At 35.2% G+C, this 144,179-nt stretch overlaps 6 protein-coding genes across 7 annotated transcripts; 4 read left to right on the top strand and 2 right to left on the bottom strand.

Annotated features, from left to right (window-relative positions):
* Positions 1-20,643: 20,643 nt before the first annotated feature.
* Positions 20,644-47,973, top strand: LOC144441974 (uncharacterized). Of its 2 annotated transcripts, none has more exons than XM_078131244.1 (14): positions 20,644-20,774; positions 23,185-23,334; positions 27,649-28,492; positions 37,473-37,626; positions 37,989-38,133; positions 39,287-39,409; positions 40,665-40,810; positions 41,117-41,266; positions 41,696-41,824; positions 42,201-42,274; positions 42,717-42,824; positions 43,525-44,171; positions 44,610-44,698; positions 45,182-47,973. In XM_078131244.1, the coding sequence occupies exons 3-14, from the start codon at positions 27,741-27,743 to the stop codon at positions 45,242-45,244; spliced, it is 2,580 nt and encodes an 859-aa protein (XP_077987370.1). In that variant the 5' UTR covers positions 20,644-20,774; positions 23,185-23,334; positions 27,649-27,740; the 3' UTR covers positions 45,245-47,973. The 2 variants fall into 2 exon arrangements, with proteins under 2 accessions (XP_077987370.1, XP_077987369.1); XM_078131243.1 differs by having other exon boundaries at positions 43,525-44,207; positions 44,616-44,698; positions 45,182-47,972.
* A 3,946-nt stretch (positions 47,974-51,919) lies between these two features.
* LOC144442333 (transcription initiation factor TFIID subunit 6-like) lies at positions 51,920-69,094 on the bottom strand. Its single transcript, XM_078131645.1, has 14 exons — positions 68,887-69,094; positions 68,140-68,356; positions 67,572-67,658; positions 66,658-66,811; positions 65,958-66,014; positions 65,033-65,232; positions 64,535-64,600; positions 63,344-63,523; positions 62,426-62,550; positions 61,351-61,483; positions 60,401-60,526; positions 59,070-59,258; positions 56,528-56,692; positions 51,920-52,866 (listed from the first exon to the last, which is right to left on the bottom strand). Exons 2-14 carry the CDS (start codon positions 68,311-68,313, stop codon positions 52,453-52,455), a joined length of 2,070 nt encoding a protein of 689 aa, XP_077987771.1. The 5' UTR covers positions 68,314-68,356; positions 68,887-69,094; the 3' UTR covers positions 51,920-52,452.
* A 166-nt stretch (positions 69,095-69,260) lies between these two features.
* On the top strand, positions 69,261-75,443 carry LOC144442548 (uncharacterized). The gene is made up of 6 exons (XM_078131923.1): positions 69,261-69,390; positions 71,012-71,171; positions 71,688-71,796; positions 72,915-72,985; positions 73,932-74,009; positions 74,801-75,443. The coding sequence occupies exons 2-6, from the start codon at positions 71,030-71,032 to the stop codon at positions 75,076-75,078; spliced, it is 678 nt and encodes a 225-aa protein (XP_077988049.1). The 5' UTR covers positions 69,261-69,390; positions 71,012-71,029; the 3' UTR covers positions 75,079-75,443.
* Positions 75,444-84,296: 8,853 nt separating this feature from the next.
* On the bottom strand, positions 84,297-92,133 carry LOC144442292 (signal peptidase complex subunit 2-like). Its single transcript, XM_078131601.1, has 5 exons — positions 92,094-92,133; positions 90,051-90,134; positions 86,762-86,922; positions 86,015-86,149; positions 84,297-85,403 (listed from the first exon to the last, which is right to left on the bottom strand). The coding sequence occupies exons 1-5, from the start codon at positions 92,130-92,132 to the stop codon at positions 85,217-85,219; spliced, it is 606 nt and encodes a 201-aa protein (XP_077987727.1). The 5' UTR covers position 92,133; the 3' UTR covers positions 84,297-85,216.
* Positions 92,134-92,431: 298 nt separating this feature from the next.
* Positions 92,432-104,864, top strand: LOC144442308 (intraflagellar transport protein 81 homolog). The gene is made up of 14 exons (XM_078131621.1): positions 92,432-92,491; positions 92,953-93,132; positions 93,971-94,065; positions 94,500-94,680; positions 95,555-95,710; positions 96,938-97,048; positions 97,225-97,309; positions 98,579-98,742; positions 99,502-99,744; positions 100,857-101,006; positions 101,849-101,977; positions 102,669-102,845; positions 103,294-103,497; positions 104,049-104,864. Exons 2-14 carry the CDS (start codon positions 92,989-92,991, stop codon positions 104,232-104,234), a joined length of 2,025 nt encoding a protein of 674 aa, XP_077987747.1. The 5' UTR covers positions 92,432-92,491; positions 92,953-92,988; the 3' UTR covers positions 104,235-104,864.
* Positions 104,865-129,403: 24,539 nt separating this feature from the next.
* LOC144442091 (degenerin-like protein asic-1) lies at positions 129,404-135,111 on the top strand. The gene is made up of 10 exons (XM_078131361.1): positions 129,404-129,536; positions 130,065-130,228; positions 131,480-131,585; positions 131,621-131,710; positions 131,744-131,833; positions 132,494-132,566; positions 132,820-132,877; positions 133,530-133,600; positions 134,186-134,261; positions 134,947-135,111. The coding sequence occupies exons 1-10, from the start codon at positions 129,404-129,406 to the stop codon at positions 135,109-135,111; spliced, it is 1,026 nt and encodes a 341-aa protein (XP_077987487.1).
* The last annotated feature ends 9,068 nt before the right edge of the window (positions 135,112-144,179 follow it).

The following is a 144,179-nucleotide window of genomic DNA, read 5'->3' as shown; positions in this document are numbered from 1 at the left end:
ATAAACATAAAGAACATTTTGTAAAGAATAACCAGCAACAAATAGACATACAGGATTTCGAATATTTGACAGTCGCTAACAATAATATCTAAAACAGAAACAGACCAAGAAGTAGACTGGTAAAATGTCGAATATGAAAAAACAAACAAATCGGGTTGGACTTTCTGTAAAGGACAACAAACACAGCTTTCACAAAACTCAAATAACAGTATGGTTTCTGTATGCAAATGTACACTTTCTGTTCAAAATATATAAGTGCTAATACAAAGAATATTTGCCAAGTGAGATCAACTAACATTCAGATTTCAGCAAGCTACTTTTGTGTAATTCTAAAATCTTCAGACCATACTGATGGAGAAACCCAACTAATATACATTCTTGTATTATAAGTAACATTATATATATATACATATTATATATATATACATTATATATATATATATATATATATATATATATATATATATATATATATATATATATATATATATATATATATATATATATATATATATATATATATATATATTTGGTGGTTCCGGAACTCTTTCTTGGTTGTAAGTCGGAGTTTCACGCATAATGCGATCATCAGACAACTTGTTGTTGGAGTTGTCTGATGATCGCACTATGCGTGAAACTCCGAGTTACAACCAAGAAAGAGTTCCAGAACCACCAAAACTATTGCGCTCTGCCACTGCGGTATAGAGCACTGTCTTAGCAGATTGATACTCACCGAGTTATATATATATATATATATATATATATATATATATATATATATATATATATATGTATATATATTTAAATAAAGACTTACCGTAATGGGGAAGGACTAGCGAATTGTCCACTATAAGCAATTCCCTGTAGTCGGACTGTAGCACTGCGGACCGTCTAAGTTTGTTTGTGTTGCAGACAGTAACACTAGGGAAAGGTCGCTCTTCATTGTCACTCACAAGGGTTACCTATGCAAGGCAAAACAATGAAAAGGAATGTACGATGACAAAATTGAAATGGTTCATACTGACATCAAGGCGACCTAGTACGTCACGCCAATACTAGTATAGGGTAACATTAACTTCCTCTTTGTTTACAATTCAGAACACGCCATGGCCAAGCTAAGACATTTGAAATGAAGGACCACCTTAATATATCATGTCAAAACAGATGATGTAAATTAATTATCACTAGAAATTATAGCATCGGGTAAAACGTAAGGAGAAATAGAAAGGTTTTTAACGGCATTTACATCAAACAAGAAAAGTACAAATGTATTTGTTATAACATAATTTTCAAGTTCCTTAAAGTATGTTAAAATGGCACGTACCGCTGGGACTAATCTGATATACGGCTCGATATATTTGTTTACCTCTATTTCCTACTCTAAATGTCCTTTGATCACTTTTTTCCCGTGAGTGAGCGTGTCTTCCACATGTCGGAAGGAGGTGTTCGCTCTCCAAACAACAAAATCGAAAATAAACGACAAACCAGGAATCTTTTACTTTCCTTTGATTTAAGACCATAGTAGGTAGCCAAAATGACTTCAATTTGATATCTAATAATGCTGCCCTCGATTTAAAGATATGAATTGAGAATTGGTTTGAGTTTTGAACAAAGTAACAGAAAAAAATTAAACAGGCTATATCCGTACATTCCCTTAATGTCAAGTAATTCTCACCTTTGTATTTACATTAAATGCCGTGTATTGGATGACCAGCATCATAGTCTGGCCAATAAAAACGACTGTCGCGGCAATGACGATCAGTGTCCAACTGAGTTTCGAAGTCCAGTCTTCTGCTTCAAAGATACGTCCGATGCCATGAGCACTCGTAGTGGATGCGAATTGGTGAACAACAGCGTACCATTCTTTCGACTTTGCCGACTTCTCTTCATCTGCCGTGTCGTTTTCATCATCTTTAGTGGATACAGGTTGCATTGCAATGTTCTCCGAATACATATCACAATCTTTCTTCCTCGTAGAACTATGAAGAGATTCAAAATGCAATCGATGTCATGCTCATATTATCAATTGAATGCCATTGGTTAAACTTTCACGTTCAATTACTTTGTTGAAAGTACAAGCAATTTATTTCACATGAACATAACATTATACTTCCTCGTATAACTATCAATAGTTACAAAAAACAATCAGCACCCTTCTGCTTTACGTTACAGGTAAAAGTAAAATTTCACAAGCTCTGTAAGACTCATGTATTTGTTGATGCTATCTGACAAATGAGAGCGTTAATTCAATTTCCAAAAATAGCCGACTGTAACATCCATTTTTCGATTTGCTGTTTATGAATACGGGAATATCCATAAAGAGAGGATATCCGATATTATTTCATAACAAATACAAGCTTATCAAATATTTATCGTAAAAAAACATGCAAACATTTCCCGAAGGTACATTGTTAAAATTACCACTATGAGTTTCCATAAAAGAACACATACAGGTAGCTTACCGAGGAATGAAGACTTTGGACAGTTATTTAAATTGAGCAATCATGTAAACAGAACCACTCTGATGCTTGCTAGATTTTAGTATTTAAAATTCATGAATTTTAAGGAAAATCCGTGTGACATCTGATGAGCATTGTAATAAGCACCACAATGGAGAGCTATACTTGTCATTATGTAATAATATTCAAACAATTACTGTTTCAGTGAAGGTCGTGCGTAATGTAAAAATTTTAATTGTCCAATATTGATTATTTGTAAAATGGCATGCCTGTAACTGTGAGATCACCAGATGGATTTCTTGCATGACGGACAATAAAAAATGTTAAACCAAAGGAAAGCACAGAATAGAATATATTACTGTCTGGTCTGCCTTCTAATGTGTGTGTGTGTGTGTGTGTGTGTGTGTGTGTGTGTGTGTGTGTGTGTGTGTGTGTGTGTGTGTGTGTGTGTGTGTGTTTGTTTGTTTGTTTGTTTGTACGTACATACGTACGTACATGTGTGTGTATATGTATGTATGTATGTATGTATGTATGTATGTGGAAAAAAAGTATGTAATCCGACGTTTCGAATAAAAATTCTTTTTCAAGGTATCCAAAGGCAAGACATATTAGGTAAACACCTGAATATATCTGAATGTTATGGAACAGAACGACAACCGCACGTGATGTATGTATGTATGGATGGATGGATGGATGGATGGATGCATGCATGCATGTATGTATGTATGTATGTATGTATGTATGTATGTATGTCGTCGTCGTCGTCGTTTTTCAACCGATTCTGCTGTTTGTGATTCTCGTGACCACCCCCTTCCATGTAGCACGAATTTGCGCCGCTTGGTAGGCATCATGAAGGCTCATATTGGTCAGACCTTTGATGCTATCGATCCCATTTGGTTGGTGGCCTTCCTCTTCCGCGAGCACCTTCCGTCTTTCCAAAGAACACTATCTTTTCTAAATTCTCCGTATCTCTTCTGGCGATAAGCCCGAAATATGTCGGTTGCGCTTTACGTACCATATTTGAAAGGCTGGGTGGTCGGTCTATGTCCTCGAGGACGCTTTCGTTCGTTTGTCTAGCTGACCAGTGGATATTGAGCATCCGTCGCCAGGCCCATAATTAGAACGATTCAATGCGCTTTCGTGATTTCGCTTTCAGGGTCCAAGCTTCAGCTCCGTATAAAACGATGGAGAAGACCAGTATGCGCATCAGGCGTTTTTTCGTGACTTTGCGGATGTCATGGCTTCTCCAGATTTTTGTGAGCTTGTCCACTGCCGATCGACCCAACCCAGAACGCCTGTCGATTTCCCGGTCGCAGTCACCATCTACCGTGATCAAAGAACCGAGAAAGTTGAAATTCTCGAGCTCCTCTACTTGTACGCCGTCTACGATGATGTGCTGGATGTATGTGTTATTTGTGTTTGCATCTATGCCTGTGTTTCTGTAACGGTTTTTATGTTTCTCAGTCCTTGGCTGTCTGTGTTTCAACTGTTTGCTACCTGTACAGTTTGCAATTTACTGAAATACAGAAGGACATTGGAAGGGAAGAGTAGACATCGAATGACATTTATGTCCGTTGATACGACAGCCTGAAAACGGAGAATGTGAAATACAAGACAGGTACCTGTTCCTGTTGATCATTTTGCGTGTATTAATATCAATTCCTTTCACTAGATGTACTCTGCCATAAGTATATGCACACCAAATGGCAGTCACAACATATCACGGTCATAAACATTAATGTTAGCGAAACCTGTTAATTGTGTTGACTTAACAATTATCGAACTGAATACACAACATTAAAAGGTAATTAACCTATACGTCAAGGTGTCTGACGGATTAGCCTCGTGATTCAAGATGTTGAAAATTGCAGACGTTGTCTTTAATAAACACCTTTCATTATATAACACTACACCATCAGCTGAGATATGAAAAATTGACTTCTCAAGTAATTCAAACAGGTGAACCAGATTACTACTTGGTTTGCATAATAAAATGACATATCCTGGTCCAAGATCTATGATGAAATCATATGTGTTTCTGATCAAATGAAGACTCTTTAGTTTCATCTGTTCTACAGCCAGCAGTATTGGGTTCCAGACTAGATACTAGACCAATCCATCAAGATCTATTTAGACAGTTTTAATATTAAGAGTATCCATCGTAATATTCAATTACATTCGGATGTATCCATTTTATCTCAATTCATGAGCTAGTGGTTTTAAGGTAGATGTTTAAATTAATGCACACACAAAAGATGAAACACGAATATAGACACATTCCACTGTTGACGTGTGTTTTAAATCACCCAGTCATTACAATTCACGTAAAAGCAAATGGAACCTAACAGTAGAGGGTTTTTGATAAAACACACTTTTAATCTTTGTGGTATTGTATGTCGTTAACAAAATGATGTTTGTTTGAGTTATATGTCTGCAGAATATTTCTTGATTAGACAAATTCACGTGGAGTTTTTTTTCGGTCTGGACATGATGCTTCAATGATGTATTATGTTTTTCCTTCTGAACGATAATTGTTCTTTCTGAAACAATTTCTGTGTGTACAAATGTTGATTTACCGCACGAAACAAAGCATTTTTCCGTGTCAATACAACCCTTAAGAATAAAATTACTTTACTGTTTGTAGAACAATGCCGCGCATAACTGATAACTATAAAAAAAATTGCATATCTGAAGGAAATGTATTTATGTGAATGTTATTGTTATACGGTTTTGTTGCTTGTTTGTTCGTTTGTTTGTTTGTTTGCTTGTTTGTTTGTTTGTTTGTTTGTTTGCACTGACCGTAAATGGGAGAATACTGATGCATGTACACTATGTTCTTTAAATCTATCTCTTGTGCTTATAAAAAGCATAAGCGCTACAGGATAGTAACCGATGTGGTTGTTTTGAATTTTTTCATTCAAATTTTCCAATCATCTCTAGATATGTCACTTTATAATATATTCATGAAATCATCCTAACTTTGTCGTCGACGTCTCTGACGTTTACTGTAACAACTTTTGATGCACGTGCATTCTTTGGAGTAGGGTGACATGATTAATCATAGGATAAAGTGCGCACACTTACCTCACTGTAGGGCTAGAGTGCCTCCTGCTGATTGTTGTACTATGTTACACTGACGGAGCTTACAGAAAGTCATGTGTTGTGTCTAATACATTTTACAAGTATACCAGCAATACAACCATCGGGTTTTTAACAACTTAAACTCGCCTGCGTCTACGTTCCTTGTTTTGAGGAAATATAAACTTTAACAATAATAACCTCACACGTATGAAGTGTCCCAACTTTAACTATGAAATTCACTTTGCGAACACTTTTTATACAAAAAGTAAATGTCCCACGGGACAGAGCCAATCATAAAAGTGTCTCTAATGTCCTTTAATGTCATGTCAATTTTTTTAATAAAACATTTGTCTCCAAGTCTCTCAATTAGATATGCTCTGGGTGTTTTTATGTGGCACTAATTGCATTTTGTCAGATAAATTTCTTCAGTTGGGTGACTTTCATATTAGTATAATTACACACTTCAGCAATGATTCGCCGATATGAAGTAAATAATGATATAGAAATGGGTTTGGTCACGTTTTCGATTTAACAAGTGAGAAACGAACATTTATAACAATGATTCCTAAACCTGTCATTGATGTGTGTACTTTCATATTAAATGCCGATCATATTACTTAATAAAACGTATTAAAATGGCATTTCTAATGGAATTGCTAAAGTACACACAATTTCTAGCAGTGATTTGAATAAAACACAGAGCAAACCTTACTATTTGTTGTCATCTCTTTCGTCAATCTATCCTTCAGTGGTCCCCCCCCCCTCTCCGTCCCCATATCCGAAGACGCTGTGTAAACTGCGTTACCCATCCGATCCCAGGTTCTCGGTATCAGATTGTGTTTTGCTTATTTGGATCACTAGTGTTCTTTTTTGAGAAAAGGTCAGTCGTAATTGTTGTCATTTCTGCTCAGGAAAAGACAGTTTTGTTTGTGCGTCCCTAGTTACTGGCTTGGGTTTCGTAACATGGGACCCCTAGACACACATACATGCGAGTCAGACGACTGTCGGACTTTCAGTATTTGTTTTCTGTTTAAACTAATTTCAGTGTAAACGTGTAAAGTTTTCGAATTCATTGTTGTTTCCTCGCTTCATCCCATTTAGTATGATTACTTTTTCCCAGGAACTAATTATTTTATTAATATTCAACATTCATTATCAATGTCATATTGTATGAAATGCACTGATGAACAGGTACACATACTTTTATGTAACATATCTAAATTGAGTTTGTTCTCTTTAATTCATTTCCGTTGTATTTGCGAAATATGAGATGAAATCGTAGAGTGTGAGTATTTGAACAGTCTGGAAAATTAGATCATTTAATCATTAAATCATTTAAGCAGGAAGTAGAATTGATGTATCACTGTCAACCGTCATAAAATAAATACCCAATTTATTAAAAGTGCGTTTTCACCTTCTAGGGTATAAATGTACGTGATTTAACATTGACGACAAGACATTTAATAAGTTCATTTCAGCCTACACATGACTATTACCTTATGTTCATTTTAATCTCTTTTTGTGAGAATTCACAGTACGGTGGATTTAGTCTCCATATTCTTTAGTTCAAAAAGGTTGATGGCAGTTGTACAATAATGTCTTTAAGAGGCTTCAATAAACAGTGACGTGTGGAGGCAGATAGGCGGAAGAAATGAGATGGCGATTATCAGACAGACGTCCACATGGACATGTTATGATCAGACAGACGTCCACATGGACATGTTATGATCAGACAGACGTCCACATGGACATGTTATGCCAATAAGCTGTTTTATCTAGACCTAATTCTTATTTTAAGTACAATGTGGAGAATTTATTATGGTATTGACAATTTTTCGCTCAAACAGCGAGTAACTAATTCCATCATATCTCTCAACCCCATTACAGCCTACGGATGGATATCATCTGAAACTTTGCAATCGATATAATATAGTGACTGTTAATCTAGTTTTGCAATTTCCCATAGCTATTCAAATGTCAGCCTTTTACAAATACATACATTGATGGGCGCTTAATTGCCTTACACTTTAGACCGGCCTTATTCTAACATTGTCTAGTTCAATGAATTCAACAAATATGTGTTTCAGGAACCATGTCAAAACTTCAGTTTTTCAGATGTAAAAATTACTGTTTTCACTGAAACAATTTAGTGCCCCCAAATTGTACATTACAGATTTGATATATAAATACATAATATCATTTCTTAATATACAAAATACATCAAAGTTGGATACAATCAGAGGCGACCTGTATGGCATTAATAATTGGTTACTGGCATTAATAGCTGGTTACTCTTTCATAAGAATCTATACTCGACGAAAACGTTTGTAAAGATATAGCCTAGACTGTGTCCGTCTAAAGAGCATACCTCTAACAGTCCCACTTTCTGTACAGTTCTACGGTTGTATCGAAGCCAATCTCAAACAACAACTTTACCCATTAGTTACTATCCACTGAGTTCTTTCGTAAACGCGAATAAAAATATAATAATTGGGGTGGTGGGCAAAACTCCATTCGTGACTTATATTAACAAGAAATATTGCCATTAATTTTTCAAAGATTTTTCGTAGACACGCCACGAAAACGATATTAGATGCCTTCGGATGTTGTAGTGTTTGTACTTTAAGCACTTTAAGGTTTTCCTTAATTATTGCACAGCTCTTTCTATTTCCGTTAGTACATGTAGTTTGCACTATACGCTGATTGCATTGCCCTAATTACTTGCCGATGTAGTATTAAGGTCATTTTTATCATCGTCTGAGTATCTCAATTTTAGGTAAAGATACTTACGTGCTGTGAAAATGTGTCGTAAAGGCTGAGCCACTAGTTTCCATACAGAACTCTCTGTCTATTACATTAAATTTTAGTAATAATAATCGGGTTTAAATTTCCTCATTACCTTTGTTATAACCATCAATAATAAATACCGCAATTAGTTCAAAATGACTATTTAACATCAAACCGTCACTCACGGACGGTCAGTTTGATATATATATTTGCATAGATATTACTGTGAAGGTGACTGAACCGTCCGATCAGGGTATACCCATTATAAGATAAACTCAGTTACCCCAACAGTACATTCCTAAATCCAACGTATTTTTGGGGGTTTTTAAACCTTAAATGCAAGGATGGATATTATGCAAAACAATCGGTCATTTTTCCTAAAAGGCGATCCTTCAGAGACGACTGAAACCACTCTCAATCAATTATCTAATTACGTCCTTTGAATATTCTAATTAGATTCTTTCACTATACACAATTCCATCCAGGTATGGGTACTGGTGTAAACTAACCAGATTTGTTGTTAAGAGCCGAAATCCAATCATCTCAGTCACCGTGGGATTTCATCCTGCATTGATTAAACTGAATAGCATTGTCTTTGTCGAAGGAATACATTAAACAGACAGTGTAACAAACTTTAAAACTAGACCTGGTTATATATTCACTGCTCATTAACTTGTTCCATTTGGACTTACCTGTTCGCTTGTTCATTACGCCCTTCAGGGCAATCATACCAATCGAATAGCCAGGACGATCTATATACAGTAGACTCCTTGAATACAGTTGATACCTTGGTTTCCCTTCTCCCCTTCTGTTCCATCGTTAAAACGTTAAAACGTTAAAATATGGCACAGTGTGTTGTTAAATGCGATGTGTTTTAAAGAGACCTTAACATGTTTCCTTATGGCAATCTAATAATTGCTCTATTTACGTTCTTCCTCATTTAATAAGATCTTATGATTAAGGTCGTTCATTATTAAACAAGGTAACTGCACTGGGTCAAAGTCAAACACCCGCTTAGCATATTTGGATTAACATAATTTCCATGATCTATATAATCTTAAACTTACCAAAGTGGGTTTTCAAGTTTTACCTTAACCTCTTTAAATTAAAACACATTATGCCCCTTTATTCCATACTCCAATATATGGATATGAAATAAACGCATTGTGCCTCTTTATTCCATAAGCCCATATATCGAAATGAAATAAACACATTGTGCCTCTTTATTCCATAAGCCCATATATCGAAATGAAATAAACACATTATGCCTCTTTATTCCATAAGCCCATATATGGAAATGAAATAAACACATTATGCCTCTTTGTTCCATAAGCCCATATATGGAAATGAAATAAACACATTATGCCTCTTTGTTCCATAAGCCCATATATGGAAATGAAATAAACACATTATGCCTCTTTGTTCCATAAGCCCATATATGGAAATGAAATAAACACATTTTGCCTCTTTGTTCCATAAGCCCATATATGGAAATGAAATAAACACATTATGCCTCTTTGTTCCATAAGCCCATATATCGAAATGAAATAAACACATTATGCCTCTTTGTTCCATAAGCCCATATATGGAAATGAAATAAACACATTATGCCTCTTTGTTCCATAAGCCCATATATGGAAATGAAATAAACACATTATGCCTCTTTGTTCCATAAGCCCATATATCGAAATGAAATAAACACATTATGCCTCTTTGTTCCATAAGCCCATATATGGAAATGAAATAAACACATTATGCCTCTTTATTCCATAAGCCCATATATCGAAATGAAATAAACACATTATGCCTCTTTGTTCCATAAGCCCATATATGGAAATGAAATAAACACATTATGCCTCTTTGTTCCATAAGCCCATATATCGAAATGAAATAAACACATTATGCCTCTTTGTTCCATAAGCCCATATATCGAAATGAAATAAACACATTATGCCTCTTTGTTCCATAAGCCCATATATGGAAATGAAATAAACACATTATGCCTCTTTATTCCATAAGCCCATTTATTGATATGAAATAAACACATTTTGCCTCTTTATTCCATAAGCCCATATATGGAAATGAAAACACATTATGCCTCTTTATTCCATAAGCCCATTTATTGATATGAAATAAACACATTTTGCCTCTTTATTCCATAAGCCCATTTATTGATATGAAATAAACACATTTTGCCTCTTTATTCCATAAGCCCATATATGGAAATGAAATAAACACATTTTGCCTCTTTATTCCATAAGCCCATTTATTGATATGAAATAAACACATTATGCCTCTTTGTTCCATAAGCCCATATATGGAAATGAAATAAACACATTATGCCTCTTTATTCCATAAGCCCATATATCGAAATGAAATAAACACATTATGCCTCTTTGTTCCATAAGCCCATATATGGAAATGAAATAAACACATTATGCCTCTTTGTTCCATAAGCCCATATATGGAAATGAAATAAACACATTATGCCTCTTTGTTCCATAAGCCCATATATGGAAATGAAATAAACACATTATGCCTCTTTGTTCCATAAGCCCATATATCGAAATGAAATAAACACATTATGCCTCTTTGTTCCATAAGCCCATATATGGAAATGAAATAAACACATTATGCCTCTTTATTCCATAAGCCCATATATCGAAATGAAATAAACACATTATGCCTCTTTGTTCCATAAGCCCATATATGGAAATGAAATAAACACATTATGCCTCTTTGTTCCATAAGCCCATATATGGAAATGAAATAAACACATTATGCCTCTTTGTTCCATAAGCCCATATATCGAAATGAAATAAACACATTATGCCTCTTTGTTCCATAAGCCCATATATGGAAATGAAATAAACACATTATGCCTCTTTATTCCATAAGCCCATTTATTGATATGAAATAAACACATTTTGCCTCTTTATTCCATAAGCCCATATATGGAAATGAAAACACATTATGCCTCTTTATTCCATAAGCCCATTTATTGATATGAAATAAACACATTTTGCCTCTTTATTCCATAAGCCCATTTATTGATATGAAATAAACACATTTTGCCTCTTTATTCCATAAGCCCATATATGGAAATGAAATAAACACATTTTGCCTCTTTATTCCATAAGCCCATTTATTGATATGAAATAAACACATTATGCCTCTTTATTCCATAAGCCCATATATGGAAATAAAATAAACACATTATGCCTCTTTATTCCATAAGCCCATTTATTGATATGAAATAAACACATTATGCCTCTTTATTCCATAAGCCCGTATACGGAAATAAAAAAAAAATACTTACAGAACAAGAAAGTAAACAGACTATAGTAGAACATGAAATTACGAGGCCAACAGAAGTATCACGTGGGTATCACGCGGGTAATGTTGACAGGAGAAGTGTCAGTCATAGCCACCAGTTTATTTTAGGGAAACGAACTGAATCAGTACCAGCATAGTTTTCCACAAGACAATGTCCAAATAGAGAACAATGATCATACTACTGAATTACCAACACAACGATAACAATACAACACTTGATGGATATTATGTCTCTCTCTCTCTGTTTGTTTGACGGTAGTGTAAAACTTCCAACATTGGATAAAACAGTCAATATCAAAGGTATCTACAAAAACACTCTGCAGACAACGGGTGCTGACCAAGCTAGTTGTATCTATTACCACCCGTTCATTCTCTCTGTTTGATACAACCAGTACAAAATTGTACATCATGTCAATCATAATACATATGCTACATTTTAGGATTAGCAATCGGTCGAATGAATACAGTTTCTTGATACATGTTGTCTTGTATGAAGATATGAATTGATGAACCACCATGCAGACATCAAATGCAGACACCAAAACATTGGCGCCAGCATGTCTGCATCTAACTGCAGTACGTTTAAATGGGTCATTTCATTAATAGACAAAATGTAGCAAGAAATTGCGCTCTTGCCCTGAAAGTGTAGAATGTGCAGTTTCTTGTATGTAACAAACGGAGCCAGTGAACGATAACATGGAATGGGCAGTATCGATATAATACAATGCAAAGTACTGTAAAGGAAACTGGGAGTGTGCTTAACTATGTTTTAATCCCGGGTCATCGCATTACTCCGACTTATAAATTTTCGGTAATCCACGAGTTTATTTATGATCACAGTGTCCATAGCTCACTTACAAGTTTTTGTGGTTTTTTATAATAGAGTTAAACCATTAGTCTATGAAGCAATACGAGGAACGAGGTTAAGTAATTTATCTATCCTGGTTTCCTAATTCCCCTCCTGGGTTCAATTAAGAATATATTATTATCACCATGATTCAAACTTCTTCATACTTCTGGCGCTTTTAATTAATTTGTACTTTCTTACAAGAAGTGTCTAGATGTCGGGGAAATATTTCAATAATTAAGATGGAATTTCTACTAAAGTCTATTTTGCCTATTGCAGTTGTTTGATCTTTATGACGACACAGGTTCATCGCCCGTTTAAACGGCACTCACGTGACCTATATGGGTACTTAGTGAGCGACCAGTGTATAATGTTTCTTTGTAGTTGTTCATATTAAGGTAGACGAGTAAACAATATGTTATGATACACTGTGACAAAAAAGTGCCATACTAAAAGTCCTTTATCAAACCAACATATATCGTATGTATGTATGTATGTATGTATGTATGTATGTGTGTGTGTGTGTGTGTGTGTGTGTGTGTGTGTGTGTGTGTGTGTGTGTGTTTTGTTTCGCACACGGATACTCAATTAATGATTACTCAAGCAAGACTTACAAACTTTGTGTATGCATACGTACCTCAGCTTAGTGCTGACAGTAACACAGTATCATTTCCATACATACTGTGAAAACTGAGGAATTGATAGCAGACGGAATGTTCTGCTAAACAGCTACCTTTCATGTGTACTTTTGTTAATACCGTAATATTAATTGATACTAATTAAAGACAATAACATAGACATTTCAAAGACCTATAATGGCCAATTAATATTGACCACTAGCCTTTTACGAATTAATGAGACCTTAATAAGGACAGACTCATTTAGAATGCATTATTTTTGCAAAGCCCTAAATGGTGTGCACTTGGGATAAGCTTATCCGTGAATACAAAATGTTTGAAAGAGTCACGGTTAATCTGAGAAACATAGTCCAAAATTAAGATGTCAATTTTATCCGAATATCAAAAAATTATCTAAAACTCACCTAGTATCGTTGATTCGTGACTTCAAATAATGACGAATTTTCCATTTAGCATCGACAGGTTTAAATGTACGCATGTGCAGTGTCTCTACAGTCCCGATGTCATATTCAGAGTGTCATACCTTCTCATTGTTGACTTTGTTAACCTAACTGGGATATCGATGCACTAACATACACGGTTTATTGTTACTATAGATAATGCAATTCTTTACAAATTGGTGATAGAAAATAACACAGAGAAAATTGTTCAATTAAACTCAACAGCATTGTTCGGTGTAGTAAATTTCCGCTTAAATTTTATCTAACTACACAAAGAACTAGGGCTGTAAACACATCATGTATGTCTGGGCTTGCTAATGCAAATCACGTGGGTTAGAAAAGTGATATTCTTTTTTTCTTGAACATAACGAAAGATTTAGGATGATGGACAAACTGCAGGCTATTGAATTGTGTGCTTCTTTATCTACACTATTACTAAAATTAATAAAATAGATACAACTGTCATCAAAAATGTACTGAGACAGATTAATCAAAATGACGTATTGTATCTTTTTTGTAAAGAATTTCTCAAATCAATAAAGACTAATAACAAGTTTGTATTTACTTTGAAAATGTCGATACTGAAATAAAAACTCTGTCATAAGACAAAGATTGTTCGAACCATATTTTGTTAATATGTGCGTTTATATTGCGTGACACTGATATTATTGAATTATAAATTTAAAATTGAAAGCTTGCTGTTGAAAAATTGTGACCGTTCTTCCATAAGGTCGATAGAAGCATTGAAAGTTATACAATTCAGTAACCAAACATCATTACAGAAAGAATACAAGTACATCAACAGAGTACTAAATATTGAACGTTTCCATGACTGCAGAAGCAAATTGAAGGTCACGTCACAAACACATCTCCGTTAATTAATATGTCTTCGAAAAGTAATGTTTTTTTCACAAATGTGTACTCTTGTTGTGTTTTTGTTGTTGTTGTTGTTGTTGTTGTTGTTGTTGTTGTTGTTGTTTTGGGGGGTTAAAACAACGTTTGTTAAATCTCTGATTGATATGCTATACTTGAGAGTATTAAAATTGAAAAACGGTCCAGTCGAAATCCAGCTCTACATGTCTACAACGCCCCTCATTACCTGTTCACGCTGCTTACAGAACATTTTTGAATAAACGATCGAGTGACTATTTTTCGCCATCTTGTTATCTAAGAAATATAATGAATGAAGTAAAGTAGATGAATTTGAATTAAATCTCTCAAATGTGTTTTAAAGTGTTGATAAATTGTGACAGAAGATACATGTATAATTTGTCTGCTTGTTATCATTTTATTTGGAAATTATGTTGACTTTTTTATTAGAATAGTGTATATAATTACTAGTACTTGTAGCAGTCGTCCAAATCAACAAAAGATTCTGCTTCAAAGCGAAATCTGTTATAATGTCAGTTGCAAATATGATGACACTTGACCATGCTCAAGCTAAATTGTTCTAACAGGAAAAACTACTGTGTTTATATCACGTCACTTTTGCATTTATACTTGTGTAATATGTCATAGCGCCCTCGACGAGCAATTGTTCACATCCTTTTGTTTTGTAAATGGTGTTCGTATTCTCATGTTTGAGCTGCATCTTCGTGTATATACCGGTTATATGTACTTTGAAATACAGGTATATGTTAGTGGCAAAATGAGTTATATTCTTTTATTTGAAATGTTATAAAAGTTTACCTTCGGTCGTAATTTGATAATGCCGTGATAATTAGATTACAGGGGTACTCAACATACACAAGAATAAAAAACATTTTGGATTTCTACGGTTTTAAATACCTTTATGTATAATTAAAAATGCACTGCCCGCTCACGTGGGATAGTACACGTACCACAAGAGAGAGAGAGAGAGAGAGAGAGAGAGAGAGAGAGAGAGAGAGAGAGAGAGAGAGAGAGAGAGAGAGAGAGAGAGAGAGAGAGAGAGAGAGAGAGAGAGAGAGGGAGGGAGGGGGGAGAGAGCTACAGACAGAGAGGGAGGGGGAGGAGGGAGGGAGAGAAAGAGAGAGAGGGGGAGGGAGGGGGAGAGAGCTACAGACAGAGAGGGAGGGGGGAGGAGGGAGGGAGAGAAAGAGAGAGAGAGGGAGGGAGGGAGGAGAGAGAGAGAGAGAGAGAGAGAGAGAGAGAGAGAGAGAGAGAGAGAGAGAGAGAGAGAGAGAGAGAGAGAGAGAGAGAGAGAGAGAGAGAGAGAGAGAGAGAGAGAGAGAGAGGGGAGGGAAGTGGGGCATGGAAGTATAACCCATGGTCGTTCCCATTCATACACGTCCTTCTCGGGGTCCCATGTTACGGTGAACTAGACAGTAACTAAGAGGAACGTTCACATAACTCTGTTTCCGAGCAGAAATTTACATCATCAGTGAATTCCAACTGTATGAAATACCCTTTCTCGACTCTGACGTCGTGATGCAAATATGCCATATTCAATATATGGTGGTCAGAATTGGGGATGGACAAGAGCTTATGCACCGGATACACTCATATTTATACTGGCAGCTTTGGGCGTAACAGGAATGTGCTAAATACTTCAAATTATTAACTAAATGGGACTCCTTAAATACTGATCAATACTCTGAAATATACTTGATTGGATGGAATTTCTGGATGAAGTTATAAATCTATATATATCATAAATAAAGATTAAAATGTACACTGTGGTTTCCTGGCCACGTCACGACGGAATCCCCAAGCCACACTAACGCACTATGCATGCACTATTGTTTCAATACATAACAGATTCACCATTGCCTATTATATTCAGTAGCTCAGACCAATAGAAGGAGTGGTCTGAGTCAATGACTTATCAACAAAGGCGACCTTGGCATTGTAGTAAAGAACTCCATTTCAGGGATGCAATGCAAGCTACATTGGAGTTCTCCTGTGTTTCAAGTCAACGAATTGTTCTATTGAAATGGTTTCTCTTCATTTAGTATTACTCAAATAATTCTATTTGATAATTTCATTAATTGTACCTGGCTAAATCTCAATCGTGTCACTGGTTTCCAACATATTGTGAATACTCATAGTACAGATAACTACAATATATCCTTCTAATACGTATATCAATATTATCTTGCACACCTGCACTAGCTGTAACCATGGTAACGAGTATTATTTTTTCCCTGTCTGACAATCATCAATATATATCCAACGGAAATCGTTACAATGTAAAATACTAATGATTGCAAATACTGTGCGTATTTATTGAATGAAAATTTTATCCTTACGTAGTACAGTAATAGGTTGAAATTGTGATTGCATTGGGGCACTGACTTTAGGGTGCGGATCCGAAAATCAATTTGATTGGCTTTATTGCACTATACTATGTGTACATAAATATACGTTTACCCATGTGGGATTCAATACGGTCCAGTAGGGTGAATGACATTACAAGTAAGTCGTCATTATATGTAACACGTATTCCCTGATTTCCATACTGAAGACATGTGCTCATGTTATAAATGATCCAACTAGTTAAACTTCACAAATCTATTGTGTTGTCAACAATAGAGGGCGCACTAACCATCTATGGCATACGCACTGCAGGTGGCGCAGCAGGTGACGCGGTCTACGTGCGATCTGTATAATGCACATTATAGTTAACACACTCCATAATCAAAAGAGATGAAAGAGAACTATTTTAGGAGTGCCAACTATTTGAGGTCAATGAAAGGGACGACATTACATCTTAGTGTGGTTACGAAATCCAACGTTAATACAATTTAGAGGTGATATATGAGCCAATTTTACACGATTAATACATGATTTTAAGGAAACGTATCACGATTTGTTGAAGTTGTTATAAAAAAAAAAACCCGCAAATCCCTCATCACTAAGATCACACGAGGAATTTTCTCAATGTTGAACGATTGGATTTTGAAGGTCACAATGAAATACCTGCATGTTATTCAGTGTTTTGTTTAGGCAAGAATTTCTAAGGAAATTGTCCCTAGTCCTCAAAACAAAGGGGTCTCAAGGACGATCACGTAGACACATCGACCAGCGTGGTGCAGTTCAGTCTCCGTTAATTGTTTAGGATTTTTGTACAGAAAAATAAGCCACCTCCGAATTCCTTTTACAAAAGGGAAATTCGTATAGTATTTAATCTGTAAATGGTATTAGTAAATTGGGCCTCGCCCAAATATCACCGCAAGCATGGATTGAGCTTTGGTCCAGTCCGGTTTTATCCTGGTAAACTATATAAACTGTTGGACAAAAAACACATAAAGCTAGGTAGCTATTGAGAAACTTCATAGTTGTAGAACTTTCAACATTCTATGTTCATTCTTAACGAGTTCAATCCTCGTAGTTACTCTCCCATGTATGTATGTATGTATGTATGTATGTATGTATGTATGCATGCATGCATGCATGCATGCATGCATGTATGTATGTATGTATGTATGTATGTATGTATGTATGTATGTATGTATGTATGTATGTATGTATGTATGTATGTATGTATGTATGTATGTATGTATGTAGCTCCACCTATCTATCTATTTATCTATCTATCTATCTATCTATCTATCTATCTATCTATCTATCTATCTATCTATCTATCTATCTATCTATCTATCTATCTATCTATCTATCTATCTATCTATCTATCTATCTATCTATCTATCTATCTATCTATCCATTCATCCATTCATTCATCCATTCATCCATCCATCCTAACCATTTCTGTAATTGAAATTTACTTTCCCAAAATCTCATTTAATAATTGTCTTTACATTTTACGAGCGATGATATCTCTTGACTCGCATTCTCGCGAGTCAAGACATTGCATTCTCGTATAAAACATGTTCTGTATTGCCGCACAGAAACGTTTCCCAGCCAGTCTGTGCGTGGTTGCCGCTTTGTGGCTTAAATCGCGTATCGTAGACGTCTCCTTCTTTGCTTAGACAGTGATTTGATGATTTTGATGATTTTGATGATGATGATGATGATGATGATGATGATGATGATGATGATGATGATGATGATGATGATGATGATGATGATGATGATGATGATGATGATGATGATGATGATCTTACGCGGGAATCCCCACCTTGTCACTATATCGGAACTAAATGTCACCACAGTAGTGTTAAAAGGAGTTCGTGTCCTTACTAAACGTAACGTCAAATAAAGCACTATACTAACCCGTCTTACACAACACCCTAATTCCATGTTCCTTGTAATAACTTAATTAGTGTATGCCTGGAATTTCAATTAGAGCTTGAATCTAAGGCATTCCAAGCCTTTAAGCTGAAACCCTTTATAGTGCGCGTTTAGACATGATACCCTAGACAACGTCAATGCAAAGTTTAACGTTGTGTTTTCACTGTGATTTAAATTCGGCAATTTCACAGATATGTGTGATTTTTATTTCAATAGTGGTTAATGACACGGGGTATTGTTGACCTACGGTGTGGTTTTAGCTGATGAGGTTCTCTAAGTGTTTAATTTAATTATTCATGAGAAATTTACACATACTTGTCGTGTTTGCATATTTATTTAAACGTGGCCGCAGCGTTTCCATTTCAGTACAGTCACGTGAACACATTCTTGAAAAAAAAGAGCTTCAATCATTTATCGGAATCTGTCAATCAATCAATCAACCAACCAATAAAAATTACACCACGCTTTTAAAAAGGAAACTTGACATAAAATGTATCATTTGCAGTTGTTGCTTCTTCTCGTACTTCTTTTTTCTTCTCATTTTTGAAAAAAAAAGTAATGAGATTCTGACGAGAAATGTGGTTATTTAGGGTCCAAGTGACTTGTCATCCGCTTTTTACCATGCAACGTAACACAAATAAAAAATTAAGTCAAAGTTAAGAAAGAAAGAAAGAAAGAAAGAAAGAAAGAAAGAAAGAAAGAAAGAAAGAAAGAAAGAAAGAAAGAAAGGAGGACGGACGGACGGGCGGACAGACAGACAGACAGACAGACAGACAGACAGACAGACAGACAGACAGACAGACAGACAGACAGACAGACAGACAGACAGACAGACAGACAGACAGACAGACAGACAAATTGATAGAATGAGCACTATATATAATGAGTTATGAAGTATACCCGGGGAAAAGATGCAAAATCGAACATTAAGCTTTCCAAGATACTTTATTTTTTAATGGAAATGCGAATATAAAATGTATACTTCCAAGTTAGGTTCCGATACGGAAATTATACATAAACTAATATCCAATTATTAAAAAAAATTATGGGCTATTGAAACCACAGTTACTTTCTCACGCACTCACCCACACACTGATTCTACTACGGTACCTGTTATTATATCGGCTGGCTAACCAACCGTTGAGGTTGACCTACAACGTTCACATCATTCATCCTTAGTACTAACTAGGTGACTGAATTACCTGTATACAATTCAATAGATTCCATTTTTCTTATACAGAATGAACTACTATATGGAACTTTTGCACTTTACAAGAAATTGTAAAGTGCCACGAAGTAAGTATTATTTCAATTTTCGGATAAATATCACTCTTCGATTCGAAGCAATCAATAAATATAACCTGCCCCCTCATACTGAGAACGAACAAAGGCAACACTCAGGCTCCATAAACATTTCGGTGGAAAGGGTGAGTCGTGTCGTCCGGTACAAACATTTGGAACCTGAATGGAAATGCTTTCGTATGCTGGACAGGTTTCTGAAACAGTTTTTTTGTGTGTAAAAGGTAGAATGACAAAGGTACTCCTGAGTTTCTAATGTCAACAATTGTCGGAGAAGTCGCGACCTCACAATCAGGCAACATTTCATTCGCATGAGTCATGGCATAGAAATGTCTAAACGCACGTCTCCTTTTAAAACGTCCCAATCCCATTATTACACCCTTTTCATCTACAAGAAATAGTTTCCCTTGGTTTTTGCGCTATCATCAAGTTGCCTTCACATCGAGAGCATCGTCTTTATTTGATGGGCTAAAACTTATATATCCTACCACCCCCATACGGAAAAATGGTTTATCCCCGTGGGCGGTGTCTTTTGATCTTTGTGTGGATCGACTTTTTAAAATTCCTGGCATAGCAAAGCCACATCACGTTTTGTTTGTCGTAAGCTTTACTCCAGTGCGTATTGAGTCATAGGACATACTTTGTGGTTTGTTGCGCTCTCACCATATATGTGCTGTCCGCTTTCCCGCCATTAGGCCCGTAAGTAAGTCAGGAGGTATGTAGTAGATTTTTCGTTATTTCCTTGGTGTTATTTCGGCTCCTGATATCATAGATTTTTAAGCGCTTTTCCCGACTCGCACGCTTTCTTTGTTTCCATTTGTTGTGCGCTTACTGCATGTATTGAACGGCAGTGCAGCACTACCATAGCGTTGACTATTGTTATCGCTTCACTTTCACACTGAACACAAAGGTATGTCACATTTTACACAAAGAATTACGCACACCAACTACTCCGTTTCTCAGATTGCGGTTGTGTTTTGGTCCAATGTATCTCACAAAGTTTTGATATTAGGAGCAAAAAACAGTGGTGAGAACGTTGTAGTCATTCAGTGTAATCATTTTAAATAGTGTGTGATATTGGATTTAGCGGGCCGACATGGCGGATCCCACGGTAGCAACGCTCTCGCCATGTGGAATTCCTCGCTTTGCGTTTATATTCACGTCATTTGTCATAGACGAACGCACATTGCACAGCGATCAATCATCAGAATTTCCAAATATTTTCACAAATTTTACCGGAAATTAGATCACGGCTATACATTTTTAGGTTTAACGGAAGTGTGTTTTTAATGCGCTATCGATCCCCTCGCTTATCAGGTACGAATGATTTTAATTGTGGGTTTCTGCGACGTTTTATAATTTGGTTGCAATGTTTACAAATTTGTGCAATCACCTTTTTGGAAGTATCCAGCGTTCGTGTTCGGACTCGGTGATTGTGATTTCATATCAAAGGACTTTGTGCGTTTGTTGTGGGCCATAGAGTAAAGATTAGTTGGTGTTATTTCATGGTTGAGTCTCTCGTTACGTTCAGAATTTCAGGTATGCTACAGAACAGCGTGAGCTGTAGTCGTCCCTACGTAAATACATTGTAATGCCGCCGTGGCATGGTTTTGTTTGGCACATACGTCACTTTGTTAAGGGTTTGTTGACATCTAAACGTACATGGGGCTCTTTTGGGGTTTCGCATACCAATTACAAATGTATCGATGCTTCCGCGCTAGGGCATTTCTGAAAGCGTAAATTCATTCACGATCAAGGCCGAATTTTTAAATCGCATATCAATAGTAGGGTTAGGGGTTTGTGTTGTTTTTGTCGTTACTATTAACATCAGCCCCTAACGTTTTTATCTCGCGGTAGTGAAGTTAACTGCTAATATTTCGGCAAATCGTATCCCTTCTTGCAAAATGCACATTTTGGAAAACCCTTCAACGGATAACGCATTTAGACAGCGTTCATGGCTGTCAAACTACGGTCTGCCCTTTGACCCGTTGCCCACTCAAAGTTTCAGATCATCACACGATAGCAGCGATATCGAACAGGGGAATTCACCGCAGGGGTCTGTGTCAAGCCTGGATTAATGTTACATATTTGTATAAAAATAAAACAACTGAATCATTTAAGTATACACTGCTAAATTTACAACAACAATAATCTAATGTGATGGCGAAAAAATGGAACTGCTAATTTTTAAAAACGACACAAATTTGATTAGGTGTATTTAATTAATTAATTGGTTGGTTGTTTTTGGTTCAGTTGTGTTTGCATAGAGGCAGGTGCCTAGAGATTGTAATGGACCAAATATGAATGCTATGCTGGAATATGTACATTGCAAAAATAGTTTGTGCATTTTGAGATAGTAACATTTTTGGCTAGATATTTTCAGAAAACCGGACTGAGATTATTGCCAAAACTTACAGCCAGAAAAACATGTTTGTGTGTTTAGTGCTTTGTTTTTAGTCTTTGTGGTGAAGGGGGGAAAATAAGAGTCAACAGATTACTTGTGAACTCGAAATATTTTAAGTCTTTTTGGACAATAGCCAAAGGGAATGTTGTCATTTGTTTTGTGAGATCTTGGTTTAGTTAGTACAGTGGCCCTGCCTACTAGTAAGGTACACATGCATTGTAAGCTTACATCTAAAATCTGTATCTGTAGTAGGAGATTCTGATGATAATCTTGTGCCACCTTCCTTAATATAAACAAAGCATGTAGGACATATGTATGTACATACACATACACACACACACGCACACACACACACACACACACACACTATCAAATATGAAATACAATACATACACACATGTACACATGCACACACATGATTGCATGCATACATACATACATACATACATACATACATACATACATACATACATACTGACACATAAATATACAAAATCACAGATTGAAATAATTACCATTATAATACCACAATGAAAATATTAATTTATTTTGTTAACATGTTGTGAAATCCATTGTTGAGTTTTGGTGGATTTTTAGTGTAACTGTAAATGCCAAAAATGAAATGTATGTGGAACAGTGATAATTTTTAGTGTCATTTTATCGTTGATATGCAAGTTCAATATTGCTTAATTTTTAGCTCTTTTTTTTCCTTTGTCAACAGATGAAATAAACATTACTAACAGTCACAACAATCAAGATTTAGTAGGAAGAAACTAGTCAAGGCATACCAAGTTTTATACTACAGCTATCAGTCTACCAGTTTGCATGACGATTGGTCCACCCAATGTTTGGTACTAATGTCTGAGTGAAGGTATGGTAACCATTACATCTCAATTTTTACAAAATTCCGCAAGACATTTCGTACATTTTTGGAGATCAGTAGCAGTGTTTTGCGCAGGGTTGGGAAACACTAGAAACAGCAAGGGGGAAACGTAGCAAAACTGGCATTGTTTTATATATATTTTACTATAATTTGGTCCAGGGAACCATTGTAAAATAACTAGGGAACTCGGGTGTATTTTTTCCTACATACTGCCGTTCGTAAAAACACTAGTAGGGAACCCTGGTAAAATGACTGGGAACTCACATAGATTTTACCAACTTACTGCATTAACAAAATAGCACATGGAAGGGAATTGTTGTATAGTGACAAAGGAACTGGGCTAGATTTGAGAGAGATTTCACCTACTTACCGCCTTTTATAAAAAACACATGTTGTAGTTTTGGTAAACTTAATCTGGTACTAGTTGTCACCTGATTATTATAATCTTTCACACTGATTAAACCACCAAATAGTTGTGGTTTTGATAATAAACCTGAGATTCTTCTGCCAGTGAACTGGAATTTTTGACTGAGAAATTTTTTCAAGATGAAAACATTTACAAAGAAAATGTGTGAGATCAAAACAATTCCATTTCTATCAAATCGGTTATCTTAATTATCTTAATCCATCGTGGTATGTTTTGTATTGTTTTTTTTCCCTAAAAATGAAGCAAAAAGAATTCTGATTATTTTTTCTCAAAACAGGAAAATAACAAGAGCTTAAACTACCAGACTCAACTGATATAAAATTTAATTGCGAGGGAAATATTTACAGGGAACTATATTTCTGTAAGTTTATTGAAATTAAAATTTAAAGGCACATTCTTAACATTTTCAAAACTTAAGTTGCTACAGTAGTCTTTGTGATTCACTGAAAAGCAAATTTAAGTGTAAAAAGGGAGGAGGGGATTGAGGGAAGTGTTTAATGAGGGGTGGGGGACAACCAATTTACATAGATATTACAGTGAGGTAATTCTGAACAAAAAAACTACATAGGGGCATTTTGTCAGTAAAAGTGATTTCTATTTGTGAATGAGGTGTAAAGTTGATTGTTTTTAGCAAATAATGGCTAGGGGAGGGTGTTACAAAATTATTCAGAGCTAATCAAATCATGTTGACTTTTCTTTAGAGAAAGAATCTTTTCAGATTTGAATTAATTATTCAAAATCATTCCCACCTTCTAACAAGTTTAATAGATTTAAAACACACTTTTGATAAAAAAAAATTGACAATGGCTGCATTTCTTTTCTGACCAGCACAAAGCCTGTGTGAAAAAGAGGTGAAGTTATAGGGTACTGTATAAATGGTCTGAGAACTAACTATATTTACATAACAAAGCTTTTGTTAAAAGTTCTGAACAGTTTCGTCATGTGCCAGTGACTTCCAAAGAAGGTGGAATGCAAAGGAGAACTTTTCATGGCGCCCTACTTGTGTATTTATATGTTGACCCAGAATATTAAAATCATTACGTGGCAGTCACTCAGAGTTTGTCAATTCTAGGAATATACAGTAAAGAAATGAAATAAATCCAAATGAGTCAGAAAATATAAAAGAGTTAGCCAAAGAATCAAGAAAAATTTGTATTTATTTCTAAAATTCAAAGTATGTCGTAGGTGTGTTAGGTAGAACTCCACCCAGTGAAAAAATTTACACCTGTCCTTTTTTATTGTGCAAAATTTCAAAGGTTCAAAAACCCACGAAGGAGTTTTAGGTGAGTATTTTTTTGGGAAAAAATAGGTATAAAATATGAAATTTCACATTCTGTTAAATAGTCTTTGCACAGTTTTTGGAAAGAAGAATCAAATCTCTGATACCACATAAATATGTGTTTCTTTGCCTTGCCCTCCATTTTTTTTCAGGAACAAATTGCCCCCTATGTTTGAGGAAGTTGTTTATCTCAGTACTTCCAGTGTGAACTGTAAACCACAGATAAGGAGTAACCAGGAAATAGTGACCTTTTAGTCAAAACAATAAAGTGTAGGGTGTCAAACTCAGTATAAAGTTGATCTTAGCTAGGGAAGTACACCCCTAATTTATTATATCATGTATATTTGACATTTCAACAGACAATTCCCAAAATAACTTTTCACTCCAGAAGATGCCAGTTAAAAAAAAAAGTTGTTTAGTTTGTCACCATTTGTGAGTTGCATGTACAGTAAACATGACAAGTATCGGTGTTGACAGTTATGAAGTGTTTAGAAATTGTACCGATTGAGTGTCAGCAAATGTGTTGTTCGACAGTCAGTGTTTCTGCTAGGGTTCAGCAACCCTGGTAACAGAAAGGGGAAATCTGGTGTAGTTTCCCACACATACGATTTACCATAATTTTGGTGGGGAACCCCAAAATAAAATGACTGGAAAACTGACTTTTACCAACTTTCAACCCTTAACACAAGAGACTAATAGGTTGTGCTTTGTACGGTTTTGTTATGAGCAGCTTGCTAAAATGCATGTGAACTCCCACAGGCAGTTTATTTTGTCCTCCATCAGACCATGGAATGTGTAGGTAACTATATGCAAATTAGATCACATATTCCTCTTCATTGTTACTCAGTATCTGAAATTACAGGGACAAGCAATGCTGTGATAATCTACAAAATTGTCAATCTGAATTCTCAACGTTTGACTGTTATAAAGGGAAAAGGGAAGTGCCGGATTAGTTCCTGCTAATATTTTGTCTAACAACGGACTTCAGGAACTAAGAGGAAGAGTCGCTTGTTAGGAAGACAACTTCCTGTTGGGGTCTAAATATGATTTGAAGGACCCCTGCTGTCAGGGTCTCAACCCACATATTTCTGACCTGCTCTTTAAAACTCTAATCAACTTTGCAAAACGTGAATTCCAATGTACATCAGTTCATTTACATAGAGCCGACCACTTTATTACATTGATTTCGTCATTTGACTTCCAGGCTACATGAAAATCTACACATCTTGTATTTAGGGGAAGGAAATTTTTTTACGAGGCCATTGCCCACATTACCTTCTGCCCCTTTCATTGTCAAAAAATGTTTCCCCTTGGCACAGAATCTAGACTAGCAGTCAGTGTTATATTGGGTGTTGCCTAGCAACTTGCGCCCCCCAGTGACCTTTGCTGAGGTATAGCCACATTCCTGGCTTCAGGGGTTACTATTTATAAATAGGTCGAGGAAGATGCCACATTTTTGCCTTAATGTAATTTTGCTGCAAGAATAATGTAACAGGGAGGAGTTTATGGAAGAATTATATGTGGAACGACATGTGTGGTTCATTGCAGAAGAACGTGTTTCTATGTAGTTTGTTATGTTCCTTGAATGACAATTTGTTTATTTTGTAAAATCTCAGTGTCTACATATGACAGATATTTCAGTATTTTTAGCCTTGTTGTTGATTTGTACGTGTACATTTTCAATCAATTCACTCATGAGTTGGAGTGAATTAAGGGGAAGTACATGTGATGAACTCCAAAATAGAACTGGACTTTGTGTAAACATGTGCATGAATGCCAACAATGTTGTAAACAGTCAATCCTTGAGATTTGGGGTTTGACAGTCAAAGGGGGAGGTACTGTAGTACAGAGAGATAAACTCCAAAAAAGCACCAGACTCGATGAATGCCAGCAATGTTCTAAACACTAAATCAATGTGATTTTGGGTTTTACAGTCAGGGGCTGGGGGGGGGGGGGGGGGGGGGGTAGTACGTGTGAAGATATAAACACTCAAAAATAGAACTGGACTTCATATTGTAAACATGTACATGAATGCAAACAATGTTCTAAACAGTAGATCATTGAGATTTGGGGTTTGACAGTCACAGGGTAGGGGGAGTACATTTGACGATGAACTCAAAAATAGCACCGGACTGAGTACATGTGACGATGAACTCAAAAATAGCACCGGACTTCATGTTGTAAACATGTACATGAATGTCAGCAATGTTGTAAACAGTAAATCATTGAGATTTGGGGTTTGACGATCAGTTGTCCAACCAAACTACACATAAACATGAAATTCTGTTTACTTCTGACTTTAGACAGATTTGAGGCGCTGACATCACATTCTGGTTTTCGTCTCTCTGTTGAAATAAGTGCTTTTCTTTTCTTACATCAGGTTTGAAATGATTCAAGTTCTGAGTTTGAAACTTTAAAACTTTGAAACTGGATAAATCTGGAATTAACATTGAACTACAGACTGCAGAATGTTGGGACTTACTTGCTAACTGAGCAGGTTGACTGATAATAATATTGTCGAGTGAAACACTCTAGACTTATTTCCATTTTTGTTCAAAAATGACAGTTTTGTTCTATACCAATTTTTCTTCTATAGGCACAAAGTTTTGTGTGGTGTTTTTGCCTTAGTTACCTTGCATGTAAGGATTCATGCGTCGACAGTGAGGAATATCACCAAAAACTTGCGAGATGAAACTACAACTCAAGGAGGAAGAGAAGAGTAATCAGAAGTTAGAGAAAACAGTAATTACCATGGAGATTGGTGAACCGAAACCGAAGACTAAACAACGAAAAGAAATAGTCCGAAGTCATACAATGGACTCTGCTAAAGTACAGTCGCAACCGGTGCGACGCAGACGTCAACATAAGCACCATAGGAGTGATGAGTACCCCATGTATAATAAGGACGGATCCCGTAGCATTTTAGCGCAATTGCTTCAGTCGGAATCAACGAAAGGACAAGGAAAAGTTGTGAGTCAAATGTCGAAAAGCATGGATAATTTACATCTTAATAGGTACACTAGTGGTGCAGTGCCAGTATTTACAACAACTATTGACTTGTCAAAAAGTTTATCGCATGAAAACATTACAGGACAAGATAGCAGTGAGTTGTCGCTGGCGTCAAATAGTTCAATGCAAAGTACGGTAACGTATAGTAAAGAAACTGTGGAAAGTCGGAGACCGGGTAGTAATCCTAGTGTTGTGAACTTTGAAACCAATGTTCTGAGTTCGGATGTGCGAACGGACGTAGACACCACAAATTTGGACGACAGGCCCCCACCCCCTTACCCTGGACATTCTAGACTTTTTAATGCTGTGGATCAAGGCAATGATGTCATCAGTGGCCAATCAAATGCTGAATCTCCGGAAATTACCATAGGAACAGGGTCCCCACAACATGACAGTTTTGTGTTTACAGGAACGGATGAAGAATGTGATAGGTAAGTAATAGAATGTTTTCATTTACTTTATGTTTACTTGAGGTAATTTGTAACCTGGTATTCAACCAATCAAAGCCTTGGTGATTTAATTATCAGCCCAGTGATTGGTCATTGTCCAGGTGTTCATGGGTAATTTATTTTCAGGATTTTGAGGTGAAAATTTGCCATTTTGTCCATAATATTTTTGAAAATAATTATGCATGTATATTTGATTTTATTGATAAATGGATGAGAACAGAAAAGAGCATTTGTTTTGAGTATTGTGTTAGGTATTTTTTTAATTTTGATTTTACATGGCAGTGTTATGAATGCAAAGAGTAGCTAGGTGCAAGAAGTACAAAACAGTTTGTTTGCAAACTTTTTTATTTTTTCAAATGAGTCAGATGCATGCATGTTTATTCATTTCTACATTCACAAACTGATTCAAGCCTAAAGTGTGTTCATTATGGGTTCTACTGTGGCCAGACCTTTTGAGTCTGTTAGAAAATCCATTGTCTAAAAGGGCGTCCCTAGCATTTCTGTGTGCTTATTGATGACGTCACTTCTGAATTGTGATGGACAACTCTCAATACACTCTAATACAGTGTACTCTTTGTTTGAAATTTGTCACCAACATATTTGTGTGCTGACGCATGACGTCATTCGTGGTCATCACTACCATAGTGTCATAGGTCCTGCATTCAGGCCCAGATATACCCTAGAATGTCTGCAAGGCTGCATTTAAAGGAAAATACAACATTTTTGTACTCTTTTGTCTGAAATTTTGTCACCAACATATTTGTGTGCTGACGCATGACGTCATTCGCGGTCAGCACAACTAAGATGATAATGTCGTAGGTCCTTCATTCAGGCCCAGATATCCTAGAATGTCTGTGCGTACATGTACAATGTATGTACGTAAAGGAAAATCTAGCATAAACATCATATATGTTATCTTGGGTGGTTTTATCTAGTGCTGTGCCCCTTTAGAATTCCAATGACTACAACTTTAACCTTTAGGATACTCAATACTAATATGTGTAACAGTCAACAACAAAATTATCCGATTTCATGCCGGCATTAGCATTTTCTCTAAATATGTGGTTGTCAGGGACTAAAAGTATAAAGCAAAAATTGTCTCACACCCTCTATATTTTGATAGAATTTTATTGAAAATCTCACAAACATGTGACAACATGATCCAGATTTGGCACAAAATACCATCACATGAGGGAACATTTTACATACGAACAAAAATAAAACTTGATATTTAAAAAAAAAATGTAATGCTTTTTATCGTGAGTCACGACTGAAGTTGTCTGTCGTGTTGAGTTGTTGACAGATGATATGGAAATAAGATGTAAGAATTTGAAGTTTTGCATGACTTTGGAATTCTACAACAAAGTAATGTAATGTGAATATCCCTGCCAGTAAAATACCTTGGCATTAGATCAACAATTTCTCCTGGCATGTCCTGCTGGTCAAACATTGTGTAATATATTTAAATTAGTACCTAGCTGATCTTTCAAATGACACTAAACCACAAATTGCCGATAATAGCATGTAGGTGGACAGATAAATTAACAAATCTGGTGGTAAAAATTCCCCTGTGACATACAAAACTTGCTGCACTGCATCTAAAAATATGAACCAGACTGGTTGTAAATTCCCCTGTAACACACAAAATTTGCTTTGTTGCTTGCAAAAATATGTGAAAAATTTGATTTTTTTTTCACATATGGAGCATTATGGTGATAAAAATACCATCATTGCATGCCAAAAATGCTTCATTGCTTCAATTTTTTTTAGATTTTGAAATTTATATACTTGACTAAATGATCACAAAACTGTCATCTGATACAATTGTGCAATTTGGAGTTGAACCACCTTTCATAGATTCATAATTGAATGATCTTGAATTTACATTTGAATCAGTACCAAAAGTAATGATTTTTTTTCATAGAAAAACCCCAGTAAATATTAAAATAATTAGACCATTTTGTGTAGAATTTCGAAATTTGAATTAATTTTTTTAATTTTATGAGGTCTTTACACAAAAATTTAACAAGTTTTGAATTTTAATTTGTCTAGTTATTTTGTTTTATAAAAGAATTCGAAAAATCTATAAGTAGGTTTTATACTAAATTTTTTTTATTTATGATTTCATAAATAATGTAAAGATTAGAAAACAGACATTGGACAAACATGGACGCTGTATACATTTAGAATTGTGTATGTGAATACCTTTTGGTGTTGATATTGTGTAAATATCATAATAGTTGTTATCTTAGACCCTAGATATTCTTGACACAAATGATATATAGGACTTTGAAGAATTTTTACAGTTTCTCAGATTACACATGGTAAGTTTGCACATAATCAATAGTTTTGACATGTTGGTATGTACAAATTGTCACAATGTGTACAGAGTGAATTTTTGCTTCAAAAAAAAAAATTGTGTAATCTGTGATCAGACTTTTAAAAGCCCAGGTGGGATTAGGATTGATATTTAGGTAAAGTTGTTGAAAAAAAAGTGTCCTGATTGAAAGACTAACCCTACGTAATCCTTATGACTCCATTGATAAGATAACATTATGCTAGAACCTGGATTGAAACCCTGGCTTACTTGAATACTGTGTCAGAGTATAGTGGAGGGTCTGTGGGCAGAGAAATTTTGCAGACAATCGGATTCAAAATTGAGATTCTCCAAAATTTGTCACATTTTTCGAGAAAAGGACAATTTTTTGTTGGATATTTGTATGTTATTTTACAGAGGTTATGTTCAAGTTCAAATGTGATAGAAAATTACAAAATAAGATTTGTCATAAAATTGCAAAATAACTTGCAATTTTCATTTGTCTAACATTTTAGCGAAAGTATGGATAAGACTATAGGGCACAATGTCAACCATTTTGGTGTTTACTTGAAGGAGTGCCAAAATATTTCCAAGCCCAATCACTTAGTACAGAGTACACATACTTCCTAATATTCTTCAAAATGGTTTGAATCAGGAAGTGGTGTGCAAGTCTTTTGTAACAGAAATCCTTGTATAAATACCATAACCAAGGTCTTCTATACATTCCTATCGCAGGTCATGTCATTTTGGCCTTTAGCATGCAGTTCAAATTTTAAGCAGTTTTGATAATTTTTATCACTTTCAAAATGAATTTTGGAACAAAAAGGACCACAAATCCTTCTTTTGGCTGATAGTGGTTAGAAATTTTTGTGAAAAGTTTTTACATTTTTGTGTCGACTCGTGGGAAAAATCTAAACTAGTTTAAAGAATGGAATGCAAAAATGAAGAAATATTTCAGTCAGTAAATGATATTGCAAAACACATGTCTATTTGTGTCTCTCTCTGAAGGTTTTGTTGCAGTTCTTAGCATACCAGTACATGCCTCTACAAAACACGTACATTGTTGGAAAATTATCTGAATAAACAGCAATTGTTGAAAACAATAAACACATTGTTTCTTTATTGAGATACTAAATCCTTGACATCGTGGGAAAATTTTCCTCAAAAGGGAAATTTATTGGGAGAAAATGACCGTGACTTTTTATGAAAAGTTTTAGTAGGGAAGGTACATTGTATTTCATGACGACACAAAACCAACTGAAGTATTTTTTTTGTACAAAAAAATTTATGTTAGAGACAACCAGACAGCCTTGACCATGTGTGAGGTCAGTTGCAGTATTTACTGTCAACTTCTTGTGTCAAAAGTTCAACAAACCTCCCACACTATCATTTTATTGTCAGACTACATGCTGTGACTAGTGGCTATAACCTGTCAAGAGAAATTCCTTAGTCCAATATAGTCCTATCTTTAAGTAAATTCCTCTTCTTACAGATAGATTTTCACACTTGCGTGTTGATAGATTTTCACCCTTTCAGACACTGATGTAATTTGTTTGGGTGATAGGCAGGTTAAAATGTACAAGAATTTGCTCATCTTCGACACTTTTTTTTTACAGAATGTCAAAATTCATCATGTAATGAGCAAGCAATGACTCATTTGACCAGATTTTTGCCCTCTCAATTCAGGAGTATTGTAAATGTCATGGAAATCCCACAGTCTCACATGGTTTTCAAATTATCTTTAATGGCATCACCGAAATATGAGAATTTGGGTTTCTATGAATGTAATTTGATCAAAAGGAGAAGTCTCCCATGCAAAACTTAAACACTGTGAACAGAAGTATCACCTATCAAGCCAAAATATTTGAAATATTTGTAAGTTGTCATCAGCAGTAAACAAGTGGATGTCATTGACACACTAACAATGTTATGCAAATATCGTGTAGTGTATAGTTTTGTACTCTTTACACTGTAGTACAAGGAGCCAGGCATTCCAAGGCAGACCAACGCAATACACTGTATCTAGGCCAAATGTGATGTTGTTGCATCACAAACCAAAATGTAAACAAACTACAGTCTGCTAAATGTTCACTACTGTATGTACAAGAAAATTTGAAAATCTGAACCAAAATTTAAAAAAAGGCGGGAATGCGACATTGAAGTGAAAACTGGTCAAAATGTGCAAGAAAATTTGAAAATCGGATTCCAAAATTATAATAAAAAAAACCCAGAAATATAACATTGTAAACACTACAAGAGAATTTGAAAACTTGCACCTAAATTTTGGAAAGTGGGAACTGAAAACTGTTCAAAATTTACAAGAAAATATGTTGTACCCTAATTCAAGAACCTTACATGTATATTGAACTGAAAACTGTTCAAAGTCTAAAATATGAAAATGTGCTCCCAAATTAAGAAAGGTTTGAATCCAGATTTGAACTGAAAACCAAGGGCAGCTATTTCCAGTATCATACATTTGTATCTGTTCTATTCTGTGCGAAATATCATTTTCAAAATTTGCCAGTATAACAAATTTTATTTGTTGTTGATCTATTTATACTTAGTTTATTAATAAAGATAATTTATTTGTGACTGACTTGTTTACATGGTATCAGTTGTGATGGTACTGAATGGCGAAGGCTTATCTGTTACTTACACTGCGTCTTATGTAAGAATGGTGTGTTAGTATGTGATAACAACTAGGCAGTCACTGATAGCTTCAACTACATGCATTGTACAAATCTATACTCCTCATTTAGGTTTAATCTTTGAAAATATCAGTTCAAAAATGTTAGAATTTTTAAAGAGAAAAATTCAGTGTAAGTTGAATTTTTCTATTTAAAAATTTGAGCTGTACTACAATAGGTTAATGTCTCATGTCTCTGAAAGAAACATGTTTAAACTAAGTTGGTGTGAAAAATATTTTAAAAAATTTAAGTGAGCAAATTTAGCCAATAGTTCTCTTTCTTAATTCACTTTGAAAATTGGAAGACAATGTTTAAGTTGGTGTGTATAATATCAACATTTTTAAAGCAAGCAATTTTATTTTTATTTTTTTTATATTTTTAAATAATATTTTGAAAAGGTGAAGAAATACTGAAGTACATGTAAAGAAGAATGAGAATATGATAGTGGTTGATATATTTGTTTTGTAAGTGCTAAAAATAGATTGAAGATTGCATTTACTTCAATATCTCTTGGACAAGGACAAACTGTTGGGAATGTTAGTAAGGTTTAAGAACAGTCTGGGTGGAAATTTGTGGTTCATATAGTGGTCGTTAAAAACAGCCAATTCTAAAATTTTATACGATTCCCTGACATTAATTAAACAGTGTTTTATCACCTAAACTAAACAATAGTAGCCATTCCTAACATCTGCTTCTCAATAATTATGTGGTAATTACTAGCTCACTGTTAAAAAATTCAGTTTTTATTATTTTCATAAAATAAACTACCATGGGGTTATCAGTTGGTGTTATTTGATAATCTATGTGTTATGAATCAACTGGCTTGTTTGTCATAATAAATTTATGAGCGTTAGAAAATTATTCCAGATTCTAAAAATATGAGTCATGTAACCTTTTCATTTGGAAATGATGAATGGGGGTTGTAGCAGATGTGACGGAATGAGATACAATGTAGATGTGTTTATGTGATATCCTAATTGCATATCTGTAAACTAAATATAGGGAAATTACATGTACCTTTCAGTTATTAGTACCAAAAAAAATGAAATTTTTATTAGGTGAAATTGGTTTGTTACCATAGCAACATATTTGTGATCTGTGGAAAATGGAGTAGACTGACAAATTTTGTTGTTGAGTGCAAGTATACTCCTGTATACAATGACTGGGTACCGTATGGGTGTGTGCATTGATTTACCGTGACAGTTTTTTTCAGGCTATATAGAAAAATATGGAAAATGGAAAGTAATACAATGTAGAAAAAAAAGACTATGAAATGGAGAAGGAATTGTATAGAATGACAAATTTTTCAGGGTACTGAAAATTGTGCAAAGTAGGGAATATGTACGAGTGCACGACGTCAAATTCTCTCAGTCTATGGAAAATGGCAGTAAAAACTCACAAACTACAAAATGAGGAAAGGACTTAACAAATGTGGTATTTATGACAAAGTGAACAATGACAATTAAGGTGATTTTAAGGCATCTAATCTCTGCAAGCTTAGAGCTCAAAGTGCTAAAAAAACTGCCGATCACAACAACGAAAAGATAAGGTGACAAATTCCCTTGAATCTAGGAAAAAGAGTATTAACATTGCAAATTAGTAATTAGGGAAGAGGATGTACACAACAAATTGTTCAGACTCTAGAAAATGGTAGTTATTAAAAAAGTGAGGAAGCTGTGTGCTGATCACAATAGCAAAACGATGAAATGAAGAGATAATCGGGTTATCAGAAGTTGATTATTAAGACAAGGACTTTTTGGTATTGACACTCAGTAATATCAATGTCTTTATCCGGTGTTGGCATGGTCACCTGTTACTTCAAGTGCATTCTATGGTATGACCCATTGTGTTGTCAATGTCAAAGCAAGGTCACCTCCATTGCTGAAAAATAAGTGATATTTTTTCAAAGGAATTTGTTACTCGTAACATGCAGCTGTTTTTAGTACCATCAGCATCAACATATTTGTCTTCAAAGACCAACTCTATTAATATTCGTATACTATTACTCAATTTCTAGAGTTTTGTCAGTTGAAAGAATTAAGGGGTTTTATTACTATAGTGTTTATTTGCTAGTAGTAAACAAGAGGAAAATATTACAATTATAATATCAAAGTTTAGAAAGTTTCTGAAAATTTGAGAAATGAATAAATTCTGTACTTTAGTAATCACATAGAAATTGTAATAACAGTTACTTAGATACAATTTTGGACGCAAGAATGACCAAAAATTCAATCCTGTACAGGTCTAAATTTTCAGTTTTAACCATTAATAAAATATTTCTATTTACATCAAATATTATTCACTGAAGCATGATGATTGTAAGTGAAGATTTTCCGAAATTAAAAGAAATTTAAAAAATTATTTTATACTAAAGAAAATTTATTATTCAAATTTTGTCAATAATTGATGTAGTTTGTCAACAAACTAATCATCATGCACATGACAATCAAACGAGACAGCGTCCTCATATAAAGCCAAAAAACATGACAAGTAAATGCAGCTTTTCAGTCATCTCCGCTTTAAATGTTACGATGGACCACCCTTTTAATACATTGTACTGTTTTTATTGAGCAGTAGTTAAATATTTACCATTGGATCACGACACTGAAAAGTATGTCGCATTCTTTTGCGTATGTTGGGTCAAACTCTCATAAGGTCACCAGGTCGGCTAAATCATCGTCCGTTTTATACATCCGTATATACAGATCAGTTGAGTTGATGATCACAGTGACGTCGTGGTAACGGATGTTGATGTTTTAGAGATGTACACAACCTAGTTAAGAGAACATTAAAACAGGTGATATTTGTGTTGTAAAGTTCATGACTCGATGTGTATCAATAACATACATCCTATTTTGTTCAATTATGAACAATTTGTTCTTGGCGCCGCCACGTACTCCACCTGTCTAGTTTGTGTGTAAAGTGCTGTTTACTTGAGGTTTGGTTGGTAATGGTAGGCATATCGCATTCCCCCATTTGTTATAAAAGTCATCAAGTTACAGTTCTCTTCATCTTAAGACTATTCGTGGCTTTGACTTTGAGTGTCAAGATCTCTCTTCACCCTAAAAAGATCTGAAGCTATAGACAACCTCTAGACTACATTTGTGAGGGATAACATGAAAATGATTTGATAATTTCACCATACATCAGACACTTGTGTTCAGAAATTGACTGTTCATTAGACTGTAAGATGCATCATGTTGTTCTGCCCTATCAGGTGAGTGCTGGCTGATAGCGCAGCACGATTGTCATATCTTACAAACTATCTGCACTGTTTTGAGAAGAATCCTCGATCAGTTGCCCAAGAATTTGAGATAATAAGCCAAATATGAATATTTTATTTGCAAATTCAAAGTCAATATGATGAAATGTGTTCATTAAATTTCTGTTTTTGAAATGGCAATAAAAAAAGATAATTTGATTTGTAATTGGTAGGATGAAAAAATTAACAAAGAATTCCAAGTAGCTAGCTGCATCTATGATTTAAAACCAAATCAATATTGTGTTCAAGGTCAAAGCCAAACTGAAAGAGACAGGAGCTGAGTTTATACATATTTGGGCATAGTTTTTACTGCATATTTAAAAGGTACTCACCTTATTGCACTTACTGAAGCACACTTAACCACCACTCTCAATATAACTGAACTCAAACCTGGTATCATGATATAACTCATAAACGATCCGATGACGTAATTTATCATACATGTTCAAAAATGTTCAGGAAATCCCTACTATGCAGTCAGCAGTGCTAACGATGCAAGAAGACAATTGTAGTATCATAGAAGGCATGCACTAACATTAACATTATACTAGAATAGTTTCAAAGTTTTTTTGTAATTATTTTCACTTGAGTAAAAAACTTATAAACTCAGTTTGTGTCACTTTTATTACATTATTCAAATATGTGAATTTATTGAGAATTTATATAATAACTCTCTTTCTTCTTTTTTTCTCTCAGTGATTCCAATTGTGATATGAATGAGAGTATGCAACTAGATCATGAAGCTATTGCCAATAGAGCAACCCAGATGGTAGAAATCTTATCAGAAGAAAACTACAGCCTTAGACAAGAGTTGGAAATTTACTATCAAAAAGTTAGCAAGCTTCAAAAGGTAACAATCATAGATTTTTATTAGTGCTTCAGATAACTTTTCAACTTTCTTAATGCAAATTTCTAAATTTGCTTCAAATTTTTATTGCTTATCTTTAAGGGTACATTTTGTTTTCTGATGTTCTATGTTTTAAATGTTGTATTTTGAAAGTGTGGCGTACCCCCCCCCCCCCCCCCCTGAACTTAACAATACATCGGATTGTTGTTCAAATGAAGTCTTGTTCACTTTTAGAAATGACAGGGTGGAGTCCTCTACTTTAGCATGCCCTTCGGGGTACTACGCAATATTTCATTTTCCGGTTGTCTTTTGTTGTCTTTTCATGGTCTAATTAATGTTTGTTACTTGTTCCTTTTTTTTCTCAGTTTGAACAAGATGTAAAGAAAGTTGAGAATGCGTATGATCAGTTAGTTACCTCCACTGCCAAGAGAGAACATCTTGAGAAGGCCATGAGAGCCAAACTTGAGTCTGAGTTCAGGAAAACACAGGAAAAGAACAAAGAATTAAGAGGTGATAATTTATTCTCTTTTTGTCTGAACTTGTTCCACATGGTGTGTAGTCAGGGGTGGGAAAGTTTAATTAATCTTTTTTAGTTTGAACTTGTCCCATGATGCTTTGATAAATTTATTGCATCTTTTTGTGTAAACTTGTCACACATCTCCGTAATGATTGAAGGTGGTGGCAAATTTGTGGGACCGATTTTTTCATGTTTCGACTTGCCTTCTTGCCGGTATGCAACCATGCAGGGATGATTTAGAAGCCAGGGTACAAGACAAAAGCCACTAGCAGATCTCTGAACAATAGAGACTTCTTTTTTCTCACACATGTTCTAGTATCGGTCGTAAATTACGAGACAAAAATGGCATGAGAATGACAATTGTTGGAACAGCGACTTTGTTGTCAAAATTGGTCAGGATTCCCACGAGATTTTAACACCATTGTGTTAACTTTGAATATAATATATGTGTATCTCTAAACGGGCTACATGTGAACCGGATCTATGTGAGAAATTTACAGTTGTGACTTTTCAACTAAATGAACATGTTTACTTTTTTTCATCCATTCATTTGATATTTTTTGATACATTATAACACTTTCTGTGATTTTGACCAGCCTTTAGTTTCATTGCTAAGGATTACCATTATATGAGAAACAGCAAATATAAATAAATTTTGTCAAGGCGGTTTTGGCAAGAATGTAGGTGACAAGTGATGAAATTAAAAAGTAACTGTCATTGTATTGTAGTCGAACCCTTTTTGGGGGCGGGAAATATTTAGAACAAAATTTGTAAAGTAAATGTAAAAATTCTGTTTCAACTTTATGATTATGACAAAAAGAAGTAGTAAGATGAAAGATTATAATGTGACCAAAAATAAAAACAACAGAGACTTTTTTAGGTGTGTGTGTTATAGTGTTAAAGATACAAACAAATTTGTAAATTTTATGTGGAAATTTTGGTGGCAACTTTGTGATTATGACATAACAATTGTTTTGGGGGTAAAAATAAAAAATAAAACGAACAAACACAAAAACAATGGACTTTGTTCAAAATTTGTTGACACAATAGATTTTGTGTCAACTTTTTGGCGGGAAAATGTTATAGTTATACAAGTGTGTGTAATAACCTGCATTCTTATCATGGTTCATGTGTCTCATCCCTTAGGCCAAGTGGACACTCTCAGTACTCAATTACAACAGAAAGAATCACCATGTAGTAATGATGTAGATCAGTTGAAAAGAGAGCTTAGGAAGAGAGATGCCATTATTGCCCAGTTAATTGTCCAACGTAAGTATACTGTGGATGGCCTTGATGAATTATCATGAAAATAGGTAAAAAATAGTAGCAGACACTGTCCCTACTATGTCAATCAGTCAATGAATACCTCATACATACAAATTGATGTAGAAACCACCTTATGTTTTTCAAAGGAGTTCAACTCTGTGGTGGTCTTCTGTTGTAAATTTGTCTTGAGCAAGGTCATTTTTTAGCCTGGAATCAGTGATTAACTATAGTGAACTGCATTTCTGTAGAATAATAGATTAGAATAGCATGTGATCAAGACTAGCCAAGTGTAGACTTTCTTGTAACCCCCTTCCCCTACACACACTCTCACACAAGTAACAAGTAACCTACACACAGACATACAGAAAGCATCATGGTTCATTCTCCTGTACACTTTTGGAAGTATTGCATTTTGTCTTTAAATGGCACTGCAGGGACTTTCTTTTCCCCACCACAAAGCAAAATAGTTTTCCCCATGTGTTCCAGCTCTCCTACACTTTATGCAACTGTCTTTGGCCAAGATTGGCAAGCGGCAGCTTTGAATTGAAATTGGAAGGACAGAAAATTTTGCTGACTGTGTTATAATTCGTCCTTCAGGGTAATCAGCTTTATGTACAAAGTATATAGGCATGATGCCAGATCTAGAGATGACATACTTGATATTGTTCTGTTATATAACAAATACATTCAACATCCGATACTTTACACTAAAGTAATGCCTTTACACTAAAGCAATGCCAGGGCATTGTTGTGGTCATGTGACATCAACAATGCAAACAATTTGTCTAGCCATTGCGATGTTTTGAATGCAGGAGAGCATGAAAAGAAACCTTGTTTTTGTCATGGAGAACTTTAAAAATGACCGACAAAGCATAAATATATCAAAGAGTGACGAAAGCTTTTTCCTCTAAATTAGAACATCAGAATTGATATAGGTTATAAGTTAGTGAAATTGTCACATTTATCTCAGTTTCAGTCTTTCTGTCTAATCTCCGCTATCATACTGGGCAACCTATGCCTAGCAGTAGTTGAAAAAACAGTTTAGCCATTTGCCTTCAAAAAAAGAAGTTGGGCGTTATGTATATTGTAGTATTTCCAAAATATGAAAGATCTGATATTGATGAAATATTAAAGGTTAGATTGTGAGAAGTCTACGCATGCAGTTTCTTTTTAGACAGGTTCAAATTCATTCTACATGTTATTGACAGTTTACATGAAATGATTGAGATTTAATTGTTCAATTTATGTTTGTTCACAGATAAGGAACATCATACCCATAAAGAGAGAGTGGAGGTAGAGTTATCTGCCCAGAGAGCTACACTGTCAGAACAAAGGACCCATATCGATGTCCTTGATGCTGCTTTGTCTAGTGCACAGGCTAATGTTGTTAGGCTGCAAGAAGAGGTATTAATTGTTACAATATTTTTGACTAGATGAAAATTTTAATGTCTTTCATGAAAGTTTAGTATTCATTGAAGTGATCAAATTCAAGTTTAATAAGTGCACATTTGATGATTTTGATAACAATATATTTTTAGTCATATAGTACACTGAAAGGCGGCCATATTTGATTCTCCCAGAATTCCTTGTAGTGTCAAAGGTCATAAGATTGATACACCATTTGAGAAGCTGCACATTTCCACATTGCTGATTCGAAATACTCAAATGTATTGAAATACTTACCACTTCAAATTATCTGATTTCCAACAGTGTAAGAAAAAGCAAGTCTATGTCGATAGAGTGGAGAAGTTACAAAGAGCTGTTGGAGCCCTCCAGAATGCCTGCGACAAGAGAGAACAGTTAGAAAAGAAATTGAGAATGAAATTGGAAAAGGAAATAGAAATTCTCCGTGCACAGCAGGTGAGGTTGAATGAATATCATATCATACAGTGATGTAATGATGTGACGTGACAAGTATAGGGAAAGTTGTAATCAATAGTTATTTAGTTTCTATTTTATCCTAATGTGTGGTCAGGGGTAGAAATCTGAAAATCTTTATATCGTTGTATTCAGTCTCTTCTATTACCGTAGACCGTAGACATCCATTGGTCTATTTTGTTGAAAGTAAGAGAGAAAAATTCTTCATTCACCTATTAATTGTTAAATTTAAATGCTTATTTAGAAGTTGTTATTTAAGGATTTCCCAGAAATGTATGTATGTATTTTACACATGATTCACTCTTCCTGGTATTCTTGAAATGTTCATTATTAACCATCAGGTATAATCCCATATGGAATGTTGTCATTAATATTCTAATTTATGCAAATGTTTGATTTTTTTTTTGTCAGAATGCCGTAGCTAATCAGGAACATGATGAAGGTGTATCATTGGAGTCACCGAATAACTCACACACACTCATGGTGTTGCTGAAAGAGAGAGATGAAAAGATAATGTCCCTTGAATCTGAAGTCACCAAGGTAACCAAACTTTTTGCTACCTGTCAAAAGTTTTTTTTTTAGAAATAAAAAAAAAGAATATTGGAGCTTAAAAACGGATAATTAATTCACCACTCAAATGTGTTTGGCTATAGATGTCTTCATGCAGGTCTTCTTGCAGTGCTGTAACTTAGTGCTATATGAGATATGAGGGTTTATGCAAATGTTAAAGTGGATATGCAAATTAGCTACTTAATATGCAAAGTTATGTTCACTATTTAAATGCAGTATCATCCTGAGCATTACATAATGTAGCAATTTATATTCATTTCATTGTAACATGTCTTAATTTGTGAACTTTTTCTCACATTATAAAAAATTTCAATAATTTTTTTTTTCAATTTTGTTTATTTTGCAGTGGGAACAAAGATACCATGAAGAAGTAGCTCTGAAGCATTGCGTTGACCCACCGAGTCCAACCCTAAGTCCAAAGTAAGTTAGTTAACACACGGTATTCGCTGGAATTGTTGGAATATTCAGTTTGACAGCTCTTGTCATGTAGCTGTCACCCAAAAACAGTCAATGGAATCTTGAAAATTTTGAAAAGAAACATGACAAATCTTTCCTAAAATCAACCTTGAAAAATTTTCAAATAGTTCTACCTTGAATTAATCAAGAATTTATCACATTTGAGTTAAAATGTTTGTCTTTCCTGAATTGACAAAAATGGATAAACACATACTTGAAGTGACAAATGAAATGCTTGCAGCAAAAAATTCCCCAAATTTTAGCAATGTTGTCAAGTGTAACACATGTAGTCAAAATGTATTCAATCGGTCTTCAGACATGATCTGGTGTTTGCCCTCTGGTGCTAGGTCCCCCATCTTGTTCATACATACATAGTTTAACGCAATCATTATCAATCTATTAATAGATACCAAATTCCTGAAATAAGTGCCGAGGAAGAATTCCAGGTGGAAAAAATGAAACAGATGGAAGAGGCTTTTGCTGTCAGCAAGAAAAACTCAGATTTAGAAGCCAGGTAAGCATACGTTATATTTTTGTTCAGTTCAATTTTCAGTTCTCTCAAGGATATTACGCAGGTGCAAAACTTGGCGAAATCCAAAATGCAGACTAAATTTTTATCTGATTTATGGTTCTTTATATTGGCTTGGAATTTCTGGATTTTTGAAATATTTGTTTCAATATATATACCAAATAACAGGTTTTGAAATGGGAAACTAAAAAAATCCAAATTTTTAGTGAATTTTATCAACTATCTTTGCTTCACTTTCCCATATTTAGTTATAATTGTTAATTCTTGTGTTTTGATTTGCACCGAATTGAAATCAATTTTGTTTATTCGTGTTATTATCATTGTACTTGTAAACACCTTTTATTTAAACAATTCTCAGTACCTGAAATAGCATTTGACCTCGCACTAGACTAGAAGGTCAAAATAAAACAAGATGGTTGACTTATTCTCACATACACCTAGAGTAATGCATGTGAAGTGCGTGGAATGGAAGCCATGGTATCAACCAAGCGATTAAATGATCATTATTGTCATCACATGCCTAGAATTTTACCCCTGTTATATTTATAAATTTCACTACAAATTTACATATCTGGGTGGTAAAATGCTATTTCAGATAATATGTTATTCTTACATCACCATAGTAATACGTCAAATTTTAATAATTTATGAAAATTAATAATATTTTTTTTTTCGTATCCTGTAGAGTTAAAGCATTGCAGTATGAATTGACAGAGAAAAATAACATGATATCATCATTACAACACCAATCTCATGAGAAAGACCGAGCACTTTCATCGTTAGAACAAATTTTACGATCATCAGTTTCCCCGCAAGGATCATTGCAAAATATTACCATGAAACCACAAAGTAGGGGACTAGGATCTCAGGAATCTATGGTTGGAATGAATTTAGGATTGCAGGAACGAATGGCTGGAATGAGTTTATCCCAGGAAAGGATGCCCGGAATGAGTTTTTCACAGGAAAGGATGACTGGAATGAGTTTATCGCAGGAAAGGATGGCTGGAATGAGTTTATCACAGGAGCGGATGGCCGGAATGAGTTTATCACAGGAGCGGATGGCCGGAATGAGTTTATCACAGGAGCGGATGGCCGGAATGAGTTTATCACAGGAGCGGATGGCCGGAATGAGTTTATCGCAAGAACGAATGGCCGGAATGAGTTTATCGCAAGAACGAATGGCTGGAACTAACTATGGATCTCAAGAGAGAATGACTGGGATGAACTTCGGATCTCAAGAAAGGATGACAGGGAAAGGCTTTGGATCCCAGGAAAGAATGACTGGAATCAGTAACTCGTATTCCTCACTGCACAGCTCTAATCCCATGTTGATAATGGGGAACTCCTATAATTATCAAGCATTATCAGGTTAGCAAACATTCTCAGAATCAAACATTCAAAGTGGTTAATTCAGAAGTATTCACTGCAATACTATGATAGGCTGTTGTGATTTGTTGATTTTCCTGTTCTGAGCGACTTCTTTTAAGTATGTATCTGAAGAAAGTGAAAATATTATGGAAAACAGAGTACTCACATAAACTTTTAACATTGTATTTATTGATAGAGAACTATATTGCCACTCAGAAAATGGTCAATACTTTAAAAATTAAGATGTAAGAGGCATATTCTTAAAAGATCTCTGATTTTTAGAGTAATCCTTCTAAAGATCTTTATTCAAAAGTATTTCTTACGTTGATGTGGTTATTACTGAGCCGTGTGTTACTTGTACTGTAAATCATATTTTAAATTAATATTTTGTCATATTTTTATCCACAGACTTTTCACTGAGTGATAGTAGTATTGATAAGAATATAAAGGATGAAAGACTAAAGGAACTCGACCAAGAATTAGCACAACAGGTATGTCACATTGCATTCCTCCAATATTTTCCCACCAAAACTTTTTTGACAGAATTTTCAAGTTTTCAGAAAAAAAAATTTCCATAATGTTTTGATTCATATTTGGCAAAGCAGACTAACCATTTTAAGAACATAGGAATCAATTTTGGCAGAAATTCCATCCAATTTTGTGGGAAATTTCTGCCAATTTTTGGGCAAATTTTAGCCAATTTTGTTGCCATTTTTCTCTTATGTTTCCTTTATTTAAACTGTAGATTTTTCAAAATATTATAACGTAATTTTTGCAAAATTGGTTAAAATCAGATGTAAAAAAAAAACGTAATAAGCACAAATTGAAATTATAATTTTTTTACATTTGATCTTCACTTTCAAGTGCGTTCATAAGAAATTTACTCCTGCAAAATATAAACAATCCTATTTTCTATGTATATTAGTCTTGAATGATTAATTAATATATATCACTATCTTTCTCTTTCATCGCAGGATTCAATTCTGAAGACGTTGCATGCGCCGGCAGAAACCAGCAGTAATTTCTTCAAAATCTAAAACATTTTCGAACATTTGTGGAAAGAGAAGATCAGAAGATTGCTGCAGCTACCTGCATGTGTATATAGAGACATAGAATGTTTAGGGTGCGATAGAACAAGACAAGCTCACTAGAGTCAGCTGGTTAGATTGTTAGCATTTTGGTTCGGTTTAGGTGAAAACTGACGGCTTCTGATTTTATTTATTGGTAATGCCAATTTATTGTTTATACTGCTTGACATACTGCAAATGCAGATGATTTAAAACTGCCTGTAGAATTAGCAGTAGAAGTTAGTAATAATAATAACTGTAGATTTTCATGTCCTCTGCAGATGTGTATGTAAATGTAGAATAGACTGCACTTGTAGTGCTAAAAAACGTAGCTGGCATGTCGCTAAGAGTGAAATTTGTACAGAACTATAAATGTCTGCAGAGGACATACAGACAGACAGACACACTGACAGACAGACATACACACGGATGATGTGTCTGTGCTGGCACAGTCACAGTATAAGAAACAAATACCATGACACATACGTACATACAGACTGTCAGACAGACATACATACATCGACAGAAAACACTTACATACATGTACGCACGCACACACACACACACACACACACACACACACACACACATGAATCATTGAGTGTTCAGTGTGTTGTGGGGCACTTGAACACTTCTTATCTATGTCATAACTTCTCCAAGTGATGTATGCTACAATATTCAACCATCCCACACCCAAATGTGCTAGATAACAGTTAGTGCAAGGAGTCTTGTCTCAAAAATTGTCACCCCAGCTGATGCACCGTTCCTTAAATATAAAACATCCATTCAAATCAGACGAGAGACAGACATCTTGAATTTGAAAGAGTTTTACATTCCTTGGATCAAAATTGTTTTACGAAGAGAAAGCAAGAAAGTTGTTATGAATGTTTTTATTATCTTATTTCCTGATCAATTTGAATATTTTTCTTCAAAATTTTGTTACCATTTACGATGACTTCCCACATGGATTGTTAAAGTAGTAGTAGAAATCTCAAATATATTCACTTTCTTTGCACGCTCAACACTTTTTGTTCACTTTTTACGAAAATTTTTTGATTATTTCATCAACTTGAAAGACTGGAAATGACGTGAACGTTTCGAGAAACAAATTTGAACTGTTGAATGTGAAACAGAAAAGGTTGGTCCAAAAGTTGGGGTGGGAAAGTTGAATACCATACTGCATCACTGGAGAAATGACAAGACGTACAAACAAACATGAAACATTGTGAAAACAATCAAACATTGAGAAATATAAACATCTTTTTGGATGTGCCTCTACTATGGTGTAAGATAACAAAATGGACATTACCTTGTCAAGAGTCGTTATCTGTGAAAACAAATTTGAACAATTTTGCTGAACTTGAACTGTCGATAACCTTGACTAAGACACTATGTTCAGCATAGTATGTCAATAAAGTAAACTGGAACTCCAAAATGACATCTCAATTGTCAAATTTACTTGCCCGTAAAAAAATTACGAGATTAATTTTGACATCAAAATATTGAGATATATGGTAACACACACAATTAAGAGTAAAGTGACAACAAACTACTAAGTGACCTTTGAACTGTACCATACTGGTATATCTGAAATATGTATTTATTTCTTTATAAAGTTCATACACACACAAAAAAAAATAACTTGAAAGAAGTGATGAGAGACAACTAGCTACTGAGTGAAATGAATTTAGAATTCCGTCATACCAAGTGATTAAAATGTCTCCAATCACACGATAAAACTGTGTTGTAATTCTGGTATGTGTATCGTTTTACGAATACAGCAATAGTTTCGGTGTCTAGCCGACATCTAAAAGCTCTGATTTGAGCTTAGTGGACTACTTGTATATTAGACTCTATATGGGCATAGACTCTTTGTAAAGAGAGTGAAAAGGGATCTATTTTTGTAAATATGTCCTCTGTATTTCCTCCTTTTTCTATGCATTTGTGTATATTCACTTGGTGTACCACCATCACGGCTGATATATTATATTGGTTTATACACCAGGTTTTTGATAAAATCAGTTATTTGAAAATAAATGATAATGGAACTACTACTAGTTCATGGTGACTGAAGCAGCAAAATTTTGCTGTCTGACCTATAACCTCTGAACTTCGACCTTTGATATGACTCAATTTAAACCAAGTGGAGAGACACCTTCACTGTCTGCGTTTAAACTTAGAACTGTTAACGTTCATCAGACTTTGTAAAATGTGGATTATGTTGGACTTGTGTATTGTCGTACCCTGTCATGTGATCTGAATTCACTGGAGAATAGAACAGCCGGAACAAACAAATCCCACATTTGTTTGTTGGCAGCTTCACTCCTGTTGTAATTTTTTTCCCTGTATTTTTTTCCACTGCTCATGTGAAGACTACAAGGCTGCAAACTATTGCTTTGTATATTATTAGTAAAGAGTTTATATATGTCACTAAAATCAAATCACTAACTTCTTTGAACCTGGTTATTTTTACATATGGTTTAATTATTTAAAAAAAACTAGGATGCCAGCAAATTTTATTTATCCACATTTTTGTTCTTTATTTAAATATTAACAATATTAATATGAATATATTAGTCAATGTTGCAATAGTGAAAACAATGTAAAGCAAAATTGTATTGAACTCCCTTTTTTGTCCTTTCATATATTATTGTGTAAATATGTTGTAACTTTTGTAAAACAAAAGTTAACTTCTGTAATAAAGTGTAATTATGTTCAATGTAGAAATTATCTTATTATTATTTAATTATTTATGTGTTCTGTATGGTGATGATATTGACAGTGATGATGATGATGATGATGATGATAGTGGTAATGATCATGGTGATTATGGTGGTGGTGATGATGATAGTGATGATAGTGGTGATGATGGTGACAATGATCATGATCATGATTATTTATAAATGATGATGATGATGATGATGATAGTGGTGATGGTGATGATGATAGTTGTGGTGGTCATGCCGCTGCTGCTGCTGCTGCTGCTGCTGCTGATGATGATGATGATGATGATGATGATGATGATGATGATACAATTATAGACAGACCCTGTTCATTATGATTCCTAGCCCTCAATGCCTATTGATAAAGGCATGCATAATACACAAAAACCAAAAACCAACAGTTTGCAAAAAGTCTTGGATCTGAACAAACTATGAACACCAAAATTGTGGGATTATGAAAACAGTATTAAGATATCATGGTATGAAAACTGAAAATAACATATGAAGTACACAGACCATCAAGACAAAAGCACCAACACGTCCGACATGCCCTTCACTGTACCTAGCAAAGTGGTGAGCGCCCTCTCGCGGCATGGTAGTAAATGACGCCCCTGTTGTTTATATAAAGTAATACATGTATTAAATTAAAAGAACGGAACACAGAATAAATGTAATTTTTGAAAGCCATTCTGAGGAGAAATTTTAACAAAAATCACACCGGCCCAGACAATAATTGGAGATATCAAGCAATTGCACGCCAACAGTTCTAATTCTGTACAGACACTATTGAAGTGATCTCGACCGTCTTGGATTCATCACACATGATATAAAAAGCTGGTCATTCTGACATTCAGATTGTAAAAAAGTTGTCTCACACGTACCCGTACCTTTTATCCACAAGTGTGCTATTTTTGTGTATTTATGGTCAGGTTGAACAGAGATAGAAAGGAGTTGACCAATGTGTGTGGGGGGTCTCGGTCACGGCCGGCGTACCTTACAGATTAAGATAGAGACATGGTCTCAATAGAAACCTTGCATTTTGTAATTAATTGTGATCAGCTCTGACAACACAGACAGCAAGTACAATTCAGCACACTTTGCTGATTTCTTTAATATATTTCTATTTGATTTTTAAATCGACATTATCAAACTGATGTTTGTTTAGCTATTTTCTTTTTTCTTCACATAAAGTGGTTATGGGACGATCGCATAATGTCACAAAAGCTCAACAAACGTATTTAAATGTACTAACACTTTGACTGGGGATACTAAGTACTGGTTGGCTTTCCTGCAGAGTTCGTAGACACATTCCGATGGTTAGGCACTACTTCAACTGGATGAGAAGAGGTTGACAAAGAAACTATTTCTGTAGAACTTTTGTTTGTGGAATTCCATCTGGTCTTCAGAATTATATAATATTTTTCATGATTTAAATTTAGATACTTCTACAGATTTTTTGTCGCCATTTGATTTAGAAAATGTAGAACGTAAATTGAGGTTTAATTTAGAATGATCTTGGTCAGAAACTGTGCATCATAAGCCAAAAACTAAGAACCTACAGTTGTTTCAAAATCAGTTACGGTGTTGAACCCTACGTGTCCATGAACTTATAATTATCGCGTAGTCAACGATCTTTCATGGCTCAGTTCAGTTCAGGTGTATAATTACCTCTTCATATACAGAGACTGGACGTTACAAGGTGAACCAATATCTGAAAGAATGAGTGCCTTTTGTAATGATAATGTTATCGAAAATGAAGTACATTTTCTTTTGCAGTGTAATTTATATAATGATCTTCGGAATGTACATTTTGATTTTGACGATGATTACCCTGATTTGCCAGACAATGAAAAACTAAAGTACTTGATGTCAAGAAAGTAAGAAATATGACAAGGTTTATCGAGAAACAACCACCACCACCACTACTACTACTACTACTACTACTACTACTACTACTACTACTATACTACTACTACTATCATAAGTTTGTCAAACCCCCTCCCCTCCCCCATACGAACATTCACAAATGTGATGACATCAAACATTGATTTACGTAAACTATGATGACAACTATATAGCGGTCACACCTCTACGATTGATGTAATGTACACACGTAAAAATACTACCAAAAACACATGGCAGCACCATACCTCACATTAAAAGTAAATTTTTATCAACTTTATATCAACATCTCTATATACAAATTCTGGTATCATTAAAGAATCGGAGTGAAAGCTTTCCGTCGAAATTTGGTTAGGAGTGTGAAAGTGAACTTCAGCAATCGCACTGACGCCAGACCCCCTCCCCTAAACGAACGGAGTTCGCTTATTGAGCTTGTGTAACATTGTACGATCGTCCCTAAGTGGTCTGAAATTCAAGTTTACGCCCAATGTAGATAACCTGAAATATCGTCACTTAAAGTAATGTTTTACTTATCAATGTAATATTCTGTGCAGGTCCCAACAACCCGAGTAATATAATTACCTGTGCACCCGTCTTCTGTAGTTCTTCCAAAAAAAACAAAAGCTAAGAAAAACAAAAGCAATCTTCAAAACTATGGACATCAAAGAGGGCGCTATTCAGTCTGCAGCGCGTCAATAAGTACGTTACCGCCAAGCTATCCATTGTCTCTCAGGGCCTTATCTAGGACTCGGTTAGCAATAGAATATGGAATATTGATGTCATGTAAATCATCTATAGCACTTGATTTAGTATACCAAATAATTCAAATTTACAAACCGTTATGAAGAATCATGGACAAAACATGGCAACACTGTGAGAGCATTTGTGGGTCTTGTCAAGTACAACTTTATTCAGAACTTTTCTTGAATATAGAAAGGGTGGCCAAACAAGGTCACATACACTAAGGAATGCACATCTTGTTTTTACAGGTTAAAGGAAGCACTGATCTCTGACCCCGTGGTACATATTTCAGACTGTACAAAACCCTTCTTAGTACAGGTAGAGATTGGTGGCGTGCGAGTGAAATAGTTTTATCACTTTTCCAAAGTGAAAGGAATTTGATGATGTATAGTTGAAGCCTGTTTCCATGGGATCACGTACTACGACTGTGATTGCATTAATGTATTTCAATGACCATTGCCAATGGCTAGCATGTCAGTTCCAGCCTAGCAGCCACACACAAAAAACAGCACATGAATACCGGTGGAGTAAGTGTATTATTTCCTAACTTGGTAACTCAACCCACACAAGTTTCATTACCCAAAGATCCTCTCAGATCACACTGTCAGATTTATAAAACCAATACAACAGTGCTACCATACTGGCAAACCAGAGCTGTTATCTTTTTTTTCCATGACACTGCGAAATAACGATGACGTATTTTGGACGATGCTGTAAAAGAGGCTGTGGTTTGCAACAATGCAGTGCTACAGACTACTCACTCGCTGTGTACTGATATACATCAATATGTACTCATGTTACAAATTGTATACTTGATCACATTGGATTTGAGTTTCACACTACAGTACATCATTCATGTATAAATCTTTGTAGTTACAGTTACAGAATATTTACCAAATCTGATTAAAATCTGATGTGGTGAATACGTCTCTCAATTTTCTTACTTACCTCTTTCGTCATCATTTAGTGTCGTTTTGTTTTTGATTTTGTTTTTCCAGATGGAATAATGGAAAGGCAGCGATCACTGCCAGAACAACAAAATCAAATATAAACAACAACAAATGCAGGAATAGAGGAAAATAAAGAAACTGAGCTGTATTCACCACATCAGATTTTAATAAGATTGAATATTTGGCTGGAAAAAAAATGAAATTCCAGTTCTAGTTTCCTCAATTCTGATTGACACAAATAGGTGTCATATAATCAACATAAAATTCATTTCATTTTGTCTACCTATACTAAGTATTTCAAATCGTGAAGTTTTAGACTTTTACAGGAAACCACTTCTAAACTAAAACTAACTTCTCCTCAGTGTACTGATATAAACTACTTTTCTACAACTTTTACCTTTAAAAGTCCTACCCTGGTATATTGAATATCTAAACCAAAAAAATATGTGCTCACACTCTAACTTATCGGCTGACATATGACCAGGAAAGAATTTTGACTAATCCCAAATATAGTCTGACTTTTTAGCGATACCCAAGTCCAGGCAAGTTTTGTCCGTGTCAGATTGCTCTTCACTTTGGTTAACATAGAGTGATTTAGGTCACACAGGGAAAAGTTTTAGCTGGTAAACAGTGCCAGACATGAACATATTTTTGTAACGGGCAACTTCTTGAAACTAAATCTTTCCACATGTCCAGCTAAGATGCAGGCAGCTTTTATCCACCATGAATGGGCAGAGAGGGGATGTTACCCGTAATCAATAAGGTGGAAAAATCCAAATCTGCATGCCTTGTTTAAATGTACACACAATTTGCCACCTTGATTGGTGACTTTGAGTAAAGTTCACACAAGAATCCATCCACATTATGTTGGAGGATCTGAGCTTTCTTGTTTTATTCCGGTTCCAGTCGTTGGTGGAGCTGGAGTGCTTGGTTTAGATATAGGCGCTAATTTAGGCATTGGTATTTCAGTTTTAATGTCAGGCTGACTCCCAGCTCCGATGGCCACTGGACTTGCTGTAGTAACGGGAGTCTGTGCACTAGCTGCCTGTGCAAGGGACATTAACATACTTGTAGCACCTGACGTAATGGGTGATTTCTGTAGTGGTGTAGAAGGCTGGGAGGAGGCTGATGCTGTTGTTGTGGATGAGGTTGTCCCTGATGATCCTAGTGTCATGACGACATACTTGCCTCCAGCACCTGGAGTGAGAACTCTTTGAGTGGATGGTGCACTGCTGGTGGTGACTACCTTGACCACAGTGGTTGGCAGAGATGAAGTCTGCAATTACAAAACATACGAACATTAGCTTTTGGTAAGTCTTTCTATTATATTCTGAAATGATTTCAAAATTTCAACTCTACATATTTGTATTTTAGATACTTTTTTTCTCTCTTTTTACCCACTTTTATGGCATAGATTATAGAAAACATGTCGGTTATTTTTAAATGGAACATTTTGCTGAAAGTTTTATCTTCACCTAAAGATATGTGTTTTAGAGATAATTTTTTTTTTCAACTTAGCAGGGCATGGTGCATGGAAAACATAGTATTGGTATAACATCATAGTTCACCTCACAAAGAAAAATAAAATCACACACTGATTCTGAAGCAGTACTATAAACTAAAACACCATTTTTTTAAAAGAGGAGTGTCACTGAAAATAAAACTACTTGATATATTCAGATACAAAAACTTTAAGTTTGTTATTTTCCCAGTGTGTATTTGAATAGCAACTTTGTGATAGTAGATGGAATCATTAATCAGATACATTTCAACTGATATCAATATCTAATTATTATTATTTTTAATTCATTGTGTCATTCTTAGTTGCTGTAAATGACAGTAGTTGGTGTTTGTGTGTGTGTATGTATGTGTATATGTATGTATGTATGTGTGTGTGTGTGTGTGTGTGTGTGTGTGTGTGCGCGCGCGTGCATGCATGCATGGGTGTGTGTGTGTGCGTGCTATATGTGCCAATGAGTATGTATCATGTATGTGCACCTGCAAGGATGTGCTACATGTGATTTTGTCTGTCTGTCTGTCTGTCTGTCTGTCTGTCTGTCTGCCTGCGAGTGTCCATCTAGGAGTCTGTCACTGAGTGTGTATTTGTCTGTGGGTTCTTATCAGCATATGCTGTACATGATTGTGCATGTGTGTGTCTGTGTGTGTGTGTTTATCTGCCTGTGTGTAATGTTTATTTGTGTGCATATCGTGTGCATTCTTCAGTAATCAAAATTTAATTTCTTCTATCGAAATTGACTTTTCTAATTAAAAATCCATTTTTTTACATTACATGTGTATAACCATTGGCAGAATGCAGAGGAAGTTTGGCATACAAACATGAAAGAACCATTTATATGCAATTCAATGCGAATGGAACAAGGAGTAGCTGAATAGAGAGTTTCCAGTAGTGTGCCATGAAATACTAGTTTTCATAGTACAGATATCATTGGTTACATTTACTGACATCTGTTTCACTTCTTATCTGATGTGTACTTGTACTGGTTACTTCTTCTGTGTTTCTTGATCCTTGTCACTTTTAGCATAGAATTCAAGCTGTTCTGATCTACAGTTAAACCCGCACTAGCTACAACTGGGGCATTTTTTTTCATCAAATAACCAAAGATATGTTCACTAAAAAATTGGTCAGTTGCTTATCTGTAGGTAGTGTAGTGGCAAATTTAAATATTGAGCGAAAGCTGCTCGGCTTTGAATCTGTCGCCATGTTAAAACTGTACTAGTTGTAACTGGAATATCATTTTGTGATCAAACAACCACAATATAGTGACTAAGTCACTGTAAATTGTTAAAATACCTATAGTAATTGTAAACGTTAATCAGTGGTAGATATTATCCTTAAGCAGTACAGAAACAGGTTGAAATCGTGATTGCCGTTGAGGGCGCTGTTTTGTAGACATGGCTTCCAAGTCAATTTGATTTGATTTATAGTGATATTACCAGTAAGTTATTGTACCTAACTAAACATCTTTTAAACATTCCAGTTGCAGCTAGTGCAGCTTTAAATATAAGGAAATATGACATTTTGAAGTCAGCACAGACTCAAAGTGGCACAACAATTCTGTGATGTGTTTTTTCTTGATTACACAACGAAAAAAATACTAAAAAATACTAAAAATATAAATACACTCTTTCTTACCATATTTTATCAAATAAAATTGTCAGATATTTGAAATTTTAAGAACTTGTGTTTTGTACAACAGAATCATTGACAAATACAAAAGTTGATATGGTGGTGTCTACTTGTTATATAAAACATACCTGATTGAGATTTGCAAATTAAATAAATTAAAAATAAATTAAACAGTTGTAGTTAAAATGAAATACAACTGTTAACAGCCAACTAAAGCGTTCTTTACTTGCCATAATCATTTATAACATCCACGTCAAGTGTAAAATAACACTGGTTTAATTAATTTCTAAGACTAGCATGTACTCTGTCCAACTGTAGTTAATTTGTAAACGGTGTTGTCAGCTAACAAACAGTAAACTGATTACAGGGTAATGAGAGTACCTCAAATGTCATTTTATGACTAATTGTGTTTTTGTAACTGGCAACATTGTTTACAGATTGATTACATTTCAGAGACACCTCACTGGGCTGATGTAATTAAAGCAAATTTAGTAGTTTGTATTTACATTTGATGATATTAACAATCGTGACAAGCAGAGAAAATGCTTTAGGTGGGTGTTACGCGTTGTATTGGACTGCTGTTTACTTTGACATCAGTTAAGTTTGTACCAGAACAGCAGCAAAGAAATCTTCACTCAGTGTTCAGTGTCTTTTGTAAAGTGTGGTAAAATAGGTAAAACATTTATCTGAGTTCCAAAGGTAAATTTCTTGGGTTCCCAACCAAAATTATGGTAAAATTTCATGTATAAAAATTCTATGAAATTCTACTCGATGACACCTTTCTGTTATCGAGATTCCCAAACGTTAGCAAAATACAATTTATCTCTCATTTACTTTTATAAAACGTCATTTTCATGTAGCCTTCAGTGATTGGCTTAGATTGTGTCATGTGGTATGGACTAGTGACCTATAGTGACCTCAATTTGCATACAGAGAGGCACTAGTCCTGTTTTATTTCCCTAGGGCAATAGTCATATAGCTCAGAGTCTTTTTGGTGATTTGCTTTGACTATGGGAAGAATATGTGCCTGAGATTATGATGCGTTACAAAACACTTATTGCCTTGCCTTATTTGGGCACTAGTCGACGTCATATTACCCCCGTGCTGTTATGTAGCAACTATCTGCCTTGGATTTCAGCCTTGGCCCTTGGAGTAATAATCATCTACTACTGCCCTCACCTCATGGCCAGGCAATAAGTGTATATTATTACATATCTGTCAGTGATACTAAACTGATTTCATGTTGACCCTTAATACCCCAGTGTTGTTTTTTTCCTTGTCCATAAGGTTAGGACATTTGGTTGTTAAGATGAGGTGAAGAAATTATAAGTCTCTCTGAAGCCACTGCATGCATAGTTAACTGTATTATACACATACAACCATCATATCACTGAGTAAATAACACAACATAGTGTGTGTGATTGTATTATCAAAAAATGTGATCAACAACCAAAGTCTTCAAATTCATAAAAATCTATATTATTTGATTTAAAATTGGGCTGATAGTGGAAAGTGATCTCTTTTTACTTCTCATCTACACTGCACTGCAATATTGACATATTTCAATATCTCCAGAGAGAGATGTTGCAGTCACCTCTGAACAGCTCCCTCTAGAGAAATATACATAATTTCTTTTGTTTATTTGCCTACTCATATGAACTGTAGCTGTGAAGGGAGTAGTAGTGCAATATTTATCACTTTTATCTCCCGAGAGAGATGTTGCAGTCATCTCTGAACAGCTCCCTCTAGAGAGATACACATAATTTCTTTTGTTTGTTTGCCTACTCACATGAACAGTAGCTGTGGAGGGGGTGTTATGTCGTCCAGTACTGACGATAACAAACTTGGGTTGACTACTGTTAATTGTAGGGGTACTGGGAGTGGATGGTATTCGGCTAATAGTGGGCGTGGTTGGTGTTCGTTGGGCACTGGATAAAATAGAGGTAGACCTGGGCTGTGGAAAGAAACAAGACAGCAGACAAAGACATAAAAAGCCGACGATACACACACACGGTATACGTGGGTAAGGGTATAGTTAGGACAACAAACATAGCATTTAGAGGAATCAGAATTGACACTGGCAGCAAGCAAACATAGCAAAACTATTGTGCAACAATGTAAAAAGTATACATATGCCATGCAAAGGTTAGGAGCCAAGGTTAAAGGTTAAAGTTCAAATACGCATGCTGGAAATAAAGCCAATTTTAGTGCTAACACCAAAGTCTCTATTTTTTTTTTGCCCGAGTTGTCTTTGTTTATATTAGGACCTGCTAATCTTATGACTCTTAGACATATGATCTATTATTGTTTTTACATTAGGTATTGAGGGGGATTTACTTGTCTTGTTCTCTTTTATAAAAAATAAATAAAAACTTTTTTTTTCATTATTTGTGTGACTGGGGCAATCACTGTGAAATCAATACTCTCCTTACTGAAAGAGAGGATCACCAATTGTAAGAGTACATACAATGTGTAATTAATCATCTGTATGACAAAAACAAAGACATATAAATCCCAACTGAATACATCACAACATAGATGTCCCCATTCACCCCTTCCCTTTCATTCAACTATTTTGTCAGTCAGTATACTGTTTGTCTGTCTGTCTATGTATGTATGTATGTATGTATGTATGTATGTATGTATGTATGTATGTATGTATGTATGTATGTATGTATGTATGTATGTATGTATGTGTGTGTGTGTGTGTGTGTGTGTATGTATGTATGTATGTATGTATGTATGTATGTATGTATGTATGTGTGCATGTATGCATGTATGTATGTATGTATGTATGTATGTATGTATGTATGTATGTATGTATGTACGTCTGATAATGTATGTATGTATGTATGTATGTATGTATGTATGTGTGTGTGTGTATGTATGTATGTATGTATGTATGTATGTCTGATAATGTATGTCTGTGTCTCTCTCACGCTCACTCTCTCTTCTCTCTCTCTCTCTCTCTCTCTCTCTCTCTCTCTCTCTCTCTCTCTCTCTCTCTCTCTCTCTCTCTCTCTCTCTCTCTCTCTCTCTCTCTCTCTCTCTCTCTCTCTCTCTCTCTCTCTCTCTCCCTTTTCTATAAAAATGACATTTTAATGTTACACTTTTTTAGTCTCGGTCAACATAATTCTATATTGTTGGTTTGTGATATCTTTCCATGTGCTCTTACAGTGTATCATTATACTTTTGGTGGTCACTAAATCCATACTGTACAGAAACCCAGTAATGTGTGTCTGCACTATAATAGACGTTAACCAAGTATAAATCAATTCTCAGTAACTGTATTGCATCACCATGGCTGTCAGGAACACAATCAATAAACTGTTCCTTCACCAACTGATGTATTTAGCACACATTTTTAACCCCACAAACCACCCTTGTCAATGTTGGCAAAAGTGATGTAATTATCACTACAAATCAAATGCAAAAATAGAACAAAACATGATTTCATGAGTCCTGCTTGGCTGAATTTATAGAGAAAATCTTGAGAAATGATATGACAATGTCATAAGCAAAAACATTATGAAATATTTATGAACAGTGTCCGTAACCAGAAAGTCAATGGTCCCTGTGTTTATGGAATGATTGCATATCCTGATTCTGAGCCAATCAAGCATGATCCCACTTAGTGTTGTGGCTTTTAAAAAAAATATATATTATGGCTAAATATGAGTTATGGCTACATATGAGTTATGTTCACCAATAAGCATGGCTATTACTAGCTTTGTACAGCTTTGACCTTTCACCCCAGCTTACTTTACTTTATCTCAGCTTATACTTTGAACAATACTCTTACTTGCTGCCATTTCTTTTAGTACACAGCAATAATTTCGGTTTTAAAATGATACAGCAATTTCTGTAGTTACATCATCGTTATTAGTATCTTTAACGTAAAACAGTTTTGATTTCATTTTTGCATAACAAGATATAAATATTTCTGATATGATATGGTTGGAAATGATAAAAAAATGTGTGTACCTGCCATGATATGCTAACAAAATTTTTTAGATTTTAAGGTAAGTGTTCACTTTTTATAGAGTCTTAGTTCACATTGACCCATAATGCTTCAGTCTTGATGTTTATATCACAGAATGAACACAATTCTGCAACACACTTGAGATACAGATTGAAAATGCATAGATTTTGTTTTAAATAAGAAATTTATGATCATTTATGATAACTGGTTTATTTTTGACAATGTTTTTAGCACTATTTCAACCCTATGACTTGCAAGCCAAATAATCTTGAGTTTTCTGGAACATTGTAAAAAAAAACCTCACTTTTTTTCCCCTAGCTTTGTAACTGGTGTCACAACCCTGACTTACCATGCTAAGGGTCATGTTTGGTGGTCTGGGTGTTTGTGGTTGAACACTGGTTACAGGGCCAGCTGGCTGACTCCTTAGCTTCATCACTTGAGCGCACAGCACACCCCCTAGGTAACCAAATTCTTGTTTGTAACTCTCCACTTCATCTGGTGCTTTGCGTGTCTGTTTTAGGTAGGTTCCGCACTGTTTCTGTTTTGGTGAAAGAACAAAATTGTCTTTTAGATAACCTATATCATTTTCTCATTTTCAATAAACATCTAAATGTAAGTCCTCAGTACATCCTATAGATATACTGTTCAACCCTGTGTACTGTGGACTAGTTATTTTAGGTGATGCTTGTAACCATGGCAACAATATAGAGTGTTGACAGGCAAAGATAATCACCATAGAATGTATCTACTTAGTGTATACAATGTATTTCCCTAAATATACTTTATTTTCACCTTCCTTCTTGCTATCCTTTCCTGCTGTTTCTTTCAGTATTTCATCTTTCCTGGGTTTTTTTTTACCTTAAACATGACTGTGATAACACAGCTTCTTAGCAAAGATAGCACTGATAAACACTGAATGACTTTGGCCAAAACTACAAGTGTATAGAGGGTATAGTTAACTGGTATGTGTCTTTGTAAACAGCTTAGTCTAACTTTTAAAGGTTGTCATGGAGATCTCAAAGCTGCACTAGCTGTAACTGGAATCAGACAACCAACAATATATTCACTGACAATTGTTAAAATACCAATAATTAGACATTGTACATGTTATCACGGGTCAATTGTATCCATAAGTAGTATAGCTACAGGTTAAAATTGTAATTCCATTGGGCGCTGATTTGAGGGTGTGAACCCAAAAAATCAATTTGACTGGATTTATAGCACCATACTATGTGTACAGTTACACAAATACATTTACCCACAGGTGATTCAATACAGTTCAGGGTGTACAATGTTATGACTAAGTCATTATACCTACATGTAGTAACAAAAACAGTTTCAAAAAATGTTCCAGTTGCAGCTATTGCAGCTTTAAAAATTGCTCTCTTGACAACTTTTAACACTTTTTACTTGCAATAGAATTCAATCACCTATGCGCATCATAAAAATAACGATCATTTTCAACTTCTTGTTCAACACCATAATTCCAAGACTGATTATTTTAGGATGCATGCTAAATGCTACACATGCATTTGCATATATGTATGTGTGAGAATAAGTCAATCTTCTTCATTCTATTTTGACCCTCTAGGATGAGGCAAAATGCTGGTACCGAGATGTTCAACAGCTAATTGTGAAAATTTGTTGCTGCTGTGATTTTGACTGTTGTCGAAAACTCACCAAGATTAGAGTTCTTAAATGCTCTGCAGCTATTTTATCAACATTACTTAACACGGGTCCTTCACTTGCTGATTTGATTCTCTCACCAAAGAACTTGATTCTTGGAAGTACTAAGGACTTCAAGACCTGAAAAAAATGTATATAAAATATTTATCAATGAGTGAATAGATCATTAGTAGTTTCATAGATTTTGTACCCTACAGAACATTTCTTAAATTTTCAAAGTAACATCTCCTTAGAATTTACTCATTTTGAATAAAGATATGTCTGGCTAACATGACTAAAACATTTCTGTTGACATGAAAAATTCATCTCAGCTCTTAGACTGTAAGATACATTTTGTAACTCTACCCTCACTAGCCTGCTAAAAGGTGGAGCTTGGCTGATGTGTGAGGGTGCCCTAGCTCTTTGCATCTGACAACCATTCCTTGCATGAATAAACACACACGCGCACATGCACACGCATGCACACACACACACACACACACACACACACACACACACACACACACACACACACACACACACACACACACACACACACATGCATACATACATACACACATGCATACACATGTATGGATATACATGGGTCATTCCTATAGCCCCCTCTGGGCTGTGTTCCTTGGGACTAATACTGCAGAGTTTGGTTCCTTTGATCAGATACTGTAACTGATAGCAAAACCTACTTTACAACTTACAGCTGAAAGTAGTGGTTTGCATATGAATTAATGTCAAGAAAAATAACCAAAGTAATGACATGTTGCTCAAAATGATGAAATCCCTGTGCTTTCCTGGGTGAATCTGATGCAACTTTATTGCTTCCCACAATGCACTAGTGGAGTGGTTGGTTTCAAATGGCACCGACAGGAAGTCAATACATCTATCAATAAAAAAGTACATTAATTATGGGAGCAAAGACAGAACCAAGAACAAGCTAGTTAACTCACCTCTGGTCCCATTTCTGACAAGCCAGCTACAGCACCATAGTGGGCAGCTAATGGTGCTTTCTCTGTCAGCACTGATTTATCAAATAACTTACTCATTCTTCCCTGGATGTTGTTAATTGATGTACTGAATTTCCTGGACAAGAACAACATGGAAAATGTAAATTCCTACCCAATGCTATTCATACTGGGATCTCGATCCAAATACCTTCTATTGAAACATGAATAATTTACTTTTTCTCAGAGTGTGATGGGGCTTGCACAGTTTAGTGGAGCAGATAACAGCAGATTTTGGGTGGAATCGTTCAAGCTGTGATACAATCATGAAACTTGTTCTGAAAGTTCCTTATGGGTTATTTTTTTTAATCCATCCAATTGGACATTTCAAAATTCAAGATGGTCACCATAGTATGATAGAACTCCATTACGCATGAGTATGTAATGATACTCAGGGTACTTCCATGAATGCTTGTGGTGTTATTTGCAATTGTACTTTCGTTTACTCCACTTATGACAGTACAGTAGAAAACATTGTAAAGAGGAATGCAAATACCCCCGACTGCCCACACTGGCACTCACAAACTGTGGGGTTCTGTCATTTTTAAATACATTTATACAAAATGGTAAATTTTGCATAAAAATAATACATGCAATCACGTGATTTCAAGTAAAAGGAACGACTGTACCCTCTCTTGCATTACAGGTGTACAATAATGTTTCCGGTATTGCACTACAGTGCAAATAACATTAGAATGCATGCACCAATGCAAGTAATTACTGGTACATATTTAATAATACTCGGTACTCTTATTTATTGTTTATCTCACCTACTATTATTGATAAAATGTAAGTCAACAAAGACTGTTTAACCATGTTTGCCATGTCCTTGTATATTCACTGATAATTTTAAACAAAGTATACAATCATATAGTATACATATACACATTCTCAATTTCACATGTTTAAATTTGACCTACTCTTACTACTGTACATTTCTTTAAATGGACAATCTCTTTTCTGTTGTTGTTGTAACTTTATAAACTTTTTACAAATCTTCACAGTTTTATCATTGACTTACTTGCACATAGATGCCATCAGTCTGGCAGCAAAGTCTCTGAGAGCCCAGTGGTTGTCAACGTCAGGTCTAAGACACAGTTGTTTACTAACAATACACGTAGTGACTGCTGGTATCAATTCATGTAGCTGTGTGACACAAAAAATATAAATTGGTTAAAGGGCCATGTTTCAATGCCCGGTCATTGCATTAGTATTGCATCATTACATCCTACATGGGATCAGTCTTTTATTGTGGACCAAGTTTTTCGATAACTATATTAATTCTAATCCCAAGAGGGCCTTTAACAAACATCTGATGCTTTCTTTACTTGATATTTATTTAGTTACCTGTAATGGTAAAGCTAGTATATCTTTGTACTATGCATAGTAGTAGTATTACTGTTTCAATACCAGCTCATTCTATCAGGATCAGTCTTTTGTTCTGGTCCAACTTTATCGCTAACTCTGCCAAACTGTTTCTCAAACCTAGATTTCAATCTTAATTCTAAAATCCCTAGAGGGCCTTTCACACATATCTGCTGCTTTCTTTACTTTATATTTTTTTAATTACAAGTAATAGTAAAGCTACACCTGTATAATAGGGTTGTTGGTCCAAGAATCTTTTTAGTGTTTATATTATTTTGGGGACATAGTTATCTGTCAAGGTTTATATCGCTGAGATAAGGGTTGGCTGAAATAGTAATAGTTCTAAATATTCATTACATATATATGATTGTAGCAAGTCAACGTTTTAAAATTCTCTTTTTCTGGCATTTCATAGCCAGAATCATGAGCTGTGTACAAAACACATGTATTCTTGGTATATGGGAGCAATGCATGATGGTAGATTTTGACGGGTGATAGATCGGGTGAGGGATCCATTACTTCAGATGTGTCCTGGTTAGCCAAAACAGACTGTTATACTTATTCTAGTACTTACATATTTTTCTAGATATATTGTAGGGTTGTCCATCAATGCTTTCACCATTCTCATTAGATAGATTAGTAGTGCCAGATTGTTCTGTACAACATTGACTTTCACACCTTCAGCTATAAACGTACTAAACCTAGGCATCATCTGATACAGACCAGGATCACTCGACAAACTCTGTAAGGCTTCCTATATAACAGAGACAGAGAGAAAACTAATTTGCATCATCTGATATAAACCAGGATCACTGGACAAACTTTGTAAAGGTTTCCTAGATAACAGAGACAGAGAGAAAACTAAGTGTCATTGTCTGATATAAACCAGAATTACTGGACAAACCCTGTAAGGCTTCCTAAATAACAGAGACAGAGAGAAAACTAAATGTCATTGTCTGATATAGACCAGGATCACTGGACAAACTCTGTAAGGCTTCCTAAATAACAGAGACAGAGAGAAAACTAAATGTCATTGTCTGATATAGACCAGGATCACTGGACAAACTCTGTAAGGCTTCCTATATAACAGAGACAGAGAGAAAACTAATTTGCATCATCTGATATAAACCAGGATCACTGGACAAACTTTGTAAAGGTTTCCTAGATAACAATGGTAAAGAGGAAACAAAGTTATTTAAGATATTACTTGAATTGTTGGAAAGATGTGAGGGACTTTGACCAATTAATAATTTTAATGCCTAATGGTGATAACATATGTTCATTCATGTCTACTTATGATACAGCAGAATAATGGAATAATTACCGAAAGACTGCATATCATACACATTTTATGTTCCCGGAGAACAATTTAGATAGATAAGAAACAGGGCCAATATAAAGAACACCACACTCTTGCCAACACACAGGCAATGTAAATGCACATGAAAATTTTGTTTGTTATCTATCTAAATTGTTCATGGGGAACATAAAATGTATATGATACAGTCTTTCGATGATCATTCCATGTTTTTGCTGTAGGTAGCAAATATTTTCTGGGGTTTTCCTTGAAATTAATAGCAATTTACCCTTTATATCTTTGTACTGGAAATGACAGACAAAAATAGAAACATTATGTAAATGCCTGAAAGTAATGCAGGGACAACTTTGCAATTATTGAATCTTTTGAGAAAGAACTTTGTAGGTGAATGTCATGTCTACATGAAATATGTTACAAAATTTACAATGTTTATATACATATACTTACCGATCTCCTAGACTCACAGGCTCCAACACAGGCCTCTGTGATCTCCTTGTAATACAACTGCTGTTCCTATAAAACAAGACATGATATGTAACAATAAGATACGTTGAAGTGGGCTTTTTTTTCTGTGGCACAGTTGTCAACTAGGAGAGAGACAATTTCATACAATCAAGAGTACTTCAAGGTGAAATGAAGACATTTGAGTTTTTTTCAGTTGTGACTGTTGAACTTTAAGTAATGTTGTCCAAAAGAATCATTGTTGGGTTTGATTTGATTGCTAACAGACAAAGATATTGGAGAGTGGTCATGTGAGGGAAGGGTGGTATCATAATAACACACTTAGCAAGCCAATTAATGAAATTTGATGAGAATTTACTTTAATGCAACCAATTTAAAATATAGTACTAGTTATGTGTTAAAGAATTAATGACACAGAATTAAGAACATTCATAGATAACTTACCAAGTGATAATTTATGACTCACTATAAAACATAACTCACCACTGATAATTCATGTGTCACTATTGCTTTCAGCTTGACTTGTGATAGGACTTCAGCAGCAAGGTTTGTCTTCGATTTGTTTTTAGTATCACTACCACTAGGTCCAGGTTGACCAAGCAGTGCAGGAGATATGTCTTTACCAGGTGGTTTGTTCTTAGTCATAGCTGATGATGACTCAGCTTTCTGCTGGTCTTTACCAACTATACAAGATAGATATATGAAGTCATTATACAGGCCATAGTTTATTATGATAATGCTTTCCACCAGTCCTTATCGCTGTGAACATATATATATAAAGGAGGGCATGGCTATTTGTACAATTATATACTACAAGGGGTACTAAAAAAGGAGTCTGATATCATAGGATGTTCTTCATCTGTCAATGTCAAATACAATATTACCAATACGATATGATACAACATGAAGAGATGCCATACAATACCCCTCAAAACACCATCATGCAGAACATTGTATACGATATGATAAAATACATTATACCATGCATGAGCCAGGCTCAATCAAAGATATGGAATATATACTCTGGTCGTTCCACATCACGACAACATCTATGTCATGACAATGCTCGTCTATGTCACTGGTTCTGCTGTGTTCGAAATATCAGTCAAAACATTCAAAATTACTATTACTTTCCCAAATTTTTTTTTTATATTACTGGCGCTGGTATAATTGTTATTCTTCAATATTTTTCTTCATTCAGCCGGAAAATACTCACGACCTAAGGGTTGTCACTACATGTCTATCGATGCGGAGAGACCAAGACCCCTTAGGTCACTCATATTTTCCTTGGCTGAAAGAAGAAAAATATTGGGAAATAATATCTGAATATGCTATGATATGATAAAACATGACATGATACAATTTTACTTGGCACACTAGGATACAATACAAATATGACAGTACAAACCTGGTGGTGGGTTTTCAGGAATGGATGGCTGTACACCCTCAATACTCAACCAATGGGCTGAAAAAAAATACGACAAAATAAACAAATTTGATCATTAGTTGTAAATATGATACAAATATTGCTGATAACTTAGATGAAATCTTGTAAAGCTTCTGCATTTTAGTCTGTGAGGTACGTTGTGATGGGGTGCCCTCACACATTGGTCAATCCCTTTCAGAGAGAGGAAGTGGCAAGCGAAGAGCGACAGGACATATCATAGTCTAGCTGCATTTGTACAACTCTCATACAAATACAGTACTGCCCAAATGTTTGGTTATCATATCAACGTACGACACTGGTAATCCAGCCTGCAAATTACCAAGATAGACACAAACTAAATCTATTGTTCTTCAATGTGTTAGATTACACAAGTGGGCAATAGCAGTTCCTCTGTTGTGCAATCCTAATCACCCTTTGATCAACAAACATAGTGTAAACATTGGAAGTCCCAAAACAGCACTGCAAGTTCATGGTCGTCTAAATAAACTAGTTTTCAGAGACGCCTCCCTACTGAGACTATAATTAAACCAACGTCTATTCAATAGCTTATCACTATTGTATCAACATGTTGCAACAATAGTTTTAGTTTTAGTTTCTGTCTATCGTAATAAACCAAAGGCTCAACTACCAGAGTAATAACTACTTCTTTCTTCAAGGTTACCTTTTAATGAGACATCTACAGGTAACTTTGGCAGTGAAGAATTAATAATGTCATTTAAATCCACTTCTTTCTCTTCATAGAAATGTAATTCTCTGCCGCCACCACTGGCAAAGCGGAATGGAATATATTCAGGTGTTTGGAAACCATACAAAGGCTGTGAATAGAAAGCATACTAATACTCTCTAAAACAGCAGTTTCATAAGTGCTGTATGAGCTCTGTGAGTTACACAAAGTCATGTAGCATAATGAGTCAGTGTCATCTTAATCCAACACCTATTTATATGCAGAGTAGCCCTTCTTATAAGAATTAAACAGTAACCACAAATGTGCTAAAAAAAAAAAGTTTGGTTTAATTTTCCAATGTCATGTAAAATATTTCCTGTTGACAAAGTCTACTTGCAGCAATGGTCTACTGCCCTCTAGCAGGTTTTGTGGTACAGCTGATATGTTCTCTCCAATGTTCTGCCTATAATTTTTCGACAAGATTACTCAGACCAATAACTCATTCTCCAGATACTTGTTGGAGATTACGAAAAGAACATCTGCAATCTGGTAGCTATTTTGAAGAAAATGAAGTATTTTAGAGCCTAATTTTCATTATTTGCGAAGGGTCCTAAAATATTACAACATTGCTTTGGTGCCCTTGTCACTTTTGTTCAGGCTCAACAGTGTCTATAGGATTGGATTTCAGTCAACACTTTCTTAGACATAGATAAATGATGGGGCATTGTGCCATTTTGTTTCTTTAATATAGAAGTGGAACCCACTTGTCTATGGCTTGGTGAATACTTCCATGGTCATACGATACACGTACAAAAAATGTACCTTCTACTGACATGATTAACAGTATTCAGAGTATATCTTTCTAAACTTCATTTACTAAAAGTTTTGTATTTCTACTATGATAACCTTACCTCTACATTTCTGATTTTCAGTGCGTGATCAAAGTCCGATGTTGACAACTTTTTCCTCTTGCCATGTCTCATAAACTTCAAAGCGTCCTACAACACAGAAGAACACTCACAATGATACATATATGAAGCAAACCGAATTTTTTCACTTAGTTTGTAACATGCTGAATACAATACATGGTCATAGAAAGAAGGTCATTAAAAGTGGTGCTCCTCATCATCTCTCTTTCTCCATTTTCCCTACCCATTACTTCTTACTACAATAACATCTTATCTATCCATTCTTATATCAATGGTGTAAACATGGCCTCTATTCTTGTACATTTCACAATGAACTTCAATATTACCCTGCTAGTAAAGCTAAAAGTAGATGATCATCATCACAGTAAAGTAACATGCGTTGAATGGGAGTGGAATCCATTCTAACTGTACTGAAGGTTGTGGTAGTATCTTTCACAATGTTTAACAGAACACTGTCTCTCAATGAACAAATCATTTCGATCTGATAATACATGTAATAATACATTTGTGGTCATTATTCTTATTTGATCATCCTATTGTAATTCCATACCTGTGTCATTTCTTTGAGACGATATGTGACATCTTCTGACAGCATTGTTACAGCTTCATCTGCCAGTCGATCAATACCAACTGATTCTGCAATCACTTTGACAGACTCTGCTTCATATTGTGATTTGATCTTCTTCTCTTTCCCTTCTTTCTTTTTCTCTTTGTCTTTAGCCATGACGATTCACTTAGAAAATCAAATGATATCACTAATTGTTCACCTGCATGATATAAAGGTATTTGACTTTGATGTCAGTCTGAGCATACAGCCTTTTTTACAGGCAGAGAAAAAAAATTAACATCAAATATTTCCGGCAAAATTCAGCACAATGAACTACATGTATGGAAAGGCAAGTACAACTGAACAAAAATTACAATTTGAAAGACAAGTCCAAAACAACGGTTATTTGTGACAGTGTACATTTTGTATTCGGGTCCTTCTATATCTTGTTCTTTTCCCTAACCTGTGTGTCCTGTTCTGTATTCTTTGTTGAGATGTTTTACTTGCACTAGCCTTTACCCACGAACTTACCGTACAATACATGTACATAATATGGAAGTGCTGCAGTGTGTGTGAAACAATAAGTTATTGTTGTGACGGACGGAATAATTAGCGGATATCATTTGATGCTCGGTGTGCATAAAAATATGGGTTAATCTGACAAAAAGTCTGTGTATCCAACACTTACTCTGAATCAGAAATTGATTTTGAAATCCAAAACTATTTTCCCTCTACAAACTGTTCACCTACATGTACTTTCTTCAAGGCAAGTCTCTCGGGCATCCGGACCCTTCGCAAATTTCAGTTGCATTAGCAAGGCTTCATGCTTTTTTCGTGGCAATGCAGGTGTTTCGTACAAACATAGATGATATGTGTGGTTAGAAGAGCTATTGCAATATCCTGTTCGGGTTATCTATACGGTAAAGTTAGCTTCGTATCAACAAAACTTGGTCTTCAACTCATTTGTAGTTGTGGTGGCTGCCATTGCTATCCCAGAATTCCTAATTTTGGAGCCAATCAGCTAAAGTCTCGCGAGATTATCTCGAGATTGGAAAGCGTCGCCAGCCTGCCCGTTGCATAGCAACTCTTCAAATTTCCCGGCAATATTACGTCACTTCCGTACACACATTCGATCATTTTGTGGCTGGCTGAGCTTGGTGGGGGAGATCTGATTTTAATCGTTTTGGGCCGTCGCAATATATATAGGACGTTACATTTTAATGCGGCATTGTTTTATTTATTCAACATTTATAGGTAAGGACCTCATAAAAAATCTACTAATACATGTTATGCTCAATACCAGAGTGTAAACTTGCCTTTGATTAGGAATTTTGATCTTATTTCTGCCAGTTCTGGGCCAAGACTCAGACTCTCAGAGCCATTATAAATATTTTAAGTGCTATTTCAATATCTATAGATCATAAACAATTTTAGCTGTTCTATTTCAAGACTGCAGGTCTGCAAATCGTTGTTCTAGTTTACATTTGACATTTTTATGTAACAGAAGAAGTTTTGTCAGTGTACAATGTATGTCATTTTCAGTTACATTCTGTAAATAATGGCTGTATGATCTATGATCCTTGATTGTGTTATTACACTAGTCTAGTTCCTATACTACATTATCATTACAATTTACACCTCCACTCACAGACATGGTTTAGTTAGAAACCACATTGGCATCCAGACTACATTAACACTGTTGTTTGTTATATTGACATCTACTTCCATGGTCATAGGATACAGAAATTGTGTACATGTACATACTGACACTGTCATGGATCTATTATTGATCTATTATCATCTCAATAATAGATCCATGATACTAGTGTATTACATTCGTCTGGCCAGTCAGACATGTTTGGGTCTATGTATGGATATTATTCACTAATATCCATGATCTATGGAGGTATTATTCCATGGACCACGATTTATCCACAGTCCCTCTATATGATAGCTATGGATGTGTAGTTTACTTCACCCAACTTAGTTTGTGCCGAAAAGAGTGTCTGTAGTAATGATAATTTGAAGGTACTTACAGTCCACGATAGGGAGTTGCTTCATGCATGGAAGTATGGGTTATACTTCCATGTTTCATGCACGTGCACCTGGTGATTCAACCACAGATGAACCTCAAACGACTAAAATTTAGTGGTCTGAAGATGAACATACTTTGTAAAACACCAGGGTAAAACTACATACCTGAGTAAATGCTTAATTTCAGTGATAATTATAATCTCTGTGTTTAGTTTTTCTAAGTCACTATAATAATGGTCTTTATGGTTTGTTTGATAGCATGTAACAGACAATACAGGGAACATAAAAAATGACCCTGAGGTTATAGATAAATGAAACAGAGAAGGATAGATTATCAATTAAACAATTGTACATAATGTAGATAAATAGATACTAGTTGTACAATAATTGAAAATTAATAAAACAACAGAGATGACATTTCTCTTGATTTTGGCACTCAGTAATTAGGCAAAATAAAATAAAATAAATGTTTATTTTAAATTTTTAAAAATTGCTTCAACCCCCAAGATAAGATAGTCATTGGTCACAATACTTAGGTGAGAGTTTGATGAGGTGTAAAAGACAATTATTAGTGAAGTAGTTGAACACATTATGCAGACTGTACTGTTATAGTCTAAAAAGACCCGGTTTCTCTCTGGAATATGGTTTTTGTGAAAAGGTGACCCAAGATGAGGCAAAGGTATGAAGGGGAACACGGAAATAGAAGTAAATTGTTACGATTTTACCTTTTTGCTTTTTGCTTTCAATCAAATGTGTAGGGTCAATTGGATTAACGGAAACACTATATATTTTATTGGCCTTAGTTGTAATGAACACATTTTCTCTCTTCTTTTTTTTTCAGGTATTATAAGCAATAGAGATGGTCCTCTTTGCTAATGTATGTGTAGGTCAAAGGGTAGAGGTCAAGTACAAAGGTCATGTTTACAGAGGAGTGGTGAAATATAAAGGTTCACTAAACCTTATTAAAGGTGACTGGGTTGGTGTAGAATTAGATGAACCAGGTATGTGTTATTCAATTGTGTTTTTCAATTGTAGTTGAGAAGGTGAAAAGTTAGCCAGGTCAGCACTCAAACCTGCAGGGTTCTTCCATAAAGTAGATGGATGCAATACAAACAGTCCATACTACCCAGGTCAATAGCCACCAACCCCTACCTCTCAATATTGAATATGAAGCACAAAATGATATGGTGTTTTAGCATTTCATAGTCATGTATGCAAAAAGGTATTCTTCAAATTTCTTGCTTGACATCAACCAAGACGAGGAGCTGCATAGTTATACATACAATCCTCTTTGATAGATTCCGCTTGCATGGTGAAACACACTCTTGCAAACCAGAGTAATTTTTCCACACTCCCAAAATGGGGAGCATGTTCTGCCATTACTGTAACAAGGCCTGGTTGTGTACTCAATAGATAACCATAAAACAGAAAGTAATGAACTCAAAATTATCAATATCGGTAACTCTCTAGTCCCAAAATACATCATAAATGATTTCTGTAATTATTTTCCCTTTCAGCTGGCAAACATAATGGTTTGTTCCAAGGAAGACAGTATTTTAGTTGTAGGGATGGGCATGGTCTTTTTATACATCCATCAAGACTTCGATTTTTGGCAATGAAAAGATGGTAAGACATTTATGTTGATGATGTTAGTTGAGTTAACATAAAATATTGTGTTTATTGTATGATTTATTGTTATTATCATTATTTTATACAATTGCTCAAAATAATTACATTCAACAGAACTTAAAGGGGTTAAAGGGGCACAAGCTGTGTTTACATATTTTGGTTTTGATTTTGCCTCATTATGACAGATACATGTACTCACAGTGCTGTACTAACTGAAGCACACTTAACCATCACTTGCAATCAACTAAAACTGAAACCTGGTATTAAATATAACTTATAAATGATCCGATGACGTAATTTATGATATGTACCAACAATTGTTTAGGAAATTCCTACTACTGGGTATGCAATGAACTGTTCTAACAATACAAGGAGACAATCATAATGTTATAGAAGACATACACTGACATTAACATTATACTGGAATGTGGTTTTATTGAAGTATTTTCACTTGAGTGGAAAGCTCATGAACTCAGCTTGTGCCACTTTAAGAAATTTTAACAGTATGGACTCTCCACATTCCTTTTTCTGATCAAAAATCATTGAAGAGCTGCAGCTGTAATTTCCAGCAACAATGCCAGTGTCTCAACATTTAGTGGTACTTAGGCCAAACAAAAAAAAAGTTGTTTTGTTCCGGTTACCCGACCCCACCTAGTTTTCCATGCCACCCCTAAACTTTTTTTTTTTACATATTTGAGAAAAATAATAATAACATTGCGAAAATTGTGAAGTCTCAAAAGAAACAATGGATGCAGAAACTGACATCAACTTATAAAGACAATATAAAACTATTCTTCCAATCTGTAATGGCTGTACATCTGATAGGAAGAAATAAACAACACAGAGACCATTTGGAAAACAACGGAAAACCTGAACTAGACACTCACACATGAAAAAAAAATAATCCTCACCTATTTTGGGAACCACACAAATTTTTTTTTTACGCCTTACACTTCAACATTTGAAAGTCAGAAGATTCTCAAGGCTATTGCTACATATTATGTATCAGTGATAAACCACAATTCTCTGGAAATGACTAAGCCTATGTGGAAGATTTTATAATTTGAATAATCTGTGTAAATTTTGACAATTTTTATTTTATTTATATTTTTCAGTCTATATAACAATTATCATACAGTGAAGCCAACGATGTCTTTTTGTGAGGAAGAATTGTTTCATACTAGCAGTAAGTGTTGTTTTTATCACTCTTACAGTGTTTTTGCTATAATGTTGGGGAACCCCGGTAACAGAAAGGGGGGAAGGGGTAAAAATGGCAATGTTTCCCCATAGAGTCTATGGTAATTTTGTTTGTTAACCCAGGTAAAATGAAATGGGAACCCAGGTAGATTTTACCTACTTATTTTTAGCAAAACACCACTCTAGATACATGTATGCCTACGGACACCTCTTAATCTGTTGTTTTCATGTATTTCAGCATATGTGTACTATAACTCACTGTCACAGTGTATCGCAATATACATTTAGCAATTAATGAAGTGTGTCCACTGAGTTGTGCATTCAGGTGTAACATGGCCTATAGAGGGCATACTTCAACATTCACACATCCCATCAAGGAGAAAGCCAGTGACCAGAGAATGTCATGTGACCAATTTTTAAACACAACTAGGGTACTACATATGAATGAATACAGTTCATCTTTTTCAAATAAAAGAAATGGTCAGAAATATTGAATATGGCTGATTTTCAAAATGGCTAATTCTTTTCTTGGTGACATGTTTAAAATTTGTGAGATCAGTGATACAGCTCTACAAATTATGTGTTCACTACTTTATGATAAGTTCATCATGATTGGGAAAATTGAATCATATTATCATTGGTAAATTCTGAGTAACTACAGGTAATAGAGACATAGTTATTTCAGTATGTGACAATCAATAGGTTAACTTTTAAAAGTGATGTAGCTATAAGTACACCTGTAGTCAATATTATTGTCTGCTAAAATAAAGTTGATCCAAAATGTGAAAAAATGACAACCTGCTAAAATTTGTATGCCAAAAATAAAACTTTAAAAATGTCCATTGAGTATCGTTAAAAGGTGAAATAAAAAATGTGTATTGCCTTATTGCAGAAAAAGCAACACATGTATAATTATTATCCTTTCCACATTTCAGAGCCATACGTGCAGACTTACAGAGATCCCGCTTTTATATCCAGTGAATACATGGACACTGCCAGGGATGCATTTGCAGGTAAGGGCTGTAGCATTATACAACATGCAAGCCAAGTTGTACATGTTTGAACAGAAAAGTGGGATTTAAACCCTGGTCATTCTATATATCACAACAATAAACATCTATGTCATTGTCCCATGTTTTCAAAACAGAAAAGTTATTAATTTTTCATTTTTATCTAAAATTATAAGCTCAATTGTGCAGACAGTTCTACTATTCTCCAATATTTTTCTTAATTCAACAGAAAAAAACTTACACAAGGGGTTTCGTCACTCCTTATCTTTGACTCATAGTAACAAGCCCCTCATGTCACTCATATTTTCCTTTCCTGAAAAAAAAAATAGTGAGGGGTAATATCTAATAATCTCTCATATCCTTAGCAAGGCAATAACTATACAAATGTATGTGTTAAGGGCAGTAAAAACTATGTAAAATCAACTTCAGTTTCCCAGATGTTTTACCAGGATCTGCACCAATAGTATGGTGCAACGTACAATACATTGTACATGTATGAACATGAAATATACGCACATTTCTTCTGATTTCCCTCGCTGTTACCAAGGTTCTCTATTGGAATTTCAATGAGAAACTTGATATTATGTAAAAAAGAAATTCACTCCATTACTTGTGTAACGAACATGAACTTGTACACCAAAACTACCACCGCAATATTAGTTTACATGGTCAGGGTCAGAAGGAAGATTATCCCTGCTATTGTACATAATTTGGAAAAAAAAATGATCACATTTTAAAAGTATAATATGAATATACACAAAAATTAACCTATTATGTTCTTTTTTTCCCATCAGCATCAGATGAAGATTTATATGGTACAAGTCGTAGCTATCACTTAGGACACTCAGTGAGTCGTGAAATCAAGGCGGCAACCATGAGACCATCATCCAGTATGTCAACCTATGGTTATACTTCTACACCAATACATGGATTCTATGATGAAGACTATGATGATGATTTTATCACTAGTCCATCAATGCCAAATTATCATATGCCACCTATTGCATTAAAGAGACAAGAGAGAAGAGGCTGGAGTGATACAGTACCAAGGCCTAGAGAATGGTCCCTCTAAATTTTATAGTGATGCAGTACCAAGGCCTAGAGAATGGTCCCTCTAAATTTTATAGTGATGCAGTACCAAGGCCTAGAGAATGGTCCCTCTAAATTTTATAGTGATGCAGTACCAAGGCCTAGAGAATGGTCCCTCTAAATTTTATAGTGATGCAGTACCAAGGCCTAGAGAGTGGTCCCTCTAATTTTTATAGTGATGCAGTACCAAGGCCTAGAGAATGGTCCCTCTAAATTTTATAGTGATGCAGTACCAAGGCCTAGAGAATGGTCCCTCTAAATTTTATAGTGATGCAGTACCAAGGCCTAGAGAGTGGTCCCACAAGTTTAAATCTCATAGTGATGCAGTAATAAGGCCTAGAAAATGGTCTGGGATAGGTTGGGGAGGGGGGCTTCACCAAAGCATGCAAAGTTGGAGTGGGATGGGTTGGGGAGGGGGCTTCACCAAAACATGCAAAGTTGGAGTGGGATAGGTTGGGGAGGGGGCTTCACCAAAGCAGGCAAAGTTGGAGTGGGATAGGTTGGGGAGGGGGCTTCACCAAAGCAGGCAAAGTTGGAGTGGGATGGGTTGGGGAGGGGGCTTCACCAAAGCAGGCAAAGTTGGAGTGGGATGGGTTGGGGAGGGGGCTTCACCAAAGCAGGCAAAGTTGGAGTGGGATGGGTTGGGGAGGGGGCTTCACCAAAGCAGGCAAAGTTGGAGTGGGATGGGTTGGGGAGGGGGCTTCACCAAAGCATACAAAGTTGGAGTGGGATGGGTTGGGGAGGTGGCTTCACAAAAGCATGCAAAGTTGGAGTGGGATGGGTTGGGGAGGGGGCTTCACCAAAGCATGCAAAGTTGGAGTGGGATGTGTTGGGGAGGTGGCTTCACCAAAGCATGCAAAGTTGCTGCAAGACTAGAAAATAATGTCTATATCATTCCTTTATTGTTTATATTTATGTTTTTAAGTTGATTAACATGTAAGGTCAATTTAGTAAAAGTGCCTCCAGTAAAAATATTTCAAACAATAGATAACATGAGTTATTATCAGGGAAATCTGTCTCACTACAGTATGTAGTCTTTCAAATATGATAAGAAAGTAGAAACCATTCTTATATTCAGGAAAATTATGAATATTGAATTTTAGTAATTTTGTCATCAAATATTAGAACCAATGACAGGCATGCAAGGTTTTATTCTCTTCGTTCATCATGGTTTTGTTACTTTATTTGCATTTTGATTAAAGGGGCACAAGCTGAGTTTATAAACTTTTTACTCAAGTGAAAATACTTAATTAAAACCACATTCCAGTATATTGTTAATGTCAGTGTATGTCCTTCCATAACATTTCAATTGTTTTCTGGCATTATTAGAACAGTTGATTGCAGAGTAGAAATTTCCTGAACATTTTTGGTACATAACATAAATTACATCATTGGATCGTTTATAAATTATATCTTGATACCAGGTTTGAGTTCAGTCAATTGTAAATGATGGCGAAGTATACTAATTATATAAATTACGTCATCAGATTGTTTATAAGTTATATCTTGATACCAGGTTTGAGTTCAGTCAATTGTAAGTGATGGTGAAGTATGCTTCAGTATTAAAGTACAATACTGTGAGTACCTTTAAAATATGTATCAAAAACCTACGCCCAAATATGTACAGCCTGTGTCCCTTTAATGTCTATCCAAGGAGAATTCTAACTTTTTTCGCTGCAAACCGTAATAATATTCAATGATGCATTTACAACTCAAAATACTACACTATACATTTGTATAGTGTGTGTATATTTCAAAATTGTGAGAAGTGACTTTGACATCCAATAACAGGAATACATATCAAATTGCTTTTGAAAACTATAAACATTTACTTGTAAATATATTTACTGAAACCTCACACATCTGAATCTGAATGGCATTCCAAGTCAGGTAAAAATGGTTCATATCTGGCGTCAGATTGGGATGTCAACTTTTACTGAAATTTTTCCCATAATATGTCAACTGTAATCATGTATTATCTTTTAACAAAGTAGTGTATGGAAATACTGGTATACAAAACTTTAATACTGATGTTTTCGTTCAATAAACCAAAGACAGCTAGCAATACATGTTTGATAGCTATTCCTGAATGTTGAACCAACATACAAGAACTTTATTTACGACCTTTTATAGTTCTTGTAACATTGTTATAAAACCACAGAACTCCATTGTCAACACAGTACGATATTCAACTATTTTGATCCTCACTTCTGTCCTCAAAGCAACTTGCAAACAGCACCCCTAGTGGCCAAACCTTGAAATGTTTTATCTCTGCCATAACCAGAATATGGTGTATTGGATACTGGTACACTGATAAACTATATCTGTTGATATTCCCAACAATAATTTTAGTGGTTTTACCTCTTAAAGTAACAAACCAAACACGTCATATTCTCACGTTATTACTGCAGTAATCATGTAAGAAATTTATATCATATACCATGTGGGGGTTGGGGGCAAAATTTCATGTATTCTCCATTTAAAAACTTGATGTTGATTTAAAACAATATTGAATCAAAGTATAGAAAGAAGAAATCTTTGTTTTAGACATAGTGTGTATTGTACATACTAACATATAGCTTTAATACCAAAATAGAGTTTGTATTGTACACTGTACACCATCATATAATATAACCCGGTAGCTTTTTACCAAAATGTATACCCAAGTCATCATACAGCAATATTTTTGTATAGAAAATGTCAATATTTGTGTGGATGTATTTTAGATGTATATTTATTATCATAATCAGGAGTATATAATCATTAACATATAGTTTCTATGCAAATTAGATGCAAAATTTACATGTGAACTTTGACCCATCCAAATCACAAAGATAGTTTTGTATTTAGATGAAATACTAGAACTTAATATCAGTACATCATGTATCAACATTTCATTGGTTTCTCATCTCATGATGACATTTCTATATCTAGAAATACATTTAGAAATACATACTTTCCAACACTGATGTTGAAAATGTGAATAATTTTAGCCCTCAGATAGAAGCTTGATTCCCAAACTTAATGATTTTATTAACTTTTCTGAGGTGGAATTAAATTACCACTGTTTTTCTGTACCTACAACAGGTACGCATTACTATTTTGATGCATTTGTTTATTTTTAACACCTGGGTTGTACATTATTATGCAAATTTATCAGGTGACCCTGTGACCTTACATTACCATATTATTTAGTAGGTGTATTAGATTACATTTTCCATGTGCAGTTAAATTTAGCATTTACAATGGTTGCTTAAAATTTAGCCTGGAATCCAATCACACTGGGATTTTGCTCTCAATTTCCCCCCTACCACACCTGACATTTTGCTAGTGGCAATTTACTTTAATGAAGTCTCAGCCAGAAATCACTGAGGGGAAAGTTTTGTAATGAGTTTAAATTTGTCCTGCTGTGAGGTGAGGTCAATAGCATCACCAGTTAGAATCAAATTTGAGGGTTGAGCTGTATGATGTAAACAAAATTATCATATTCAGTCAATGCTGCAGCAAATCGTAAGATTTGAATAAATCTAGTGCAATTACTAGTGAAATGTCAGGCATGGTAGGAGAAAAGCAAGATCAACATCCCATGCAACTTGATTCTAGACTAGCTAAGATGGTCGAATTTTGGGGATAATTAAATCAGTCGGTATTCAAAGGAAGTCGTTTCGCGGTTTCCTAAGAGGTCAATTTTGACAGTTTTTACTGTATTAGAAAGGGTGAAAGTGTAACAGTGTGTACTTTTCTAAATGTTGTAGGGTGACTTGGAGATTAAAACTACACTTCCTATAAACAAACTAGAACCAAATAGTAGTAAGTACCAGTAGTGTCTCTCCATTTCTAGTTGTTCTGTTTTTCATGTATTATTTTACAAATAGCTCCCAAAGAACGTCTTTCATGTAAATAAATATTGTAATTGTTACGGTGAATTTAAAAATGAATGTGAAAATTGTAAACTGAAATACTTTCTAGAAATAAATTGATATATGAAGACAGTGTCTATCATTTGTGTTCTTTGGTTGGCGCTAGCTAAATAGCAATACAATTACATTGTAATTCATAAAATTACGAGTGTTATTTATTATTGCACATTTATTGTGACGTATAATATAATAATAATGCAGATTTATAATGCGCCTTTTCTCCTGAGAGCTCAAGGCACTCACAATTATTACCCCTGGTATGGATCAATGGCAGCACAATGACTCTTTAATGGATGTCTCATCTTTCCACAAATCAGATCAGAAACAAATATTGCACAACAGGAAATTTCTAATATGAGAATGAATGATCAGCAAAGACCTAAATCTTAACCAGGTACCCAAATACAGATGGGTTATCTGAGGCACACAATCGTGGTTCGAACCTTGCCCAATGATTTTCGCCATTCAGAAACCAACACCTGCAATCTGCTGATTCAAAGTCGGCCACTCTAGCCATTCACCCATCATGTCTCCACTGCAGTCAATGAAAATAACAGACATTTGGAGTTTTGAGTTCTTTATTTTAAGTACAACCATGTCATTCCACACATGGAGGACTAGAAAGAAACTGTCCAGTACACACACGGCATAATATTCATATTTTTAATATAACAAATATTTGATTGGCTAGTCAGATTAAAATGTACAGAATACTGACATGTGATTGGCTATAACATGAAATTCATTAGCATATTCATAAGCATGCACACTCTGTGAGCTAAGGTCAGTTGAAAATACCACTTCAGCTACTGAAAACTATCCTTTAAGTTTTACTTCTCTTAAAAAGTTTCTTGTAAAAGAAGTTCCTCTCAAATATGAACTTCATAAGTTCATCTCATCTAATTAGCACAAATATATCGGAACAGTAACATTCATATGCTAGCTAGACCATAGATCTTGGAGGGGGTCCATAGATCTTGGAGGGGGGGGTCTATAGATCTTGGAGGGGTCTATACATTTCAGAGGGGTACCATAGATCTTGGAAATGGTCCATAAACCTTGGGGAGGAGGGGGGGGGGGGTCCCTTCTAAGATCTATGGCTAGATTTCTACCTAATGCAGGTTAATACAGGAACTACCAAACACATTTCAGTGCTTTGCATATGGCTGCAAAGTTATCATTATGCAGGAAAAATTTAAAAATAAATGTCCAAAAGGCACTTATTCCTGATTTCAATCTATGCAAATGCCTGGAAATTCTAAATGTAAGCATCGATGTTGTACTCTTTGGACTGATAAGAGTGTCAGTTAGTCATGAAAATTCATTAATCAGTCTCCTGCCATTGCCACATACCAGTAGTATAGCGGACTGGCAGTTTTACAATTACAACGACTGGCGTTGATCCCCTTTCCTCACAACCAAATTTGCAACACTGATAAACTTCTTTTGTCAACAACCTAACAAATAATGTTGTCTGTGTTCCATCTATTATAATATACAGAGAAGTATCAAAACAAATAAACCATCTTCACCCTTACTAGTGTAGCCCACATATACAATAACATGCATACTTATCAGTGTTGCCACAGCAACAAAAACCATGGAACAATAGAGCACAGATGTACCAACAAACACAATTTGTTCAAATTTTGGTGAGACTGGACGAAAAACAAGATAAATGATAAACCCTCTTCAATACCAGTATTTGAAGACAAAAGGTCATAGGTCATCATTATGTTGTGTCAGGATATACATATCCCTTGGTTGTACAGCTCCACTCTGTAATACATGTATTAAAGGTACAATTGCTGTAACTGTAAGCTTTTTGGCAGTCAACACTGAAGTATGTGTACTGGAGAAATGTTCAGTCTTCACTACATACATGCAATTATATATTAAAGGTACAGCAACCAAATATGTAACCTTTTTGGCAGTGAGCACTGAAGTATGTGTACTGGAGAAATATTCAACTTTTGCTGTGTACATGTAATTGCATTTAGTCCCCTAAATTTACATGTAGTCATGGCAACATGGTAATTTTCCCCCCACTAACACACTACAATAAATACTAGTACAACTCATGGGACAAAATATTGCAATGTAGTTATTGAAACAAAGTAAGATGAAATACACTGATAAACTACACTGTACAGTTCTCGTTGTTGCCATCTGCAAGATATGATGTGACTTACATAGGTTACAATGCATAAGCAGTTCAAAGTTTGTGATAAGCCCTGTTTTTGGTGATCATCAATCAAGGAAGATTATACTGCCACCTAGTGGTCAGGGGTAACTATGAAATTTGTCATACCCATGAGGATCATCGACCAAGAGTGACTGAAAACTCTCTGCTAAAAAACTTTGAACTGCTTGTGCATTATAACTGTGCAACTCATTTAATCTACCAAACTGATGAACATTTTTGGTCAAGATAAGATGTGTCGTTTCAAGCCAGCACCCAATGAGGAGACTGACTAGGGCTAAACAACATGATGTATCTTGCGGCCTATCTTTATTAGTGAGGTAATGTTTATATGTTTGTAATGACATTTCAACAATACAGGTAAATTTGTTTGATGGCAATATACCCGATGAGCACCTTAGGTGAAAACTTAACTAAGAATCCTCACACACACACTAGACACTTTGAAATGTATGGACCACTGTTTATTCTGTGTACAACATCTGGTTCAAATATTGATCATGTTTCTTATGACAACTCAAAAATGACAAATAAAAAGGAAAGTTTAATAGTAAAGTTGACAATGCATGCAAGATATCTAACACCTATTGAAGGTTTGCCTTCGATGAAACACTGAAATGAACAAGGCTACGCACAACAAATACTATCAAATAATCATTGCGTACTAGTAAAAACACTGGTAATGGTACAGTACAGGGTCTGAACAAAATACCACAATTATTTAATTCTCATTTTAGTAAATCAATGGTTACAATTTTTGCTACTTACGATATCTTTGTATTTAGTGCTAGAGAATCCAAAATATAGACACTGCATTGCATCATAAGGCAAAAGGTCGGCAACTTGGTAAGTGTACTCCGATTGTAAAGTATGGGAATCCTAGCGCTGTTTTGTATAAGTAACAATTTGAAACTAAACTGTCCTATTCAATGAAACTATTTCAGCATTGCTACGGAAAAGTACAGATAACTTCTGTAGAACAGTACACCATAGACCTGTCTCAGTGTTACTATCCATCGCAAGAAACTCTTGACATAGTAACACCATGACAAGTCTCTGGGCTAGTGAGCTTCTTGAAATAGTAGCACCAAGACTGGCCTGAAAGATCCAGACATTCCTTCCACTTATATAATGAGCTCCTTGAGTAGTGAGTGGTTACGTAAGTGGACCAATAGCTGGATCTTTCAGACAGGACTACACCAAGACAAGTCTCTAGGCTGTACCTCACAGACTATACCAAGACAAGTCTCTGGTCTGTACCTCACAGACTACACCAAGACAAGTATCTGGGCTGTACCTCACAGACTACACCAAGACAAGTATCTGGTCTGTTCCTCACAGACTACACCAAGACAAGTCTCTAGGCTGTACCTCACAGACTACACCAAGACAAGTCTCTGGGCTGTACCTCACAGACTACACCAAGACAAGTCTCTGGGCTGTACCTCACAGACTACACCAAGACAAGTCACTGGGCTGTACCTCACAGACTACACCAAGACAAGTCACTGGGCTGTTCCTCACAGACTACACCAAGACAAGTCTCTGGGCTGTACCTCACAGACTACACCAAGACAAGTCTCTGGGCTGTACCTCACAGACTACACCAAGACAAGTCTCTGGGCTGTACCTCACAGACTACACCAAGACAAGTCTCTGGTCTGTACCTCACAGACTACACCAAGACAAGTCACTGGGCTGTTCCTCACAGACTACACCAAGACAAGTCTCTGGGCTGTACCTCACAGACTACACCAAGACAAGTCTCTGGGCTGTACCTCACAGACTATACCAAGACAAGTCACTGGGCTGTTCCTCACAGACTACACCAAGACAAGTCTCTGGGCTGTACCTCACAGACTACACCAAGACAAGTCTCTGGGCTGTACCTCACAGACTACACCAAGACAAGTCTCTGGTCTGTACCTCACAGACTACACCAAGACAAGTCTCTGGGCTGTACCTCACAGACTACACCAAGACAAGTCTCTGGTCTGTACCTCACAGACTACACCAAGACAAATCTCTGGGCTGTACCTCACAGACTACACCAAGACAAGTCTCTGGTCTGTTCCTCACAGACTACACCAAGACAAGTCTCTGGGCTGTACCTCACAGACTACACCAAGACAAGTCTCTGGGCTGTACCTCACAGACTACACCAAGACAAGTCTCTGGTCTGTTCCTCACAGACTACACCATGACAAGTCTCTGGGCTGTACCTCACAGACTACACCAAGACAAGTCACTGGGCTGTACCTCACAGACTACACCAAGACAAGTCTCTGGGCTGTACCTCACAGACTACACCAAGACAAGTCTCTGGGCTGTACCTCACAGACTACACCAAGACAAGTCTCTGGGCTGTACCTCACAGACTACACCAAGACAAGTCTCTGGGCTGTTCCTCACAGACTACACCAAGACAAGTCTCTGTGCTGTACCTCACAGACTACACCAAAACAAGTCACTGGGCTGTACCTCACAGACTATACCAAGACAAGTCACTGGGCTGTTCCTCACAGACTACACCAAGACAAGTCTCTGGGCTGTACCTCACAGACTACACCAAGACAAGTCTCTGGGCTGTACCTCACAGACTATACCAAGACAAGTGTCTGGGCTGTACCTCACAGACTACACCAAGACAAGTATCTGGGCTGTACCTCACAGACTACACCAAGACAAGTCACTGGGCTGTACCTCACAGACTATACCAAGACAAGTCACTGGGCTGTTCCTCACAGACTACACCAAGACAAGTCTCTGGGCTGTTCCTCACAGACTACACCAAGACAAGTCTCTGGGCTGTTCCTCACAGACTACACCAAGACAAGTCTTTGGGCTGTACCTCACAGACTACACCAAGACAAGTCTCTGGTCTGTTCCTCACAGACTACACCACGACAAGTCTCTGGGCTGTACCTCACAGACTACACCAAGACAAGTCTCTGGTCTGTTCCTCACAGACTACACCATGACAAGTCTCTGGGCTGTACCTCACAGACTACACCAAGACAAGTCTCTGGGCTGTACCTCACAGACTACACCAAGACAAGTCTCAGGGCTGTACCTCACAGACTACACCAAGACAGGTCTCTGGGCTGTACCTCACAGACTACACCAAGACAAGTCTCTGGGCTGTACCTCACAGACTACACCAAGACAAGTCTCTGGGCTGTACCTCACAGACTACACCAAGACAAGTCTCTGGGCTGTACCTCACAGTCTACACCAAGACAGGTCTCTGGGCTGTACCTCACAGACTACACCAAGACAAGTCACTGAGCTAGAAGAGTACACACCCCAGTTCAGCATCAGTAACTATACTCTACTAGCTATGACTTCCATGAAACATATACTCTGCTTAAAAAATTAAGCTAAATGACAGATATTGTGACATGAAATGTTACTATTTTTATTGTAGTTTTTCATCAACAAATCCTGTTCATTATCACCAACACTCAGTGTTCATTGTCCTTTAAGCTCATCAAAATTAATCTCATAAATCTCTAACTATTTTTTCTCTGGGGGCAAGTTCTCAGAACCGTAAGTAATTTTACATTATGCCTGCTATGTGTATATTTTGAAATAAATCTTGTGTAATATACTAATATACATGTAGTATTGTTCAACTTTGGTCTACTATCAGCAGAGGTCTTGAAGATAAGGTGCCACCACTATCAGACACATAATCACAAAAACTGTATGCATAGAGGGTTTTTTTTTTTTAGCAACAAGGTATTGTTGTAGTTATTCTCATTCCAACATCTGTTTTTGTAAGTATGAAAGGACAATACAATTCTGTGCCTAATAATGGTGTAACTTTTTCTTAATCCTAGCTTTCTGACATGTTTGACATATCTTCGGGATCACTACACAGGGAGTTCCTTACATGACACTACACCAATAACTAACGGTAAAAGTTAAGACAAGAATTAAAGCAAGAAAGAAATCTCTTAATACATAAGATCTGACAAAAAAAAATGGTAAAGATTTCACTTTTCTTTCTTCTCCATTGTAATACTGTCATGCAAGTTTTTAATTTCTGGTTCGTATATGTCTGCGAGGAGTGTTCCGTTTTCATCGTACCACGTCCCAATAGATTTCTTTAAGCTCGCTTGCCGAACTTCTTGTGATGTTCCGTTAGTATAGGTTAACGTGAGATTATAGATATGATCAAATCTGTTGTGGAAAGAAATGAAGAATTTATCAGGACTGTTATAAGTACCCGTTTGAGGGGAGGGGGAAGTTTGGGAATGTGGCTGGAGAAGGACTAAAAAAAAGGACAAGTGAAAGCAGCACAAGTTAAACATTTCATCTTTATAATTCAGGGATGACTACTAAGTTGATTGAACTATACTAGTATAACGTTGAAGTCATAAATGACTGCCTAACAGACTAAATACAGCCTTACATGGAGGTCATTCATTGGTTAGTATTTTGAAATTTGCCAACTTCCAAAAATACTAACCAATAATTTATGATGTCATAGTAAATTCAGATTGAACAGTAAATGACCATGAAGGGGTAAGCTCCTGTAGGAATAACTTGTAGGGAAGAAGCTAGTTTTAAAAGTAGCCAGTAAAATGTGAACAGCAGGTAGTAATATCTAGGAATGAGACTCAGAAATGTACCCAATGATGGAAATATACTGGTTGAAATAAAGAATTTTTAAACAAATTGCTGAAAAAGTAGCCGGCAAAACGCTACAGAGTAGTCGGTTGTTTTTCACTGCCTACCAGCCCTTATCTACATCCCTGATTTATAGTATATCACGGAAACGTTTATCTTACCTTTTCATGGAAGAAGATAGTGTATACACATCATCCGGATCTACTCCTGTTGGATCTTTGTGGTGTGCTACAAGGAAGATATTCTTTTCCTGGAAAGTTGTGTATGCCGTTAAAACACCCATCATGATGAAATATGTGAGAAAATTAAGGAATATGACAACATTTCAGGAGCTGTTTTTAACACAGTGATACATCATTTAGGGCTGAGGTTGGGTACATACCCATTTCTTCACAAATACACAAACGTTTTACTATCAAACTAGCCCGCAAGACATATTTAAATGATAAATTCAGACTCAAACATATTTGATTTTTGATATTTTAAGCTTTACTGTTGAAATGTCTGTCAGGTACATTGTACAAATGTACATCATTACATGGCGCCCTCACACATCAGTCAGCTCCTTTTAAGTGAGGGTGGCGTGACACGATGTCCTGACATTCTACTTTGCCATGATTTTGTTTTTGTTCATCTTGACTTGTGTTAATCATCAGTAATATTATACTGGAATTATAATTCAACAACTTATTAAATTACTATAAACTAAATGTAACAAAAATGTAAAATTTACTGCACAACTTGAAATCGACATCATTGCTTTTTACACTGATTTGAACCAGTAAACATAGAGCTGTACAGTAGTACACAAGGAACAGTCAACTTATAAAACAAAAACTCAGCAAATATTGAAATTCAGATAATTTTGAAATAAAGTAAACTTGGTGACTTGACATTTGAAAGGATATGAGACAACACATATAATGAGAATGGGTCTGGATTCTGGAAATGGATGCAAGTAATCATAAATAAGTGCTGTTATAGCAAACATACACGATATTGTACATATTGCTAGTCGGATATCCATCAAACCATGATTCTCTTTGTAGCCATAACTTTCACACAGCACCTGAAATTGAAATAAGTAAATTTACTTTAGTCATTTTTTTATTTTACACCCATGTAGATCACATACACATACATGTACAGCCTGTTTCACATTAGTGTAATATCACACACACATACATGTACAGCCTGTTTCACATTAGTGTAATATCACACACACATACATATACATCCTGTTTCACATTAGTGTAATATCACACACACATACATATACAGCCTGTTTCACATTAGTGTAATATCACACACACATACATATACATCCTGTTTCACATTAGTGTAATATCACACACACACACACACACACACACACATGTACAGCCTGTTTCATATTAGTGTTATATCACAAACACATACATATACATATACATGTACAGCCCCTTTCATGTTTCAATGGTTCTGTTTGATACAACCACACAGAAACCAAAAGAAGATGCACATTCTACACTTTAAGATTGCAAGATCATTATTTCTTGCTACATTTAGTCTGAATAAAATAAACATACCATAACATGACACAGACACGCAGGCACCAATGTATTGATGTCTACATGGTGGCACATTAGTTCATTTCATTTAGAGAAAATGTAACTAGAAACCTGTCCATTCAATCTTTTTATCTTTTTGAAGTGTAAGGTGTGCAGTTTCTTTCTGGTTTCTGCGAAGTTGCATCAAACAGAGCCATTGAACACTGGCATAAAACAGGCTGTAATAACTAATGCAAGAATACGAAAATGTACAAGCTATCGCACAATGATATATCTATATCTATAGCTTTCTGACAGTACCTGTGATTGAAATAAATTCATAAATTTATTACACCCATTTCACTCTAATTCAAAATATGCTCAAACACATAATTTCAGGTTCACATCTTTCGCACATTTCATTTTTTCAAGTTTTACTGTATTCTATCATACCCACACAGTTTGTAAAAGAGTGAACAAGCTTATTGATTTAATCCAATTTTATTTTGATTACTTGTATTTTACCAAGATCTAATTTTGAAACGTGATATACTTTAATTTTTGGAACCATTTTGATTTTTGGTACAAATTCACAAAATAAATCTGAAGATGATGGCAATGCTGACCAATGACCCAAGTCCTGCAGTAGTTAAGTAAACTATGCAAATTCTGCCAGGGTCACTTGCTCAGTTAAAATAACATATATAACAATTGGTACACATTGACAACTACAGGTTTCTCAAGATCAAATTTCACTGAAACTGTTTCCAGAGAGTTAAAATCAATGAAATGTCAGACTTCAAATCTTTGTGACATTACAGGCTGATAATGCTTTCACATCATCCAAAATCTGATTAATAATGCTGTTTCATCAAATTTGTACAAAGTGTCATTTAATGTAATTTTAGGTGTTTCCTTTGATCTTGTATTGTGACTGTAGTTTTTGTCAATTGTCTGTTATTTCTATGTTGTATATTTGTTTTGGGGTCTATGTTTTTACACAACAATTATGTATAACAGACTTTAAATGTCTGTAACATATATAGGTGTTTGTCACCTGTGTGGACTGCCTGACTAATGTCAACGTCAAATAAATAACATAAAATAAAATATTCAATTTTCATCAAACTTTGATGGATGGAACACAACCCAGACAGTTTTATTTATATCAAGCAAAGCAAGGGTCATTTCTGATGTTGTGGAACCAAATTTATTACTCAGGTTGTCTCAAGTATATGTTTGCATTTCTAAGGTCATCATGATATTGAGTTGCTCTAAAGTCAATCATTGCACAAATTACTTGAATCAAAGATAATCTATACAAGTCTCTACAGGTGAAACAACAGATTGTCTATGAATTACTAAAACAAACACTTTATTCTAGCGTAGACCCTACATGCTACACGTGAAGGGTCTATGAATATAACTGCATTTCAAATGTCTGACAAAATAAAATGTATTCATTTAGCAATTTCAATTGCAAGGGCTATACATGCTATGAGGCAACATTACAACCAGGATAAAGGACTGCCTTGACAACCCTCCTGGGAAGTAATTTACTTGCAGACAATTTCACACTATGCATATATGCTGATTACACCTTCACTGGCAAATCAACTTGGTTTCCATGGCAATCAGAAAATTAATATAAGACAACTTGCTGAGCTGACAGGCATGTTACATAATAGTGCCTGGAGATCTAAGTGAAGTGTAAAGGCCTTGCAGTTGGACATGTACATGTATTGATTGTCTGTGTCTGCTTAAAGAGTCTTGTGTAAGGAGATTCACAAATGTGCCCTCCAACTTCTAAGCCAATTTGATGCACAACTGATGCACACAATTTCTAGTGACCCATCAAAATTTGGTGTTCCCCTATCCCTTACTGTGTGGTGACTCACAAGAAATGCCAGTTTTCTCATTTTGACTCACAATGAAATTTGGCTATCATTACAGGGCAGACTCTACTCATAACATACATGTACATGCATGATGTAATTTCTCCCTGATATTACACTGTCAAGTCTGTCATGAACTAAATTCCACATATTTTTCCAAGGAAAATACAAGTGACCTAAGGGGGACTTTGTCACTGTCACCGAGTCACTAAACTTGTAGTGACAAAACCCTGAGTCATGAGTATTTTCCGACTGAATGAAGAAAAATATTGGATATTAAATTTTGAATGTTTTGACTCGTATTTTGAACACATCAGGAAGCAGTGAAGTAGACACATTTTGTCACTACGTAGAACGACCAGAGTATATATTCCATACTTTTTTTGTTCAATTTGGCTTGTGCATGGTATTAATGTGCACTACATTACTCATTAGTATTTTGTTGTGAGTCAAAACTGCAAAACTTTATTTTCTTGTGTGTTGTCACATAGTTTGGTGTTTCACAATAAATTACTGTAGCTGAGACACATTATAGACCAGTTGGTGGAGGGTCTACGCTCTATGGGTACACACTGATCAACCCTAGCTTTCTTTTTTCAAGTGACAAAAGCGTTTCCAGAACATTTGACATAAAAACATGTATTTTCGATATTCACAAAACAGCTGTCAAGAGTTTCATCTTTCGAATAGCAAATGCATTTGCATAACTTCTGACATAAATTATGAAAAGAATTCACTGCAAATTTGAGTTAAGACTGACTGACAAGTTTTACCTTTTTAGCGGCATCATCTAGTGTATTCTTGACTGCAGATCCATCCCATTTATCTATCTTGATTGGTTTTCCATCCAGAGACCACTGCAAATAAAGTCATTTCCATGTTACAGATAGCCATGTAAGTTGTGGAGAAGCCCTACAGTATACAAACATGTAGCTGCAATAACTGTAGCATTTGATGTGATTTTGAGGGTTTTTTCATTTGGAAGTTTAACCCGAATCAAACGCTACAATTCCTCTAACGCAAACGCAAATAGACTAGACCTCATTGAAAACGTGAGTGAGGTGTCAGTGTACCGCCCATTTCAAAATGCTGCATGTCTTGCTATATTTGCCGATTTTGACGGAATTGGGCGTTAGGAAATGACCGATATTTTGCCAGGTAAGGTGTAATTTAGCAGAAAAATCCGCCCAACTTTGCGATTCAGATCTGAATCGGTTCCGTCTATTTGCGTTTGTGTAAGAGGAATTGTAGCGTTTGATTCGGGTTAAACTTCAGAACGAAAAAAGGCACAAAACAGACGAAAAAAAACTCAAAATCACGTCAAACGCTACAATTATTGCAGCTAACAAACATGAGGCAGAAAGGTACTGCTACAATGAACAAGATTCTCAATAAACTGATGTCTATAAATAATTAATATAAATGTCATGAGCATGAAAACTGTCAAAGTTGAGACATAAGTAATTGCTTATAAAGTTTCATGTGCTTTTTTTACAGTTTCAGTTTCTTTCTGCTTCTGTCAATATTTACTATTTTGAGTGAAGGTCAAGCTAACACTTAATGCCAGCCATCAATCTGTGTTGACAAACTGAATATCACTTCAGTAATTGGAGACACTGGATTGATTTACTCATATGTTTTTCACATCACTTCTCCTTGACCCAACCAATCCCCCAGAGCTTAAATAGTCCAAGCGGAGATATAGAAGAACTGCTGATGTAGACTAGTGTCGAAATACAATGTCATTGCATATGAAACTACATCATAAATGCCATATAAATGTTCAAATTAATTACATATAAATTATAACCAGTGTTGAAAAAAATGCTCTTTTCTTGATCCAAAGTATAAATGGGAGAAACAATTCAAACAGAATGAAAAGATCTTTCAAACTACTTTACAGAGAGCCTCACCACTGCACTACTCACTTTGGTTTATAGATTGATCATTGATGATGCAATCCTAAATTATACACATAGCACTATTAAGAGTGTGTTTTGTATTAAACATTTAAATAACAGAAGCAAACGGACGACTTTTAGTCTTTTGCATAATGGAGGTAGAATTAGAATGATGTACTGTTACATTTATATACATACTACAATGGATGTACACAACTGTAACGGTTTCGCTCCGTCTGGGTCCTCCACTTTGTTTTTCTTTGCAAACCCCGTAAGAAAATAAAAAGTAAAACGAACAATGTGAGTCTCACTAACAATAACATTCATGCTAATAGTAAGACACCAGGCATGTAACAACAGAAGTGAATTTATGCACGAAGCCTCAAGGTCAATTCAACACTTCGTGGTAAACAGCCATCTGGTCTGATTTACGGAATACACTTCCCTAAATTTATGTCTGCAGCACTACGTGTCACCGTGACATAATCTTCGTTGCGACATTTATTGAGTTACCCCCAAAAATCACGAAACCATCGACAATTTACACTAGTCAATAGAAAGTCTGGGTATGTACTATGCTGAGTATAGTTGGAATGTGTCTGATGGGAAGAATAACACGTATATCAACGAAAAAAATGATGAAAGGTAGCCATTTGCGATTTAATTCGATAGCGATGATTCATCCCCAGTCAAAGTTGTTTTCTTCATCTTCTATGAGTCCATGTGTTTCCCATTCGCTCCGTTTTCAACGGGTTGGCGAGGATGATGCCGCCAGCTGCCGAGAGAAATCGGCATTTTCCAATAACTGCAGGGTAGATTACGATATCGCATTTCATTGTCATTGACAATCGTGTACAGTTTGAAAAAATTAACAGGAGGAGAAACACATTTTCAATCAAGAAAGCCAGATTTTACCTTGCTCAGCACACCGTTGTCTTTCTTGTTGGCGGACATTTTCACCGGAAGTACACGTTGGAAGGCCAGTTTGAACCCTTCGGTTGCTCGAAATTTGTGAAATGGACGCCTTTTATGTGAACTCGAAATACATTACTTTTCCTGGGTTATATAATCTGAACCATTAATTTTCAACTGTCGTCATTTCATTTTAGAAAATTGAGTAACGCACTATGCATTTTTTTTGCATTTAAAATCATAAAAAAGTGACATACAAAAATAGTATTATTGTTTCTGCCAGACCCTTTAAGTGCCCAGTTCTCAATGCATCCGGGTACTGAAATTCTTCAGCACCTTGGTGAAAACCGAAGCCACAGCGACCGGTTAATGCATGCCCATAGCAGATTTTACAGAATTAGGTGCGTATTTAGGAATATTCAAAACAATTTTCCAACTTTATCTATTTCTAACATTATTTTGAATGTCCTGCTCGTATGTGATTATTGTATGTGGTGTAAAGAGAGTGCAAAACATAAAAAATCAACCGATGTGTTGACGATGGACCATTGATAATGATGGGAATTATGGTTATGACAGTTGCCCAGGGAACAAACCTAGTAGACGGTCACAATGAATTGAATGTGTTTATTTTTTACTTTTTAATCACGGCGTTATTATTATTTTGACACGATACATTATCATGATTATATGTTAAGAGTTTACCTGAATCTCGATTAATTTTACAAATACAGGTGTAGAACTGTTGACAGGTGACAGACATGTCATTGAAAATTTCTATACATCATTTTCAGTTCAGAAAGATCAGTTTGTTTAGAACGAAAATGTATCATGTCTACGTTTGATATTTGTTCTTAACCAGGTATATTTAGTTTGGGGCAAGACCCAGGCAGCCACCATGAGTGAACAACTGAAGTACATCGTTAGCCAGCTCAACAAACCGCCTTTCAACAAGAGTTATAATTTGATTAGTTTTGATGCATTGGAAGGAAATCAGCTACTTCAGAATCTCAACGATGTGTTCTCAGAAATCAATCCCCAGGTTAGTACAGAAATATGTTTACATTTTCTATTAGCTGCAATAATTGTATCATTAGTTTTGATTTTGAGGATTTTGTTGTTGATTTGTTTCTTTTCGTTTTTGAACTGTTTCTCAGAGTGATACTGATAGAAAGCTTCAAACAAAATATATAATTTTGTTTTCGAATTGTTTTTCGTTCAACTTCCATGGTTTTAACCTCAAAACTAAGTTACTTTTGAGTGTAAACCCTGAAATGATAAAAGCTTATGTAAAACCTAGCATTACAGCTAAGTTGCTATAAAATTGAATTTATCAGTTGGAATGTAGAGCACATTTTTTTACTCACATTTAAGCCAGCTACAGTGTATTTGTACATTGTGCCATTGTGCCTTTACCATGCCACATATGAAATGAATTTCAAAGATCCCAGCTGACAATAATATCGATACTTTCTTTTCTCATCCCCAGCAATGTATGATGTATACATCCGTTTTGGTTCATTCATCACCAAATAATTCTAAAATAATCTAACTTTCCCCATCAAGATGATCAAAGAAATAATTTTTGTTTTCAAGGTTTTGGAATGAAGTTATCAAATCAGTAGAAAGACTGGTTCATTTTTTTGTCAATGTCAACTTACCAACAGTACAATGATAGTTTTGAATTGTAGTAGCTTGGTTTGTTGAGAAAACTATTAGCAGTCCAACTATGGGTGCATGACAAAAAAAATTCAAAGCTGGGACTTGACATGAGTATAACGTAATGATTTAGTTCAAGGAGACAAGGCCAAGATTTGATAAAAAAATTAGTGTTTATTTAAAGTACCCAATGTTTGAATTGTATTTTGTTTCTACTTTAGAATAAAATGGATATTAGGGAAGAAGAACCAGATCAAACAGCTGTACGTATGATGCGTAACTTGAGTGTTTTGAAGTACACACCCAAAGAAGATCCGTAAGTAAAGATTTCAGCAAGGAATAGAGTTGTAGGGATTGAGAGAGAATAGTTCCCTTTAAGCCATGTGCCCACTAATAATAGTCACATTTTGTTGTTGTGTGTCAAAATGATAAAAACTGTCATTTATTGTGAGTTACCACATAGTTTGATATAGGGGAACACCAAATTTTGGTGCGTCACGTAAGAAATGATGTGTGTCAGAGGCGCATCAAATTGGTTTAGAGATAGGGGAACATCAAATTTTTGTATGTCACGTAAGAAATTATGTGTGTCAGTGGTGCATCAAATTGGTTTAGATGCAATGATCTAACCTATCCACAAAGACCAAACAAGCCAACAAATAAATAAAAATCATGTGCTGATGGAGAAATCAAGTATTTGTGTTTTGAGAAATTTCACATTTGTATCGATGTAATATTTACCATCCACAGGAGTACTTTCAGACAAGGACTGGTTACAGGTGATAAATTAGTTGTACATCCTATCCTGAAATGGTTACTTGAAAGAATACCAGATCTTAAGAAACGTGCCTACCTAGCCAAGTATTTGGTGAAAGTAGAGATCCCAGAAGAGTTTATGGCAGAAGGTGTTGTAGCAGAAGTGTATGAACAGGTAAACATTTATCAAAGTCTACTGTTTCAAGTACCCTCAGTTAGTTAAATATTTTCAAAACAGTCTAAATTTTTAGGCATGGCAAGGCATATTGTTACCAGTTTGATGGTTCAAATAATTAAAGGTTAGGGAGCCCTACTGTAAAATGTACACTGTAGCATAAAACCTTTATAGTTATAATACATAATTATATTTCAAACTTTCTTTAAAGTTGGCGTCTTTAGCATTGATGTTATAAACTTCTGTTTAGATAATCTCAAAAGTTAAAGTGGCCATATGGATGAGAATTAAGGTTATTTATTTTGGATTTTAATTTATAAAACAATTATGCTTCCTACTTGAACATTAAATATGAAATAAGATATGACAAATCCTTGTTGCAATAAATTGCAAAAGATTATTAAATGTGTAAAAATCTTCGTCATTGTACGTACAATAACAAACTTTTTACACAGTTTTTTTTTTAGCTTTTTTGTACTGTATTGAGTTACAAACAGGCATGACCAATGAAGTATTTCTACTATGATGAAATAGTTTTATAAATTAAAAATCCAAAATAAATACTTAATCCTCATCCATATGGCCAATTTAAAGTACTATGTCAATTGTATTAGCAACCATAGAGGGAGACATACAGATTACTTAAAAGGGTAATGATTGCCTAAACATAGCAAAATAGAAAATGTAAGAAATATATCAAATCTTATAATTTGTGTTGTTATTTACATAGTTAATTCTCCATTGTTATTATTTACATAGTTAATTCTTCATTGTTGTTATTTACATAGTTAATTCTTCATTGTTGTTATTTACATAGTTAATTCTTCATTGTTGTTATTTACATAGTTAATTCTTCATTGTTGTTATTTTGCAGTATGAGGGTTTAGTTGATGCATTTAAGATTTTACACAAAGAAGGTGAAAGACTACGAAACTCTACATTCTCAACGGCTGAGATCAGAAAAGACATCACACAGATGGAAGAAGAAAAAGAACAGTTGGTGAAAAGAATAGAGAGACTCAAGAAAAAGGTAAATATTAAAAGCAGAGCTGGACACCAATGTTGTTGTCATTAGCACCTTGACATCCTAATTTGAATAATTAAGAGTAATGAATAATAACACCTTTTCAATACAAGTAACGAACAATCCCCAGCCCAATCATGTTTGTCCAAAATTATATATACCATGTATAAATATCAACTTTCTATAACAACACACGCATTCCCAAGACATTCACACATCCACACATACCAAATTTATTATAGAAATCACCAGCTGCTCATTGTTGTCATGGATTTTCACAAAGGAATCGCTATATTGTCCACTGTATGCATTCAAGTTTGACAATAACCACCATGAAGTTAGGGGACCTTTTACACCCTATCTTACCTTTAAAGTCATTTATATCTTGACAAGTATACATACAATAATATAGGTTAATAATACAGATATCAACTCCAACAAATGTTACAATTGTGATTTGAAAAAACAACTGATTAATTTTGTCGTGTGAATGACTAAACTTTTGCAATATTTGGTTGACTCATACAACCTAAGCCATTCATTTATAACTATATTATACAAGCGTGAACGTTCATGGTTCATAGTTGCAAATGAAACTTTTCACATCAAAAAATGTTTGGAAATGATTTTGAAATTTCAAGGATGTCCATCTGAATGAATGTTGGATAATGAAGCCCAATTGTATAGACGTAGGTTGATGGAAGCTATACACATCTATCAAAGAAAGCCCTGTCTAAATTCAGAGAAAGCCCAGTCTAAATTCAGAGAAAGCCTGGTCTAAATTCAGAAAAAGCCCAGTCTAAACTAAGATCACTGTTGACTATATCACTTAAACTTGTTTCGTGTGTCTCAACTGAGGTACTAGACTGTTGACAGTCGCTTGTGCCTTTTTTGCTACGTTTTCTCTAAAACTAAAGTCGTTGCTGCGCTTCGATCCGGAGCAATACTACTATAATCGCATACTGATAGTGAGGGCCGCATACTGGCTATCAGAATGTGGTTATAGTCATATTGCTCCGGATCGAAGCGCGGCGACGACTTTACGACAGTCTACTGAGGCACACAATGATACACTATTGTACTACCGGTATACCCTTGGAAAATTTAAGACTAGTGTCCAAATATATTTTACTGTGTGAGAAGCAAATGTTTATGTGTAACAGTATCTTGACTTAGATAAGACATTTAGTCATACATTTCATCCTTGGGTTGTCATATGACTTCTTTGCATAGGTCGAAACAGTGCCAAATCATGAGAGAATGATAGAAATAGCAAGGAGTTACAGAAAAGAGACAGAAAGAGAAACATCAATTGCACAACAGAAATTGGAACAAAGAAACCAGGTAAGGTTTATTTTATATTCTGTACCTCATGTTTTCATCTCTGACAATATTGATCATAATGGCTTTGTTTATATGTGTGTTATGAGTGTATGTTTTTTTATTAATTGAACTGCAATGATATTTTTCACATTTTATGATTTCAATTGATCTCATCGTTATACTTATTTCATCGACAGCTTCTCCATGCAGAACAGCGATACCAAAGAACAGTACACTCTCTTAAAGATCTCAAGCAAACAACAGCTGGGGCATCTGCTGATGGTAAGTTTATCGTTTAGGCCAACAAAATAAAAAGAGTATTGTTTCTGGTCAGGCGCGCATCACTTAAATACCCTCGCGTCGGTCTTTTCTTTGTGTTTGTTTGTCCAGCCCATGCAGTCTGCAGATCAGTGGGAGAAACACAAAAATAACCATCCCTTAATCAGTGAAGACAACTGTAGAGCCAATCATTAACAAGTAAATGACATCAAAAAATGTGATTTTTGGTCAAAAAACTTAAACTCCGAAACTTTTGGTGCAAAATTTGGTGGGAACATTCTTAAGGGGGTGTAAAGTAAGATTTGTTCATGACATGATGATTCCATCAGTGATATGCGAATTAGGGCTAAAAATGTGTCTTTTTTGGTTTAAAATCTATAATTCCAAAACTACTGAGCAGATTGGGCTGAAATTTAATGGGAATGCATCTAGGGATGTATGGACGAAGAAATATTAAACATACAATGATTCCATGAGTAATATGCAAATTAGGTGTAAAAATGTTCATTTTTGGTCAAAAACTTATATCCCAAAAAGTACTTGGTCACTGAGTCTGAAACTTGGCGAGATGTTTCTGAAAGTGTTATTCTGCAGATTTTCTTTCAAAACATTTTGACAAAATTGGCCCTAGCGACCATGACCACGCCCTTAGCAACAACCAAATGGCAGTATATTTTGGTCAAATAACAACATCATCTGGTAGGCAAATGAGTAAACATTCAAAAAATGTATGCTAATACCCTAGCAACCATGACCACGCCCATAGCAACAGACAAAGTCGTGTATTTCACAAAGATAACGGATTAATAGACAATTGAATAAACATTCAAAAAACGTATGTAAATTTGCCTAGCAACAAGACCACGCCCATAGCAACAGCCAAATAATCACATTTATTGCAAAGAAAACGGGGATTAATAGACAATTGAATAAACTTTCAAAAAATGTATGTAAATATGCCTAGCAACAAAACCACGCCCACAGCAACAGCCAAATGATCATGTATATTGCAAAGATAATATCAGGAATTTATACACAAGTGTAAAAAAACATACAGAAATGTATGCAAATATATCTAACAACATGACAACGCCCATAGCAACAGCCAAATGATAGCATATATTATAAAGATAGCAACATGATTGGCAAGGCAACTGGATAGTCATTCACCAAATGAACACTTATTGTTAGCATGGACTAGCATATGGATAAACATTTTTACAAACTGTACAGTTGTGCTTCACTGTCATTGGCGGTATTTTTTATCCCTAGGTTTGATCAAGAAACTAGAAGAAGAAAACAAAGTGAATGCATATCTGTGTCAGGAGAAGTTACCCAAGGAAATTGAAGCCAAACGCAAGACAGTTCAAGATCTACAGAGAGTTGTATCAGAGCCAGCCATGGGGCAATCAGACTTAGATGAACTTGATAGAAAGGTAAGTGAATTCCTCAAATTATATTAAATTTATGTTAATTCTCACTGAAATAAAATATTTGACGTATTTGTATTCATGCTGGCTAACCCTTGAAGTATTAGCTTGAAGTTTAATACCATAGTTTTACTACACTTCCTGTTACTGTTATTCCTATGAGCTTCATGCATGTACATAGTCTGAAAGATCCAGTCATTGGTCTAGTTATGTAACCACTCGCAACGTCGAGTGTAAAGTGGAAACAACGATGAGATCTGTCAGGCTAGCATGTACAATGAGAGATACAAAAGGTGTATTATTATAAGTATGATACCATACTTTATACCGGTATATAAACTCATTCTCACACTCTAGAGCTGTTATTTCTTCCACGACACTGCAAAACTTGACTTATTGAACATTTAGATGTTATTCCTTAATATTTTTCTTGGTTCACCCAAGGAAAATACGAGTGACCTAATGAGTCTAGCGACTTGCAGTGACAACTCTTAGGTGACGAGTATTTTCTGGCTAACTGAAGAAAAATATTTGAGAATAACATAATTATACCAGCTCCAGTAATATCAAAGAAAAATCAGGGAAAGTAATGATAATTTTGAACGTTTTGACTCATACTTCGAACACACCAGAACCAGTGATGTAGACGCATGTTGTCATGGCATAGACGCACGTTGTCGTGACGTAGAACGACCAGAGTATGTATTCCATATTTTTTGTTCACCTTGGCTTATACATAATATAAATAATATTTCATCTCTTCAGATCAAAGCTGTAAATGCGGAAATCAATCAACTGATAGAGAAAAGAATGATGAGAAATGACCCAATAGATGACAAACTGTCATTGTTTAGGCAACAAGCATCAATTATTGCCAGGAAGAAGGAAGTAGCAGCTGAAGGTCTGTCAGAACACAAAGAAGAATTACAGGGATGTCAACGTGAAGTTAGAGAAAAGAGAGAACAGGCCAAGAGTGTGCAGGGTGAAGAAGTCCTTAAAGGAGATGATGTGAGTACAGGTTTTGTTGAACAGTTCTTTAAGACATTGGATTGTACCAGTATGTTAGATTCACCATTTATTTACAGCATGGAAAAAAGTGTCTTTTGCAATAGTACAAACTTGGTCCATAAATTGCATCTTATTATTTAGGGTGAAACTTCAGGCATCAATAAAGAGAAGTTTGTGTTATCATAGTACCACTTCCAAAGCACATTGTACAAAATAATCTTGTTTTTTCCCCACCTTGCTTTTTTTTTTTGTGTACAAACAAACCCCCCTTGTGTACAAACAAATCCCCTTTTTGTATACAAACAAACCCCCTTGTGTACAAACAAATCCCCTTGTGTACAAACAAACCCCCTTGTGTACAAACAAATCCCCTTTTTGTGTACAAACAAACCCCCTTGTGTACAAACAAATCCCCTTGTGTACAAACAAACCCCCTTGTGTACAAACAAATCCCCTTTTTGTGTACAAACCCCCTTGTGTACAAACAAATCCCCTTTTTGTGTACAAACAAACCCCCTTTTTGTGTACAAACAAACCCCCTTGTGTACAAACAAACCCCCTTGTGTACAAACAAACCCCCTTGTGTACAAACAAACCCCCTTGTGTACAAACAAACCCCCTTGTGTACAAACAAACTCCCTTGTGTACAAACAAACCCCCTTGTATACAAACAAACTCCCTTGTGTACAAACAAACCCCCTTGTGTACAAACAAATCCCCTTTTTGTGTACAAACAAACCCCCTTGTGTACAAACAAACCCCCTTGTATACAAACAAACTCCCTTGTGTACAAACAAACCCCCTTGTGTACAAACAAATCCCCTTTTTGTGTACAAACAAACCCCCTTGTGTACAAAAAGATTTGCCTTCTGCATTCTCCCACTCCTCTTGGTGTTCAATATTGTTGGATAATTTTTGTATCTGTCACGTATATTTGTATTTTAAATCTGTATTTGTATTTGTTATATTTTGCAATTGCATGAAAACACATATAATGAATGCATTGCCATTCATAAATAAATAAATAAGTAAGTAAATAAGTAAATAAATAAATAAATAAATCCCCCCTGGTAGAAAGGATTAGCAATGACATAATTTTGTTCCTATTTCAGTTCAAACGCTATGTCAATAAACTAAGAGGTAAAAGTACAGTGTACAAGAAGAAGAGGCAAGAATTAGCTGAACTTAGAGCTGAATATGGTGTACTGTCAAGAAGTGAAGAGATATTGAAACAGAGAGACAACTTGGTATCAAGTAAACTGGTAAGTCAATATGCCATGGTAGAATACAGACAATGCTAGATTCACTAATATGTACATTATTTTTATGTTTGAATGATGCCCCATTGCTGCCGTTTGTTTCTGAATGGCTAAAATCCTTAGGCAAGATTTGAACCATGATTGTGCCTCTGTCAACCCAGCTGTATAATAGGGGACCTGATAGGATAGAGGTTGCAATGTGAATGCTTTAATCCTATGCACTTATAAAGGCTGCAATGGGTTGTATACTCCCCAGGGAGTTGAAGTATAAAGGCCATTGTGCTGCCATTGATCTATGCCAGGGGTAATATTTGTGAGTGCCTTGAGCTCTCAGAAAGAAAGGTGCATTATAATTCGCATTATTATGCAACATGGATCAGTATGACTGAAATGCAGGACGGGAGGAGCACATTTCTATCCTTCTTACCAATTTTAAGTGTCTCCCAATATTGTACTGTTATGTTGCAGTGGATGCCAAATTGTATTTCAATAATAATATTTCCATATGATAATATTCCCATGTATGGTAGGAAACAGTTACGTACATACACTAAAATGAAATTCCTTACAAATTCTGTATTACATATGTTTTCTGTCGTTTCATGGCCACACCTGTGGGGAACCCCAGTAAATTGCTTTGGGAACCCCGGTAACATTTACCGGCTTACCAGTCTTAAAAAAAACACTGTGTAATAAATATGGCATATGTAGGTGTGATAAGTAGATGTAAAACTCTGTTTACTACAGTACCAAGTTTAGTGGCATTTGCATTACAATAATATCCATATCTGAAGAGTTTTTGGTGGAAATAGGCTAAGTAAACGTTGTTCTTTTTGTATACGCAGTCCCAGCTGGAGTCCAAAAAAGGTGTATCTGGTTACCAAGACACACAGGAAGAACTGGAGAAAGTGTCTACCATAAAAAGTGAATTAGATGAAATGAAGGGAAGGACACTGGATGATATGTCGGAAATGGTAGGTAGTGGCTGTAGTAGACACATGATGGTCATTTGACCAATCAGAAATGGCAGGTATTGGTTGTAGTAGTCACATGATGGTTATTCAACCAATCAGAAATGGCAAGTATTGGTTGTAGTAGTCACATGATGGTCATTTGACCAATCAGAAATGGTTGGTATTGGCTGTAGTAGACACATGATGGTCATTCGACCAATCAGAAATTGAAGGTATTGGTTGTAGTAGTCACATGATGGTCATTTGACCAATCAGAAATAGTATCGGTTGTAGTAGTCACATGATGGTCATTTGACCAATCAGAACCGGTAGGTATTGGTTTTAGTAGTCAAATGATGGTCATTTGACCAATCAGAAATGGTAGGTATTGGTTGTAGTAGTCACATGGTGGTCAATCGACCAATCAGAAATGATATATGTGGGTAGGTAGGTAGTAATACTAGTATATTGATTGATTGATGAATAACAGAAAACCTTTTTTTTGTGAGCATGCCAACAGAATATTCAAAATGTTAGCAGACTTGTCATATACTTGATACTTCTCTCTCCTCATCAACTAGTGAATAATTGTGATGGAAACAGTTTTTGGAATTGAATACTGTCCTAATGAACCAGTGTGAACAGGTACCTGAGAACGAAATATCATCATTCAAAGTTTTTAACATATATGTCAACTTGAACCTTTTTGTAGGTGAGAAAATTAACACAGACTATTGCAAACAAGAAGATAGATCTAGCACCTGTTATCAAGGAGTTAAGACCATTACGTCAACGCTGTCAAGAAATCCAACAAGTCTATGATGAAAAGAAATCACAGTATGATACCATGGCCGCTGGATTGGAAAGTAACAGATCTAAAATAGAACAGGTATGCATTTTAGGACACCTTTGATTTACAGGACAAATAAAGATGCCTTGGTGTTTCACTAGCGAGACAAAATATTTTTTACACACAGAGAGACAACTTAACATGTTGATTATCAGTTGAAAAGTAAACAAATAAATCCATTAAAATCATCCAAGTACATATGTAATTTTTTCAGCAGAAATCTGTTTCTACTGCACTGTTAAAGAATAGCATAGTCTGTAAGGTATGCATGAAGGGCGCCCTCATACATCGGTCATGAGAGAGGAGGTCGTTGAGGGCCGGGCAATACAACATATTTTACTGTCTAAGAATAGCAATGCTCTGTCACTTTACAGTGTAATTGGGTGAAGAATCCTGCTGTGTCGCATCTGTTCCAAATTACTGTTCTAAAGTAACTATATTTTGCTGCCCTGATATTAGATTTGTTTTATTACGCTTTGATTGACAGGAAGTACGAGCTTACAGAGAAGAGTGTTCTCAAGAAGAGAGTCGTTATCACTACCTGAATTGTATGATAAAGGTGATTGAATTACAACAACAAAGAGTGACTGATGAAATGAAAGCATATGTATCGTCCGATCCTATGGAGAAAAAGAAAGCTTTCAGAGAACAGTACACCAGAAAAATACAGGAACAAGAAAACCTTGGCAAGGTATGTTGATATACTGTAGTTTATCTTACTGTAAGTTCTGCTTCCTGAACAAGAAAACCTTGGCAAGGTAGGTTGACAAATTGAAGTTTGATATCTTACTCGCAAGTCCTGTTGTGTTTACTGATATACTTGAAAGTGTCATGACATGAAACAAAGAGACACGTTACACTGATGACGTCTGAGTGATTCGGATGAAAGCTACGTAGTCGCTCCAAAAACGGTTTCCTCCTGCACTAACACTGAATTAAAAGAGCCTATAAATGGAACTAGCTGCCGTTGGTTATCCGATGAATAAAATAAAAAAAAAATAAAAAAATAAAAACTGCCCTCTCCACCATTGATATCACCAATCTAATAGATCATGCTCACCTGAACACGAGTGAGATCTAAAGGACGCCACTAACGTTACGCCTGTGTGATGATAATCCTATTTGAATGTTTATACAGTATAGTTGTAGAAGTTGCCAAATTTCACAAAAATTGATATTACATAGCGTGACATACTCCTCAAAGATTTATCTCTAAAAGCTGTTTAAATCTTTGTATTACAGGGTTTGAGAGAGAAACAGAAAGCTGTTCGTGAAAGTCATGGTCCTAGCATGAGACAAATGAAGATGTGGAAAGATTTCCAAACATTAATGGATTGCAAGAAACAATGTTTACTTAAAGACCCTAACCAACAAGACACTAGTACTATGATTAGAGATGATTATGGAGAAGACAGACTTATTTTATAAAGAGCAAACAAGACTAGTTTTACTTCCTACTTACTACAATTTGTTGGATTTACCCAGACTTTGTGGTGATACAGAACAAGCGTAATTACATATGTACCAGTGATTACTTGCATCAGTGCATACACATATTATTGGTGTTTGCTCTGCAGGGCAATACTCAAAACATGATTGACAACCTTTATGCAAATGAGCATACATTGTATATACATACATTACATGTACACAAAATTGAGTGAACCCGTAGTTGTATTTTTGACAAAATTTGTTGTTTTGGATAAACATGTTATAATAACCGAATCCCATGACAAAAGCATCAGTTTGGGTACTCAAGGTATTTGCTCACATCCTTGTGGTGTTTTCTACGTACCATGACTGCAAAGAACTTGTGTAAATATTCAGGATATGCCACACTGGTAGTAAGGAGTTATTGGGTTCTGTCGTAGTCCTCTGACCCAAAATTTTGTGTGGAAGAAGGCTTATACTTAGTGACAGTCACCAAGTAAAAGCCTACCTCCATGTTACTTGTATTTTGTTGATATCCAAAGGAGCAACTGCAATTAAATTCTGAATATCTTGATTTTCATATAAAAACCACTTCATTGGAAGTACACATTGATTGGATATGTTGATGCACTAAAAAAAAAAATAATATATATATATATATATATATATATATATATTTTTTTTTTTTTTTTTTTTTTTATTTTGGGGGGGTCCTGATACTTAGTGGAAAGTATAAAACCATCAGCTAAAACACAATGAATTGTTTGGGTTTCTCTTTATTTTAGGATAAATACTTAAAAAAACTAATCACAGAAAATAATAAACTTCTCCCAATTTGTGTTATCATCTCCAAGAACGGAAACAACCTCTTTGAGCTAGAAAAAAACAACATGAAGAATAATGATCAGTTTGTTTGTTTTTTGAGATGCCAAGAAAGTTTATGACACCAACAAAATCAAACTATTATGATGTACATAATGATAAAAAAAAAAGCTAAGATTATTTAATACTGTTTAGCACAGATACTTCATATCATGAAAGGGTAGTGTTTCCAGTTCCATATACATGATGGACCACGAAATTGCCAAAAATCTGGAAATGTCGCATTCTACTGTGTGACCTTCATGTATTCAAAACTGGAAACGCCACTTTTCATGCAGTGTATACTTCTAGCGGTCTGTTGTATAGTGAACAAAGCTTTACAACAGTTTTCGATTACCTTGTACTGTACATAATATACATCTATCAGCAAAAAAAAAAGAGAATGTTTTGGTTCACAATTTCAAAGGGGCCATGTATAAGTATGTAAATGTTTACCTTTACGTGCAGTCCATTTTGCTCATTGACTTAAACTGTTCAAACTGTAAATATATTTGACAGATATGTTACATACTGTATTTGTAATTTTTGTAGACTTGAATAGCAAAAGTGAAGTTTGAAATAAAATGTAAAAAGATTTCCATGTCTTCTGTCATTGTGTTTGTAGTATGACTTGACAACGTGTAAGGTTGGATATATAGTTTTAAATCTTATACACAGCCAACTTTCTGCAGTCCTGTGGCAGTGTAGGGCTGCAGCAGGACTGAAATTCAGGACTGTATGCACATCTGAAATTCAGGACTGCACACATGTCTGAAAGTGAGTGCTTCTGTGGGACTCAGTGAAATTGAGGAGTGCTGCAGTGTGCAGTAAAATAGGGTGGTGAGTGTACCGGTATGTCAGAAATGTATGCCAAATGTAGCCCACAGCTACCCCACAAGTGTTCTGCTCCATTAAATGAGCTTATACATAAGATAAATAAGTTAGGAATTAGCCAATATATATATTTTTTCTTTACTCCACGTTTAATCAAAGATAGTGCCTAAGTAAAAGATCCCAAATAATTGTGCATATCAGAGAAAATACAGGAACAGATATATACACATATGCCATGTTAAATATATATATATATAGAGAGAGAGAGAGAGAGTTGTCTGATGATCGCACAATGCGTGAAACTCCGAGTTACAACCAAGAAAGAGTTCCAGTACTACCAAAACTATATATATATATATATATATATATATATATATATATATATATATATATATATATATATATATATATATATATATATATATATATATATATATATATATCAACTGACATCTCTTCTGTTGTACCAGTAAATCAATTTATGAATTATTTGTAGGAATACTAATTTTACGGCGATTCGATGAAGCATACTTGATCCAGGAAATTTTGGTCCGGTTTTCCGCCCATAGTTTCTTAATACGAACCGGAAAATTTACAGATTTCACAGAAAGATAAAAAAAAAAAAAAAAAAATCGGCAAGGTCTTTGAGTAATGGTCCAGCCAAGCGGGTGATTTGACCCAGAGAAGTTGACCTGGTTGACTTATTATCTTCTCGTGTTCTTACATGGCAAATAGAAACGCAGGAGTGCAAACACGTATTGAACAAAGTACAAACTAGATGTTCAATTTTGACTGAGAATGAAGAGATCGTATAGATTTATGTTGGCGAATTCTCCAGCAAGATTGCCAACAGATGCGATCTTATAGCCAACACAACTTGCAATGTGAAGCATTAACAGAACGTTGGTCAATATTCAAATTAGCATAGGTCGCTCTGTAACAATTTCTTCAAAGATCTAATTACCAAAAATATGCAAATAACTAATTAAACTAAAAGCTACATCATTGCTATTTTCAAGACATATTCTCGTTGGTAACGCTCATATTTTGGGAAAGAATGGTTCCTGTTTGCCAACTGATACCTATCACACACAAAAAGATATACATGTTCAACCATAACACATTAAAACTTTGATATGACCGACAAATCCAACTCATTTGTCTGAGTCTTCCTACACTACGGTACATATTATGTTCTAACTTTATATGTGTGTGTGTGTGTGTGTGTGTGTGTGTGTGTGTGTGTGTGTGTGTGTGTTGGTTATTTTCCGGTTGAGATATCTTAAAAACCAGGCCACTCTTGTGACTTTTCTATGATTCACAAAGTAACAATTGCAAATGTAAATTCTTCTTGAATGTGGACTCCATGTTCTAATTGACATGCCAAGTATCTAGGCAATTTATGTGTCTATTGTATGAAATAAGCGCTACATATCTCATTATACATAATGTAGTCACTCTAAAGACTAGTCAACCTAATGAAAATAGTTCCTTTCTTAGTATGTGAGAATCACGCAAAGTTGTGATCAGTAAAACCACTGCATCATCCTTTACCACACTACGAAAGGTGACCATGTCATTGCAATAATAAAAAAGTACCCACACCTAATCTACTATCAATACCACGGGCACTACATATGATATATTAGCTTATTATTACATTGTGGAACGTCACTTTGAAAAGCTTCAACAATAGCAATCGAGTCTCTTTGAAACGATCTTATAGTATTATTTGAGTGTATTATAAAAAAAAATTATGAGTGTACCATCCATATACATAAACTTGGTAAGAGATAACTACGTTATTGTGTTACAGCAGCTTTTATCTGTTCAAAAGAGGTAATGTTGCTGTCATTGAACAACATCTGTTTAGGTCTAGGGTGAAGTAGAATATTGGTTATGGTTTGATAACTGGTGTACATGTATAGTTATAGGTACCCCATGCAAATTAATTTACGTGTTACTGACAGAATACTAGCATTATACTTATCTGTTATTCTATACTGGCATATGAAGGCCTTCAACATGTAGCAAAGGTCATTGTCACATGCAAGATTCCGGCTCTTCCTAGAATATGAATTGTTATGTATTCTAATACTTCACAGACAGACAGACAGACAGACAGACAGACAGACAGAAAAACCCCAAAAATACGTTGGGTTTAGGAATGTACTGTTGGGGTAACTGAGTTTATCTTAGAATGGCTATACCCTGATAGGACGGTTCAGTCACCTTCACAGTAATATCTATGCAAATATTTATCAAACTGACCGTCGTTGAGTGACGGTTTGATGTTAAATAGTCATTTAAAACTAATTGCGGTATTTATCATTGATGGTTACAACAAAGGTAATGAGGAAATTTAAACCCGATTATTATTTCTAAAATGTAATGTAATAGACAGAGAGGTCTGTATGGATACTAGTGGCTCAGCCTTTACGACACATTTTCACAGCACGTAAGTATCTATACCTAAAATTGAGAGACTCAGACGATGATAAAAAGTGACCTTAATACTACATCGTTGTCATGTCACCTGCTTGTTATTGCGGCAAGTAATTAAGGCAATATGCAATCAGCGTATAGTGTAGCGTATAGAAAGAGGTGTGCAATAATTCAGGAAAGCTTTCAAAACCCAAATTTAATTGGAAGTGCGAAAAGTACAAACACTACAACATCCGAAGGCATCTAATATCGTTTTCGTGGCGTGTCTACGAAAAATCTTCGAAAAATTAATGGCAATATGTCTAGCTAATATAAGTAACCTTGTCACGAATGGAGTTTTGCCCATCACCTCAATTATTATATTTTTATTCACCTTTACAAAAGAACTCAGTGGACAGTAACTTATAGGTAAAGTTGTTGTTTGAGATTGGCTTCGAGGCAACGGTAGAACTGTGCAGAAAGTGGGACTATTAGAGGTATGCCCTTTAGACAGACACAATCTAGGCTATATCTTTATAAACGTTTTCATCGAGTATAAATTCTCATGAAAGAGTTATTAATGCCATAAAGGTCGCCTCTGATTGCATCCAACTTTGATGTATTTTGTATATTACATCAAATCTGCTATGTACAATTTGGGAGCACTAAACACATATTTGTTGAGTTCATCAATGTATGTATTTGTAAAAGGTTGACATTTGAAACGCTATGGGAAATTGCAAATCTAGATTAACAGTCAATATATTATATCGATTACAAAGTTTCAGATGGTATCCATCCGTAGGCTGTAAAGATATGATGGAATTAGTTACTCGCTGTTTGAGCGAAAAATTGTCAATACCATAATAAATTCCCCACATTGTACTTAAAATAAAAATTAGATCGAGATAAAACAACTTATTGGCATAACATGTCCATGTGGACGTCTATCTGATCATAACATGTCCATGTAGATGTCTGTCTGATAATCGCCATCTCAATTCTTCCGCCTATCTGCCTTCACACGTCACTGTTTATTGAAGCCTCTTAAGGATGAGATGCAGGTTCGTTGGTGAATTTGGGCCTTTTTTGCTCATTATGAAGCTTCATGGAATGTTCTATCATTTGGTTAAACGATTTTTGAAAATCGTTTATTTTTTCCACTAATAAATTTGAAATGAAAAAAAAAATGACATGAACTCTAACGCGATGTGTGTTTTATATGGTTTCATTCCTGAATGTTTATGTACAAAGATTTGCATACAGAAGAGTGTCTTTACATATGCAAATGAGACATAGATAGTTGGCCTCTGTGCAATCACTGACGTGACATGATCTCTCAGCTGTGTTGTTATACAAAACCAATCAAACTCGGTAAATTTAGTTATAACCAATACAAAGTAAAAAATACCTCCTTGCATGTAAATCGCCAATTTCAACCCGGACTTATGCACGTTGATTTTGACCCCGGATTTTGACCAGTGCATCGGCCCTCGATATCAGTTTGCGATTAGACTAGTGTTGCGCCGGATCGGAGTTTAGATAAAACTTTGGGGGGGAAAAGGCGCGAGCGACTGTCGACAGTCTAACAAATCTCGAATATCTAACAATATTGCAGGCTAATTGTTTAAGCCGATCGAAAAATGTGATGTTTACATTAATACATAACAATTTAATCAACACAGTTGGTGCACCGAACATGAACCACGCTATCTTCGAGACTTGAGAGTTCACGTCATCAGATGCATTACATTGCATCGGCGATTTCCGGGTTTTACATTTCTGTTAAAGTTCCACACAACGTGGCCTTAGACGAGCTTTGAACTTTCGCGTTCGTGGATTTTAACAACGCCCTCTTCACATACTATATTATATTACATTTTGTATTAAGGTGAAGGTCATATAAACTGTGGCATAGATTATCTAAAGTCATTGACGACATATTAATGAGGCGACACCCTTTGGCGGGAAACAAACACGTGAACTATGTGAACATTGGCTGTGTATCTTCTCTCATTACGTTCCATGGCCCTCCCAAAATACCACATTTTCTCCATGTCTGCAGCAAAGGAGCTATACACAACCAAATGGCAATGTTAAACAAAGGGATTGCAAGTCACAGGAAAAAGCTGCTGAAGTGTCTGTCGAATTTGAGAGGTTTTCTAGAGGGGAAAGCGTCTAATTATGCAGAGTTGCCATTTTCTCAGCTCTTTATTTAGTACATGTTATGAACTTCAAAACTATTTAGCTTGGCGTCGGACCGTTCCAGGTGTCTCAAATTTGTAGACACTACTCGGAGACACTATGCCGAAAAAAGGTTCTTCCGGATAGTAAAAATTTTGAGGGAACAGAGAGATATCGCGTCGACATGTGTGGAAGACGCTAATTTATGCAAAAAATACAAAAATACAACTTTCGATGATTATTTACAAGATATTGAGAGAAAAACTAAGAAAATCCAGGGAAGCTTTTTTAGTTTATGTATTCAAGTTTCATTTACAGTTGAAAAATGAATCTATTTGACTGTTAAAGTTAAATAATTTTGAGTGAAAATCGACAAAAAACGCAGTTTTTGGGTAAAAACCAGTAATATGCTTGAAAATGTAAGAACTCACCACAGAAACCACAACTTCAAATATACACTCAACATAATACATGAAACACATAGTGTATTTATCTTGTCTTTATTGTGAACTATTATGAAGGAAAAGTGAGCCAACGAACCTGCATTTCATCCTTGAAGACATTGTACAACTGCCATCAACCTTTTTGAAAAGACTAGATAAACTAAATAATATGAAGACTAAACCCACCGTACTGTGAATTCTCACAAAAAGAGATTAAAATGAACACAAGGTAATAATCATGTGTAGGCTGAAACGAACTTATTAAATGTGCGAAACTGTCTTGAAAAAAGCTGTCATGTCCCTAATGGCAATACAATTATGTTTACTAAATCAATCACATACAATTATACTTGAGAAGGTGAAAACGAGCTTTTAATAAATCGGGTATTTATTTTTTGAAGGTTGGCAGTGATACATCAATTCTAGATCTACTTCCTGCTTAAATGATTTAATGATTCAGAGATCTGATTTTCCCAACTGTTCAAATACACTATTTCATCTCATATTTCGCAACTCCAACATAAATGAATTAAAGAGAACAAACTCAATTTAGATACTAGTAGGTTACACACAAGTGTGTGTACCTGTTCATCAGTGCATTAAATACATTATGACATTGATAATGAATGTCGAATATTAATAAAATAATTAGTTCCTGGGGAAAAAGTAAACAGGCTAAAAGTGATGAAACGAGGAAACAACACGTTTACACTGAACTTACACTGAACTTAGTTTTAGAATTCCTGCATATTAAACAAATCAAATACTGAAAGTCCGACAGTCGTCTGATTCATGTATGTGTGTCTAGGGGTCCCATGTTACGAAACTTAAGGACGCACAAACAAAACTGTCTTTTCCTGAGGAGAAATGACAACAATTACGACTGACCTTTTCTCAAAAAGTACACTAGTGATCCAAATAAGCTAAACACAATCTGATACCGAGAACCTGTGATCGGATGGGTAACAGTCAGTTTATACAGCGTCTTCGGATATGGGGAGGGGGGGGGGGCACTGAAGTATATATTGACGAACGAGATGACAACAAACACTAAGGTTTGCTCTGTGTTTTATTCAAATCACTGCTAGAAATTGAGTGTACTTTAGCAATTCCATTAGAAATGCCATTTTAATACGTTTTATTAAGTAATATGATCGGCATTTAATATGAAAGTACACACATCAATGACAGGTTTAGGAAAAATTGTTATAAATGTTCGTTACTCACTTGTTAAATCGAAAACGTGACCAAACCCATTTCTATTTCATTATTTACTTCATATCGACGAATCATTGCTGAAGTGTGTAATTATACTAATATCAAAATCACCCAACTGAAGAAATTTATCTGACAAAATGCAATTAGTGCCACATAAAAATACCCAGAGCATATCTAATTGATAGACTTGGAGACAAATGTTTCATTAAAAAATTGACATGACATTAAAGGGCATTAGAGACACTTGTATGATTGGGTCTGTCCCTTGGGACATTTACTTTTTGTATAAAAATGTTCGCAAAGTGAATTTCATAGTTAAAGTTCGGACACTTCATACGTGTGAGGTTATTACTGATAAAGTTTATATTTCCTCAAAACAAGGAACGTAGACGCAGGCGAGTTTAAGTTGTTAAAAATCCGATGGTTGTATTGGTGGTATACTTGTAAAATGTATTAGACGCAACTCATGACTTTCTGTAAGCTCCGTCAGTGTAAACCATTTACATAGTACAGCAACCAACAGGAGGCACTATACCCCTACAGTGAGGTAAGTGTGTGCACTTTATCCCATGATTAATCATGTCACCCTACTCCAAAGAATGCACGCGCATCAAAAGTTGTTGCAGTAAACGTCAGAAACGTCGACGATAAAGTCAGGATGATTTCATGAATATATTATAAAGTGACATGTCCAGAGATGATAGGAAAATTTGAATGAAACAAATTCAAAACAACCACATCGGTTACTATCCTGTAGCGCTTGTGCTTTTTATAAGCACAAGAGATAGATTTAAAGAACATAGTGTACATGTATCAGTATTCTTCCATTTAAGGCCAGTGCAAGGAAACAAACAAACAAACAAACAAACAAACAAACAAATGAAAGATATGCAATTTTTTATAGTTATCGTTTATGCGCGGCATTGTTCTACAAACCGTAAGTTACGTTTATTCTTGAGGGCTGTATTAACACGGAAAAATATTACTTTGTTTCGTACGGTAAATCAACATTTGTACACACAGAAATTGTTTCAGAAAGAATAACTTTCGTCCAGAAATAAAAACATATCTTTGAAGCATCATGTCCAGAACGAAAAAAAACCATATGAATTTGTCTAATCAAGAAATATTCTGAAGATATATATAATTCAAACAAACATCATTTTTAACGGTTTTTTTTTAACATTACCAAAACCCTCTCCTATTAGGTTCCGTTTGCTTTTATGTGAACTGTAATGACTGAGTCATTTAAAAAACACACGTCAACAGTGGATTGTGTCTATTTTCGTCTGTCATCTTTTGTGTGTACATTAATTTTAGATTTCTACTTTTAAAACCACTAGCTCATGAATTGAGATAAAATGGATACATCCGAATGTAATTGAATATTACGATGGATACTATTAATATTAAAACTGTCTAAATAGATCTTGATGGATTGGTCTAGTGTCTAGTCTGGAACCCAATACTGCTGGCTGTAGAACAGATGAAAACTAAAGAGTCTTCATTTGATCAGAAACTAATTTTTTACAAAAAAAATAAAGAGCGGAAAATATAGAAGTATCAGGCAGGATTGGCAAAGTTAAACGGGTATATCGTCTAACAATAGATCTTGGACCAAGATATATGATTTCATAATGTAAACCAAGTTGTAATCTGGTCCACTGGCTTGAATTACTTGAGAAGTCAACTTTTCATATCTCAGCTGATGGTGTAGTGTTATATAATGAAATGTGTTTATTACAGACAACGTCTGCAATTTTCAACATCTCGAATCACGAGGCTAATCCGTCAGACACCTTGATGTATAATGTTCAATAATTGTTATGTCAACACAATTAACAGGTTTCGCTAACATTAATGTTTATGACCGTGATATGTTGTGACTGCCATTTGGTGTGTATATACCTATGGCAGAGTACATCTAGTGAAAGGAATTGATACGCAAAAAGATCAACAGTGACAGGTACCTGTCTTGTATTTCACATTCTCTGAAACATCCACCCACCCATCCATCCATCCATCCGTCCATCCATCCATCCATCCATCCATCCATACATACATACATACATACATACATACATACATGCATACATGCATACATGCATACATACATGCATACATACATACATACATACATACATACATACATATACATACATACATACATACATACCTACATACGTACATACGTACATACGTACGTACTGGATGGATACATACATACATACATACATACATACATACATACATAGTATACATACATACATACATACATACATACATACATACATACATACATGCAAACAAACAAACAAACAAACAAACAAACAAACAAACAAACACAAATTAGAAGACATATCAGACAGTAATGTATTCTATTATGTTCTTTCCTTTTGGTTTAACATTTTTTATTGTCTGTCATGCAAGAAATTCATCTGACGATCTATCAGTTTTACATTATGCACGACCTTCACTGAAACAGTATATGTTTGAGTATTATTGCATAATGGCAAGTGTAGCTCACCATTGTGGTGATTTTGCTCATCAGATGTCATACGGATTTTTCTTAAAATTCATGAATTTCAAATACTAAAATCTAGCAAACATCAGAGTGGTTCTGTTTACATGATTGCTCAACTCAAATAACTGTCCAAAGTCTTGATTCCTCGGTAAGCTACCTGCATGTGTTCTTTTATGGAAACTCATAGTTGTAATTATGTTTGCATACGATAAATATTTGATAAGTTTGTATTTGTTATGAAATAATATCGGATACCCTCTCTTTATGGATATTCACGTATTCATAAACAGTAAATCGAAAAATGGATATTACAGTCGGCTATTTTTTGTAATTGAATTAACGCTCTCATTTGTCAGATAGCATCAACAAATACATCAGTCTTACAGATCTTGTGAAATCTTACTTTTACCTGTAACGTAAAGCGGAAGGGTGCTGATTGTTTTTGTAACTGTTGATAGTTATACGAGGAAGTATAATGTTATGTTCATGTGAAATATATTGCTTGTACTTTCAACAAAGTAATTGAATGTGAAAGTTTAACCAATGGCATTCAATTGATAATATGAGCATGACATCGATTGCATTTTGAATCTCTTCATAGTTCTACGAGGAAGAAAGATTGTGATATGTATTCGGAGAACATTGCAATGCAACCTGTATCATCTAAAGATGATGAAAACGACACGGCAGATGAGGAGAAGTTAGCAAAGTCGACAGAATGGTACGCTATTATTCACGAATTCGCATCCACTACCAGTGCTCATGGCATCGGACGTATTTTTGAAGCAGAAGACTGGACATCGAAACTCAGCTGGACACTGATCGTCATTGCCGCAACAGTCGTTTTTATTGGCCAGACTATGATGCTGGTCATCCAATACACGGCATTTAATGTAAATACAAAGGTGAGACATTTACATTAAGGGAATGTACGGATATAAACTGTTTAAACTTTTTTTCTGTTACTTCTAACCAATTCTCAATTCAAATCAAGAAAAACCGTCGTAATGGGTTACCATACAAATCTTTAAATCGAGGGCAGCATGCTATCAAAATGAAGCCATTTTGGCTACCTACTATGGTCTTAAATCAAAGGAAAGTAAAAGATTCCTGGTTTGTCGTCTATTTTCGATTTTGTTGTTTGGAGAGCGAACGCCTCCTTCCGACACCTGGAAGACGTGCTTACTCACGGGGAAAAAGAGATCAAAGGACAATTAGTGTAGGAAATAGAGGTAAACAAATATATCGAGCCGTATATCAGATTAGTCCCAGTGGTGCACGCAGCTACTATAACATTGTTTAAGTAACTTGAAAATTTTGTTATAATAAACACATTTGTACTTTTCTTGTTTGATGTAAATGCCGTTAAAAAGCCTTTCTAATTTTACCCGATGTTGTAATTTCTAGTGCTAATTAATTTACTTTTAACATGATGTATTAAGGTGGTCCTTCATTTCAAATGTTTTAGCTTGGCCGTGGCGTGTTCTGAATTGTAAACAAAGAGGAAGTTAATGTTATCCTATACTAGGAGGCCTCATAACAGGTATTGGCATGACGTACTAGGTCGCCTTGATGTCAACATGAACCATTTCAATTTTGTCATCTTACACTCCTTTTAATTTTTTTGCCTTGCATAGGTAACCCTTGTGAGTGACAATGAAGAGCGACCTTTCCCTAGTGTTACTGTCTGCAACACAAACAAACTTAGACGGTCCGCAGTGCTACAGTCCGACTACAGGGAATTGCTTATAGTGGACAATTCGCTAGTCCTTCCCCATTACGGTAAGTCTTCTTTTAAAAATATATAGATATTATATATATAGAATGTTACTTATAATACAAGAATGTACATTAGTTGAGTTTCTCCATCAGTATGGTCTGAAGATTTTAGAATGACACAAAAGTAGCTTGTTGAAAGCGTTTGAAATCTGAATGTTAGTTGAGCTCACTTGGCAAATATTCTTTGTATCAACATTAATATATTTTGAACAGAAAGTGTACATTTGCATACAGAAACCATACTGTTATTTGAGTTTTGTGAAAGCTGTGTTTGTTGTCCTTTACAGAAAGTCCAACCCGATTTGTTTGTTTTTATATTCGACATTTTACCAGTCTACTTCTTGGTCTGTTTCTGTTTTAGATATTATTGTTAGCGACTGTCAAATATTCGAAAAACATGTATGTCTATTTGTTGCTGGTTATTCTTTACAAAATGTGCTATATGTTTGTGTAACTGTTAGTTTAATTTTGTTTTGGTAACTTGTACTCAAACATAGTTACAAAGTTTCTGGACAGTCAATTGTGGCACCTTGATGAAAACATTAAAGTGTAATTTAAGGTCGTCACTTAAGAGGAAACATTAAGACTTCGAGAATGATTGGTGCATGACGATGACTTTGAGAGCAATTATGGTAATTAAGTTATTAAAAGTATCATTAATCATGATGAACACAAAAGGTCGGTCAGAACAAAGTAGAAACATTGATTAACAAAATCACCTGATTACTTTGAGATTAACTTATAATCAATTAACCAATTTGTAAACAAAAAATCGACTGGAGACCTGTATTATCTATACAGATAATATCAAATGTTTATATTGAGCTGTATAACGTTTATTAAGACTTCTGAAAAGTTTATATAAACGTTTATGAGTTTTATGATAGTCGTGCGATTGTTGGCCCTTGCAAACCAGACATATCCAATAGAAATGCGGCACACTCATTTCAAATTTAAGGTATTTGAATATTCGTTACGTGTTCTTAATTGGTTGAACACTTGTCACCTCCGTTTCGTACTGTGCTGGTACATCGGCTGTAACGAGGTGTCACAGTAATTCATAGCACAACGTAATGTATGCATTTTGTTATTGTGATTTTAATATTCGTTTTAAATTTCTTGTGGTCTATAAATAATCGTGTTCACGGTACTTTTACGACTCTAATACAGAGATATTGTGAAAGTAATTTTGGTATTATACCTGGAAGAGATCAGATACAGTAAACATTAAACAAAGTCTTGCTAAGGTTTTTACATATCATATTCATGCATCTGTTTCTTAAATTAATATCCACGGAGAATATCACTAAACATTCGTATTGTTGTAGTTTATTCGAGTAAAAGATTAGTGGAAAATGCTATTATGGGTAAATCATTTATGGACTTAATATCAACAACTTTTAAAGATGAACTTTGTAATAATTTCAGGGCCATGTTCGGAAGCAGATTTCAAATGCGCATCTGGTCCTTACTGCATCCGCAAGTATCTGGTCTGTGATGGCATTAATCATTGCCTCGATATGAGTGATGAGGAGAATTGTAACTATGGTAACAGTCAATGTTATTTGTAAACAAATCGATGCACGAATTGATATTTCTAACAAGGGTTTTATTTAATTCTTCAATTTCCATGTACACATTCATGCTCGCAAGCCAGAGCACGTTTTTCCGTCTCTGTGTGGGGACATTTGTAACTTAAGCGCTGCCGTAAAGAAGCTAGTGATTTTCTCAGCAATTCTGATTATTTCATGGTCATAAGTAATAATTGTTGCATTCCTCCAAGTCATTGCATGATATTATCAAATAGTAAATAGTCGCACTCAACTCCCAATAGCAGTATATGTATTATAAAATAATTATCACCATGTACACATGTATTGTCATTTGAACATTCGTACAAGAACCTGCATTTGCATACACTTGTTTACAATCGTACCAGAGCATATGTCAGTGATTTTAGTTTATTACGGTATATGCATTTCCGAACGACAACGACAGTGGTCGAAAAATACGTACCTTTTTACAGCATGTGCACTAGTCTCGCCATTTTTTTGCGTTAGCTGAGAAACATACTCTGGCTTGAAGGAACGAAGACGAAATTGTGTATTCGTTATTTTTATTAGGCCAGTGCGGCGATGGACAATTTCGCTGTGAAAGTGGCAGTAATGATGGAATATGTCTTAGTCAAGATTTGGTGTGTAACGGCAAAGAAAACTGTTACAACGGTGAAGATGAACAGGACTGTGGTATGTCCATGACCAAGTTTAATGGCAAACGAAACATGATTTGGGAAACATAAATGTTTGTGACACTTATAAGTGATGTAAACTTGTGAAAATGCAAAGTTATATGACATTATCCAATTCACATGCACCCAAATAGAGGTATGTGATTCGAAGATGTGTGAAGTCACATGAATTAATCCAAGATTCTAGCAAGAGTGTTATCTAATCAGTAGAGCCACAGAACTTAGACTTGATCACAGAACTTAGATTGATTATTCTTTTCTTCAAGAACAACCTTTTTCAAAGACACTGATTTGTTATTAACATAACTCATTTTCTCAATTGGTTGTAAAAGTTATTTATCTCATAATAGAATGTAAATCAACGGATTTTCAATGTGAACATACCAAGCGTTGTGTGCCTCAAATTTTCTTTTGTGATGGTGTATTGGACTGTGCTGATGGTACTGATGAGTTGAGTGATGCATGCTGTAAGTATTGTGATATGTCAGTAATTTACACAAAGTTGCAATGACATAGTCTGAAACACTTCACACAATCCTTAAAATATACTGACCAGATCATACTCATAATGACTTGTCGATGCACACATTCAGCGTTCCGAATAGTTTGTTGATCAACAAAATCGTTTGCTCTTTTCCAATTCTGTAGTCCTAGTGAGGTTGCCTGGTTTTCAGCAAGCAGCAAAAGTGTTCATAAAGCTTCTTTTGCACTTAAATAATAATATAAATATTCAGAAATGACAGTGACATTGTTGATGTTGTCGTACATATGTATTATTTTATTAGTATCGAAATATGCTAATGTTGCCGTTGGAAAGCAGACTGCACAGAGCAGCACTGAGTTGTATCCATCGGAGAATGCTGTGGATGATCAGGCCGATGGCTACCTTTTGCTAAAGACCTGTGCCGTAACTGTCAATGAATACGAACCATGGTGGAAACTTGATCTTGGAGATTTCTTTAAGATTCACGAAATAATCATCTCTCAACAAAATGTTAAAGCTGTTGGCAGTGATCGTAAGTTGTCATTATGCTTTCATTTGCTAATGTTATTAACACATTAAGTTATCTTTTGAGTTGCATGATGTAAACTTGTAAAAGTCTCACTCTTTCTACAGAAGATACGCACATATGCTATGAGTTTGAACAGTGTAACCTATGTCACGTGATGAACAATTATTTATAATGTTGCCACAACAAGCAATCCAGGAAGCAATGACAAGGTTAAATATTGACACATCATATCCACTGTCCATTAGAATGTTGCAAATAGATAATAGTAAAGTTATATAACAAAACATGGTAGCAATATCACCATCTTAGGGGTGGTGGTCATTACTGTATTATTACAGTCATGACCACTAGTCAGAGGGTATTTTATTTCACCGAACAAAAACTGTGTCAAAGTTGAGCTGTCAAAAATGAATTGTGTTACCACAGAAATATGTAGATGCAATATTTTCTTTTTAGAATGTCACGTGTTCCACTTGTAGCCAATGACAGCGTCTATGGCATCGGTGAGGTGTAATAAAAAGATATATTAATAGCTTTACACATCATATCTTTAATTATTTCGGTTATTATAACAGCACTGAAAACAGATATTAATAATTTGAAATGTGTTTAATGAGTGTATTTATCTAGACAATTTTCATAGCATATTTGCTTTTGAACCAGGCCTCGGGTCCGTTGACTGTAACTGCCACCCGAGAGAGATTCTGGTATTAGAAGTAAAATGTATGAGACATTGGAAAACGTTCCGATTAAAAAACCCTTTTTGTTTTTACAAAAGTTGTTTATTATACTTCTATCTATAGAAGCAAGCCTTTATGGTGGAGAAATACGAGTTAGCACTTATCCAGATGCACCAGGGCAACTATGTGGAGACGAAATATGGGACACTTTATCATCACGTAAAATAAAGAAGACATGTGGTCCTATTATAGGCCGATATATTGTTATCAAAATACCAGGAAGAAATGAAAAATTGATTTTGTGTGAAGTTGAAGTGATGTCAACAGGTGAGTGTCTTATATGAACCTAAGCAGGACGTGACTTCAACATATGAGCTCGTAACAAGAAATCTAGACAGGCAGTGATGTCACACGAACGTGATGATGCACGCATGCGCAGCTGTCCGGGTAATAGTCGTCTGCTGATTGTTAACTTGAAATAATATATCAGAACAGGTATACGTCGTGGTTTGAGCGTAAATTTTCATTGGGAATTTAAGAAATCGAAATTTCTTTGTGATGAGCAAATTATAAAAAAAAACAACAGAATCATAATATGTCATGCAGTAGAATCATACGCTAGAATATGACATAAGATACACGTAAACCTTATTTTATTTTGTATGTGACTTTGTTTTCGTTTTCAGATGTATGGATGATGAATGCAGCTTTACACAGGGATGCCGTACAGAGTAGTAACTATGGCAATACCGTAGCCTTCTACGCTATTGATGGCATAAAGAACATGAACTTTTGGTCAATGAGTTGTTCACATACTGACTTTGAGTACGAGCCTTGGTGGAGAGTTGACCTGGGTCAAACCTATACGGTGTATCATGTCAAGATAGCGAACAGACAAGACTGTTGCAGTAAGTATGATATAGAGGCCAGTTGACCAGAAACAGCTCTACAATGTCAGTTAGCTCGACATACATCTAACTAGCATTGCTATATTTTATAACCTGGTCACACAAAATCCTTTCTGACTGCTACATTTTACCAAGAAAGGTTATTTTGACCAAATCTGCATCGCGCGACCTCTCTGAAATAAAATTATGAACATAGGTAATTCTAGTTTAGGAGAGGTCTGCTGTACGTTGAATGGGGCATTATGGGAAAGAAACAATGTTGGAAGCTTCGCACCTCTTGAAACAATAGCTACATAATGATTAGGCACGTTGTGTGAACAAATAAGAATATCCAATAGCTAGCATTGTCCATAACAGTTGCTTTTTTTGTTTTAAAAGTATTTTGTTAATTACGAATCTATCAATCTTACAGGCGAAGAACTTGCAGGAGCAGTTGTAAGAGTTGGTGGAAACGAGGATATATCCACCCAGCAGTTCTGTGGACGTGTAATGTACAACGACACCGTGAATAGTGACGTCATCACACTAATATGCAAATCAAGTGTAACTGGCCGCTTTGCCAGTGTACGTCAAGACAACAAAACTTCGAATCTACAGCTATGTGAAGTGGAAGTCTACGGAGCACGTAAGTAGACCAATCAGTCCCGAACGATTGGTTTACCGAATTAATTTCGTTTCTGTCTAAATAAGTTTATAAAAAGTGACCCAACATATAAAATATTCCATGAAGATCACAATAGAAATTTATTGATAGGGAAATATTCTGCAATATGCATATGTGTGTGGTTCTAGCCAACTTGATTTACATGGATTATGTATACCATGCATAACCAAAGATATGGAATGTATACCCTGCAGCTGGTCGTTCTACATCACAACAACACGCGTCTATATCACTGTGTTCGACATGAGTGAAAACGTTCAAAATTGCTATTACTTTCCCCGATATTTCTTTGATATTACTGGCGATGTTATTCTCCAATAATTTTTCTTCCTTCAGCCGGGAATTTAAAATACTCGTGACCTAAGGGTTTTGCGACTATTCGTCTAGCGACACGTAGTGACAACGACCCCTTAGGTCACTCGTATTTCCCTTAGCTGAACGAATATTCAGGAACAACATCTAATTATTGCATGTTTTTAGCATAATAGTATAGTAATGTTATTATAGTGACATGGGATAATAAGCAGAAAATACACTACATATTACAACCTGAGCCCCATGTACTTATATGCCCTTTTAAACGAATGCAATCATAAAATACTGAATAAATGAAAAAAACAAAACTGTAACATTGAAATGCAAACTCAGCTGATATGCATATATAAAAGGTTATCTTTCCTGTTTCTTTTTACATATCTACAAGAGTGTCTAACAGTGAAACGAATGAACGTTATTTATGGTAATAGTTAAAACCCATGCCCATAGATTCGATCTATGTGATAATTTGGACTTTTTCCTGAGCTTGTAAGTTTTTGATTTTACCCACTCGCTTATTTGCCATCTGTCTGTTGTCCTGTCTGTAGCATTTGTAGACGAACTACCAAACGTAGCTTTACACAAAGAGGCTGAACAGATAAGTATGGGCGGCAAGGGAGTAGCGTCAAGAGCCGTTGATGGTAACAGGAACAGTAACTATGTATGGGGCAAAAGTTGTATGCACACAACATTAAAATCGGAACCATGGTGGAGGGTCAATCTACTTAAACTCTACAGAGTATACACAGTGATTTTTGTAAACAGGGGAGATTGTTGTGGTAAGTATACATGCATATACATACATCAATACAGAAATATAGTTAACTTTCAAAGAAGCCAGTGTTGTAGTAAAAGTAGTCGAAAAGCAGAGTGACCGAGTGGAGTTGTTCCGGGAGGGTCGTCGTAACTTCTGCTTTAGGACCAAAATATATCGACATGTTTAAATGTATGCCATAGTTTGTTTTGCATGCCGCACGACTTAAAAATACTCAAATGTTTGTCACTTAAAATTAACATAATAATATTCAAGGTAAGTCATTGTGCACTTTTCTTTCGAGGACAACACTCTCATTCATAATTATAACTCATCATCACTGCTAATAAATAATCTTCATCAATTCGTAAAGACTCAGTGTTATCAGACTCTAGGCCTGATTAAGGTCTTTGGCTAGCTGTCTCACATCTCTGATTACAATGAAATCATCCTCATTAGTCGAGACCCTACTGTTACGCAGTCGTCCAGAATCAATATATACCACAACATCTAACTAACCAGACGAGTTAAATTATAAACAGTATTCAAGTACTAGGTATAAAGAACAGTGCAAATACACAATGGCTGATATAGGAATCTTATTTCAAACAGGGGAACGCAATGTCGGTGCTGTGGCTCGAGTTGGTTCAAGTATGGAAATAAAGGAAAATCCCAAATGTTTTGGACCACTACAATTAGACGTTCTCACCGCCACTGATGTTATCATACCTATGGAGTGTTATATTCCTTTGGTTGGTCAGTATGTGACGATACAGTTGGAGAAGAACGTAAACTTCATGCATTTCTGTGAAATTGAAGTCAAAGCTGAAGGTATGTATGTATGTATGTATGTATGTATGTATGTATGTATGTATGTATGTATGTATGTCTCCCTGCCTGCCTGCTTTCGTGCGTGTATGGATGGGTGGGTGGATGGATGTATGTATATATGTATGTATGTATGTATGTATGTATGTATGTATGTATGTATGTATACTATGTATGTATACTATGTATGTATGTGTGTATGTATGTATGTATGCATCCAATCGGGTAGTGCTTCTGCACACGTGCATATATATGTTTGTGCCTACTATGATTTCGCTGTATATTACAAAGACATTTAAATGATTGCATCACATCATATCATATCTATCATATCGACTTGGAAAGGACATGACAGTATTGGGCATATGCCTTTTATATTTTATTCACAACTGTTTAATATGACTTATACATAAAACTATAACGGACTGTGTTTAGATTGAGGTAATGGCAATTAATAAACTGTTGCCTCTTGCAGAGTACATCGACCATCGTAAAACTGATTTCCGTGTCAATCCTGTGTCGTCTTTTGAAGTGATGACAAACCGAATCCTAGCTGGTCCTCAGTCCGTTGACATTCCTCGTTTATCACTCGAAAAATGTGCTGAGAAATGCTTGTCAACTAAGGATTTCAGATGTCTGTCATTTAACTACAAAGTGAGGGATCAGACATGTTCGTTGTTGGTCAACGGCAGATTTGGAGACGAGGACACAGAAATGAAGCTGGACAGCAACTTTAACCATTACGAGAGTCTTTTAACCGCTGGTAAATATGATTTTACACTTTTATACTTTGTGCGAAGATGGCTAAGTAATACTATACAGCTAGAAATCCACAAAGCAGGCAGCAGGCCTGTACTAGTCATGATAGATCAGAAGTGTACCAGCCCTGACTGATCAGGCCTGTAACAGTCCTAACAGGACAGGCCTGCCACAACCCTGTTGCAGAGCTGAGAAAGTTTAGTGGTGTATGCATGCTGATGATACACCAGGAAGACTGTGCTCACTATATCAGAGCACTATACTATAGTTGTCTGAGCCTCTATCAATAATGTACGGTGGCCCACCTCTTTTAAAATTACCTATTTAGTTTTCAGAAGATCTTAACCTGTGATATAACTACAATAAATCCACTGCACTGAAATCATGGTCTCAGTACATTGACGCATTTAGACTGAAATACTTGTCGCTGTGCACGCTACTTGAGTGAAAAGACTGAGTGAAAGAGTGGACACAGCGACAAATCTTTCAGTTTATGTGACTCCTCAAGCTACAGATTTTGTGCAACAGAAAGAAGTGCAATGCAAATAATGGAAAAAAAACGTTTCACTTTGTGTCTCTTTTGACAGTTGTTGATAGCATTGGAAATGGTACCTTGTGTCCGAGGGGTTTCTTCCAATGTGGCTCGGGGGAATGCTTACACAAGTATAGAGTATGTGACGTCATTCGACATTGTTCTGATAGAAGTGACGAAATCAACTGCACTTCAGGTATGGACATTTCTTATTTGCTGGGAATTTATACAAAGGAATTTTCTTCAAGTTGTAGAAATCTATTCAAAAACAAGGTTTCGATAACATATTTAAGCAAAATTTTGCTTAAAGGCTTAATTTTAGTACACATCTGACAGGATTTCAAATCAACACACTTGAACTTCTTGGCCCGAATTCGAAATATTCCGTGTTGAAACCAGGCCTCAGACTGTACTCCGGTTTCCTTAGAACTTGTCTACATAAAAAAGACAAACCCGACATGTAACTCTGTCATGTATTCAGTATCGTTTTCATATCTTGGAAAAATTTCTTTTCTATACAACGATTACCCATGAATCTTATAAGCAGAGCTTTGTCTACAGTCATGTGATCGTTACGGTAATAATAAAGGCAGACTTGTCAAAAAGTGCATATGTTATGAAATTTAACCAAATTATTGCGCAAAAATAACATTTGTACGGATGAAAAGTTTTCTTCTGTCAAAGCCGCAGACACCTGATTTAAATAAATTGAAGGTAAATAGAAAATATAAATTTTGCAAATCATACCTGCTTTTGTTTTCCCATATACATAGCAGAAAGTTAGTTCCCCCCTTGTCTGCGGTCTCCACATTGACGTCATCACCTGGTTGGAACAAAGTCACTACGTCATCACCAAGTTTTGCTACCTCATCAAAATCCAGCATGTTGTCTATCTTATAGCTGAGGAATGTATTAATATATCCGCTTTAACCAATGATTTTGGTCGTGGTTCAGGTAGCATGCCACACTTTATCAGGCCCACCAACGCTTCTATCTGACTACCATTGTGGTAACAGTGGGCGTATAAAGGGATGAGACGGGTCCATTCGGCAGTTGACCTCAATCACTTTCATTTGGTCATTTTCAACAAACAATTGGATGTGTAAGAACTGATCATTGAACCCTTTTGAAATCAAACCATGTGTGATCTCATCATAGATCCTGTACAGTTGTTGTTCTTGATTGCTAGTTACGTCAACTGGTATCATGTTCCCAAGGCAACATTGTGGATATTCGCTAGACCACACCTCTTGCATAATCAACCGACGGGGAATTTTATCATTGAAAACGCAGCCGTCAATTGCTAACATATTCTTTGCATCAATAAACTCTTCTAGCAACAGTCTATCAAGTTTAACATCGTATGTGAACCCCTTGTCTGTGATCCAGTGCTTCAGAATCGCCTGAAAATAGTGACTTTGCACTCCACGTGTTAAACGGCCATTCTCTATATGCGATATGAATTCCTCCATACTCTCGATCTTTCGTGTACCACAATTACCTTTGGCCGACAGCAGGTTTCATAAACCCTCCTTTGAGTCCTTTGGTCTGTATGATTCTCGCGCCTTCTCTAGTTTCTCACTGTCAGTAATGTCATCTTCATCAAATAGCGCATATTTAACAGTCGCTAGATCTGTGTCGAAGTGTTTACGTGAACTGAATTTGTGATACGTCAGAAACACCGACTCCACAGATGGACCACGAATATGAGGGAAAGTTTCAGACAATGCAGCATGGACCAAACAAGCGATATCTGAAAGGCTCAATACCATTGATATGTTTTGTGTCTTGATGGCTTCTTCACTCTCTTTTGTAAACTGTAATAAATCCTCTTTGGTTGACGCTGGTTGAGTCATAAGTACCTGATGAATGTAGAAACCTACTGATTCACATTGGTTGGACAGAGGAATAGTATTTCAGTTTTCATGTTCTCCGACGCCATGCTTGATGAAAACCTACACAAAATGGCAATCAAGCATTCGGGCTGACCGAATATATCACCTCTAGGTTTTGTTAGAGATTATGGCTTCGCCTACTCACTAACTACAGGAAAATATCACTCTTCGTTATCAAGGGTGCTGTTAAAATTAAAACGTACAATATTAATCATAATATTCATTAATAATGTGGGATTTTCAATTGAAAACGATTTCCGTTGGTACATGTACTTCTATTTTGTTCGCGAATGCAAAGGAAAATACATTGTGTAAATCGGTTGAACAAGGTCGCTGTTAATGTCCTTGTGACCTGTATGCTATATAAATCACTCTACAATACAGATAATAGATACAAGCATCTGTAATAGGGTACGGGTGCGGTATGAAAGCACATTGTGTTTATAAAGATGCAATGCATTGACAGTTATGGAGTGGTTCAAACAGTTGTCAAACAACGTAGTCATTCAACTTTTACATTTTCGTATAAACTGTCTAATTTGACTGACCAGAGAAATGTCAACTTGCAGAGTTCTTTAAGAGAGGGGTCCATGCAGCCTCGATATTTAGTTTGTATTGTTGAAATAAACAATTAATCTCAAGATTGCCAGTACAATGTAACAGTTACGAACAGTGTGAGTTCTGTATGTTTTTAACACTCACCCTTAAGGTTATTTTAAGTAAAGAGGGAAAGAATTGCGATTTTGAACGTTAGACTAGCATTGTCATTTTAATAAATCTCGTATTTTCTGTTGGAATGCGTAGGACTTGGCTTCCATTTTGTACAAAACAGTTATTCGTTCATTTCAGTTGGTATTGGTGATTCCAAAGACGATTTATCACCTGACTGGTTTCAGCCTTTCCTGAATATCACGACTGACCATACAATATTTGAACATTTCCTGTCGCAATATACCCCGAAAGATGAATATCGCAAGGTCAAAGGTGAAAACCCCCCGGATTGGAATTCCTTTAAATCTAACAGCATTACTCCAGACTATAGTGGCTTTAACCAAATATTGCAACTCACCAAAGATGAAGTCAAAGAACTTGGTCATCAGGGAGATGATTTTATTTTGCAATGTTCCTTCGACGAGGTTCAGTGCAATTTGAGGTAGATTAAACAAAATGCATTAAACTACTTTTGTTACTCAAGGGGCTAGTGATCTCGATTTTTTCTTGTACTTTTTCAAGAAAAAAGATGCTGTATAACTTGGAATAATTGATGTATAATTTAGAATGTATTGCTGCACAGTAATATATATTAAACGTATATATATATATATATATATATATATATATATATATATATATATATATATATATATATATATATATATAATATATATATGTAGATACGGTATATATATATGGTAGTAGATTTATCACGTATGACAAATTGGCAGTAGAATATTATATTACGAGTTTTGGTTAATAACTATTAATTTTTGCACGTTTGGTAAATACACGCATATGCTATAAACTAAAATTATGGTGTTACGATATAGTGTACAAATGTTCATACGTAAATAATTAATACGTAAATTAGTGAAGATATTTGGTAATTTTCATAACTATGAACATGTTAGCATGACAGCTACAATGTGTTTGAAAAAAATGCTTACACTTGCGAGTATTGAGTCAAGATCTGTAATCAATAAATCACGAAACAAGAGTTTCACAAGTTCCTATACATACATATAGTTTGCTGCTCGTTGAATCGAGAGAAAGGTAGTTTTCACATCGTATCAATAATTAATTGTGAGACAATTAAGTTACAGTGTATCACTCTCGTGCGTTCACTAATAAGCTACCCAATCTCCACAATGTTGTTATATTTGATAAACAGATCATGAGATGAGATTTGATATCTAAATTTGTTTTGACTAAAGTATAAAATGTTATCACCTATTGTAATATGCAATGTTGTAAGGACAGACTCAAAAAATACTACAGAGTCAATATATGGGCGCCATGGCACTAACTGGGTGGCGTTTTCAAATGGAAAAACTAAAGGTTGTTTCAATTATAGCAATGTTGCGTAGACTGCACTTTCCGTACAACCCCAATCATGGTTGTAACAATATTATGACATCACATCACATCACATCACGTCACGTCACATCATAAACATACACTTCCGTCAGATACAAAAAATTGTTCTGAAAACAACATTTCTAGACAACAAAGTGAATGCAAAATCACTGTTTACATGGCACGAATTCGACGTCAAGCTGAAAATAATCCTTTGTATTAAAGTCAAAATGAAATGCCTTATAAAACATTGTTTTTCTGTCCTCAGTCATTTCCTGACTTTCCAGGATGAAAAATATGGGAATTGTTTTACATACAACCACAAAGGAGAACACTTTGTGAAAAACCCTGGAGCTAAAAATGGTAATTAAACTAACTTTGTAATCTGATAATTATTTATTGATTGCTTTATACATATTTGACATGTCAGTATAGATATTGATAGCTAGGCCAAAAAAAAAGTTGTTTGGTTCCGGTTACACGACCCCATCTAGTTTTTCACACCGACCCTAAACTTTTTTTTTTACATATTCGAGAAAAAAATAAGAAAATCGCGAAAATTGTGAAGTCTTGCAAGATATAGTGGATGCGGAAACTGACATTGCGACTTAAAAAGACAATATAAAACTGTTTTTCCAAGCTGTAATGGCTGTACATAACACAGAGACCATATGGAAAACAACTGAAAAACATAACTACATGAGCTAGACACTCACATATGAAAACAAAATCTACCTACCCCACCTATTCTAAAATTGAATGTAATCGGAACCACACATTTTTTTACGCCTTATCTGCATCAAAATCATAATTCAGTCTATTCATTTCTTTTGAACACCGTCTGTCCAATGTTAACAAATCATTCTTTATCTATCTCAATTACAACCTTAGGCTTTAGATTGACTCTGTTCAACGAGCAGGCAGAGTATACAAGTGTTCATGGACAGGATTCTGGTGTTCGAGTAGTTATCATCCCTCCCCATCTTATACCAGTGCCGCAACAAGATGGATTTACAGTCAAACCTGGCTCTATATCATCCATAGCTATCAAAGAGGTAGGACTGCATGTGTCCTCTCAAAACGTAATCAGAAAGACAATTAAAATATACTGTACAATATATTTCCAAATGTGGTCTTTTCACATGCTGACTCGCAAGAATCTTCCCTCGTACCACTTCACCTAAAAAGCTTGTAAAGAAGTAGTGCGACAAGACTCGGTTGTGCACATGATGTGCAAAATATTTTAAAGCTATCAAGACATCAAAAATTAATTCTCCCTTCTACTAGCTGCGATAAATTCTTTGTTTATTCTTATATGACAATGTCTACACACACTCTAAAGACGTTAGTATGACAGGAGGAAATGACTATTTGTTCTTCTAACTGCACTGAAACACTATCGTCCGACAGACAGAGGTAGTAAGAATGCAATATCCCTGGGGGAACTGCACCGATGGTTCGAACGAAGAAATCCTACACATTGATGGATTTCCACATGGATATACCGTTCTGGTAGGTATGCACACAACAAGTATATCTTAGTTTTAACACAACAAGTATATCTTAGTATGAACACAACAAGTATATCTTAGTATGAATACAACAAGTATATGTTAGCCTGTACACAAAGCGTACATGTTAGTATGAATAAAACAAGTATATCTTAGTATAAATACAGCAAGTATATCTTAGTATGAACACAACAAGTATATCTTAGAATGAATACAGCAAGTATATCTTAGTATGAATACAACAAGTATATCTTAGCATGAATATATTTTGCTGATAAAAATCCAACATTTCAAAACCTTGGATAACAATTATTTGTTTTGCAGTATTTTCACTTGTAAAGTGTAAGTATTGAAAGAGATAACAAAAACCTGAAGATTATGATATAAAATGTATCACATTTGTTAAGAATATAAAAACCTAAAATAGATCAGGAGGTGTTTGTTCAAATGTGACGGTACACTTTATAAACAAATATACAATTTCATATATTACCAGTTATTTGATTATGATCATTGCATCAATTATGGAAATATTAGGAAAAGAATTGTAACACACACACTCTTCAACAAAAGAACAACATGTTACGCATCCACATGAATATAAGCAAAACTCGGTTCATTAATTTTACAATGGTTGCAAACGATTGATTTGAATAGAAGTATTATCGGAAGTAACATTTAATGTAGACTTATCACATGTATTTATATTTATTAAAACAAGGGGTTAGTGGCCCTTCTGGTAGCTACTCGTTCATATACACTCACTAAATATGGACTGTCCCTCTCCTTATTTAGACATGTGAACATGCTTGTATATCAAAGGCAATGGAGACATACTGTGGATGTACTGACTCAATGCATATAGATGTGGCAGCATGTAAAATACTTGATGAGGATGAAGGTATGATATAACTGAATGCACGTATGATAACCTAGATGAAGGTATGATAAACCTAGATGAAGGTATGATAAACCAAGATGAAGGTATGATAAACCAAGATGAAGGTATGATAAACCTAGATGAAGGTATGATATAACTGAATGCACGTATAATACCAGATGAAGGTATGGTAAACCATGATGAAGGTGTGATAAAACTAGATGAAGGTATGATAAACCAAGATGAAGGTATGATAAACCTAGATGAAGGTATGATATAACTGCATGCACGTATAATACCAGATGAAGGTATGGTAAACCATGATGAAGGTATGATATAACTGAATGAAGGTATGATAAACCAAGATGAAGGTATGATAAACCTAGATGAACGTATGATATAACTGAATGCACGTATAATACCAGATGAAGGTATGGTAAACCATGATGAAGGTATGATATAACTGAATGGGGGTATGATAAACCTAGATGAAGGCATGATATAACTAGATGAAGGCATGATAAACCTAGATGAAGGTATGATATAACTAGATGAAGGTGTGATAAACCTAGATGAAGGCATTATATCATTAGATGAAGGTCTTATAAACCTCGATGAAGGCATGATAAACCTAGATCTCATTACTACAAAGTCTGTGAAAACCAACGTCAATCTGAAAAGGATTGGCTATGTTGAGTTGAATTCCGTATTTCTCTCAAAATTACTTCGCTGAAAGAATGGACACAAAGAGAAGAAATATTATCGTTTGAACATAGTGCACTTCCAAGATAATTTATGCACTGACATACATGTAGTAAACTTGCAAATGTGAAACATTCCTTCCGCAATTGTTTGATTTGAAGTTCAAAATTTATGGCTCCTTCTTTACAGCGCTATTTAATGTTTGCCATTACTATTTATGTTCACAGCAAGATGTAGAAGTCTGATTTACTACTTCTACAGATATAACATGTTACAGTGTGATTGTAGACAACCTTGCAAGTAAGTAGAAAAACTATACCTCCCTTTGCACGTTAAGACAATACGCACACAAAACCAAGTGGTATTTCATATGTTACATATTACGCATTTTAATGTGATTAGTGTTACTGACATTATTTTCATTATTACATGGTAAAAGTTTATAAACATGTGTATATCATTGACTGCTCATTTATTTAATGAATCTGTAATTGTCACTGCTATATGAATTAAGAAACTGTTATTGATTGTACTATTTTATGTCCTCTCCTAGTGAAATGCAATATTCTTTAACTATGTCACAATCCCAATGGCCATCAGATGTGTATCTGGTAAGTAATATCAATACAAACATAAGCATAAACCTGAAGTTGTGAATTGTGTAATATACATTTTTTTCCTCGAGTTTTGGGGGTACTCATGGAGGGAGCGAATCAATAGAAAACAAATTCATGGGTAATCTATTTCTATTTCGAAATTCAAAGTTAATTGACTTTAAGATAATTTAAAAATCTGTCAAAACGTCAAGGTAGTAGTACACAGTCATTAATCGTCTGCGTATGACAATCAAATGTAGTGAACAAATGCGTAACTTATGCAAGGTTCTATCATCCATATTCCTGTGGATTTTGGGTCCTATTTATTTCTGAGTTCCACCTGGTTACTGAGTGATGTAATGACGCGATTGATGTTGTTCACTGACATGGTGCATGCTTTGTATGGTTTGCCTATACTTCTCTAGCTGACATGAAGGTTGGCAATTGTGAACTGTCTCCGGAAAAGGTCACCTAATATGGACTTATCCGACTGAGATCCTATTCGAGACTGACTTGAGTGATCAGAGAGTCCTGAGTACACTTTGTTCATTCTAAAACACTGCATTCAAAAGCACTGGTACCCTCATAATTAATGATAGCTATACAGGAGTAACTTAACTTAAGCTACTTTTATTGTAATAAACTTTCCTCCTTCCTACATTTCAAGAAACACCTTCTGAAAACTGTACATAATAAGAACAGTAAGACAAGAACCATCAACAATGCAGAGTCTGCAAGGTAAGTATTTATTTATTTATTTATTTTTCACAGTAGCAAAATATACCAAATTCTTGCAACTGGAGTATATCTCCATAAAATTGTCATTAGGAATATATCAGTCTGAGACCAGATTTAGAATTATTTAGGAAGAAAGTAGAGTTTACACTTTATGAATGTAAAATGTGTTCATAATAAACCCCACATTTTAACACACAGTGTCTTTGGGCACCGTTGTCACCATTGAGACGCTAAAAGCTAAATGATAATACACAATTCTATTTTTCCAAAGAAAGTAAAAGTTGGAATGTATATTATTCAGGAATCATGTAGGTAACTAAATATATTAACTTTGTAACAGCAGGTTTGATTGTTACGTTTCGAAGGGTCTTGATTACATAATTTAATTAAGCAACAGCTGGAAAATTAGTATGAACATTTTTGAAATAGTTAAATATCACGTAAAAGTGGTGTTTATTTATTCTTAATTTACATAGTATCGTTTATATAAAGATACAAAATATTACACTATAGTAAGCCTTATATGGGCATGAATTCATATAAAAAAATACGAGTGAATGAAATGCGTGTTTTTCCTTTAATCAGATCGAATTTTCTTCGACTTGAAGTGTACTTTGAAAGACTGAGTTATGAAGTAATAACTGAATATGAGGCATACACTGTAAGTAATGGTACCAATTTACCAATTGGCATGATGATGTTGTTGTGTTGTTGTTGTTGTTGTTGTTGTTGTTGTTGTTGTTGTTGTTGTTGTTGTTGTTGTTTGAAAACCCTGGCATGTATAATTTGGGTTGTTTATCTAATGATAATTCATTGAGTTGTTCATTGATGTTATCAAAAGTTGATCGATCGATAGATACGTGGTGGTTCTTTCCAATGAAACAGTCACTATTGAAAATACTCCAATAAAAACTGGTCATATTAAAGTTTAGTTTAAGTTCATGAAATTTGTATGTACAGACCTCTGATAATCCGAGATTTCTAGAATCCAAGTTTTCTAAAGCCACGTCCATTTGTGTCATATCTTTGCTAGACATCACTGAAATCATATTTTTATCAATAACATTAGCTGTTACTCTAGCTCTGTACGTACCATGTCTATGAAATTCATTCATTCATTCATTCATTCATTCATTCATTCATTCATTCATTCATTCATTCATTCATTCATTCATTGAATCAATCAATCATTCATTCATTTAATCATTCAATCAATCGATCAATCAATCAATCAATCAATAAATCAATGTATTATCAACAACGTAACAAATTCAAGTTTACATACGCCGAGTACTATTCACATAAGTTAGTATCATATATTAACACCCATCTATTCTATTTTTCAGTGGGAAGACCTCTTGAGTGATGTAGGTGGCACACTCGGACTTTACGTTGGGTTGTCTGTCATAACAGTCTGTGAATTTCTGAAACTATTCATTGATATTTGTAAATATTGGCGTAGGAACAAAGGACAAAATGTGCAACTTAATGGAGACACTGCCGTAGCATAACATTCTTCAAGAATATATAACCAAAATAAGATCTTATGTACTATAAGATCAGGCCTAATAAAAATATTGTGTGGTTCCGATTACGCTCAATTTTAGAATAACCGGGGTAGGTAGATTTTTAAATTTATCTTATTATATTTTTTTTTCATCTGTGAGTGTCTAGTTCAGGTTTTCCATTGTTTTCCAATTACTCTCTTTGTTATTGGTTTCTTCTGTACAGCCATTTCAGATATATTTATATTGTCTTTTTAAGTTGATGTCAGTTTCCGCATCCAATATTTCTCACGAGACTTCACAATTGTTTCGATTTTAATATTTTTTTACGAATACGTAAAACATGTTTAGGGTCCTCAGTGAAAAACTAGATGGGGTCGGGTAACCGGAACCATACAATTATTTTTTAGGCTTCACCTTCTTGTATTTAATACACGAGTCTTTACAGGTAATACACACAAATGATTTAGCAGGATTTTATAATGGTTAAGCAATTTATTACACATGGTGATCTCTAATTGAAAGATGCTGCACCATTTTATTGATTATAGAATAATTCGATAATTCTAAAAGGACAAGTATTTATTAGACGAACCGTAAATATTAATTTGCCATACAGCACTATAAGTGTATGTAAATTTGTTCTTTTTATATAGTGGTTAAGTTACACCACAGGGGAAAAATATTGTGTAATTCAAGAAACCACCTGTTATAGATAGGAATCTTTTTATTAACAATCTTTATACGATAATGATATGAACTAAAACTGGACAATGTATAGCAGCCAAAATCACTGCCTACATTTTAAGAACATTAATATATGACTTGTTTGTTTGTTTGTTTGTTTGTTTGAAATATAGCATTAACGATTGATAAACAACTATTGATCTGGTCTTTGCTTTACACAGTTTATCAACTTATGCCATGTTATTATTGTTATATAGTCTCTAAATATCTTACCATTTCTTTATTCCTTTGCTGAATGGTGAGCATTTGCTCGTTCCATGATTAAACATACAATCTCTTATATACTTAGTATACATACCTCTCTAGTGCAAACAAAATGAAAACTGGGTGGTCCCAACAAACCTCAATTGCAACTACTTAATTAAAGGGTTTCCAACAGTTCTGAATAGCTTTCGCTCTCGACAAACCATGATTAGGTCAGTACTGATTTATGGTTTAGAGGTCAAAGTTCGGGTCAATTATATTCTCAGTGTTTAATGGACAAAGGTGTCATGATACATAATCCCCGTGAGGGTCTTTATTAGACAGTTTCATTATATAATTTTAGAGGCAACAGTTTTCTAGATATAGCATGACATTCATATATACACACCCTTCTGTATGTCTTTTTCATTTAGTTTTTCGTTACTTCTTCATTGCCACAATTCGGCGATGTGTAAGTTTGTTATAAGAGGCTGAGAAAAAGGCTGTAAATTATACACATACATAAAATATATTACGAATACGATCTGACCCTTTAACCAAAGTGGAAGGTTTACAGAGTTATAATCATAGTGCTTATGTTGCATCGTTTGTATAGGGTGTGGCCAAATGACAATTATTGGAATTCCACGATTCAAGTCAACTTGATAAACCCAATGAAGGTGGCATTCGCTACATGTTGATACCGATATTACTGAAATGCACTCTCAGATCAACTTTCTCCTGAGCAGCTAACCATGATACACCTCCAACAAAGTAGCTTTTCTCAGGCCCCGTCGTGTGGAGCGCTAGCACACAGCTTACGAAAATGTTATCTTTTATGAATATGGCTGTCCTTTCAACGCCAATGGTTTGTTCGGTAAAGATGACCTGTTGTAAAAGTAGTTGAAATACATAACGAATTGTAAACATTTCGTGGCCACTATGGTTATGTGTGTAAAAGGGTATACGTAGTGAGTCGTGACGTAATAAATTCTAACATAAATAAAAATCAAGCAGTTACTCGTCCTTTCAATGAAGGTGCACTGGATATACTAACTGTACGTCATGATTACAACTGTGCGAGAGAGAGAGAGAGAGAGAGAGAGAGAGAGAGAGAGAGAGAGAGAGAGAGAGAGAGAGAGAGAGAGAGAGAGAGATTATTAATTATACTAATAATAAAGCGAATTTGGTCAATGCGACTGTTCTCAGAAGAGCTCCACGCATAGACACATATGGACTAACAACATGAGTGAAAGGTTATACAGAGAAACAATTTGAAAACAAGGAAGGATGTAGAGAGCAGCTTGAGTGAGTGAGTGAGTGAGAGTTAAGATAGAATTGAGGTAGGTTTTAAGGGCAGGTAGGACGACTTAACGTGAGTGACGAATACTGTGGGAAAGACTTCCAAATTCAAGGAGCAGTGAAAGAAAATGAATGCTGGACGAGCTTCTTAGTGACAAATGATATATATTCGTGACACGTGCAATCATAAACAGCTTTTACCACTACGATAGTTTTTTTCTAAGGGCAAAGCGGAAAGAAAACTCAGTGTTAAAGTGACGTAGACTGTGTGGAAAACTGTTCAAATTGAAGGAGTAGTGTAAGAAAAGCTTCTTTTTTCTATTGTTGAGGAGAATATATCTCCCTGGTAATACACCGTCACTTCTAGGTCAATGATAATGACAATTTTGACCGACTGCTTATTTGCTTTTATATAACACCACATCCATACATTGGCACTTAATAATGTATCTGGTGTTGTTCACAAATGTTTGACTGGGGTAGTCTTACCTGAATGTATATGTAGTATAAACCATCCTCCAGAATTGTTATACCGCTATTGTCACTATTCAAATGAAAGCTGTGTTTCATTCCCGAAACATCTTTCCTATTCATCCATTCAGCATAATCCCAATTCCTGAGTAACCCAACTGTTAAAAATAAAGTCAGTGCATTTAATTTACGTATGGTGCAAATACTTCAAAGCATATGAGCAACGGGGGTGCGCATTGTCTATGTTCAAAATTATGGGGTTGTCGGTGGCCGAGTGGTGAGACCACTTGCCTCTTACCACTGCGGTCGGGGTTTGAACCCATTCCGGGTTTTATTAAATTTACCACATTGTAAGTAAGAAGAGTGTCGACGTCGTTCAGTTTGACTCTACTGAACAACATGAAGTAGAGCTGAAATTCCCAAAACTAACTTACATGGTCCCGTTGTAATGACCCAATCTGCTCCTTTCTTGTTTCCAACAAAATGAGCTGCAGTTAGACGAATCTGGAATCATGGTAGACATGCATATATACATCAAAGTGAATTTTGATTTGCGCATGTATGTTTTTAACAAATCCAACATTTGATTTTAAGTCTACACAAGTATGAGAAACATTAATATGAGTATATTATAGTTTTAGTAAACTCAAACCGCTTTTATGCATTTATCATAGTATTATCAGATAATAAACTATAAGAAAAAATTCAATATCAATTAAACAATTAAAAACACCATCGGTATTATTTCATGTGAGACCCGCTTTTTCCATTGAAAATCGAATATTTTACTAGGTGAGTCCAATAAACCTGTAGAAAATAACGCCAACATACTAGTTATGCACAGGAAATATATAGTACACTTAAATAATGTTAACCAAGGTCATTCCAAGGCCATAAGCCACAACGATAACAGAAACACGATCGGGAAGAAGTGGCCATATGGATGAAATGTGGGTGTTTATTTTGGATTTTGGATTCATAAAACAACTGTACTATGTCTTGTACTTGAAATAATAATTTCAAACAACCAAGACTCTGTGCGTAACTCAATGAACTACAAACAATTGGAAACAGTGAAATTGTATGTGCCATAAAAAATATTGTACAAACTCTATTGCTTTTTGCAATTTATTGAGCTACAAAGATACACTTTCTTATTTGAACTTGAGAATGAGAAAAATACAAAATAGATTAGCGGATGTTGTAGTAACAGTCTCTAACATTGTATAAATTTAATTATCATAATATAACGTTATCGGGCTGATAAGATATCGGATGGTTACTAAGTTAATAGTTGTAACAGGCCATTACGATGAATACTTAAGCCACGCACACAACTAATGCCACACACTCATTGTCGCACAACGTGATAATAGCTTGGATCCATACCTTAGGACATCGTTTGCAACCAGAGCCTGAAAATACAGAAAATATGCAAATTTAATATATATATATATATCTGTGAGTTAATAAATTGAATATAAAAATCTTGTAAAAAAATAAAATGACTCCTACAAGAATATCTACAAAATTGTATAAGAAATATATAAAATTAGGAAATTTAAGAATCAAAAATCTCAAATATGATTATATTTATAATATCAGTCCTGATATAACATGACATTCACAAGCCATTAACGGTCCAAGTGCAACAAACCCGCGGGCTTGCCTGACGAAAACGGGTGTCATAAAAGTTGTTTGCATCTCTAAAGCTGTTTGTAGTGTTACTTATAATAGCCTAATAAATTGATAACAACTGATATAAGACGGAGATAAGGTTTGCCTCAATGGACCCACTCCTTAGAAATGATCTTACGCTGTGAACTACACTGTTTACTTGTGTTATGTAAGAGCCCATCATCACATGTGTAAATATTGGTACTCTTTGATAACAAGTGGACTTGCTTCTTTAATGGCTTGTCCCAGTAATGAATATTGACTTTAATGATAGAAAATGTCATTTTCCAATTGCTAAATTTGCAAGTGTGCTTTGTGCTGTTTCACAGCATATTTCAAATAATTACTTTCTGTTCACTTTTGAAATTAAAGGTTATTTTCTTTCTATTTTTAAATTATGAATGATGGAAAACAAAATGGTTTAAGATTACCTTTCTTTCCCTTCTTACTCTTATCTTTATGTGTCCTCGAACCTCGTTTGCCTCCTTTGGTATTCATCGCAGATACTTCCTTTTTACCTTTGGGTGTTCGTTGGTCACTTACGGTTGATCCTTCATCTATCAATGACATTTTAAAGAAGGGTAAGGATAAGTACATTTGGTTCTACCACGTGACACTTGATTGAAGAAAAGCAGATTCATATTTCAGATTAATGCGTCAGGGGGTAATGATAATCTGGAGGTAAAATGCGAAGAAGCAATAAATAAAATATTCTGTTTGTTCATTATAACCCTACCAGAGCTCACTAACCAGTTAGGGTTGATATAATGATGAATAAAATAACTCATACAAATTAGAGAGAACAAGTCATTGAGAATGACATAGTCCCCGCTATGAGGAACTGGCAGTTTATTATCAAGTCATTTTCTTGATATCACTACTCTGATCATGCAACAACACATGTGAACCTAAATCAAACAGACTTAGATATGTTGTGTCTGCTCGTTGGACATGGAACATGCCTACTCATGTTGTGTCTCCTCATTGGACATGGGACATGCCTACTCTTCAAGATGACGTGATGGAATAAACCATTCAACAATAAAGTATGGGTCGGGTATGGGGGGGGGAGGGGGGACCTGTTCAAGCATGTCTAGATCTGAGTTATGGCTTTGGACATGAAAACTGCGCCAACAAAATGGCTGCCAGGTAGCCATATCAGATTGTATCATGACGAAAATGGATATGCACATGTATGTCATAGAACACTGTCCTAATACTAAATTTGAATGAGATCTGTTCAAACATGTCTGAGTTATGGCTTTGGACATGGAAAATTCGCAAACAAAATGGCTGCTAGGCGGCCATATTGGATCGTATCTTGACAATAAATGATATGCACATGTATGTCATAGAACACTGTCATAATACCAACTTCGAATGAGATCTGTTCAAGCATGTCTGAGTTATGGCTTTAGACAGGGAAAATTTGCAAACAAAATGGCTGCTAGGCGGCAATATTGGATCGTATCATGAAACAAATTGATGTGCATATGTATGCCATTGTATGTTGCTCCTGTACCAAGTTTGAAAAAAATCGGTCCAGGCATCTCCAAGAAACGGCTGCGGACGGACGCACGGATGCACGGACGCACGGACAGACAGAACCCAATCCATAAGTCCCCGTCCCGGACTTCGTACAATTGGCATTATCCCCTTCAGTACCATTTTGGCATATACCATTTCCATAGGGTGAAAATGTAGTATGAATGGCTGACCATTGTTGATAGTGCTGAGATAATTGGCCAAAATTACCCACATATTATATATCACTGGATTGCTAATACAATTTTCTTTTCAAATATGTTGCCATTGAGATCATCCTGTCACATGACTGGTAACATGATCATATCACCGGACAGCTATTAAAGTCGACTTTAAACCAGATGTAAACTGAATGTCTTCCGTAAGGGCATGGTTTTGAGATTGTCGTTCCTACAGACAATTGTTGGAATACAAGAGAACATATGTAATAAGTTATTTTTTCTCATTGATTGCTATTTGCTCATTGCTGTTAGTGATCTCCTGGCCAACCACAACATGTACTGTGACATTTGTTGAGAATGTAAAAAAAAAAAATAAGCGCATCGTCATACCACTTTAGACAACATTTCCTGATGAGAAACTATTTTTTTTCCTTTTTAGTGGCCTACAAAAATATGCCAATAATTTATTAAAACTAAAAGCTACATCGATAATATTTTCAGGACAAGTCCACTTTGGTATCGCAAATGCATGTATCAAATTATATTGAATTTGAAGTGTGCATTCTTGAGATATAGCCTAATTACCGAAAACCATTATTTATGTAAATTTCTCGTTAATATTCTTGGGATGTTTACCGAAACATAATCAGTTCTTGTCACTATCCTACAGAACACATGCAATAAATTTCGTTTGAATTGAGAAAGTCGTGTTTTAGAAAATGGTGATAAAGTCGCACCACTTTAGACGACATTTCCTGACAAGAAACTACTTTTTTCTTTTTTTGTGGCCAATCGAAAATATGCCAATAACTTTTTAAAACTAAAAGCTACATCAGTAATATATTCAGGAGGGGTGCGCTTTGGTATCGCAAATGTGTGATATAGCCTAATTTCCGAAAATCATTAATTACGTAAATTGCTCATTGATATTCACGGGAATTTTACTAAAACCTAATCAAGTCTTGCCATTACCCTATGGAATACGTTTTCAAAATTTCGTTTGAATTGAGCAAGCCGTTATGGAGAAAACGATGACACAGACAGACACACACAGAGACTTCCACCCATAAATATATCTAACTAACACATTTATTATTTGGCCCACCAAAATATACTAACAAAAAAATGTTGGTATGGAAACCATTAAATCATGTGACTTGTCACATGATCAAAGATGGCCGCCAATGAACAAGATTTTCTGTTCAAAATCCATTATAATGAAAATATACGAGTGTTTTGCAATATATTTATCACCTTTAGTCTTAGGAAATACACTTGTCTGTATTAATTTCAAAAAATATGTAGAAAATATGTAAAACACTATTTGAATAATATCTATGAATATGTGCCTAGACATCATAATAGTGTACCTCGTAAACATGGGTTTGAGTTGATTCAACTATATGAACCTACATATATTTGGAAACCCAGGATGCTGGACTAACACATTTATTATTTGGCCCACCAAAATATGCTAATAATTAAATGCCCTGAGTGTGTATACAGGCAAGGAAATCTCTCTATTTACAACATATTGAAAACATTCTGGTAAATATTCCCTGGGCAATTCTTTTACAGTTCACAAAAACATGGAAATACCATAATATGCATGAATTGCATCTTAGTATACTAGTATATCAAGCCCATGCATGAATTGAGTTAACAAATACCGCCTGCTGTGGTCTGAATTGAATAAATATATAAATTAACAAATAACATCAACAACCTATATATCAATTAATAGGTTCTAAGAATTACTTTCATATTTTGTAGGCATTGAGACATGTGACAGGTCAAGTGATCAAATATGGCTGCCAGAGTATTCCTAATTTTACTTGAACCTTTTATAAACACAAACTGAGGATACCATAAAGTACTGGAAAATTCATATAAAAAATCACAAACTGGAAAAGTATTTTTAAAATTCTAATAACTGATATTTAGAATAGAAAACTAACTCAAGTATATTTTAGACTATCACATTACCTAAATACATATTACAACAATTTGCATCTGACTTTATGTGACTAAGTATGGATTACAAATAATGTATGCTTTTAAAATTATATTGCTGGAGGAAAAGTGGCCAAGTAACAAATGTGTTCAAATACTTACATAATTCATTCAAACTGTAACATTCTTTAACTCCCTTCCTATAAAAATGTCTATTTCACAAAATACAATTCAATAACCTGGAACATACCAACTATGTACATGAATACATCCATATTATGTTGTCAAGCAAGTTTTTTATCTTAACCATTATAAATGTCATGAATTTTTGACAGAATTAAGATATTGAGAGATATACATTACAATATGACTGTTTGGTAGTTATACATCCGAATGTATTACCATAAAAAATGTGATTAAGACTTCATAAAGACTTCAATATAATACATTTGATACATTCTAGAGTTGTACTAAATACATTCTAGTATCGGGCGATGGTCTGTGGAACTTGCATTTAATACATTTAATACTGGACCGTCTCCCGATACTAGAATGTATTTTGTGCAACTTTAGAATGTAGTAAATGTATTAAATGCAAGCTCCTCGGACCATCGCCCAATATTAGAATGTATTTCGTGTAACTCTAGAATGTAAAAAATATATTTATTAAATGTATTGAATGTATAAAATGTACTAAATGCAAGCTCCCCAGACTGTCGCCCAGTACTAGAATGTATTTTGTGCAACTCTAGAATACATTAAATGTATTAAATGCATTTAATACATTTTTACATTCTAGGGATGCACAAAGTATATTCTAGTAATGGGTGATGGTCTGTTGAGCTTGTATTTAATATCTTCCATTTGTGTGTGCTAGGGTGTTCTTCAGATCATGTTTATTACACGCTTTACATACAAATAGTCTTTCATTTTTGTGGATTATCATGCGTTTTTTCCCCCTTCAAATGATTACTTTTGGTAAACCCTTTACCACACTCTTTACACAAATATGGTCTTTGATGGAATCTTTTACCA

This window comes from Glandiceps talaboti, chromosome 11 (genome assembly GCF_964340395.1).
Source record: "Glandiceps talaboti chromosome 11, keGlaTala1.1, whole genome shotgun sequence".
Lineage (NCBI taxonomy): Eukaryota > Metazoa > Hemichordata > Enteropneusta > Spengelidae > Glandiceps > Glandiceps talaboti.
Note: the sequence above shows the minus strand (reverse complement) of the source record. Positions and strands in the feature narration are given on the sequence as shown.

Coding starts and splice junctions, on each gene's coding strand:
- LOC144442308 (XM_078131621.1), top strand. CDS start 92,989: ATGAGTGAACAACTGAAGTACATCGTTAGCCAGCTCAACAAACCGCCT. Junction 94,066..94,499: donor TACACACCCAAAGAAGATCC/GTAAGTAAAGAT, acceptor TACCATCCACAG/GAGTACTTTCAGACAAGGAC. Junction 95,711..96,937: donor TAGAGAGACTCAAGAAAAAG/GTAAATATTAAA, acceptor TTCTTTGCATAG/GTCGAAACAGTGCCAAATCA.
- LOC144442333 (XM_078131645.1), bottom strand. CDS start 68,313: ATGGCTAAAGACAAAGAGAAAAAGAAAGAAGGGAAAGAGAAGAAGATC. Junction 63,524..64,534: donor CCTGTGAGTCTAGGAGATCG/GTAAGTATATGT, acceptor TCTGTTATATAG/GAAGCCTTACAGAGTTTGTC. Junction 61,484..62,425: donor CTGATGGCATCTATGTGCAA/GTAAGTCAATGA, acceptor GTTCTTGTCCAG/GAAATTCAGTACATCAATTA.
- LOC144442548 (XM_078131923.1), top strand. CDS start 71,030: ATGGTCCTCTTTGCTAATGTATGTGTAGGTCAAAGGGTAGAGGTCAAG. Junction 71,172..71,687: donor TGTAGAATTAGATGAACCAG/GTATGTGTTATT, acceptor TTTCCCTTTCAG/CTGGCAAACATAATGGTTTG. Junction 74,010..74,800: donor TGCCAGGGATGCATTTGCAG/GTAAGGGCTGTA, acceptor TTTTCCCATCAG/CATCAGATGAAGATTTATAT.
- LOC144442091 (XM_078131361.1), top strand. CDS start 129,404: ATGAAATGCCTTATAAAACATTGTTTTTCTGTCCTCAGTCATTTCCTG. Junction 129,537..130,064: donor AAACCCTGGAGCTAAAAATG/GTAATTAAACTA, acceptor TTACAACCTTAG/GCTTTAGATTGACTCTGTTC. Junction 130,229..131,479: donor CATCCATAGCTATCAAAGAG/GTAGGACTGCAT, acceptor CTCCTTATTTAG/ACATGTGAACATGCTTGTAT.
- LOC144442292 (XM_078131601.1), bottom strand. CDS start 92,132: ATGTCCGCCAACAAGAAAGACAACGGTGTGCTGAGCAAG. Junction 86,150..86,761: donor CTCATTATATGTGTTGTCTC/ATATCCTTTCAA, acceptor TAATTTTCTCAC/ATATTTCATCATGATGGGTG. Junction 85,404..86,014: donor CTATCTTCTTCCATGAAAAG/GTAAGATAAACG, acceptor TTTCCACAACAG/ATTTGATCATATCTATAATC.
- LOC144441974 (XM_078131243.1), top strand. CDS start 27,741: ATGAAACTACAACTCAAGGAGGAAGAGAAGAGTAATCAGAAGTTAGAG. Junction 42,825..43,524: donor AACTCAGATTTAGAAGCCAG/GTAAGCATACGT, acceptor CGTATCCTGTAG/AGTTAAAGCATTGCAGTATG. Junction 44,699..45,181: donor ACCAAGAATTAGCACAACAG/GTATGTCACATT, acceptor CTTTCATCGCAG/GATTCAATTCTGAAGACGTT.